The sequence below is a fragment of the Mytilus trossulus genome, chromosome 3, assembly GCF_036588685.1.
Source record: "Mytilus trossulus isolate FHL-02 chromosome 3, PNRI_Mtr1.1.1.hap1, whole genome shotgun sequence".
NCBI classification, from domain to species: domain Eukaryota; kingdom Metazoa; phylum Mollusca; class Bivalvia; order Mytilida; family Mytilidae; genus Mytilus; species Mytilus trossulus.
Window position 1 is genome coordinate 57,068,435 of NC_086375.1, and position 144,179 is coordinate 57,212,613.

A 144,179-nucleotide genomic window follows, 5' to 3' on the forward strand; every position below is an offset into this window, starting at 1 on the left:
CTGACAACGGACACGGGCTTCTTTACTGTCAGTATTGCTGTGTTTGTGGTTTTTTTTTAATCTGCATTCAATTTGGCTAGAGGTATAAAAGGAGGGTTGAGATCTCACAAAACATGTTTAACTCCGCCGCATTTTTGTGCCTGCCCAAGGTCAGGAGCCTCTGGCCTTTGTTGGTCTTGTAGGATTTTTAATTTTAGTCTCTTGTATATACTTTGGATAAAAAAGGAAGAGGTGGTATGAGTGCAAATGAGACAACTCTCCATCTTTAAGTCACAATTTATAAAAGTAAACCATTATAGGTCACGGTACGGTCTTCAACACATAGCTTAGGCTCACAACGAACAGAAAGCTATAAAGGGTCTCCAAAATTACTAGTGTAAAACCTTTCAAACGGGAAAACCAACGGTCTAATCTATATAAAAAACGAGAAACGAAAAACAACTGTTAAGTTGTATGACGTCCATTATCACTGAACTAGTCCATATGTTTGTTTATAGGCCAGCTGAAGCACGCATTTGGGTGCGGGATTTTTTCTTGCTGTATTGAAGAACCAAATGTATCTGAGAAACACCACTTATATGATTTGCGCGCCTTATAATTATTTTGTACATTAAATAAAGTTTAACTATACCTTTATCATCGTATCTGAAAAACAGACCAATTCTGAGATATTTAACATTAACAAATAAACCATGAAAACAAAGTCAAGGTCAGATGATACCGACTAGCCAAATATATATACATAACAATCATTCCATAAAAACATATTGTTAATTTATTCTTTATAGTATCTGAAAAAAATACCAAACAAGAATCAAATAACATGGACCAATGAACCATGAATATAAAATCAAGGTCAGGTTAATATAATTGCAAGATAGACAATTTCACCATACAAACATTCTATACCCCATATATATCTAACTAAATACTTATAGTATCCAAGAAATACACCAAAACACAAACATTTCACTTTGCTGGACCACTTAACCCTAAAAATGGAGTATGCCAAAGTCAGATGACACCTGTGAAGTGAACATTTAGCCATTAAAATCGTTCAATACAACAAAATATAGAAGAACTATTGAATTTGGTATCTGAGATTTTGTCTAAACCACGAACACTTTACATGTAAAATTACGGAGCCCCGCTAGGGACATGCAAAGAAAAAAATATATATTGTGCGCACAAAATAATATATTGTGCGCACAACTTAAATATATTGTGCGCACAAAATAATATATTGAGCGCACAAAATAATATATTGTGCGCACAACATAAATATGTTGTGCGCACAACTTAAATATAGTGTACGCACAACTTAAATATATTGTGCGCACAATATAATATACTGTGCGCACTAAAATAATATGGTGTACTCCCAAAATTCGGAAAACAGTTTTCACTTGACCTTGACCTCATTTTACGTGTAAAGTGTTCGTGGTTTAGACGAAATCTTAGATACCAAATTCAATAGTTCTTCTATATTTGGTTGTATTGAACGATATAAATGGTTAAATGTTCACTTCACAGGTGTCATCTGACTTTGACATACTCCATTTTTAGGGTTAAGTGGTCCGGCAAAGTAAAATGTTTGTGTTTTGGTGTATTTTTTTTAGATACTATAAGGGAGCTTCCATTTGATTTTTATGTTAAATATCTCAGAATTGGTCTGTTTTTCAGATACGATGATAAAGGTATAGTTAAACTTTATTTATTGTACAAAATAATTGTAAGGCGCACAAATCATATAAGGTGTGTTTCTCAGATACATTTGGTTCTTCAATACAGCAAGAAAAAATCCCGCACCCAAATGCGTGCTTCAGCTGGCCTATAATAAACAAAAATATGGACTAGTTCAGTGATAATGGACGTCATACTAAACTTAACAATCGTTTCTCGTTTCTCGTTTTTTATATAGATTAGACCGTTGGTTTTACACTAGTAATTTTGGGGACCCTTTATAGCTTTCTGTTCGTTGTGAGCCTAAGCTATGTGTTGAAGACCGTACCTTGACCTATAATGGTTTACTTTTATAAATTGTGACTTATAGATGGAGAGTTGTCTCATTTGCACTCATACCACCTCTTCCTTTATCTATCCAAAGTATAAACTAAAATTAAAAATCCTACAAGACCTACAAAGACCAGAGGCTCCTGACCTTGGACAGGCACAAAAATGCGACGGAGTTAAACATGTTTTGTGAGATCTCAACCCTCCATTTATACCTCTAGCCAATGCAGATTAAAAAACACACACACACAGCAATACTGACAGTAAAGAAGCCCGTGTCCGTTGTCAGAATAGGTAACAAATGAAACTTAACAAAATGACAATGATACATTAAAAGACAAGGACTATTAGCAGTTACTGATATGCCAGCTCCACACCTCAATTAAACTGATTGAAAGATTATGTTTTAATCATATGAATATCAAGCACAATCCTCCCCGTTAGGGGTTTAGTATCATACCATCATAAAAATATATGAGAAGAATCTAACCCGTATTTGTATGAGCTATGGTGTATATGTATATTCTGTAGTTGTCTATTTCGATCGATCGGGATCAATCGGGCCACAAGGTTTTGAATAAATGATACCCCAAAACGGACCATTGTCCGTATGGTGACCTATAATTGTTAATGTTTGTGTCATTTTGGTCTTTTGTGGATAGTTGTCTCATTGGCAATCATACCACATCTTCTTTTTTACATATTTGGAAAAAATGAATCATAATTGTTTCGATTGTTTTCAAAATATTTCACTGAGGAATGTCATTGACTATTCCTAAATTGTTTCGTAACATTTCAATTTCATAATGAGTACGAAGAACATACTGTAGTTTACACTAGTAATTTTGGGGCCCTTTATAGCTTGTTGTTCGGTGTGAGCCAAGGCTCCGTGTTGAAGGCCGTACTTTAACCTATAATGGTTTAATTTTTAAATTGTTATTTGGATGGAGAGTTGTCTCATTGGCACTCACACCACATCTTCCTATATCTATGTAAAATTTTATAATGAAATCGATCAAAAATAGATACTATAAGTGACCTCTTGTCCTCTTCTATTAATCAGAATGAAACTATAACTTGACCTGAATATACAACGCTTAAAAATTTAAATCATAATAAGCATACTGTTCTATGTCGGGAGCTTGTTATTCAGTGATTGTCGTTTATTGGTGTGGTTCATATCTGTTTATCGTTTTGTTATAGTCATATTGGGCCGTATAGTTTGCTGATTTGGTGTAAGCCAACGCTCCGTGATAAGGACCGTAATATAACCAATGATTGTGAACTTAAAGTCTTTTAATAAATTATGACTTGGGTGGAGAGCTGTCTCATTGACACTCATATTAATTCTTCTGCTTTATATGTACCCAGTTTTATCTTTATTTGATCACAACTTCATGGTGAATTTCTTAGACTGAACACACCGTCATATTTCAATAACGAACAGTACATCTTGGGTGAGAACCGTACGTAATCATGATCAAACATAGTCAACTTTAATAATAAAAAAAAAAAAAAAACCAACAAAACAACGTGTACGTGTATTCAGTTTTCAGTGCATTTGACTTACTCTACGCTTTTACAATGATACCTTTTAAGAAACCACATACTTCATTAAAGTTGGTGACGCTAAAACTTCAACCAGACACAAGTTGGTTCCTTTTTCCTTTTTCCTTTTTCGATATTCAAATTTTGAAAAATATTACAAGTCCAAACTAAATTTTTTTTTGCTTCAAATTTTTTTTTCCTCAAAATTTTTTTTCCTCAAAAATTTTTTTTCCTCAAAATTTTTTTTCCTCAAAATTTTTTTTTCCTCAAAATTTTTTTCCTCAAATTTTTTTTTTTCTCAAATTATTTTTTCCTCAAATTTTTTTTCCTCAAAATTTTTTTTTCTCAAATTTTTTTTTTCCTCAAATTTTTTTTTCCTCAAATTTTTTTTCCTCAAAATTTTTATTCCTCAAAAATTTTTTTTTCTCAAAATTTTTTTTTTCCTCAAATTTTTTTTTTTTCCTCATTTTTTTTCGTTTCCTTATTCAATTTCTTTTTCCTTATTCGATTTTTATTTCCTTTTTCATATTCATTTCCTTTTTCGGTTTCTATTTCCTTATTTAGTTTCTATTTCCTTATTGGGTTTCTATTTCCTTATTCGGTTTCGATTTCCTTATTCGGTTTCTAGTTCCTTATTCGATTTTCATTTCCTTATTCGGTTTCTATTTCCTTTTTCAATATTCATTTCCTTTTTCGTTTCTATTTCCTTATTCGGTTTCTGTTTCCTTATTTGATTTCTTTTTCCTTATTCAATTTTCATTTCCTTATTCGGTTTCTATTTCCTTATTGGATTTTCATTTCCTTATTCAATTTCCATTTCCTTATACGGTTTCTTTTTCCTTTTTCAATATTCATTTCCTTTTTCGGTTTCTATTTCCTTATTCAGTTTCTATTTCCTTTTTCGGTTTCTATTTCCTTATTCGGTTTCTTTTTCCTTTTTCAATATTCATTTCCTTTTTCGGTTTCTATTTCCTTATTTAGTTTCTATTTCCTTATTGGGTTTCTATTTCCTTATTCGGTTTCAATTTCCTTATTCGGTTTCTAGTTCCTTATTCGATTTTCATTTCCTTATTCGGTTTCTTTTTCCTTTTTCAATATTCATTTCCTTTTTCGGTTTCTATTTCCTTATTCGGTTTCTATTTCCTTATTGGATTTTCATTTCCTTATTCGATTTCCATTTCCTTATTCCATTTCCATTTCCTTATTCGGTTTCTTTTTCCTTTTTCAATATTCATTTCCTTTTTCGGTTTCTATTTCCTTATTCGATTTTCATTTCCTTATTCGATTGCTGTTTCCTTATTCGGTTTCTATTTCCTTATTCACTTTCTATTTCCTTATTCGGTTTCTATTTCCTTATTCGGTTTCTATTTCCTTATTGGATTTTCATTTCCTTATTCGGTTTCTTTTTCCTTTTTCAATATTCATTTCCTTTTTCGTTTCTATTTCCTTATTCGGTTTCTGTTTCCTTATTTGATTTCTTTTTCCTTATTCAATTTTCATTTCATTATTCGGTTTCTATTTCCTTATTGGATTTTCATTTCCTGATTTAATTTCCATTTCCTTATACGGTTTCTTTTTCCTTTTTCAATATTCATTTCCTTTTTCGGTTTCTATTTCCTTATTCGGTTTCTATTTCCTTATTCCGTTTCTATTTCCTTATTCGGTTTCTATTTCCTTATTGGATTTTCATTTCCTTATTCGATTTCCATTTCCTTATTCGGTTCCTTTTTCCTTATTCGGTTTCTTTTTCCTTTTTCAATATTCATTTCCTTTTTCGGTTTCTATTTCCTTTTTCAATATTCATTTCCTTTTTCGGTTTCTATTTCCTTATTTAGTTTCTATTTCCTTATTGGGTTTCTGTTTCCTTATTTGGTTTCGATTTCCTTATTCGGTTTCTAGTTCCTTATTCGATTTTCATTTCCTTATTCGGTTTCTTTTTTCTTTTTCAATATTCATTTCCTTTTTCGGTTTCTATTTCCTTATTCGGTTTCTATTTCCTTATTGTATTTTCATTTCCTTATTTGATTTCCATTTCCTTATTCGATTTCCATTTCCTTATTCGGTTTCTTTTTCCTTTTTCAATATTCATTTCCTTTTTCGGTTTCTATTTCCTTATTGGATTTTCATTTCCTTATTCGAATTCCATTTCCTTATTCGGTTCCTTTTTCCTTTTTCGATATTCAATTTTGAAAAATATTACAAGTCCAAACTAAATTTTTTTTTTGCTTCAAAATTTTTTTTCCTCAAAATTTTGTTTTCCTCAAAATTTTTTTTTTCCTCAAAATTTTTTTTTCCTCAAAATTTTTTTCCTCAAATTTTTTTTTTTCTCAAATTTTTTTTTTCCTCAAATTTTTTTTCCTCAAATTTGTTTTCCTCAAAAAAAAAATTTTCTCAAATTTTTTTTCCTCAAAATTTTTTTTCCTCAAATTTCTTTTCTTAAATTCTTTTTTTTCCTCATTTTTTTTCGTTTCCTTATTCAATTTCTTTTTCCTTATTCGATTTTTATTTCCTTTTTCATATTCATTTCCTTTTTCGGTTTCTATTCCCTGAATCGGATTCTATTTCCTTATTGGGTTTCTATTTCCTTATTCGGTTTTGATTTCCTTATTCGGTTTCTAGTTCCTTATTCGATTTTCATTTCCTTATTCGGTTTCTTTTTCCTTTTTCAATATTCATTTCCTTTTTCGTTTCTATTTCCTTATTCGGTTTCTGTTTCCTTATTTGATTTCTTTTTCCTTATTCAATTTTCATTTCCTTATTCGGTTTCTATTTCCTTATTGGATTTTCATTTCCTGATTCAATTTCCATTTCCTTATACGGTTTCTTTTTCCTTTTTCAATATTCATTTCCTTTTTCGGTTTCTATTTCCTTATTCAGTTTCTATTTCCTTATTCGGTTTCTATTTCCTTATTCGGTTTCTTTTTCCTTATTCGGTTTCTTTTTCCTTTTTCAATATTCATTTCCTTTTTCGGTTTCTATTTCCTTATTTAGTTTCTATTTCCTTATTGGGTTTCTGTTTCCTTATTTGGTTTCGATTTCCTTATTCGGTTTCTAGTTCTTGTTTGTTGTATGTTAAGTTAGAACAACCTAACAGATTTCTTGTTGTAAACCAGATATACGCCGGGCTCTTCAATGAAATTTACAATACGACCGACACGATTGAAGAAAGACAAACAAGCAATTTTTATCCAAATGCTCGGTTGATATGTTTCGCCAAATTTTTTTAATGGAAATGCGGGGTTCCAAATTAACAAAAGGCTACGACATAATTCTAAAATGACAGCGAGTTTATGAATGACGGTTGACAAATGGATCACACACAGCAGCCGGTGGCATTTCGGTCTTGAAAAAAGTATTTAATATGCAGTATCAGTCCGCCGAAACAGACATTCCAGTCACACATGCAAACCCCCGCCCCCAAAAAATACGCCCGTTTTTTTGTTCATCATGTTTATATAATTCTAAATAATTTTGTTGGAAACTTTCGTTTCTTATAGCAAAAAAGTGGACAAGATTATTGTTTTCAATCCAGATACGGTCAAAATTTTAGTTTTTAATAGACAAAAACCCAAGTCAGTTTTTTTTCTTTCAAACATCTCAGACCGCCTTCTCTAACAAATGGTTCGTTCCTTACACTTTAAATCTATTTAGACTGGGGACCATCATTCAGCTGTGTTATTTCTAGTAAAAATAGGCTGGGGCGTTTGGGGTTACACAGGTTTCCGAAGTTAAGTAATAATGTTGTGGAACTTTTTTTCAAGAAAGTGTAATAGAGTATAACTTTCTGTCTCGTGGAATTGTGAAATAGAACTTCAAGTCAATACGTTCTTGTTCAATCCTGTTTCGTTTTGAAGATGTCATGATTGTTATCCTCAGTCTATGTGTTACTGAAATTTGATTTTCAAAATGACTGAGTGACGTTTTACGGCGAACTGGTCAACTCCGCCATAGCGAATCACATGAGTTTGTTATAATCAGTAAATACCAGCAAAAAATATCATTATAAGTAAAGAATTGTCGCATAAAAAAATAAATACACGGGAAATGGGAAAGTTCTCGAAGACTTGTCTGATTAATCAGTTTCCCCAAAAAAGTCCAAGCAATCATTATCATCTTGAAATAAATAAAAATATGTTTACAATTCAATACTTGTGTTAATTAAGGTTATTAATAGTGTGATACGTTTCAAACTGACAGACCAATACATTTAAATTATAAATAAATGTCTTTAGAAATTTCTAGGAAATGCTTCCAATATTTCATAATTTTCTCATTTGAAATTTCAAATGATAAATAATTACAGAATAAATTTAAAATGATAAATTATGAGAAATTTGAAGTTAAAATATAATATAAAATGGGGAAATAAAACTCAACAAAAGCCATTTCATTTTCTTCTGATCATTGACTATTATAAGGTATTTCCAATTTTCAATGGAAAGACCTTTTGATATTTTTCTGATTATTTTTTTTTCTGCCAAATTTTTTTCGCAGATCCGTTCATCATCCGTTTTGTCGGTTATACGTCCGGTAGAGGTCCGTTTCACATTTGTTCAACATTCGTTTTATACGTGACACATCCGGTCGAAATCCGTTAATGAATTTGTCTTTTTTACCTCCAACGGAACTGTAGCGGACAATTTACGGATACAAAATTGAAACGAAATGGACGAGTACCGTCCAAAACAGACGCCTACCGGACGTTCAACGGACACTTCATCCGTTGGACGTCCGTTGAAAGTTTTGAACATGCTCAAAATTTTCCACCGGATATAACGTACGCTTTACGGACACGAAACGGGTATGAATGGACGTCTAACGATTGAGAACGGATGTATAACGGACATGAACGAATTGAAAAAAAGGTAATCGTTAGGTATCCGTTCGAGCTATCCGTTAATGCTCGGTCACACCTTACCGGATAGCACGAACGGACGCCTAACGGATAAAAAATTAAAGTTGTCCGCTGACGAAATTGTCCGTTGAATGTCCGTTCAAAGTTTTGAACATGCTCAAATTTTCCACCGGATGTAACGTCCGCTTAACGGGCATGATACGGATATGAACGGACGTCTAACGGGCATGAACGAATTGAAAAAAATGGAAATCGTTAGGCATCCGTTCGAGCTATCCGTTGAGGTGTGAACAAGGCTTTCATGTGTGACAGAGGCTTACAGAAGACAACGCGCTACGCATTTTAGATTTGCTATGGATTTCATAAAATGTTATACTAAAATCCCGGCCGAGTCAGCATTTTTTGTTAGTGTATACTATTGGAGTCCATTTAAAGACTTAAAGAAGGACTTGATTAACTGTAGAACCCTATGGGATTTATTGTGTTAAATTTTCAAATAACTATTTCTCAAAAACAGTAAGTGATAGACAGACACGGTCTTCAGTAATGAGAACAGGACAATATAACAAATAAAATGAAATAAAGGATGAGTGCTTTAATCTATCTTGGAAATGATCGCGATCCCCAACTCTAAATCATATACATACGTGTATATGGGACAATAAAACAAATCAAATGAAAATAAAATAAAAAATAAAAAATCCCCGATGTCGCCCAACCTCCTTCTGTTTGAGGATTTGTGAACGCTCAAGGTCCCCACAACTAAACCACATATATTCATTTATGGGACATTATAACAAATCAAATGAAATATATTGGAGTCCATGGGGTCACCCAATCCCTCCTGGTTTTGAATTTTGAATTGGTCGAAATCCAAACCCCTAAATCATAAATAGTCATGTATGGGACAATAAAACAAATCAAATCAAATATAGTAAGTGTCCCTTAGGGTCACCTCACCCCTCCGTTTTAGAATTTGGAAATTGTCGAGATCCCCACCTGTAAACCATATATGTTCATTAATGGGACAATAAAACAAATCAAATGAAATATAGGGGGAGTCCCTTTGGTCACTCAACACCCTCCTGTTTGAAATCTTGTAATAGGTCGAAATTCCCAACCCTAAACCATATACATTCATGCAAGGGACAATAAAACAAATCAAATGAAATATAGGGGGAGTCCCTTTGGTCACTCAACACCCTCCTGTTTGAGATCTTGAAATAGGTAAAAATTCCCAACCCTGAACCATAAACATTCATGTACGGGACAATAAAACAAATCAAATGAAATATATTGGGAGTCCCTAGGGTTACCAAACATCCTCCCGTTTGAGAACTTGAAATTGGCCGAGATCCCCATCCCTAAACCATATATATTCCTAAATATCAAAACAAATAAAATTAAATATAGGGGGAGTCCCTTGGGTCACTCAAACCCCTCCTGTTTGAGAACTTGGAAATGGTTCAGATCCCTACCACTAAAACCATATATGTTCATGTATAGACAATAAGACAAATCAAATGAAATATAGGAGGAGTCCGTGGTTTTCCCCATCCTCTCCTGTTAAGAACGTGTAAACGGTCGAATTCCCAACCACTTAATCATGTGAAGTCATGTATGGGACAAATCAAATGAAATATAAGGGGAGTCCCTGGGGTCACATCACCCCTTCTGTTTTAAAATTTGGAAAATATCGAGATCCCCACCCCTAAACCATATATATATATATATATAAATAACCAATAAGTCAAATCAAATAGATTATAGGGAGAGTCCCTGGGGTTACCCAACACCCTCCTGTTTCAGAACTTGGAATTGGTCGAGATCCCCACCCCAAACCATATATCCATATATAGAAAATTAGAAAAATCAAATAAATTATAAGCAGAATCCCAATTGTCACCCGCCCCTTTCTGCTTTAGAAATTGTAAACTGTCGAGATCCAAATCCCTAAACCATATATAGTCATATATGGGGCAATTAAACAAATCAAGTGAAATATTGTTGGGAGTCTTTAGGATCACCTCACCCCTCCTGTTTTAGAATTCAGAATTGTCGAGATAACCATCCCTAAACCATATTTATCTATGTATGGGACAATTAAACAATTAAATGAAATATAGGGGGAGTCCATGAGGTCACCTACCAACTCCTGTTCGAGTTGCCGGGTGACCTAAGGGACTCCCCCAACTCATGTTCGAGAACTTGGAAATGGTTGAGATCCCCCTAAACCATATATATTCATGACAATATTACAAATCAAATGAAATACACGAGTCCCTTGGGTCACATCACCCCTCCTGTTTTAAAAATTTGGAAATTGTCCCCACCCCTAAACCATATATATATTCTTATCGGACCACAGATGAATTATCACGTTGTAATTGGTTAAAACTCCTATGGATTTTACTAACCCTCTATGGATCCATAGGGGGTCAGTAGCGAACTATATAACTTATAATATATAACCAATAAGACAAATCAAGTAAAATATAGGGAGAATCCCTGGTGTCATCCCACATCCTCCTGTTTGAGAACTTGAAAACAGTCGAGATCACACTTCGTAGCCATATATATATATTCATGTATGGAACAATAAAAGAAATCAATTAAAATATAGGGGAGTCCGAGGACTCACCACGACCCCTCACGTTTGGGAACATAGCAATGGTTGAGATCCCCACCTCGAAAAAAATATATGTTCGCGTAAAAGACAGTGAACAAATCAACCAAAATATAAGGGGGGTCCCATGGGTCACCCACCGCTTCATGTTTGAGACCTTGTAAACAGTCAAGATCCTCACCCCTAAACCATATATATTCATGTATGGGACAATAAAACAAATCAATGAAGTAAATGGGGAGTCCCTGTGGTAACAACATCCCCTCCTGTTTGAAAACTTGGAATTGGTCGGGATCCTCTTCCCTTGAACCATACATTTTTACGTGGGGGATGCTATAACAAATCAAATGAAATAATAAGAGTCCCTGAGGTCACCAGCCCCTCCTGTTCTAGAACTTGTAAATGGTAGATCTCCACTCTTAAATTATTGGTTGTCATGTATGGGACAATAAAACAAATCAAATGATATATTCAGGGAGTACGTGGGTCATTATTTCCATCCTGTTTGAGAATTTGTAAACGGTCGAGTCCCCCACACCTTAACCACATATATGGGACAATAAACAAATCAAATGAGATATATGGGGATTCCCTGTGATCACCCCACCCACTCCTGTTTTAGAACATGGAATTGGTCGAGATCCCAATCCTTAACTATATATATTTATGTATGAGAAAATAAAACAAATCAAATGAAATATAGGGTGAGTCCCTTGGGTCACCCACCCATACCTGTTAGAGAACATGGAAATGATCGAGATCCCAACCCCAAACCATATATATTCATCCCGCCACATTTTTTATGTATGTGCATGTCCCAAGGCAGGAGCCTGTAATTCAGTGGTTGTCGTTTGTTTATGTGTTACATATTTGTTTTTCGTTCATTTTTTTAAACCAGAAAACATAATGCCCCTCTACTATCGTAGGTGGGGGCATACAAAAATTAATAAATAACACTCATAATGCTTAGAATGGTTGTCCTCGTGCAACACAGTTAATAACACCATATAGGAAAAACAGAACTCATTTTGTCATAAGACACTGTCAAACATCCATACATACTATCCACACTCATCTGTGTCCACACTTGTTTTTTTTTACATAAATAAGGCCGTTAGTTTTCTCGTTTGAATTGTTTTACATTGTCTTATCGGGGCCTTTTATAGCTGACTATATGCGGTGTGAGATTTGCTCATTGTTGAAAGCCGTACGGTGACCTATAATTTTTAATGTGTGTGTCATTTTGATCTTTTATGGATATTTGTCTCATTGGCAATCATACCACAACTTCTTTTTTATATCATGTATAACAAATATAATAAGGTTTATGGCGAGTCCCTGGAGGTCACCTCACCCTTCCTGTTTGAGAACTTGTAAACGGTCAAGATCCCCACTCCTAAACCGTATTTATTCCTGTTCGTCATTTCAAAAAGATTTGAATGTCATACAAGATCATTCTCCTATGCGTCGCATATGTATATCACTTTACTACTCTTAACCAATGTGTACTGGACTTTGTCCAATGTCAGGCTTCAACGTGAATGACGAATTGTTGGAGCTTTATTTGGGAGACTTCGTAACGGAATCCCGTTACAAATAGTATGTTTATTATAAAATTTTATTGGTACATAAAATGAGACTAGGTTAATTGAATTTACTTTAATTATTTTAGGAATTATTTCTGGGCCTATCACAATTTTTAACCGGATTTTTGTGACAAAAATGTCGGTTATTGATTTGGGGATGTACGGCGGGCGGCCGGGCGGGCGACAACCAAATGTTGTCCGTGCATTTACTTATGAACCATTCAACCGAAGCTTTTCAAATTTTAATATGTTGTTACAGACAACAAAATGAAGGTCAAGTTCAATAATGACGATTTTGACTTTTACCGTTCACGACAGGAGTTATGGTTCTTGAAAGATAGAAAATGGTATTTTCAGTCGCGTCCTTCCATTTACGCACTAACTGTTCAACCAAAGCTTCCCAAATTTTAATATGTTGTTACTGATGACAAAATGAAAGTCAAGTTCAATAATGACGATTTTGACTTTTACCGTTCAGGAGTTATGGTTCTTGAAAGATTGAAAAATGGCATTTCCAGTCGTGTCCGTGCATTTACGAATGAACTGTTCAACCAAAGCTTCCCAAATTTTAATATGTTGATACTGATGACAAAATGGAAGTCAAGTTCAATAATGACGATTTTGACTTTTACCGTTCAGGAGTTATGGTTCTTGAAAGATAGAAAAACGGGCATTTTCAGTCGTGTCCGTGCATTTATGCATGAACTGTTCAACCAAAGCTTCTCCAATTTCAATACGTTGTTACTGATGACAAAATTAAGGTCAAGTTCAATAATGACGATTTTGACCTTAACCGTTCAGAAGTTATGGTTCTTGAAAGATTGAAAAATGGCTTTTTTAAGTCGTGTCCGTGCATTTACTCGTGAACCATTCAACTTAAGCTTTTCAAACTTTAATATGTTGATACTGATGACACAATGGAGGTCAAATTTGATATTGACGATTTTTACTTTCACCTTTCATCAGTTATGGTTCTTGTAATATTGGCAGGACACAAATAAATGTTAATAACTCCGGTTTGCTGTCGTTGTGACAGCCTCTTGTTATTTATGGATCATTGTTAATTAATTTGCCATTAAATAAACATAAATTTACAATAAACGAATGTCTAATGTTTGAAATAAATTGATGCAACACTGCCACAGTTTCCATTATTACGTTTGCCTTGCTTTTTGGTTAACTGCCTACATCGCTTATAGTGCTTTGATTACTTTCTTTGGATACTCACACCGATAGTAGAAAGGTTAATTTTGTATAATTCCGTATTTGATTTTGAAATTTAAAAATCAAATGAGGCGTCATTTTGCATTTGCGCCGATCTGCACTTCATTTGCGCCGATTTTTTCTTTCATTTGCGCCGATATTTTCTTTCATTTGCGCCGATTGTTTTACAGGTAAATTACAGGTGAATAATTCAGTTCAGTTCAGTTCAGTTCAGTTTCTTGTATATTCCTCCATTAAATGTGGAGCACTACCCAAAGGGTATAGTTTGAGCAACTATTTACACCTTAAAACATAGGGAAACAATTAATTATATTATATACAGATGACTGAATTTGGTCATAATGATCACTAAATAATAGATATCATAATTAATTCATAGGATTGTCATCATAAAGTTTTGTGTTTTTTTTGTGTTTTTTTTTTAATATATAATAATTTATATGTGCTAGGGTGTAGGAAAATGCCGATTAAAAAAAAAAACCTGCATATACATGTATTTACAGGAATTAAAATGGTCAAAAGTTTTAAATTACTTATAATCATTAGCTGAGAGTGCTATACATATAATAATTACATTAGATGTATGTTTCATTGTAATACGTTATTCTAATTGGCTAACAGTACATCACATGTTATTCCGTAAACAATTGCATGAGACAATAACATTTATCATGCATGATGACACAAGGTCCCACAATAAAGTGCACAGGTGAATTAAATAAAACTGGATAACAATCGTGTTTTCATGATCCTAGCTAAAAAATGTAATTATAAGTATTGAATGCTTCTTTTTGTAACTTTATAGTGTTGTAAAAGCGTTGACCGTGCGTACATTTTAAGAATGAAGCGCGGAAGCGCTTCATACAAAATGTACTTCGGTCAACGCTTTTACACCCCAATAAATTTACAAAAAGAAGTATTCAATTCTTTAAAAGATATAAGAAGATGTGATATGAGTGCCAATGAGAGAACTCTCCATCCAAGTCATGTTATTTTTCATTTTACATTATAGACCTCTTCCATTAGCCACTTGTACAAATTTATGAATTGTCAATCATAACATGTATATAACTGTTGTCCCCTGCTCACAGTGGGGAGGTGGAAGAAGGCCCACAAGATACATCTCCAGACATTTTCCCTGAACGTAACCGTAGTTCTTCACCCTCTGTCTTTCGGACATCTGCCACATATTTATGCTCGATCTGTGTTTTGACAATAAAATCCGTGGTGACTCTGGCTTTACACAGTTTTATAGTACATTAGTAAGATATGTTGTTATATTTCAGGACACTTATCTTCCGATATGTATTGCCCTTGATGATTAAAGAATTGTCTCCGCGGCTAGTTTCAGTGTGCAATATGTCTATCATGTTACAATGAAGTTGCAGAAACATATGAATCAAAATTATCTTAAAAACATAAATGAAAAACATTTAGAACCAAATTTTACCACTGGTATAGTACATGTACAAGTATTAACTTACCTGTAAATCTAATTAGGAGCAAATAAAAAAATCGGCGCAAATGAAAAAATGAAATCGGCGCAATGAAAGAACGAAAATGTTCAAAATCGGCGCAAATGTCATACGCCCAAATGAGGATGAGAGTCGAGAACTGACATTTGATCTCGAGTGTTCGAATTGATATATCAATCAATCTACCTTTTCTCTTATCATAAAAACATGTTCTTTAGTAGAATAAACAATGCAAAATTTAAAGACAATAATGAATTCAGCGTTGAAAAAACGATTTGATATGTCTACATCGCTCAATATATAACGTCGACTGCTCGTGCCACGCAAGGTCAAGTAATCGACATTTTTAAGCTAGTGTCCGAGATAGCAAGTCGAACACTTCCGATATTTAGTGAGTAACTTGATTGTTTTTATAATTAAGTCGAACGCTACAGGTATTATGTTGGGCGCCCAAGATATTGTAATTGAGGCTCGAGATATAATGTCTAGCGCTTCAGATGATATCAGTGATATTGTTGACTTTTTTCAAAACTCAAATGATGAAATCATAATCTTTCAGTCAGTTTAATTGAAGTCTGGAGCTGGCATGTCAGTTAACTGCTAGTAGTCTGTTGTTATGTATGTATTATTGTCATTTTGTTTATTTTCTTTGGTTACATCTTCTGACATCAGACTCGGACTTCTCTTGCACTGAATTTTAATGTGCGCATTGTTATGCGTTTACTTTTCTACATTGGTTAGAGGTATAGGGGGAGGGTTGAGATCTCACAAACATGTTTAACCCCGCCGCATTTTTGCGCCTGTCCCAAGTCAGGAGCCTCTGGCATTTGTTAGTCTTGTATTATTTTAATTTTAGTTTCTTGTGTACAATTTGGAAATTAGTATGGCGTTCATTATCACTCAACTAGTATAAATTTGTTTAGGGGCCAGCTGAAGTACGCCTCCGGGTGCAGGAATTTCTCGCTACATTGAAGACCTGTTGGTGACCTTCTGCTGTTTTTTTTTTTTTTATTTAGTCGGGTTGTTGTCTCTTTGACACATTCCCCATTTCCATTCTCAATTTTACATATGGTTTGGGTTATAGGTTGAGATCTAGACATTATAAGCATAGTGCTCATTAGTTTAGCCTTGGTATAAAACACATAGTGCTCAGGACGATGAATATTGAGAAAGGAAAAAGAAACCGAATAAGGAAATGAAAATCGAATAAGGAACTAGAAACCGAATAAGGAAATCGAAACCGAATAAGGAAATAGAAACCCAATAAGGAAATAGAAACCCAATAAGGAAATAGAATCCGATTCAGGGAATAGAAACCGAAAAAGGAAATGAATATGAAAAAGGAAATGAAAATCGAATAAGGAAAAAGAAATTGAATAAGAAAACGAAAAAAAATGAGAAAAAAAAATTTGAAAAAAAAAAAAAATTTGAGGAAAAAAAAATTTTGAGGAAAAAAAATTTTGAAGCAAAAATAAATTTAGTTTGGACTTGTAATATTTTTCAAAATTGAATATCGAAATAGGAAAATTGAAATCGAATAAGGAAATGGAAATCGAATAAGGAAATGAAAATCCAATAAGGAAATAGAAACCGAATAAGGAAATAGAAACCGAATAAGGAAATAGAAACCGAATAAGGAAACAGCAATCGAATAAGGAAATGAAAATCGAATAAGGAAATAGAAACCGAATAAGGAAATAGAAACCGAAAAAGGAAATGAATATTGAAAAAGGAAAAAGAAACCGAATAAGGAAATGGAAATCGAATAAGGAAATGAAAATCCAATAAGGAAATAGAAACCGAATAAGGAAATAGAAACCGAAAAAGGAAATGAATATTGAAAAAGGAAAAAGAAACCGAATAAGGAAATGAAAATCGAATAAGGAACTAGAAACCGAATAAGGAAATCGAAACCGAATAAGGAAATAGAAACCCAATAAGGAAATAGAAACTAAATAAGGAAATAGAAACCGAAAAAGAAAATGAATATTGAAAAAGGAAAAAGAAACTGAATAAGGAAAAAGAAACTGAATAAGGAAATAGAAACCGAATAAGGAAATAGAAACTGAATAAGGAAATAGAAACCGAAAAAGGAAATGAATATTGAAAAAGGAAAAAGAAACCGTATAAGGAAATGGAAATTGAATAAGGAAATGAAAATCCAATAAGGAAATAGAAACCGAATAAGGAAATGAAAATTGAATAAGGAAAAAGAAATCAAATAAGGAAACAGAAACCGAATTAGGAAAAAGAAACCGAAAAAGGAAATGAATATTGAAAAAGGAAAAAGAAACCGAATAAGGAAATGAAATTTGAATAAGGAAATGGAAATCGAATAAGGAAATGAAAATCCAATAAGGAAATAGAAACCGAATAAGGAAATAGAAACCGAAAAAGGAAATGAATATTGAAAAAGGAAAAAGAAACGGAATAAGGAAATGGAAATCGAATAAGGAAATGGAAATCGAATAAGGAAATAAAAATCCAATAAGGAAATAGAAACCGAATAAGGAAATAGAAACCGAAAAAGGAAATGAATATTGAAAAAGGAAAAAGAAACCGAATAAGGAAATGGAAATCGAATAAGGAAATGGAAATCTAATAAGGAAATGAAAATCCAATAAGGAAATAGAAACCGAATAAGGAAATAGAAACCGAAAAAGGAAATGAATATTGAAAAAGGAAAAAGAAACCGAATAAGGAAATGAAAATCGAATAAGGAACTAGAAACCGAATAAGGAAATGGAAACCGAATAAGGAAATAGAAACCAAATAAGGAAATAGAAACTAAATAAGGAAATAGAAACCGAAAAAGGAAATGAATATTGAAAAAGGAAAAAGAAACCGAATAAGGAAAAAGAAACCGAATAAGGAAATAGAAACCGAATAAGGAAATAGAAACTGAATAAGGAAATAGAAACCGAAAAAGGAAATGAATATTGAAAAAGGAAAAAGAAACCGTATAAGGAAATGGAAACGAAAAAGGAAATGAATATTGAAAAAGGAAAAAGAAACCGAATAAGGAAATGAAAATTGAATAAGGAAAAAGAAATCAAATAAGGAAACAGAAACCGAATTAGGAAAAAGAAACCGAAAAAGGAAATGAATATTGAAAAAGGAAAAAGAAACCGAATAAGGAAATGAAATTTGAATAAGGAAATGGAAATCGAATAAGGAAATGAAAATCCAATAAGGAAATAGAAACAGAATAAGGAAATAGAAACCGAAAAAGGAAATGAATATTGAAAAAGGAAAAAGAAACGGAATAAGGAAATGGAAATCGAATAAGGAAATGGAAATCGAATAAGGAAATGAAAATCCAATAAGGAAATAGAAACCGAATAAGGAAATAGAAACCGAAAAAGGAAATGAATATTGAAAAAGGAAAAAGAAACCGAATAAGGAAAAAGAAATTGAATAAAGAAACGAAAAAAAATGAGGAAAAAAAAAATTTGAGAAAAAAATTTTGAGGAAAAAAAATTTTGAGGAAAAAAGATTTGAGAAAAAAAAAAATTTGAGGAAAAAAAAATTTGAGGAAAAAAAAATTTGAGAAAAAAAAAAATTTGAGGAAAAAAATTTTGAGGAAAAAAAAATTGAGGAAAAAAAAATTTGAGGAAAAAAATTTTTATGGAAAAAAAATGTGAGGAAAAAAAAAATTTGAGAAAAAAAAAAATTTGAGGAAAAAAATTTTGAGGAAAAAAAAATTTTGAGGAAAAAAAATTTTGAGGAAAAAAAATTTTGAGGAAAAAAGATTTGAGAAAAAAAAAAATTTGAGGAAAAAAAAATTTGAGAAAAAAAAAAATTTGAGGAAAAAAATTTTGAGGAAAAAAAATTTTTGAGGAAAAAAAATTTTGAGGAAAAAAAAATTTGAAGCAAAAAAAAATTTAGTTTGGACTTGTAATATTTTTCAAAATTTGAATATCGAAAAAGGAAAAAGGAAAAAGGAACCAACTTGTGTCTGGTAAAACTTCATCATAAACTATAACCAAAACATTTACATTACACAGAGACGGACGGATGAACGGACGTAAAGACTTTTAAATATAACGACCATCTCTATCGCCAAACAGGGTAACAAAATCAAAGTCGTGAATTGAGTTACATGTCAGTCTTGAGACTCAGAGTCAATCAACATAAACAAAATCTTGAGATTATTAGACATAAAGTATAATGCATCAGTGCAAAAAGTACTTTTCTTATATTTGTTACAAGAAAACAGGTAAAACCATAGTATCAAAGTCTACATAAGTTCGATAGTTTCCTCGCTCTTTTGCCAAGTCTGTTTCAAACCGTTCCAATAAACTCTGATATAAAGTGGAGGCTTCCAACGCATTTGTTGGTAAACCAAGTGTCAGACGAAATAAACGTAACTTCTTCAGTATTCCTGTCAGGAGTTGATACAAATGCAGTGATGAATATTTCCATGTATTCTAGCCCCATTTCAAAAGAAACCTTATGCATTTCTCCATTCTGTCACTTTAAAAAGGAGACATTGAAGACCCGTACTATGTGTAAGGTCAAAGGATTTCGTGCGCACGATATATTTAATTTGTGTGCACAATATATTTAAGTTGTGCGCACAATATATTTAAGTTGTGCGCACAATATATTTAAATTGTGCGCACAATATATTATTTTGTGCGCTCAATATATTATTTTGTGCGCACAATATATTTAAGTTGTGCGCACAATATATATTTTTTTCTTTGCATGTCCCTAGCGGGGCTCCGTATAAAATGAGTTCATGGTCAAGTGAAAACTGTTTTCCGAATTTTGGGAGCACACCATATTATTTGAGTGCGCACAGTATATTATATTGTGCGCACAATATATTTAAGTTATGCGCACAATATGTGTAAGTTGTGCGCACACTATATTTAAGTTGTGCGCACAATATATTATGTTGTGCGCACAATATATTTAAGTTGTGCGCACAATATATTATTTTGTGCGCACAATATGTTTAAGTTGTGCGCACAATATATTTAAGTTGTGCGCACAATATATTATTTTGTGCGCACAATATATTTTTTTATCTTTGTATGTCCCTAGCGGGGCTCCGTAGTATAAATGTTTCTGATTTGATCAGTTGACTTTTTAGCCAATCTGTATCAACACAGAAACGTAGGCTTTGATAGGTTTGTAATATATTGATGTCAAATTCGGTAAATTGTAACTGTTGGAATAGTAAAATTATCAATTTTTAGAGGAAAAAATGTAGTGCTATTTAAAAGCATGAATAGTTATCAAAGGTACCAGGGTCATAATATAATACGTCGGACGCGCATTAATCTGTAAATGTATCAGTCTATCAGCAACTATAATCGTGTTCTCCTTTGATGAAAACAGATTTTACAATTGCGTACATTTGTGTGCATATAAATGACATAATAATAATATAAACGCAAACATAGAGTTAATTATATTGAAAAGCAATTTAATGCAATCACAAAGTAAAGTAAACATATCTATCAAGTTCCCTAATACAGGTCAATATATTGAGTTAGCAAACATGAAATATATTGAAATTATTGAAATAACAATCAAAGAATCATAGATGATGCCTGATTTTCCTGACATGTATTGAATCGTAATTAGAAATATGATATAGTTAGACTGATTACATATATTCGGCAATCGTTAAATTTGATATTAAAATTATGTCCCCGTTAAAAAAGTATAATATTCGAGCGTTTCAATCAAAATCAAAATTTAAATGGTTGATTAAGTGGACAATCGTTGTTCAAATCTCGGAAACCGATTAAGAATTCAAGGTGACACACAAATCTTACGGAAATGCATGCATGAACCATAATAAGAAGTGATTTGTGCATTTCAAGTTATGCATGCACCTGCCAGTCAAATCAACTTTAGTCAAAAATTGGACACAATCCATCAGGCGATTATTCCTGGATACTGGATTCATTAATATTCGTTGGATACCAATTTTTGTGGATTTCGTGAATACAGGGAAACAACGAATTTAAATGTTCAACGAAATGAAATTTTCTAAAGGAATGCATGTGAATTTTGTCAAAACCACGAATATAAATATCCACGAATATGCAAGTTTCCCTCTGTCCACGAAAATTGGTACCCACGAAAATAAATGAAACCACAGTATAAGGATCTAAGACCGCGAAAACATGTATCTAGCGAGTAAAGACATCAACACGTCGTATCGGTCTACCAATTCGTGAAAGTGACTGTTTTCTACAAAGTCTGATTATGACATTTGTTATCCATCCGTTTGATGTGTTTGAGCTTTTATTATGTCATTTTATTACAGACTTTCGGTATGTGAGATATTTTACCTTTTAAACTTATGTAGAGTCAATTTCTGTCCTCATACCTCATTTAGGGCAGTTTTATGTAAGGAACACACTTTTTTACTGTTATGGAATTCTTTTTTGTGCAAATTTCAAATTGAGAATGGAAATAGGGAATGTGTTAAAGAGACAACAACCCGACCACAGAACAGACAACAACAGAAGGTCACCAATAGATCTTCAATGCAGCGAGAAATCCCCGCACCCGGAAACGTCTATAGTTGGTCCCTTAATCAATATGTATACTAGTTCAGTTAAAATGGACGTTATACTAAACTCAAAATTATACAGAAACTAAAAGTAAAAATAATACAAGACTAACAAAAGCTAGAGGCCCCTGACTTGGGACATGCGCAAAAATACGGCGGGGTAAACATGTTTATGAAATCTCAACCCTCCCTCTACAACTCTAGCTAATGTAGAAAAGTAAATGCATAACAATACACACATTAACAGTCAGTTCAAGAGAAGTCCGAGTCTGATGTCAGAAGATGTAACAAAAGAAAATAAATGTATTGCAGTAAACTTGAGAGTAACAGTGATTAATATTCTCAATACCAGATCCTTTTTTTATTTGACAGTGATTCATTGAAAACTAGACTGACACATTATATTATTTATCTAAAAAGATGCGAAATATAAAGGGTACTATCAAAATTCAACATTCCAAAGAGAAAATGACAAGTCATAGCAAAAACGAAAAATTAAGAAAAGGAAAATTAGTCTACAAAATATTACACAGGAAATAGACTGAGCAACATGGAGTCCTCCAACAAAAACACTGAAATAAACGAGCAACAACAAAAAAACGAGGGTTCACACGCATTTGATGTCCAAAAAAGAATAGCAAATTTCGCTCTACACGTGACACCTGTCCAAATTATCTTGTCATAGGTTTCAAGTTCTTGTTTTATACAACTGTAAACAATGATTTAAAAGAGAAAGACTGTTTAATTTATTTTATTGAAGTTTATACTTTTATTGTTACAAATTAGTTGAATGTTTAGTTATTTGTGTTACGACTCAACAGACTGGTATTATCATATGTGTTTCGTTCTTTTTTGGTATTTTTCGTTGAACGTCATGAAGAAAACATAAGATATCCCGAAAATGCATGCAATTATCCGCTAATTTGTTTAATTGATTGCATAAAAATAACATTTGTCAATCATAAAGATAGTGCCTGTCTCATACACTGACTGTTTTTTTTTTGTCTAAAATATATTCATGATGGTATATTAATTGTACTAAGATTGGTGAGTTTTGATTCTCCCTTTGGTAACTTCCGCCTTTTTAATTTTCTAGAAATTTTCATTTAAAAATTGTATGTGTGTATGTCTTTTTTACTTACTACATCGATGTCTTGCTTTTGGCTGTAAACCATTTAATGATTGAATTCATTGAAAAGAACAAAAGGCCTCAATATTTCATTACATCTTTAAAGATGTTTACCATTCATACAGCTTCATTGACAAACTTAGAAAAATGAGGGGTAACACAAAACAAAATTTTGATAGAAAAATCTTTGGTACCTCTATAAGGTACCCCATGACTTTTTTTTAAGTTGTAAATAAGATAATCAACTACAATTCACAGTTCAACGACAATATGGCTGAAAAAAACACTGCCACTTTCAAATTTACATCTGTTGGTAAATGATAGAAGTCATAAAGGGTAATACAGTGACTATAGTTTGGAAATTTCAGGTAAATCATATCTTTGGATGGACAGATAGTGTTTTAAGAATGTAGCAAACCCCTTCTGCCTATTTGCAGCATCAATGTGAGTTATTGATGGTATATAAAACGGACCCAACGAAGCAAATAACCCCAGTCATGTATATAACCACTAGTGTTTGCATTGCCTTGTCACTTCTGTGTTGTCATGAATAATTAGTAATACGGCAATAAAACAGTTAAGAAACTTTCGAAATACTGCGAAATTTCTACTAGGAATAGATTATCTTACCTATAATTGGCAATACTATTTGGGATGTTAACGCTCTCCAAGTTTGAACATCATTCTGGCTATTTAATTGTTTTATTAGTGCGACACTGATAAGTCTTTTGTAGACGAATCACGCGTCAGAATTGCTCACAATTAATTGTAGTATCAATGATGAGTTTATATGAAATTAATCACTAGCATAATTTGCATGCCATACCGATATCTGGAATAATATGATGCATGTAGTTCACTAAGAAAAATCTCCGATGATGTTACGTATGCATGGTAAATCATGACCTAAAATTTCAACCCTGGTGGTTTGTAATTTGTGCTGTACTTTTGTTACAGAAATATTTTCGTTCTTATTCTCCGCTGTTCGTTTGTTCTGAATTCCTGTCACGTATTGTTGTCATTTTATAATATTTTATCACATTACCATTTAAGCAAGATGTGTGACTAGACATAAAACCGTGTTCAACCAACGGTTTTAATTCAAAATGCCCTGCACCAAGTCAGGAGTATGGCAGTTGTTATAAAAATAGTTCGTTTCTATGTTGTTGTACTGCTGTTATAAACACGGATTTGTTTACTTTCACTAAATTAATGACAGCGTTATACTAGGAATCACAGAGAGTTGCATAAAATCGGCGGGAGGATTGGCAAGTTGAAAATTAACACCCTTCCGTTTCCTTTTATTGAAATCTAATTAAGACGTTTTATGATTAAACTATAAGAGTAAAAAAACGGAGCACGTAGATCCACCCTCGGATTTTGGTAGGGTTAGTGTTGCTTAGTCTATACTTTCTATGGTTATTTTTTGCTGACTGTTGTTTTTTCTTCCTTCAGATTTTTTACATGGCATTGTGGATTCAATTTGGGATGATGTGGATGACTATTCCACCGTGTTCTTCCGTTTGTCCTTTAAAGTATGGCAACATGCGAACAAGGAATTAGAGCATCAAATAGGTGCGGAATATTTCTAAATTAAAAATTATCTTTTTAACATCAAATTGCAATGAAGCAATATCCATTTGGTGATAATCTCTTGGACTGACTTTCACCAGCAGAGGAAGTAAAATAACGGTATTAATTGTACTGTTCACAGGTAATCAATTGCCTCAGCCGATACGTTCTGAGTTAAAGCATATCAAAGTAAGGGTTATCATTCCTCTTAAACATATTATCAAAACACGAGTGTCTATAAATAGAACTGCATATATAATGAATTAAAAAACATGCTGAAATATGGGTCAGTATTGTGAACTAGTAACATAGATTTGCACACCTTTATCTTTTTTCTTATTCACGAATTAAATTTCTGAAAATCACATTTTTGAAAGTAAATTTTTTATTGACTATACAATCGTTACAAGGGGATTTGTTTTAATTTCATTAAATCAAATATACGGAGTACACATATCACAATCAGTAAGACATATACATTTTATAAATTATTGCAATATAACCTCTCTTTAAAACGATATGTGCGTTTATTCAAAACATTTGTTTTGAAAAAATATACATACCATTACATTAAATTATGTTTTTGGAAACGCAAAAACGATACTGCTCATTAAAACGATATTTATTATACTCATTTGATATAAATGTTGATACATATACTGTATGGGTTTCAAATGAATTTCAAATTGTGCAAGAAACATTTCTGAGATTAATGGTAGGATTACTAAATCCGCCGTATTTCTGTACTTTACGCGCTTCTGGTGGTATCATATCTACCTATCGATCTTCTGAATACAACTAAAAAAGTTAACTTAGTCTTAGTCTAGTCTTTGATTATAATGATTTATTTTTTTCTAGGAAATAAAACAAACAGGAACGAAATTGATAGTGAAATTAAACTTTTAATGTATTCTTCCAAGAAGGCTTGTCATGTGCATGTATGTCCTATTACACGAATGTAACCTGTTAAAAAAATTGTTTTAAAATCAAATTTAGTTTATTCTAGTACAGACAAAACTGTTCAAAGATTACTTGTTCATCATAGACAACAAAAACTAAAGAAGAAAAGATTCATAGCAAAGTGTCAAATTGCCTGAATGGTAAGTTATTCGTGATGAAAGCTTATCATTGATATTATTGATACCGGTCAAATGCTTACGTTTTTTGCCTTGCACATGTCTTATATATTATACTGTAATATGGTATCGATATAGCGGAGAAAAAAGAAAAAAAAACCAGTGTTGTCTGCTTTTGAAATAATATTATCAATCTGCGAACAAAAGTTTCGATGTATTTGGTTTCTGTATTATGTTGTACGTTTGGTTCTTGACTGACCTAATTGTCTAACATGTTTAAACCTTTGTTATGATCTTGTAAATTAAAACAATCATATATCACAAGTTACATGCATCTAAAAAAAAAAAAAGGATGATGTGGTATACTTGCAAATGAGACGCCTCTCAACAAGAGATCAAATGACACAGAAACTAACAGCTATATGACACCGTACGGCTTCAACAATTGCCGAAGTCCATACATCAGATTGAGCTACAAAAGGCCTCAAATGACAAATGTAAAACAATTCATACGAGAAAACTTACGGCCAATTGTTTTTTGCAATAAATGAACGAAAAACAAATATATAAAACATCAACAAACGACGATCACTGACTTACAGACTCCTGTCTGTGGACAGGCACATACATATAGAATATGTCCACCCTAGGTTCGAAAATGATTCTACCGTTGATTGATATATAACATTTGAGGAATCTTACCTAAAACTAGTAATCATTAATAAATATCCAAACTTAATATGTGTTGGCTGTTGTTTCATTATGCCTTTGAGGAAGATAATAGTTACCTATATGTTGTCAGTGTTGGATCACACATTCAGTCATAGTTAATGGAGGAACTATCTTTTGACCGTTTCTTAATTTGGTATTCTCTAAACGCTTTTCAAATGACTTCAACTTATTCGCATGTCAACGAGTATAAATAAAATGTAATTAACATACCTTATTCTGTAAAACAATAAAAAGTCACCAAAGATACCAAGAGACTTATAATTCAGTGTGCCTGGCGCGCTTTACATATTATTCATAGTGGCCATATCACACACGATGTTGAAGAATATTATAAGACCGAAATTTCTGAGAGAAAAAAGGTGCAAAATACGGTAAGGCAATATATACATAAGGGATGAATAAACCTGGTGACAAAACTTCTACAGATAATACGAACCAGGTAACAGAAGTATGCTTGTGTTTCTAACACTGAATCATACATTTTAAGAAGGGAACAGAAGTATGCTTGTGTTTCCTACAATGAATCATACATTTTAAGAAGGGAACAGAAGTATGCTTGTGTTTCATACAATGAATCATACATTTTAAGAAGGGAACAGAAGAATGCTTGCGTTTTCCCACACCGAATCATGCATAAATCCACAATCACTGTTAGTTCTGATTTGAGACATAAGTGTTACAATATATGAATAGGAGGATGAAGTGGACTATGCAATTAAAAACACTTACACAACTCCATTGCGAATGGACAAGAATATTTAACTGTTCAAGTTGTAAACTAACACAAGTTTATCTGGAAACATTAATTTATAAATACATGTATACAAAAATATGGAAATGTATGTCATTTGCAAAATTTAAAACGAAATTACCGAACTATAATGCAAATTCAAAAAGATGAAGTGCATAAAATTGAAAAAATCAGAAGCCCCCAATTAACGGAACAAGTGAAAACAATTGTCATATTCCTGACTTGGTATAGACAGTTTTCGAAGAAAAAGCAGATTAAACCTTCTGTGTAGCTAGCTTAACCTCCCACATGTATGACGGATGTGTATAAGTCCGTTATTTTTTCAAAATACTGCAAATGAGGGGTTTGCAACGATGTTTTATTAAAAACAAATTACCACTTTCAACATGAAGTGTTAAATGTTTCTGATAATTATATATTCTGTTTAAGTTGTGAAAACATATCTTAAAAGTCAGTACATTTGTTTCCATATGTTGTTTCCGTAATATATATATTTATAGGTAAATCAAAGACAAAGTGCAAACCTTTTTTTTTCATTTATCATAGTGTCTATTATCATAATATTAATGAAATGTTATATGCATAAAGAATATTAAAGCGTTTCTTCCATTTCCAGTAAAGTTCTAGGACGCTAATCGTAAAATTTCATAACCATGTTAGAAACATTCAAACTGTATTCAAATCTAAAAATACACTAATTCACAACAGGTAATGGCGCTTTCGTAGAATAACGAAACATGCTTCTTCCGCGAATTACAGGGTTAGGGAAGTAATAAAATGTATCTGTTCTAAGTCTGAAATAATTGTAGTAAGTATTTTAGTTGATAATGTTTAGTTGTAATGAAAATATGTCTGAATTCAATGTTAAAAATTACTCTTAGAATAAGGTCATAAAACATTGTACTGAAATGAATAGTATAAAACTGTCTTTTAATCATATCATATACTCCAGACAAACGTATCGACACAATATGTAAATCGTAGTAATTTAATATTATAAGATATTCACACATCGTCCACAAGTATTATAATGTTGTCCTAAAATAATTTACTTGTTCGGGTTTTGGAGAGATTTTTCAAAAACTAACTGTATTTTCAAAAATTAACCGACCTTTAACCTATTAACATATTTGGGTTTTCGGTAAAATGTACACCATATTGTTTACAATAAATAAATACACAACAGCTGTTCTCATTGGTTGATCTATCTGTGTCAAATCCCTTCAACAGGTATTCTTCAATACTGATCTTAAGTAGAAGAGAGTTTGAACGCTTGTTAACATCATTTTCTAAAAATCAATTTTATACATCTTGAAGTCTAATTAAAAATATTCAAAGATGTTTTCATAAAAGTTGAAATTCCAAATAGACCTTGATCTGTGAGATTGGTTTTTTCATAGTTGATCTGTTTTGTTTAATGAGGATCACAAAGGGATATAGGGACTATGTATTAGTTTTCTCGTTTCACAGATTATATTTATTCATTGTTTTATTTTTCAATTTTGAGTCAATTTCAAATATTAAAAACAAAAATACTTTACCAACACAAAATTTATAAAAAAAACATTGTATAAGACAGATAAAAAGAATTGTTAAAAATTATCAAGACGTTAGACATGTTTTAAAAGTGTATTCAAAGTATAGTCAATATCCAAAGTGTGTGTCTTTTAATTTCAATATGAAACTAAAACAAAAGTCATTCCATTATAAGTGTTTTGAACCTCCAAGATATTTTTTTCCAATGACATATGTCAACTTTAAGTAAAATTAGACATTGTTCGGCAATGAGAGATCTTATAAAATGTGTTACAAAACTTTATTTTTGAAATATTAACGCTTTTCTACCTTAGAAATAGTTTACTAGATGTATTTTCAAAACTTGTAGGAATTTTGGTCCTCAATGCTATTCAACTTCATACTGTTTTGGCCTTTTTAACATTTTTGGATCAGAGCGTCACTGATGTGTCTTTTGTAGACGAAACGCGCGTCTGGCGTTAATACAAAAACTAATCCTGATATCTATGATGAGTTTAATTACAACCACTGGGTCGATGCCACTGCTGGTGCAGTTTTAAATTCCCGAAGGATATCACCAGCCCAGTAGTCAGCACTTCTGTGCTGAGCCGACATGAACTATCATTGATATGGTCATATTTAAAAATTAACTGTTAACAAAACTATTGATTTTTTTAAATACTTAGGGTTTTCTACATCAGGAATAGATTAACTTAGCTATATTTGGCAAAATTTTTATCCTCAATGCTATTCAATTTCGTACATGTTTTGGCCTTTTGGATTCGAGCGTGAGTCTTTGGTAGACGAAACGTGCGTCTGTCGAAAATACCAAATGTCATCCTGATATCTATGATGAGTTTATTTATATTAAAATATTATCAATTAAATAAGATAATGTAACCGCAGGTTTTTACTACTTTCGATGGTTCATCAGTAAGAAGTGTGTCATTTATGTGCAATAGTCTGATATCTTAAACTGATATATTACCTTTAAATGAATCAATTACAGTACACAAAACACTATATATCAATCAAATTATGAACAAAACTGACAATAATATAATGATAGAGAAGTTTTTGTTGATAAATACTTAGTAGTATGGCATATGTGCTGAAAAGCATTTACCAATAGACATAGAACAAACAAAAACCAATCAATCATCGGTTTGACACGGATAAATATTTGAAACATTTGTTCGGTCTTATTCAAATTATCAATCTTATTTTCATTTTAAAACGTTTGCTAATGAGACAAGTATTCATCAAAAGTCAAAGGACATGGTTATGAGTAAATAAGTGTCAATGTGTACCAACAATATTCTGTTTCATTGTTAATATGGCGTTCCAAACAATAAATTTAATAGTTTATTGTGATTTGGAATATTATTATTTTTAAAGATTGCCTTTATATATCCTTTTAAAATAACTCCGTTTTAATGTTGGAAATATCTTATTGAATCTGTCCTTTTTAAATTATCTTGACGTTGTTACTCATTATCTCAGTTAATGCTTTTTCTACGTTGTTTTTAAATCTAAATCTAAATGGAAACTTCATTTATTACATTTTTACTAATTTCAAACAAAAGTTATCTCGCTTTGTGTATGGAAACAAATACACAGGCACTTGTCTCAGAATTTTTTTACTTTATACCTAATGAGGTATGTAAGTGCCTGTGAACAAATATGATAATTTTTATCTTTTTAAAAGTCACTAAATAAATATTGTTCTACTTAGTTTACATTAACGTACGGTATTGCTGACCATTACAGTTATTTAGGAGAATTTATAGGCATAGATTACCTTAGCCGTATTTGGCACAACTTTTTGGAATTTTGAATCATCAATGCTCCTCAACCTTTTACTTATTTGGCTTAATAAATATTTTGATATGAGGGTCACTGATGAGTCTTATGTAAACTTAATTATAATCCTGGTACCTTTGATAACTATATATATATATCTAAGATCAGTGGTATTGTCTTCTCTGCTTCTTTTATTGCTTGTGTTTTTTTCTCTTTTAGTTAATATCGGTGTCTATATTTTCCAAGCTGGTTGCTAACAACCATTTCAAACAATTATTTAAGAAAAAGAAACACAAAAATAAATAATAAGAATAAGATTTTTGTATGACTTTCTTAGAAATCAAAATGAAATTAAATCAGAAATTTTATCAATACAAAAAAAAGTTATAACGTACGTAAAAACTCATCAAAGATAGTACATGTAGTCACATATTTGTTATGTCGACTGGTGAGTTTTTAATATCCAATGGTACGTTGTTCATTTTCTTACTTTTCTGTTGAATTGATTACAAGTTAAATAACTATGTATTAACCTAAAACAACACTTACAATAAACGAAAAAAGGACTTTTTGAAAATGAGACCGCTGTAGGTCCTGTTATTTTTTTGGAGAACAGGTGGAAAATACGCCTTGGTGCGAAAAAATCGTCAGTAATAGCTGAACTTGTCTCGTGCTAAAAAAACTTTTTTTTCAAAGTTAATTTTGATTTAATATTTTACTTAAGGTATACTTGTTTATCCTAATGGTGACCTACAGCAATACAAGATTTAAGTGTGGTCACTACACATTATATATGTCAATAGATCTTTCAAATTAATGGTCTTGTGAACAAAAAACAATAATGAATTTAAATTCATTCAAATTTAAAGTATGAATTGTTACATTTTTCCTTTGCACCTTTCAAGATTTAATATTCTCTTTTTCATTTTGATTTATCTCCCTTTAATCATTGTAATGGTTATGTTTTGCGCAAATATAATGTAATGTTTCAAAAACAACGAAAAATTTCAAATACTTCTTGTCATTGAGAAATTATTTATTAAGCCAACGATGGTTTAAAATTTTTCACCATTCTTGTTACATGTTAAACGATTTCTTACATCCAAGTCACCCGACTCTGTCTCGTTGTCAAATAATATCACATAATTTGTTATCACTATATATTTGTAAACATGTGTGTCGTTTCACGTAATTAATCATTTAGGAGAATGTAGCACAGACCATGTTTTTAACTTTGCAAATACTAAAGATAACGATGAAAGAGCCAAAGTCTAGATAGTTATTGTTTTGTTTTTTTTTAATTTTGCAAAAGTTTGTCAGGGTTTTCCGTATATTCAAATGGACGATTAATAGAACGAGTAAGCGGAAAGTTTTCTCAAACCAGTATTGCATAATTTATATTTGCTAATATGTAAATGATCTTAAATTAGATGCAAAGAAAACAGGATTTCATAAATGCAAGTTGTACGTTCGAGAATATAGAATATTGGTTGGTTAACTGTTCTGATCTCAATCCTAGAAGTTTATATTAGGGGGAAAAGGTCGAGGGGAATTATATTATCTGTAACCAACCATTTTCTTAATTCCTGAAGGACGTTTTCCTTACTGTCGTCTGGTTGTTTTGAAAAGTAGGGTATCTCATAACCTACCTATTTATATGAATTGCTCAAATCTACGTTTGATTGGTTGATCACCATTGATGTCCGGATGCGTCATCAAAATTCTTAGAAAATAATGTATACATACAATGTAAACTTCCTAGTCATTACTATCTACCGAACAGTATTTTAAGTAACCATATTTTTTGGAAAAATAAGTGAGGTATTATTTTAGGATATGATGTTAAAATGAATTCGAAGCGCAAAAACACTTATTAATAATTATGAGGAAACGAACATTGTCCCTAATTTGATTTCACACACAGTCATTTTCTGAAACTTGATGTTTTTACAAATATGTGCAGTACCACAACGTGGCGTATGTACTTAAGAAATTTTTAACCAATTTTGTCACCTAATGATCGAAAAATACTTGTACACCGATTTCTTTTCCTCCTCGGTGATATAATACCTTCTAAAATCTACTGTGTTCTTAAAACATGTATCCTTGATAATTCGAGGTGTCTCGGTTTTTTTTTATACTAATCGTAATTACGAGAATAACTCTTTATTCACGGAAATGGTTACCCCTCAAAATCAACTCAGTTGATCTATCTTAATCTTTAAATTTATATGCAGATGCTGTATTTCGAACGGTCATTTCTTTCATTTTCAAATTTTGATTGCCTTTATAAACACTTCTGGCTGTAATTGATCTCCCTTGCTGCATGCGTCTTTTTGCAAATATATGTTTTATGTAAAACATGTTTTACGATAGGGAATTCTCCATCTGCCTTGTTTACTATTGACTACAGTGCGCCAACATTAAATTGTTGAAATAACAAATTAAAGGATGCAACAAGAGGTTCGTGACTTCTGGCAGGAATATGAATTATTTTGCCGATAAATTATTCTTGATCATCCCCTCTCTTTTTTTTTTGAGGTCAGAGAAATAATAAAATGTATCCATAAAAAAGTAAAGTAATACATATCGTCAAAGCTTCTGAACGCAATCTCAAAGTATTTCGGCATAAAATGATACCCCCTACATTTATATGTAGATAGATATACTTCAGATTCAATTCAGCAGTGTCATAATTAAACTCATCGTAGATACCAGGAATGAAATTTTGTATTTGCGCAAGACGCACGTTTCGTGTACAAAAGACCAAACAGTGACATTCAAATAAAAAAGGTTAATAAAAAGCCCGAATAAAATAAGAAGTAAAAGAGCATTGAGGACCAAAAGTTCCTAAACATTTTGTCAAATACAGCTAAAGTGATATATTCCGCGGTAGAAATGCTTTGATATTTCAAACATTCAAAGTTTTGTAAACAGTTAATTTATGGTTATGACCATATCAATGATAATCATGTCAAAATAGAGGTGCTGACAACTGGGCTGGTGAAATTAAAGTACAGGAGGAAACTGAACTTTATTATAGAAGAAATGAAAGAAATTGAAAGTCAAATGATATAAATTCTGGTAATAACAAAACCTATACAGACTATTGACCTGCGTAATGCAATGATTGAGGTAACATGTTACCGTAGCATTACTGATAATATCAAGACAAAATATCAAAATCAATCAGTTCATTTGAAGCCAGGAAAAGTTGACAAACATTTACATTGTACAATGAGTGGCGTAAATTTTAAAAATTTCGACAACCAGGAAGTGGCTACACGTTATATGCCAAAAATGTCTTGTCGCTACAACTCAATATCATTAAGCTGCAGACAAAATATTGAATTGGTACCTTATATAGAGGCTAGGATTTTTTTTACATACAATTGTCCTTGTAGAATGAGTGCAGTAAAATTTAAACCACCATTAACTCATTTATATCGTTTGTATACATTTTCGGGGATAGAGATTAACTTGAATTTTCGTGGATAATCGGTTTAGTGGATTTCAAAAGTCATCATACAATATTATATATAATTTGTAATTTGTAATTCGTTGAACATTTAAATTCGTGTTTTACTTGTACACACGAAATATCTCCAAAATTGGTCCCAGAAGAATAAAGAGGAATCCACAATATCAGCAATGGATAAATGGGGAAATTGGCTACAAGGTAGACGGAAATATTGTTTACTCACTATAACAACAATATTATAAAGCTGCAGACAAAATATTAAGTCATTCCCTTTTATACAAGCCAAGTATCTTTGACGAAAGTTTTCAATCGGACTGACTAACGGATGAACGGTTAGAAGACCTGTTTCCGTTTGTGGTTACGCATTTGAAAACAGATTGAACGACAACAATAAAATCATAAATGTTATCAAGACAAAATGGAAGATTTAAAAGACAGCTCTGAACTAGCTCCATAAACAAATAAGAGTAAACAAAAACATACGATATTTCACATTCTCGTGTGTCTTACCAGTTTTACTACAAAATATATCTTCCCTTTCGTCTTACGATATTTGATCATCAGTAAACTACTTTCACCTTAATTCATATAAAATTAAGTAAAATTTTCCGTCAATACATGGTTTCTAAACAACTGCCGCACAGTTTTTTTGGAATGATGATGTAATGTTTATTGACACCAACGCATATATTCAATTAACTGCGAAATATGCATTCTCGTTGGAAGTACTTGATAAATTGCATAAAATTGAGAATGGAAATGGGGAATGTGTCAAAGAGACAACAACCCGACCAAATAAAAAAACAACAGCAGAAGGTCTCCAACAGGTCTTCAATGTAGCGAGAAATTCCCGCACCCGGAGGCGTCCTTCAGCTGGCCCCTAAACAAATATATACTAGTTCAGTGATAATGAACGCCATACTAATTTCCAAATTGTACACAAGAAACTTAAATTAAAATAATACAAGACTAACAATGACCACTGAGCTTTCCTCGATCTTGGTATCTATATCAATAACGGAAAGCTGAATACTAAAATTTATGATAAAAGGGATGATTTTTCATTTCCTATCGTTAATTATCCGTTTTTAGATGGTGACGTTCCCTTGTCACCATCTTACGGTGTTTATATATCTCAACTTGTACGATTCGCTCGTGTATGTAACAGTGTTTTAGATTTTAACGAGAGAAATTTATGTATTACTGAAAAATTATTACACCAGGGTTTTCGATATAACAAACTAGTCAAGACTTTTACTAAATTTTATCATCGGTATAAAGACATCATTCGTAAATATAGCTCAACATGCAGACTTCTTTTACGTTCAGGTATTTCACATCCAATTTTTTATGGAAATATTCTTTATAAAGCACAAAGGTGTCAGTTTTCACCTCAGAAACTTATAAAACCTTTGAATAGACTTATTAAGAAGGGATATAATTACGATACTGTTGTCAAGTCATTAAAGATTGCATATTTTGGCGTTAATATTCAGTCACTGATAAGGTCTTTGCATCGGAACTAAACAGATTTATTTTAAAAACAGTTGTTGGCATGACACGGGTTATGTTCTTCTCATATATGTTATGATGGTATGATACTAAACCCCTAACGGGAAGGATTGTGCATGATGTTCATATGAAGAAATCATAATCTTTCAGTCAGTTTAATTGAAGTCTGGAGCTGGCATGTCAGTTAACTGTTAGTAGTCTGTTGTTATTTATGTATTATTTTCATTTTGTTTATTTTCTTTGGTTATATCTTCTGACATCAGACTCGGACTTCTCTTGAACTGAATTTTAATGTGTGTATTGTTATGCGTTTACTTTTCTACATTGGTTAGAGGTATAGGGGAGGGTTTAGATCTCACAAACATGTTTAACCCCGCCGCATTTTTGCGCCTGTCCCAAGTCAGGAGCCTCTGGCCTTTGGTAGTCTTGTATTATTTTAATTTAAGTTTCTTGTGTACAATTTGGAAATTAGTATGGCGTTCATTATCACTGACTAGTATATATTTGTTTGGGGGCCAGCTGAAGGACGCCCCTGGGTGCGGGAATTTCTCGCTACATTGAAGACCTGTTGGAGACCTTCTGCTGTTGTTTTTTTATTTGGTCGGGTTGTTGTCTCTTTGACACATTCCCCATTTCCATTCTCAATTTTATTCTAAAACAAGGCGTAATAACATCATCATTGTGAGGGACAATTGTTTCGTAATACTACGTCCATGATAGTTCTAATATTAAGGTTCAAAATAAGGTCCCTATTTCATACCAAGTTAAGGGGGAGACAGTTATTAAAAAAAGTAATAAAAAAATGTTTCAAAAGGATTTTATGAAGTTTATCCAGATTAGCACTGTTTCTTTACAAAAAGGGAACTAATCTGCAATAAGCAGGACACAATGAGTAATCTATGATTCAGATATATCTAAATCATCTGCAATATATGTGAGGGACAATTGTTTCGTAATACTACGTCCATGATAGTTCTAATATTAAGGTTCAAAATAAGGTCCCTATTTCGTACCGAATTAAGGGGAGTCAGTTATTAAAAAAAGTAATAAAAAAATGTTTCAAATGGATTTTATGAAGTTTATCCAGATTAGCACTGTTTCTTAACAATAAGGGAACTAATCTGCAATAAGCAGGACACAATGAGTAATCTATGATTCAGATTCTAAATCATCTACAACACATTTTTATGAATGGTGAATTGGTCCCATAAATGACAATAAAAATAACACATCGGCCTCCCAATTGAATATCTTAGAAACATAAAAAAGCCAGTGTAAACTGATGAAGTCATTTAAACACCTTTTATAGCCAGCAGAATTAAATAAATATGAAAATGAAGTTATATGCCAGTCCAATACGGCCTAACTTAAAGATAAAATGAAATGTTTACTTTGACTAAGATCAATTATAAGTAAATGTGAACAATACAAGCTTGTTATTTGAAGTCCCTGCTTTGCCTTTGAGTAGTTTTTTCGCAGTTGTAAGTGTCTATATAAGGTGTTAAGCTCTTTGTGATGAAGAATTGCTAATGAATTAAACAGAGATTCATACAAGTCTAAAATATGTCATAAAAAAACACAGTATCGTAGAATGTTGGCAGTTACTGAAAACAACCGCAAAGTACCTAGATTTCGAATTTGAAATTGTGACGTATTATAATGCGATGCAGATATAACAAAGAAATCATTACTCGTAATGGTCACTTGTCGTGTATAATTCTTAAGCAAACTTTTATACAGGAATCACAAAAAGAATCATGCCTTAGGCTATTAAAGAAAATTGAAGTTATTCGGGTAAACCAAACTAAATTATTCATCAACATCATGGTAATCATAACATATGTCTTTTAAGAATTATTCATCCGCGTCATGGTAATCATAACATGTCTTTTAAGAAAATGAAAGGGCAACTCCTATATGTGTTGACCTTATATATCCGCAAAAATTCAGGAGTGAAACCATACTTTTTAACATCAAATCCTGCATGTTGAATCATATTTTCACAACAAAATTATATTTTAGGGATGAAATGTAGGAGTAGTTTTATCTATTTATAAAAATAATATATGTATACCAGTTGTATTTTTATTTTTTTAACCACTTGGCAAATAATTGCTCTCCCGTTAGATTTTAATGTCTGAAAAGTATGTTGGATCAGGGTAATAAATCCTTCGGGAGAACTTTCAAAGTTACGACTTATGCTGTCGTCAAGATTGTAATACTGTAAAAAATGTATCGTCATCTTAATCACTGGGTCTATTGTACTGTTGGTTGATGGGTCCTCCCAATAATTTTACCATCCGAGTTGTCAGCACTTATGTATTGACATGAGATATCATTGATATAGTAATTGTAATAGATAAATATGTCTACAATATTTGAGTTGTTGAAAAAAAACTTAGAATTTCCTTTCCCGAAATAGACTGAGCTAAGGCTCCATGTTGTAGGCCGTATATTGACCTATAATGGTTTACTTTTATAAATTATTATTTGGATGGAGAGTTGTCTCATTGGCACTCACACCACATCTTCCTATATCTACCTAAGCAGTATTTGGCAAACCCTTCAATATTTGTTTGATCCTTAATCTCTTCAACTTCGTACTTTATTTGGCATTTTAACCATTTTTTATATCGGGTCACTGATGAGTCTTATTGAAGAAACGTGCGTCCGGTGAACACACTATTATAATTTTTTTTTTTTCTACTTTATGATCTTAAAATAAACACAAAGAAAATGTTTTAAAAACCCGTAGCAGTATGTATTCACTTGATAGTATTTTCTAGATAGAAAAAAACATAAGTATATACTTTTATGATATATTTCCAAAGGTGCTATGAGGAGTCAATTATTTTATAGAAGGTAATTAAGTGAACATATGCAGTATACACTCCTCCGTTGGTAATTTACACACCTGACAAGGTTTTCTTTCTGCAAACATTACTTGGTCATAATTTATTTTTGATAAATATACTTGAATACGATTTGATATGCATATGAAATATAAACTCGTTTTTGATTTAAATTGCGCAGTTTTATGTGTCGGTACCTAAAAAAAAACGTAATAAAATTCAAGACTGTATTATGGACAATTGTTTACAGTTTGATCCTTGAAATTTAAAAATGTTTTTTCAATGATTCATCGTACTTAAGTTATTACGCATATATGTATAGCTCAATTCAAATGAAAATCAATAGGACTATAATAATCCAAGAAAATTGTATGATATTGAATGTTAGTTAGCAAACATTGTATTCAATAGTTAAACTATTTTCTAAGATACGTTTCTTGGCCCAAAATTTCAACGGTAAAGTGTATTAACGCGTTTAAAATGTTCAGGTTCAGAAACTGGAGTGACCATCTAAATCATGTACATCTAACTTGGGACTGTTTTGAATTAGTCATTTAATTGAACTTTAAAGCATACCGAGGGCGAATGCAAGTCTCTGAATGCATTCAGATAAGTTGTCAATACTTCTGTACTGACATGATTTATAAAATTCGCAATACCTCTCTACCCTAGATAGATTTGCTATTCCTTTGTTCATATAGCTCCTCAAATATATAACTGAACTAGAAGCACATTGCGATTGCTAATGTCTCTTCACTTCATCGGCCTCCATTTGTTGTTTTGTTTCTACGTTTCTGATAAAGACAACTTCAAGTTTAGTATACTATTTTTTACATAAGGAAATGCCTTTACCAAGTCAGGAACAGTTATTTTCGATTCGTTTGATGTGTTTGAGCGTTTGGTTGTGCCATATAATAAAGGTCTTTCTGTATAATTTTTTCCTTATTTTTTAGATTTTTACTTTTTTCAGAAATGCTCTTTGGCGCTCAAAGTTGTAAATTTTCATTTACATTTAATACTTTGAAGCAAGACTTAAATGCTTGCTATTACACGAAATCGTCGTTATTTCTGTAGTTTAAGTTGCAGTATGGTTTCTTCCTCGATTTCAAATCTCAATATAGAGTAACATTATGTTCCAATTTGGTTATGTTGAGCTCTCTTTCAGTACATGGAAGCATTCATTGATGTTAGGTTTAACCCAGCATTGTGTTACTTGAATAAGTTGTATGTTGTTTCTTTAATATATTTATTTAATGCGTTTAATGCGTTTTCTGTACTTTTTTCGTGCATTTCTGTCTTTTAAGATATCCTGACTATATACTAGTAGGTCGTGCTTGCAAGAAAAGGGTGTCTAAAATCATGTGATTGTCTATCTTAATATTTTATCGTCAGGGAAAAAGGTGTTTAATTTTCCTAGTGCCTGTTAAATATATTAAACTTGTCCAAACTTAGGCGGTTTTTGGAGATTAATATTTTGTACAGAGACTTTTCTGTTGTTTAAGGTCATAAATATTATTAACGCTAGATGAGTTTAATTGTCATGCCATTTTGTTCCTGTCCAATATTGTCTTTTAAGCATATTCCGTGAAGCTACATCATATAAAGTTGGTCTAGTTTTACTAAGTTCTCATATAGCAAATGACAGATATGAAACTTATTATATGGAAGTATCTACGGAAATCAGATACATTTTTACGAAAGTATGTCAGTCTTCTGTTCTCAGCTGGCCCTTTTGATTGTGTTTTCTCGATGTTCTATATTCTATTAATTTTGTGGTGCATCGTTGTTTGTGATGAAGTTGCAAAAAGGCTCTTTGATATCAAAGGTAGGTCACCATAGTCTAATATCATTTTGTAATTATACGCTCCATGTTTTTGAACTGTTTATCCTTCGAAATCTTGTGATTTTACCCCCAATTGCTCCATCTGTAGTTTTCGGTATATTTTGTTATTGCCTGTTACCATGCCTTTTCTCCTTTTGACATTTGATCCTGCTTTTTTTAATTATATTTTATACTTAACATTGGCTATCACTTATTTCAATAAAAGTTTGGGGATTCTTTAACAGCATACACGATTCTATAAGATGACAAATCAATGTAACATGCACAAACTGAACTAATTGTATGATTTTAAAAGCAGAGTCGTTCGGGGGTTGGGGGGGGGCGTTGACAATGTAAGCGTTTCCGTCTATACATGCTTGTGACGAATCCATGACCTAAATTTGAATGTTCGTTCTTTATTTGTATTTGATACATTTACTATTTGTGATATAAAAAGTACTGAAGAGTAACATAAGAGTGGGGTTTGGACCTATCCCTAATAACCAGTTATGAAGTTTTAAGTCGTATTACCTACGGAATGGTATCATATCTAACTTTTGTATATTAATACAACAACGCTTTATTTGTAACATTTATTTCGTCCCAGAATTTACTTATTTACCACCCATTAGATTTGAAAAATGATAAGGTAATGTAAACATATTCCTGAAAAAATTTAGTCGTTCACATTTAAAAGTTAACTTCTGAATACAATGATTCATCATGTATCTACAACCTGTCCATCTAAATAACAAAGAATGAGGAACAGGGAAATATTTAGACATACATTTGTGGTGTAGCTATACTTGAGGATTTATCACATCGTTTTTAAGCATTTTTATCACATATTTTGTATCCGTTCGAAACTAATTCATTGTGATATATATTATCTATGTCATTTTCGGATATCTATCACTATTATATATGTTTCCTCCTCAATTCTATCACCAGTCCAGTAGTCAGCACTTTTGTGTTGACTTAAATTATCATTGATATGGTAATAAATTTAAATAAACTATTTACAAGACTTAAGATTTTTTCGAAATACTAAGGAATAGATTACCTTGGTTGCATTTATCAAAATATTCATAATTTTGGATACTCATTGATCTTCAACTTCGTACTTTAGTTTTTCCTTTTTCATTCAAGCGTCACTGTTGAGTCTTTTGTAGATGGAACATGTGCAAGGCAAATTTAATCAATTATCTATGATGGGTTTATCGCAAGTTGTAGTTATTGGCTTTCTTATATTTAAAGCAAATTCTCCATGTTATCTCTGGTAAATTTAATCATATACTTCAATCTTGAGACCAAGACCAAGCATGTGAAAAACATACATACTCTTTTCATAATTCAACTTGACCAAAAAGTTGTCTGCTAACTGTTACCATATGGAATAAACTTAAGAATTTGAAATACGTGTTTTCTAATAGGCCAAAGAACATTACAAAACAAAATATTTTAAAAAGTTTTATTAATGTTATAAAATGATGTTGATATCAAACTATATAATGTGCATTTCTTTATAAATATATAATGGATAAAATCTACAACTCATAAATTGCATAGAAAATATTTGGAAAAATGTGTAATGTATTAGAGTATCTATCAAATGGAAGCCTGCTTTAACATTTGCTAATTGTCAACCCTATACATGCACAAATATATAAATATCATTAGGTGGAATCTATAAACAATTTCTGTGGCTTGATTTGTAGCCTTCCTATTTTGATTTTCTGATTTCTGATATTCAGGTTGAATACATATCATGTTTGCCAAAAAATTAAAATATATAAGAAATACAATTTAGTGTGTTTGATGTGACAATAAGCTTTCTAAATGTTAATAATAGGTTAACCCATGCATATAAAAAATATCAGAGTTTAAAATAAAAAAGTTTGATGATTGAATTATTAAGTACAAAAAACTCCTTGTTGGTGGGATAAACATGGTGATTGTTCTTATAAAACTGCATTCATTTCAATCATGGTTTATGACACCATAAAAGCAAACAGTGAATTATTTATTTACAATTATAGTCTTTAGACAATTAAGTCAGTGGAATGTACTAAGTAATACAAATTATATCACAAGAGTGGCTTTATATGAATAACATTGTCTTTTGCATTTCATTTCTTACTTCGAAAAAATTTCAAAATTACATATTTTATAAAAAAAAGATTAAAAAAGATTAAAAAAGAGACTGTATTCTCCTTGTATTTTAAAGATACTAACGAGTTATAGCTTACTTTTTTCACAACTGCATACTTAATATTATTTACAACACTTTTCAAATTGCATTTTTAATTATATATTGTATTTCTTTCACAGATAATGAATCAAAACCTAGGACAAAAACATCAAATATGCTCTCTTTTAGCACAACCTTTAAATAACATTCACAACCAATTTCCTTGTGAATGTTACATTGCATTAATATACTGCTTTAATCATTTAATATAAATACCAGAAAAAGGATATGAATCTATCAACAAAGCAAGTCAAGCTTTCCCTATTTTGTAATCATTGATATTTTCACCCAAATTTAACATGAGCAGGTATTTCACATTTAACTGAATTTAATTTTATGACCTAGATCGAATTTAATTTTAAATTACATTATCATTTACAATATAGTTAAAATGAAATAAAGACCCACTAAAAGAAGATAGTTTTTTTGCTATTTTAACAAGTTAATTTGTCAATGCACAAAATCAAAGTAATATTTTTCATTATATTTCATATTACAATATATTTCATAAAATCTTTTCAATAAAAAACAAATTTCAGACTTAAATCTTTTCAATAAAAAACAAATTTCAGACTTAAATCTTTTCAATAAAAAACAAATTTATGACTTAAATTTATCATATTTTTTGTTAAATCTCAGTTATATCTTATATTCCTAGTGAATTATATCTTACAAATTTTATCTTCAACAAAATCTTTTGAAATCAAATGTACCATCAAATATTTATTGTAGTCTAAAATTATAATTGATAAATAGCTCAGTAGAATGAAAATATCCTGTCATAAAGGGGAAAGTTGCAAACAAAGATAAAGATTTGATCATCTAGAACAAAATTTTCAAATGAAAACATTGTGTCTACAGACAGCTGGTAATGACAATATCTTATCATTACACAACTGCAAAAATGTTCAAGTTATTTTGATATTAAATTAAAGCAATAACATAGAGTTATATTGTCTTTTGATTCAATCTTTAAATTGGTGGAAGTTATTGAGAGCCTCAAATACACAATATTAATAAAAAAATTGATAAAAAAAATGTATTTAAAATACGTCGTTGTGATTGAATTACATCTTTTATATACTGTGCCTTCGTTGCTTTTATTGGGTCATATTTGTTTCTAAAAAATTTTTAACATCAACTATATAACTTTGTTATTTACACATCATAATAAAACTATCAGTATATTAATAAAAAAACATATATTTCTCTAGTAAATTTAATTAAAATTGGATTAATATATTTTATGAATAACAAATCATAACAAATCACACTCTAATGCCCAGCAGTTAACTCAATGAAAATTCTTGTAAATCATTTTAAACATCTTCTTATATTATTCTAATGAAAATCTACTATTTACAATCAACTGAAAAATATTTTAATTCTTGAAAATAATACAATTAACAGATTACAAAAATTTCTGTCATAAGATATTGAATAAGATTAAAACAAGTCATATAAGTAGTGCCATCATGATTGTACATGTGCAGGACATAAATTTCTTTAAAGTTTATTTGTTTGGTAATATGTTTATCCATAAGGAAATATTTTATCTAGTGATGGCCAAAGTATAAGGAATTTTTTGTTGTTGTCTGGTTTGCATTGAATAAAAATGCATCCTAGACAACTAAAAAAGAATTAAAATTTCATCATAATTTATATTAAAAATTCAAATGATAATCGATTAAAGGTTAAAAGGTACATATGTAACAAATGTTTTACTCAAAAAGGTAGAAAATCATTGAATTAACTCAAAACTGTCCTTTGCAAGGCACATATCCTGTTTCTATACAGAACTATTGCTTTAATACATTTATACATTCCAACAGACCTATGTAGAGACTTCTAATTGAGTACTCTGGTAATTAAATCAGGTGGCCAATATTTGGTAATTGAATTTATTTTCCTGCAACTAACGTATTATTTATGAAGCAAGCAATATAGATTCAGATTCAATAGTTTAGCATATCTACAATGAGGGATATGTTTCCCACTACTTAAATGCAAGCATTTTTATTTCTTGTTTACCTTAACCATCTAAAATAAGTGTCTGTATCCAAAATATGTTTCTTTGATGTTGCAGTGTTTGGGCCAGATAAGTTTTATTTATATGAGCTTACTTAAGCATTAGGTTCCAAAATTTAAAAAAAATCATCATTTCATGCTTCTGGTTTTATTTTAACTCATTTGTAATATATATGTAATAAATATCTGAATACATAAAAGTAATAGTAATGCTTGTACATATAAACTCAATATAAATTAGGAGTAACTGTATGTTTAAATGCCCCCTACAATTTTCCTTCAATAAATTATATGGATTGTTAGTTAAAAACACCTGTTATATTTAAAACAACACCTTGCCTACAGTGCAAGTCATATCACACTATATGCCAGTATGTGTAAAAATAACAAAAGAGATAAAAAATGCCCCCTCTTTTCTTTCCTTCAACAATATCTCTCCTTTGTTATCCATGAATACACATCTTATAGGCTAAAATATCATATTACTTCACAATAACAAAACAAAGTTGGCAGTTTTTTCCCTCTTGCTCCAAAAATTATTAATTTGAACTTCAGAAAAAAATCAATTAAAAAATACTGTTATATTTAATAAGGGTTAAACTCATTCATTCATAACAGCTTATAAATGGATATTAAAATTTTAAAACTCATTCCAGAAATGACCATGTGAATTTGTCTAATTTTTACATAACTTATTCAATACCTTTCAGTGATAAAATTGAGAATGGAAACTGTTAATGTGTCAAAGAGACAACAACCCAAACAAAGAGCAGAAATAATAAAACCACATTTTAATTGTTTAACAATTACTGCCTGTGCACGCTGGATATTTTATAAATTTATGAACAGAAACAATAAAGTTTACAAACAAAAAACTTCATAAACATAATAAGATTAAAGCTATAAAATTGTAACATGTACACACTGATGCCCCCAAATCTATCTCCTACATGTAACACTGGTAGACCTATTTGGCAAATGACCGCGATTTTTGGCAAATCTCCGCGGAACGGATAATAAATAAAGGTTTATCGTAAATTTTCCGTTTTACAGAATATTTTGCGGTTCTCCGGAGATTTTCCGTGTCTCAGGGAATTATCCGTTTGTCCGATTAAACTGGTGTGTATTGAGTCAGTGATAGAACCAGTGATGCGTGAGCGACGGTTATTAATAGATCGTTGTATAATCCGTTATCTGTGAGCAGCGGTTATTAATAGATCGTTGTGATTATATACACTGTTTACAGTCAGATAAAAATAACCGTCTTATTACCCTTTTCAGTCGAGAAATAAAAATCGGTGGTTTTGATATTAAAGTTACTTGCAATTTAAATATCGAATTTAGTTCAATAAAGAATAATCTATTTAAATGTGACCAATGAACAGGAAAATGCACGTGGTAACTTTGCAATACTACAAATATGTTCACCTTACAAAATTCTTCTTTATTGTCATGTTAAGATAAATCAGTTCCTGTAAAAACAGTAAAAACAGGGTCTTAATTACTGCAGATGCCGTAATCCGACATAATGTCATACTGATTTGACACTTGTCTACTGTGAGTAACACCTGCTGTGATATTTTTGCAATACAACATGGACAAGCGGAAGGTCGTAAATCAATCTGTTGATCCGAATTTAACTTTACCTGTGCAGATATTTATTTATGGAGGATATCATAGATACATGTAATAAATTGTATTGTATTCAACAGAGATAATTTAAATACACAATTTAATTTATTAAGACATATTTGCAGGTATACATTGAACATGTTTATTCCAACCAAGAAGGTTTGATATTGAATGGTTTTTTTTTTTTTTATCAAACTTTGATCTGATCAGTCTCGTAGATTATAAACGAGTAATACGTTTATAGTTACACATTGTTACTCTTCTAACTCTTCTGACGTCTTTTTCTTTGTGCTATTAAAAAAACCTCACAATTTTCCACATCAGATCGACATTTATATATATATGAATACTGGAAATCTTTTTTCCGTCCGACACCACGCTCCCCACAAGAGCCCCAAGATATAATCATACCTGTCAATCACTAGCCTCAAGTTGAACATTTTGGTCAGCCTTCCTCGTGCTTTCAATTATGACATCGTTGCGAATTTTTTTTTTTTTAAATTGACATGTGAAAAGAATAAAGTGATGGGAAGTTTATTTTACGACCTATCAGAACTTCTTGTGATTCTAAAAAGATTTTTCTTAGGCCGCATTTCTTTCTAACAAGAATTTTGTAAACGTCGCGTGTGTTACTGTTTTCTAAACGCTACACGAGTACATTCCGTGACATGGTCTGAAAAATGTCGCAGGTTTTAAAAAGGCTCAGCATCAGCGACTTAAATGTCGATGATTGATTACCTGTTGTCAATCAAATCATCAGCTGATAGTAAGTGCAATAAAATCAGCCAAGCGTGCATGGTCGGCCGCACATGCTACTTAATATTATGTAATTAGTTATGATAATGTAACAGGTAAAATCGATAATTACATAATAGACATTTAAAAGGCATGAACGGTTTTCAGATTGTTTCAGTTCTAATTATTTAATTTACCAATAAAAGAAATATGTTTTTTTTTTCAGGTCTGTCTGAGGAAGAAACATTCTACACATTATTGTTCTCTTATTTATCTTCTCAGTTTTTATTTACGATTCGAATATAAAATAAAATATCTTTTCCTATCCGTTCTTTTCTCATTATTTCTACATTTCGTCGCGAGTTATATGTTCTAGTAATTTCGTAGATTAGTTTTCTTTTTAAAAGACATGAGTTTCCTATCTTTATTCATATTTGAAAACGTCATGTGAGGGAGGGTAAGAAGGGGTCCTGATCGATCCCAAATGCCGGGCTTAAAAAACAAAATACCGAAATCCCGGACTTAAAATCACGAAATCCCGAGGTCCCCTAATTCGAAAAAGAATTTCCGGTACCCGAAAGTGTTACTCTTGAAATCCCAAGCTTAAAAACACCCGATCCTGGAGTCCCGATAAAGGTCCTATCCCCCCTCTTATATATTCTCAAAACGTGAAATATTACTGTAACAAGAAATACACGAATGAAACAGCTGCTGAAACGTCTATTATTGAAAACTAGTTTTTCGTTTGTAAGATACGATGGTTATTTTTATTGTAATAAAATGTTTGGATTGGAAGAGAATTTGATCGAACATTTAAATGCATTGCTGGTGAAAGCGGGGTCAAGGTTGACACGATAATATCACATGTGTTCATGTGTTTAAAACTTTAGGGGTTTCCTGTTCAATTTCATGGATAAAATCATCAATCGGAACTACTCGGCCGGCTTTTTGTTTGCACGAAGAAATAACTCTTCAATAATTATTGTACTGTATAGCGAGAGTAGTTATGATTGATAAAATTATAAAAGATATTATTAGACTAGCATGTAACTGTGTCCAGTGTGTATTCTTTGTAAAAAAAACCACAACGTCATATTCAACTGGCTTAAAATTCTAAGATAAAAAAAAAAAAAAAAAATCGAGATTTTTTTCTCAGTAAAATAGTTTGCAGCAAAAAAAACTATTTACGAGATTTTTTCTAGGTAAAATAAAATGCAGCAAATTTTCTCAATTATAATATAAAACTTACTGAATAGCGTAAATATGTGTTTACAAAAAAAATCGATATTTTCTTTTGTTCTTGAAGAACAAGACTATGTAGGATAAAAAAATCTTTACGTTTTAGAAATCAGTCACAAACAGTAGAGGGTCACTACTTGATAAGGCAATGGGTATAATTAGTAAAACTCTTTGAAGCCCCCCTTTGAGTGTACAACAAATTAAAGATATCTTTTTTGAATGATTTGTGTAGCCTTGAAAAAGACTGTTATGAAAAAGTTTCTGCTGCATCTCTCGTAGTTCTTGACTTGGTTTTCTTAGTGTGGTAGGAGGTGTTCGATCTTCTTGGTGAAACTGGGGTCATCTAACTTGGTTTTGAAGTAACTTATCGATTTACCATAAGACCTTTCAGGAAATATTTTGCGAGGTACATCGGCTGTTGCACGTCCTTCTAATGCTATTACTACTGGGACAACTTTATATAAATGGTCAATAAAGCGGTTGCAGTACTCAATAGTAAGATCTCTGGTCCAAAACTCTTGTAGAGCTGTCTGAAGGTCATCTTTAGTTTTAAGGTTTTTTTTAGCAAGTCTGCGTTTCAGCATATTCCATACCATTTCAATGGGGTTGATATCGGGAGATTCGGAGGGCCAGCAGTCCCACCACTGAATGCCATTGTCGATCATGAAACTTTTGGCAAGCTTGGAGCGATGTTTTGGGTCGTTGTCTTGTTGAAAACGATGACCATCTGGATAAACAGATTTGATAAAAGGCAGAAGAGTCTTTTCTAAAATGTTTTCAACGAAAAAATCGGACTTAAGAATCCCGTCGAAAATCAGAAGACGTGTGGTTCCCCTACGACTAATACCTCCCCATACATGCACTTTTAATGGATTCTTCGGTTGTGGAATTGGTGTAGCAGATTCATTTCTTAAACGATAAACAACAACTTTGTTATCATGAAGTTGCACTGTGCATTCGTCGGTGAATACAATGTCATTAAAATTGTCATTATCTAACACAAGCTGTTTACAAAAATCTACGCGTTTGACTTTGTTGACTTCGCGGATCATTTGACAATAACGAGGTGCACTTGCAGTGTAGCCAGCTTCCTTGATTACTCTATTTACTGTGGTACTGAAATAAATGCAGCGTTTGTACTAACAAACGACAAACTGTAGACGTATTTTTAGCGTTTGCATAGTTTGTCAAAGTTTCTGTAAAATTTGCAAACGTATGTTTAAAAGAAATGATCAAAACATGTGCGAGCTTAGCCGTTTGCATCGTTTGTGTTAGAAAGAAATGCATCCTTAATGAGTCTGAATCCGTAACCGTCAAAATAGCATGCTTTACAAAAAGATCAGCCAATTCAAACGTTTTTTTACACAAAGATGCATTACATGTAAATTAAACATTTATTTAAGTATTTTTTTTTTCATATCTATCTTTTTCGTATCTATCAATTTGGTTACAGAGTTTATGCAAGTAAGTTGTACCGTGTGGTGCGTTTTCAGATTCATTTCTCAACAGCTTCCTGTGAACCGAAATATTTCGGCGGGGGTATCAACGGCGGCAAGCTTACAGTTTAACTTGCTTGAATTTTATTTAAGTCAGTTTATTGAAATAAAATTGAAAATGGAAATGGAGAATGTGTCAAAGAGATAGCAACCCGACCATAGAAAAATTGCAGCAGAAGGTCACCAACAGGTCTTCAATGTAGCGACTCGGAAACTCCCGCACCCGAAGGCGTCCTTCAGCTGGCCCCTAAACAAATATATACTAGTTCAGTGATAATGAACGCCATACTAATTTCCAAATTGTACACAAGAGACTAAAATTAAAATAATACAAGACTAACAAAGACCAGAGGCTCCTGACTTGGGACAGGTGCAAAAATGCGGCGGGGTTAAACATGTTTATGAGATCTCAACCCTCCCCCTATACCTCTAGCCAATGTAGAAAAGTAAACGCACAACAAAACGCACATTTGAAATTCAGTTCTAAAGAAGTCCGAGTCTGATGTCAGAAGATTTAACCAGATAAAATAAACAAGTTGACATTGTTTTTGCAGAAGATTAATTCAGACATTAACGTACTTTGGCTTCCCATTTGTTCCACTGTGTAGGATAACTTATTTACGCATTACATCATTAATAATTACCAATATTAAAATGCTGAAATGCAAGTTGTATACTTATTATTTTACTAATTTTCGTTTTGGTTCCGTTCAAATTTGCTGTTATAGCATGTATAGATTCCTTGAATTTCATAACTTAGACTTTAACTTATCTAGTTTCAGTTGTTAAATACTAGTCAGTAAAGAGCTAAATATTTTGCCTTCCAGCAGAGCCCCAACAATTAAGCATCAGACGTATACGTGATACATTAATCTTATATATATGTAATATCAGCAATGGACTCCTAGACTTTTTCTCTTTTTATAGCCGACTATGCAGTATGGGCTGTGCTCATTGTTGAAGGCCGTACGGTAACCTACATGTATAGTTGTTAATTTCTGTGGCATATGGTCTCTTATCGAGAGTTTTCTCATTGGCAATCACACCACATCTTTTTTTTTAAACGGACTCATTTAGCATTTGTTATATTCTCAACGGTTGAGAAAAACTCCATGGATGACAAGTCAACTGGGGTTTTGAGTTGAACATTTTGATTGTGTATGTTTATTTGGGTTTGAATAGGATTTATATAGAAGAAGAGAAAATATATGGACAAAAAGTGCACAACAAAGGGCCAAAAAAAGTAAATAAAATAGACACCAAGAAAACAAAGAATATAGAATAATGGGGAAAAATATGAAGACTACAGAAAAATTACTTACAACTATAAGACAATATTCAAGACCCTCGTATGTGTTCAAATACAATCTGTATACACTATAGTATATATCTTGCTATAAAGTTCCGTTCTCAATGTTATTTGCTCGAGCATGACTGTCTGATTCTATTTAATTTTTAAATTGATGTCCAGTGGCAAACATTTCTAGAGTCGTGTCATTCAGGAAGTAAATATAAGAAAAAATGAATCTGTTCATGAGCGGGTTGGTAAAAATAGAGCTCCCTACATGTATATATCTTGTTTAAAAAAATATTTATTTTACTCAGCTATCTTCAAGGCACTATCAAAATAATAAATTGAACACGGGTTTGACAGTCAGTAAACTGTCCCACAAGAAATAGATTGAATGTTGCATGTACACTAGTCCAATTTGTAATGTTGTCTTTACGTCCTTCCACATTCTTTTTTTTCAAAATCCGGGATCCGCTTTCGAATATATTATGGTAGTCTGTCAATGGAGCCAGAGATACATTTAACGACCTTGACTGGCTACACAACCCTTGCACGGTAGATAAATACATCATACACAGATACACTGGCTGGTTAAAGGGACAATAAACCAGAAGTGTAAATTGCCCCAGGTATTTTAAGTATATTGTGTGTAATGTGTCAACAGCCACGTGTTAGTGAATTCAAAGATAATCAAAATGATCCAATTCTCGTAGTAATCTACCATGCAGCTACGCATCATCGCAAACAACTAGCTTTGCATTGTAAGATATTTAATTATACCCCCGCTTTGAAAAAGGGGGGTATACTGTTTAACCTCTGTCTGTCCTTCCGTCAGTCCATCAGTCTGTCAGTCAGTCAGTCAGTCCGTCCGTCCCATGAATATTTTTCGTCACATTTTTGTCAGAAACTACACTACCAGGATTTCTGAAATTTGGTTTCAGGCTTGATATAAGTCAGCTATACCGTGTGACGCGTTTTCAGATTCATCACTCAACAACTTCCTGTTTACCGAACACTTGTTTGATTTTACACATGATAGCCAAGTGGAAAATTTTTCGTCACATTTTTTTCAGGAACTACAATACAAGGATTACTGAAATTTGGTTTAAGGGTTAATATAAGTCAGCTATACCGTGTGATGCGTTTTCAGATTTATCACTCGAAAACTTCCTGTTTACCGAACACGTGCATATTTTTACACAATTAATATTATCCACTTGCGGCGGTGGTATCATCAGTGAGCAGTAGCTCGCAGTTTCACTTGTTTTATATAAACCAACATCAAATGCAAAAGAAATATTAGAGATGGACATTTCTGATTAACTGGTGAATTAAAAATTCCATAGAAATCTCATTTATCTGGGTTTATTTTTCCAAGTTAGTCAGTATAATAGCTTAGTCGAAGTGTTTGGTCCGAGGTTTGGTCTTAAAATGATTAGCCGTGTAGTTTTTTTCTCAAAAAACGAACGGCAAATTGTAATTGAAACAAAAAGAAAATAGAAAAAATAAAAGTTATTACCGGACCATAGGTGATCATAGGTTGATGAATAATCATTTAATTTGTAAAATGAAATATATTTATGACCATTTAGGCACACATGAATATTCAATTTATTAAACGATCGAGGGATACCAGCTATTTCTCCGCGCGTGGCCCTGATGAAGCTCAGAGCATTTCACACAGACGGGCTAAGAATGTAAAGTAGTGAAAATATATAAGAATGTAAAGTAGTGAAAATATATAAGTTATTAGCTAGCACACCAGTGGCGGATCCAGAAAATTTCATATGCACTAAATGCATAAGAGGGGGCGGGGCGGCCGCTTCAGTTATTCCCTCTATAATCAACAAATTTTCTTTTCCAGCAAAGGAGGATCTGTGTCCTGCATTCTGTATAAAAATGCTAAAAATTATAGGTATTAAAGTTTTATTCTGCTGGACAAGAGATCACCATCGATTTTAAATTTAGAGTATCAATTCTCTGCGTGTCGCCATGTCTATGAACCACAAAGGACCAAAACAAAAGTAGCCTTATGTAGTCGTAATCGCGTGTCGATATCGTGTCAATCGTACGGTTGTTTTGTCCGACTAACTAACTTGAAACGGAAAATGGTGTTTTTTTTTTTAAAAGTAACCAAGGTCTGTCGTTTTTAACTGTTTATATGGGAATTGGTAAAAAAGTCATAGTTCAAAGTCATAAATGAGCGTAAATAAGTGTTCCGTGAAAATTGTTTTCGAAAATCTAATTTGTTCATAATTCTTTTATGTAATAAACTTATTTAAATAAATTCGTACCTTCCCTTGTCTGATCACCAGCATGGCTAAAGGTATTACTCCCAAATGTATTGTGAGGTGACACGTTCAGGTATTCAAGCGATTTCCTGTCGGACTTTCAAGTTCATGCATCGCTTCACTTCTAAGGGTATTGATCAGTGTATACGACCGATAACTTGAAACCTTCCATTTTGAACTATCAGGTGTATAGTACATGTAGTATAAATCTCTGTCTTGCGTGTCTGGTATACTAGTCATTACTAAACGCATAAGCTTGTTTATAAATTACATTTCTGGTGTAAAGAATATTGTTTATAAAAATCTAAATAATTCCCCCCCAAAAAAAGATTTGATAAAATAAAAATCTGTTTTCACATTTTTTAGGGTAAATTTGGGGAAATGAAAGTACTCGTTCTCAAAAGTGTAGGACAGTTTGAAACATACAAGAAATGTTGATTTAACAAAAATATACGCACTAATCGACCATTCTTTTATACGCCTTGATAGAAAGTTAAGGAACTATAGATAGTTGCAATTCAAAATAATATACATTTTTACATTGAACATAAGAAAGAAACATACATTTTGTTTATTTGGGTTAAAAGTTTTGTAAATAAACTAGTCCTCGTATGACAACAGTATGTTATCATGGGATGTCGATGGACGAAGAAGAAGAAGAGAACTTATTTGAATTAAATACAGGTCGATATTTAACTTGCCTTGGGTTCATCGAAGTTATGGACATAGTAAAATCACAGATTTCTATTTCAACAAGATTGTTCTCGAACAAAGGAAGGAGTTCGTCATCACAATTGTTGGCTATAATGTATAATGATGTGAACATGGTTCTGAAAGTACATTATGCCAAATTTCCTGTTCCGACATGCATGTTATATATGCCACTGGACAAACACTAATTATCCCCAAGGGATGTGAATATTTTGCTGGAAAACTATTGAGTATCAAAGTTTCAAATTAATTTCGGGATTTATTTTCCTTCTTGGTATTCAATATTCAATAACAGAAGAAAGAATAAACAATTTGTCCGCTAAATAGGGGTATTCTTGTTATAGTTATATTAAAAAATAGGGATATATGACATTAAATTGGTTCTGTCTTTTTTTTATACATCGTTAAAAAGATGCGTGTTTAAGGTGAACGACACAAGAACCCTGTAATACTAGTACGAGAGTATAGCATGTAAACATTCCTTCTCAATAATATGGTTGTATTGGAAATATTTTCATACAGATTGACAACTCATGGTCCGATATGCATGTAATATTTGCCACATGACGCCCATAGTTCTTTCTACCATCATCATCTTATTCTTTGATATTGCTGTAAACATCGATGGTTCACACCAAAACAAAATGGGAGTAATGTACCTTCTGATAGCTTGTCCGTGTTATACACTTGTGAAACTTAATATATAGACGAAATTTCGGTATTGAAATGAATCTACATCTCACAAACAGGATTTTCAAATAACGATTTTGAGCAATCGTTGTAGGTTCATGAATATTCATATGGTGCTTTTCTTTAGCGCCAATTGGAAAAAAACGTATCTTTAAATAAAGTTTGCATTATTAAACATATTCCTCAGAAATCAGTTATCATAAAACCATACAAGTTATGATAAACCTTGATAAAACACAGTTCTGTTATCATAAAACATAAAAGAATGCACTATGTAAACTGGAGTAAAATTATGAGACAGTTCTAAGCACTGTACATGTACTATAGTAAAGTTGTAAGTCTGTTCTGTCACAAAACTTGTAAGCGATGGTCCATGCAGTTATATTCACGTCTGGAAATGTCCCTGGCTGTTTATCCAAAAGATATAGTCTGGTTTTTTTTCTGTTTCCCATCGTTTTTTTTAGAAATGCATTTAAGAGTGAATCGTTAACTGGGTAAAGACCAGTGGCAAATATCTCTGTGTACGTTCTGTCGATTTGGGAAGATATTTTCTAATTCATTTGAAAATATCTATATGTGTTTGCAATGTTCAATGCTTGGACTTTGAAAAGGCGCAAATAAAGCTAACTAAATATTATTTTGTTAAAAGAGGTAATACAACAAATTTAATTTTTGAAACAATTAAATAATTTTGTAAACATCGCGTGTGAGGGTTTACACGGAGTTAAAAGAAAAGACAACAGGGCAAATCTGATAAAAAAAAAATCCCGAAAATTAAACTTAAGAACAGTAATTGAAACCCCCTCCTCAAACAAATGTACCTCATGACCTGTATTATGCTGAGGTACAATTTTTTTGGTGAAAAAAATATAGAATGCTGGAAGTGTTTCGATGTGCTATTGGAAAATCCTTTGAAAAAAATGGGTAGTGTTCACCTGGCCACGGCTTAGGTAGCACTTCACAGAAAATATAGTTGCAATTGAGCCACAAAATGTTGAATGACCTTCCAGCCCTGGCCTTCTAATACGTTAGGCCAACTGTTAGTGTCATACATGCAAAACTACAGACCTATCTACGGAGTGCTACCATACTAACATGCTACCGATACTAGTATGCTGAAGAAGTAATGAAATTAATAGAACCAGAGCCGGATTTAGTGGGGAATGGCGTTGATAGGAGTTTTTAATAGTCTTGATTTGATTGATTGATATACATGGAAGTTTTACACTGACACAATGACTGGCTATACAACACATAGAAGTTTTTGACGACATTGACTGCCTAAACAGCCCTTTGAGTCTCAGTCGGCTATAAAGGGGGAATGACACGGTGTCCGCCCCTTTTGTTGAAAAATAAATATTGATTATGTAGGGAATCACTTGAGAATGATTGGAGCTGGTCCTCTCATGACATTATCAGTTAGTCTCCCCTCTCCTTATATATAAAAAAAATCTGGATCTCCCACTGAGAACAAGTTTAATAAATTAAAAAAAAGAATGTGTCACTAGTATACACGGATGCCCAATCCGCACTATCATTTTCTATGTTTAACAGACCAGGGACTAGAAAGTCCCTGAGTGGACTGACGGAATGAGGTAATTCTAATTTGGCATTAAATTTAGAAAGATCATATCATTGTGAACATGTGTACTAAGTTTAAAATTGATTGAATATCAACTTCATCAAACACTACCTCGACCAAAAACTTCAACCTGACGTGGGACAGACGGACGAACGAACAAACGAACAGACAGACAAGAAACAATGCTGAGAATGGAACATCCTAAGTATATATTTTTAATCTTTATTGCAAAATTACACCCATAAGGGTCAAGCAATATAAACAAACATTTGTAAATACAATGTAATATAAGGTAATCTTATACACTCCCAGTCCTGAAACACAAACAAAATTAAAAGTCATCTGATTGCAATCTTATAACTGTTAATACTGATGAAGTCGCTTTATCATTGATTTATAAGATACAAGTTGTGACCTTCGAAATTGTTTTATATTATTTTATTTGTATATTTTCCTATAGACTTTTAAGGTACCTCCGTTGTCTTTAAAAAAAATCCCTTCCATAATATCCAAAACTTCATCGTTGATTTGAAAAAAAAAATGATTTTAGATTTTCGATTATCAATTGAAATGAACCTACTAGAGCCTCAACTTCCAAGCGCACGATAATGTCAATCATTACACATCACTTTAACCCTGAATTGACATTCCACAATCGGTCAGTATATAACATCACCTGTGTTTATAGTTACAGGGTATTTCCCGCCGTTGGAAAATCCCGTGCAGTCGACACAATTGATTTTTAACATTCTCTATCATGAGCGAGGTCAAGTTTTAGATCAAGTTAATTACATATATTTTTAACGTTAATTATTTAATTATTAAAAAAAAAACGTATCATCATTTCTTTTCTTTTCTTTTTTTTTGCTAGTATAGTAAATAAATCTCAGTCCCGGAATGTAGATACACTTAAAATAAGACCTGGAAGTGTCTTCTTATAAAAGGAGAAACTGTCTTTCACATTAAAATTTAAAAGAATATTATCGCTCAGGCATATTTTAAATTTTGTAATAAGATGATTGATTGTTGGTTGTTTAACTTCCAGTGGCAAATATTCCATAAATGTCAGGACGAACTTAGTTTTAAGATCGAACTCTCAAAAAATAATTGAAAAACAGTAATGATGACAGAAGAACTTTAATACGTGTGAAATAACCATCCAATCTTTTAAATATAACTTATTTATATTTCAAAAAGTAACAGATTAGTTTACAAGACGTGCATTGACGTACTTTCATATCTTTAAAATGGAACTTCTTTGTCTAAAAGACAACCCACGAGTTGTCGAAATCCAGTTGCATGCATACTATATACTTACATATGCACATTATGCATCGACGATCGTTGTATTACGTTACATACTGCTATACCAATTGACCCCTGATATCAACTAAGGTTAGAACTTCCTATAGGCCGTTCATTTTATTTTTGTTCCAATAAACGGTTCTTGAATCAATTATAATTTCTGAAGTATTTACGATGAAAGCATTATTCTCAAATCGTCTTACACAATGATAAAATTGTATTTATACCACAATTGAAAAGTAATTTAATAAAACAAATGACAGATGAACTGATTAATTATAAAGATGAATGTATGTCCATATGCTCATATATATACACATTCGGACTAAAATTCGCAACTTGTCATTATCTCATCGTAGCATATTGTTAATGTTGCTAATATATGCCTTCAACCCCAAGAGGTATAAATGTGCATTTCATTCTGAAAGATTAATGGATCAGCAGGTGATCAAGATCGTTTTAAAAATTCCTATTTGCCAATGAAGTTTAAATGATCTTCTGCCTCAGACATACACATGTATTTTTCAATCATAAAAGTAAACCTTTAACCCCGAGAAATATATAATCTGTTTCTCTCTAAATTTACAGAAACATTATGTGATAAATTTTTGAAAATTCCGTATATCTCAATCGATTAATGATAGTTCTGTAAACTTCTACATATATTACAATCTGTACCTCAATACAACCGTCCCTCACACTTAACGGATAATACAACGATCAATTAATGATTGAACGTCGCTCACGCATAACGGATTATACAACCGACCTTTTAATAACCGTCGCTCACGCATCACTGGTTCTATCAATGACTCAATACACACCCGTTTTATCGGACAAACGGATAATTCCCTGAGACACGGAAAATCTCCGGAGAACCGCAAAATATTCTGTAAAACGGAAAATCTACGATGAACCTCTATTTATTATCCGTTCCGCGGAGATTGGCCAAAAAACACCGAATATTTTACAAAAATCGCGGTGATTTTCCAAATAGGTCTGCCAGTGTAACATATATGTCAATTTGCAAACAAGCAATCTTAAACCCTGTTCACAAATATACTAAATCTGATGTACAATATTTATCAATTTCTCATCTAAATGGTACCCTGTTTGTGTCCACATGCTTTGGTTCATCTAAATTTACAGTTCGCAGTGACCTTAATTCAAGATTCATGTCTGATTCAAGTGAATTCTTGTGTCAGATAATCTCTTGAAAGTAGTGATAATTGATCTTATGGACATTAAATCTGGAATATGAGTGAACACAAACTGTATTCAATGTCTTACCAAACTTACATCATTTTTGTTACATTGTGAACAGGGTATAGTTGTCAGATAAAGATGCATATTAACGTATATACAAACAATGAAACAGACAATTTTCTGCATATTTTTTCAAACTGTTTTCAATCAACAATTTATTCTGTTAAAGGGTAAAATTTAATTTGTGCAAGACTTAACTCAAATGACTTTTATGTTGTTATTAGACCTTTTTTCACTTAAAACACTGCAATTATATCATTTTAACCTTAAACATGTATTCAAACTGTTCCTATAGTAACTTAAAGAGTTTTACTAAAGCTTACTTTTATGGAAAATGCATTTGTTTGAGTTCTGTATCAAATATTTCTTGAATAAAATATATATCAGTACAATACATTTGAATCTAAAAATTAAACTCAATATGGAAAATAGGTTGCAAATAATATCTTATTATCAACATTGTATAGTTACTCATCTTAGCAAACAAAGGACATGTTTGTTGTTTGAACAGTAACAACTTTATTTTCTTTAATGTCATAGAATACAACTCATGAATATTTTCAACTATGTATTAAATAGTCACTTATCTTTACACATGAATTATTGTTCCTTTCTTAACTAAAATACTATGGGAATACCATTGATGTTCTGCGATTAAATACAATTTGGATAAGGTGTATCAAATCTACTTCATAATTGCGCCAGCAGGTCTAAAAGACCTTCTGAATTGTGAAAACAGATTAAAATATATGAAGAAAGATAAATTAATACATGAACAAATTATTTACATATTTGGAATGTCAACAAAACATGAAAACATAAAAATAATAGAACTTCTGGTGAAAGAAGATATACATGAACAATTCATTAACAATGCGAGAATAAACAAACAGTAAAGGTCCATAAATTATAATAACCAAACTGTTAAATGTCCATCTTCTTATGCAAAATATAAAACATGGATTTCTATTTAAAAAATATAATATAAACAAACAGAAGACATCAACAACAATTCAACACCGGTGCCTTATTATTGACAGAAAAACACACGAATGATTGGTTTAATATGATAAAAAAGTTCAAGCATTTATTTAAGTTTGACTTTTGTATAAAAAATAAAATGGAAGACCAATAAGCTTGTCATATTATGCCAATACTTAATAAAACTATATTAATATAAGCTTCAATATGCTTCTGTTTCAACACAAACAATTGAAATACTTCGGAAGAATGCTGATTGCTAACAATTCAATACAAAATGAATGAAATTTTAGCAAAGACATGACATTTTTAAAAAAAATGGCATTTATTTACAAATGGGTGATACTATAAAAATTGGGACTTTGGATTGAAATAATACTGATGAAATTTTCAAGTTAACTCTTTTATACATAAATTTATAAATTTATGGCTTCCATGGATACATTTCTACAAAATTTAGAAAATTTGATTAGTTTTATTGAATTTATATCACATTTTAATTTCTTAGATTTCATTTTCCGAAATTCAGAGCACTATGGCAGCACTAAATAGTTATAAACCTTTTTTAAAACAAAAAGTATGAATATTTTCGGCAAGAGAAAAAGGTAGAGAATTTGGTTATTTTTATCATCTATAATACATATTCTTGGTTCAAACCCATATCATGAGCTTTTTTCATGTGGATTTTCAATGAATCTTCAGTGTTAAAGCCTTTAAGGCAGATTTTACACCTAAAATGCATTTTAAGGTGCACTCCAAGTCCATTAACTGTAGCAAAGCCTCTACTACAAAACTTGCATTTGTAATTGAGCTGCTCTAGATGAACTGTTTTGATCCCAGTGACTTTGTGTGTACCTTGTACTTCTGTGTCTGGTCTTGAGGGTATATCTCCTTCCCAATCAATATCCTTTCCGTGGACTGCGCGTACATGTTTCTGCAAGTCATAGCATACAGAATACTTCTTTTCACAATGTGCACATGCATATGGCCTTTCCTGAGTATGGACACGTTTGAAATGTTGCTCTAGACTGTCATTTCCCCAAAATCTTTTAGTACACAGATTACACTTGAATGGCCTGTACTCTCCATGGTGCATTTTGATATGGCGTTTGAGGTTACCCATGTAAGCAAAGCTCTTCTCACATTGTGGACATTCATAGGAACCCTGTTCTGGACCACTTTGCTGAGGTAGGTCTGCATCGACTACTTTGGTTTCTTCTGGTATATGAGTTGGAATACTATTGACCTTTTCTTTTGTAACATCCTTCAATGGTGGTATATCTGAATCACTTCCCTGTTCACTGCTTCCCGTTGAGGATGTAGATGATGGGGAGTCCAAAGCTAAAAGCAGAAAAGCAAATATTACTAGAGTTGAAAAGTTTATTTACAGTTCCGATATATGCAAGATACATGTGGCTTAATTTAAATACATTTTTGCATGTTAAATTCAATTAACATATGTAATAGGATATTCTGGGGCTTGTGTTTCCTATCCTGTTTCTGTTGGTAAAGGTTTGCTGCTTGAAGTAATTGAACCATGTCAAACATTAAAAAGATTAACAGATGCAATTATGATCACTATTACCGAATAGCTGTGTCACACATGACCAAAGGTATATGAATTATCCACTAATTCAATAACCAATCATGTCCTCTTTTCCTCAATTGTGATAATACCAAATGAGACATTATAAGTATTCCAAACCTTTAACTTGACATGAGCAACATTGCTGTAGCTACTAGTTAGTGTAGCCAAAAAAAAAGTCTTTGAAGACCCTAAGTTCACCAACATTTTAGCTGAGGTTAGCATTGCCCATTATCTGTGTAGTGTTATTTGTGTTTTTCCCTTTTTTTATTGCCATTGGTATTATGTGTTTGTTCATTGTACCCATGGACCATTGTTGTCTTCTCTCCTGTTTCTGATATTAGTTGTATGAACAGGGGCAGATCCAGCCATTTTAAAAGGGGGGGTCCCAACTATATGTCCCCATTCAAATGTATTGATTGTCCAAAAAAGGAGGTTCAAATCTCCAGAACCCTCCCCCTGGCTCCACCACACCCGCCCCCTGGCTCCGCCACTGGTGGAGAAGAAAAGGATTGATTCAATTTATAAGAATCATGGAACAACCTGGAAACCAAAATTTCTTTCAAATTAGAATATTTCCAATATTTATGTCTCCCACTTTTCCATTACAAAGATCAGTGAAAAAAAACTTCAATCATTAAGGAACTTTTTTAGCGAAAAAAGTCCTATAAAATAAACTGCTCTTAAATCAAAACCAAACTATCCCAACATTCTATCTTTAGTTTGAAATACAATGGCTTCACTAATACTCATAGGAGACCTAGTTTTGTGGATATGGTTCAAAGATACCACAAAATTAAATACCTAACAGAATACATGTTTCTGGTCACTATTCATAGGAGCGAATGTTCAAATAACAAAATCTGGACAGTTAGAATAGTTTCTCTATTTATATTAAGTTTAATGCTCATTATATAACATTGCTGAATTTTTTGAAATGTTTCTTTTACAGATATTGTTTAGAAAATTAAGCATACATGTATAGAAAATATTCAAAAATTTTAAATACAGTAACAATTAAGAAAATTTAACATCAAAAGAGTGCCAAAAACTAACTGACTTCTACAATAAACAAGTTGTTTAAAGAAATAGTAGAAATAAGTTTGGAAATATTATATCATATTGTGATTGACTTATTGAATGGTTATATTCTAATATTCTTTAAAACCTTTATTCAGATAAAATTTTCTTATGCAATTAAAAAACAAATCATCAACCTTCCATTCTAGTATATTAAAGTCAAAACAAAGTTTTTTTGGCAAACAAAAATAAAGATTCAAGCATTGGACTTCATGCATGTTCAATATCATAGGAAAAATAAAATTAACAATAAACATGTTATTTTTGTCAGGTTAAAAAAAAATAATCATGTGTGAAGGACAATAACATGGATCTTTTGTTCATATGTTTATCAATACATTTAAAAAGAAAAAAGGATCAGGTTTCAAAATTAAGATCAACAAAACTTGAAAATTTGCCAAAATATAATGAACTACAATTAACATGTACATATTTAAAGTGTAAAATTAAAGACCATTTATTAAGACTTGCATCAACTGTATGAATACATGATATTTAAACACTGCATAAGATACTAATTATATGAGATACTTGTTGAATGCATGTTTGCCATGATTGAACAAGTTGAGTTAAATACTTTGACTCATTTATACTAAGCACATATTTATGTAAAATTAAACCATACATGGCCTCAAATATTTAAATCAGGTCTTAGTCATCGCTTAACATACACCCGATGTCAAGTGGTATCTAAGAAAATAAAACTTTTCATTTCAAGAAAGTGTCTAATAAACTGAATACATTAAAAATGTAACTCTATTGAATTAATTTGATGCTGATGGATTTCTTTAAATGTAATTTACAACTGTGTACAATCTTAACTAAGAAATTCTTTATCAAGTGCCTATTATCTATATACAATAGTGTATTCTATACATCTAAATAGGTCAAGGTACATGATTTAAATGCCTGAAAAGGGAAGTTTTCCATTATAGATATATATAATATGTGTATAGTGTATTAAATGTACACAGAAGAACGATTGGATATACGCATAGCTACAAAGTCCCAGAAAATTAATTCAAAAGGAAGTGGAAAACCTTTTCTGTTAATGTAATCAATAAAAAACATCTAAAAATTAATTCCCCAATAGTGAAAAGATTTTATATAATGAATTATTTCCTATGACATACATTTTTTTAAATTTATTTCAATTGGCGCAAAATAACTAATAAGGAAACTGAAAATTCTGCAATTAGCTTTTCTTTTCGCCTAGTATCTGCTGATTATTTACAATGACAAGTGCATAAATTTCCTCATTAAATATCATTGAAACAAAAAACTTCTTCCTTTAACTTGAATTTTTGTCAAGTTGTAAAAAAACAACATGTAGAATGTACTATGTCTGATTTATATCTTAATGATACATTTTGATTCAAACTTAAAATCAGGTTTAAAGGATAATTTCACTTCTCTTTCTCATGTTATTGGTATACGTTTGGTTGCCAATAGTATTTATATATATATCTTTCTCATGCAAAAGGCATATATGTAATGATATATACAGGTATAAACTGCTTTGGTGACACAACTGTCACAAATAAAACTAAGATTACAGACTTGGCATTCTTTTTTACATTCTTTTTGTTTTGATGACCCAATATTTTTTTACAAATCTGTCTTTGGAAATTTAAAATCTTAAGCATAGACATGGTTGTTGGGTCTGTTATGCTAAACAATATGTTTTATAATTACTGTTATCTACTTTTTTTCTATTATGCACCTAATAATCAATAAACAATGTCAGAACAAATATATTTGTTAACATTGTTTAAAAATAAACTTACAAATCTCTCTGTTTCTTGTTTCCTCTGACAATAAGTCATTAGCTCCTGGGTCAGAGTCTGACAGCTTACGCCTTTTACAGGCACTGATTTGGTTGTTTACTAAAAGGTCTTGGTAGTAATTAAGTAAGGCGTCTCTATCATTACTGAAGTCCATCATGTTAATATACATTCTGGGTCTGAAGAAAAAGTACAAAAGTTACAACAACTGATTTCTTTTCTTTTTTAAGTTCCTGTAAAAGTGATGAAAGTGGTATTCCTCTTCATCATTCTATCAAACAAATCAGCAGGGATAGGTGTTATTTTGTAAAAACTTAAAAGGTTACATAAATAACAGGCTATTATTTGAACTTGGAATTATTTTTAATTATGGAATTTGCATAATTTCTTGTGTTTAAAATTTTTAATAAATTCCATGTTTATTTGGTATTATAATCTTTTGATCGGTTAATAACACTTTCCATACAAAATACTTTGGTTAGATAGTGTTGTGTGCGGCACAGTACATTCTATTGAAAATATACTATTTTCTTTGTAATAGAAAGTGTTGTGCGCAGCACAGAACATTTCAGAACAGAATAAACATGAAATTTATTAAAAATTTCAATAACAATAAATCAATCAAATTCCATAATTAAAAATAATTCCAAGTTCAAATAATAGCCTGTTAAATGTACATATAGGATACAGTTATGAACTAGACCAGAATAGAATGATTCTAGTCTAATTTGGATTAAACTGTCCTTAATCTATTAGAGCTTTTGTTTGTCTTTGGAAATGCTTCCCCGTTGGTCATGCTGGGGATGTAAACAGTTTCGTCTACAGTAACATGTTATGATGAAGTTACAGCACTCTATAGTTAGAAATGTTCACTTTTCTATAAGATTATATAAGGTTGTATGTAAAAAAAAAGTTATACCATGCTATCCATATACAATTTTAGATCAAAGTAGAAGAAGAAAGTTGAAAGTCAACATTCCAAGCTATATTCCTGACACTTATTATCTAATTGTTGACTAAATCTAACATGTTTATGTATTTTTAAGCTGCATATTCTAAACACCAGTTACATGTTCTTCCAACATGTATAAGGTTCTAAACAAATTCAAAATTTTACAGATAACATTCGTTCAAAGGGAAACAACTCCAGTCAAAGGAATTCAATTAAGGCAGTCAAATAAGTTGATGTCACGAGCGCACATATGTAATATTTTACAGATAAAACCATAAAAATAAATGTTTATAAATTATTATTGTACAATAATTATACAATTACTTACATAAACAAAAGTCACACTTATTAATCACAGATGGAAAAACATGCAAAAAGAATAAGACTTATCTATCTGGATCTAAAAGACTGCACCCTTGTGTATTGTTGTGCTATTTTGTAAAACTCTAAAATTTTATTAAAATCCAATTCAACTAGATAAACATCACTAAAACTTAAAATCATCAAAACAAAAAGGATGTTTTTCCTAAATCTTTTTTATTGGTGCATTTTGAATCTGTATATTTTTTGTAACAAAAGCTTATGACAATTTTTGATATTATTCTGTAAAACTCCATTTTTTTGTCATCAGCCTTTTTCAACAAGAACTTATACATGTTATAAGAAATATTGTTTTTGTTTATTGTACTGGCCAAAACTTTCAATATGTTTGTGTTCTATTAACTCCCAGAACTATAATTTGAACCAAAGAACAGGACTATTTATTGAGTCTCAACATTTAATTTAACACAGCATATCAAATATTAAAGATACATGTACCTTAACATTTTAGACAGCTAAAATATAAGGATTTAGTGTAAATCAATATTGACTGCTTATTTATCTTTGAATCAGGTAAAAAATATTTTCAGTAGCAACATTGCAATCTTAGATTAGGAGTCCATGAAAGTTTTTGTTTTTAACAAGATGTTGCCTACAAGATAGCCTACAAATGTATCAGTTGTCTGCATTTTTAAAGCAAACATATGTATGCATGACTTTGCCAACTATGATCCTCTTGTCAAAACATATGTTTTTAAAAATATAAAAATTCTCATGGCTAAGATGAAAAACAAATGAAATATTGCAGTCCCCATGAAAACATAACATTTTTCATTAATATAAACATGTAATGGACATGTTAAATAAATACATGTCATGCATGTCGATTGTTTTGTTTTTTTTGCATTTTCACACTTTTTTGTTGCATGTTTTTATGATCCCTTACTTTGGAGATTTGTCGTACGGTATGGATAGTAAACCCCATATTGACAGAAACAAGTGCCGGTGATGTACATGTATGATTTTCAAATTGTGCCGTATAAGATGCCAGATAATCTAGATATTTTTGAACAGACAGTTAGTCCAACTACATTGTAGTATATTCAGAAATTATTGTGATATTATTATTACCATGATTAGTATGCAAAATTAAACATATTCCCTCAACATGTGGTACACAGAGACATGTCGGTGTACATATATAAGGGGGGGGGGGGGGGGGATATATACAAACATTTTTTTTTTTTAATCTAAACTCCATTTCCAATATACAACTGTACCACAATGATGTCAATGTGGATGTACAATTATACATGTAGATATATATTTTGAACATACATTGTAATTAGTGCCCATTATACATTGTACATATAGGAATAATAATAGGTCACTTGTCTATTGATTATTACATTTTTAAATTAATATAAAGGTTTTCTTTGCAGCAATCATTCCTATCAATATAAGATTTATGTGACACTCACAATTCTATAAATACATGTACACATAACCATTCTCTTATCACACTTACTGAACTTTAAAACTTTTTAAGTGTATATTATAAACATGATCAACAATAACAATTATCATACCTTTATTGTAGAAGGGTATAAACATAAATTAACATTACGAAGAAGACAAATAATATATATTTGACCTCTGTATTATTTGTGTTATCCTAGAAATAAAAGACGAGTTGCGACAGACCATTGAAGTCCCAAAATGACCCACTAATCACGACTCGAGAAAACGTCAATAAAGCTGTTTAAACTACGTTGAATGTCTGTAAACTTACCAAAAATTTGAATAATATCCCATTTAAGAACTTCATATTGTTTTTGTGCTGTTTTACGAGATTTAAATAACTTTTCCTAAAGTTTCTTGTTGTTTACCCATGTTACCACCCTGATTAGGCCTCCTTTGCAATTTCTTTACACTTTTTGAACCTTCAAACTGAAGAGTTCCAATTGTAATCCTGGAAATACAATACGGGAACACAGGAAAGGTGCCGACGGGGTTTACCTACATTTTAGTTTAATATCATAAAATTTGCAACTGAATTATGTATAAATACAGAGAATATTTTTGAAACATTTAAATAAACACTATTTATAAAGTATAAACAGAGACATATAATACAACTGTATTATATGTCTCTGTTATAAACGACCAAGACGCATATTAAAATGAAACAAACAATAAAAAAATGCACGCGTCTGGTCAGAAGCTGGAGTCTTTTCAACTATTTTTTTTTTAATTTAGAACTCTGGATCCTTTAAAACACAACCATACAATGTGTGTTTGCAGGGGGAAATATGTATTCGATATACTGTTCCCAGGTGCATGTTTTTTGAAAATAAAGCAGACTTTAAACCGGAATCTGAACTTATCGTTTAAAAAAAATTGACGAAGAACTTGAACGGTTGATTTAAATTCAAATTAAAATAAAAAACTAATAGAGATACTGCTTTGTAAACATTTTTTTTGGCACATAGACTCCCAAATAAAAATTACAACCACTTTACACTGGGAATGTATTATTGGCTCACGATTTTATAATTCATACACGGTACATTTTGGCGTTAATTATTTTAAAATTTGTTAAAATAAAAAAAAACACAAAAAACTTTTCTGCTTTTCACCACTGCCTGATTACGTATATGCATCTTTCTAGATTGTCATTCATAACAAAAACAAAACAGAACAAAAACTTTTGATAGCTGCGTATCCTGGAAAAACGTTGGGAGCTATCATTGATAAAAAGAAAGGAAACTGAAGAACAAAATCCATCTAAGGTTTACCTTTTTGCTGAGGGAGTTGGAAACAGTTACTATTTTAATTAGTACTTATAGAGACTACGGAACTTACAGAATAACACATACTACCAATACTACACAAGGAAAGATTAGTATGCATGCATGCCCAGCCTCGAGCTTAATTACCAATTTGAAAATGAATCGACCCGTCACCGTCCGGGAAACCCGATCTTTTTGAACAAACAAACAGTATGTGAACACATCATTGACATGGCAAAGAATCAGCTTTGTGGTTAGGAGTTGAAGAACAATAAGATAGGTGCACTTTTTGTTAGGAAACCACAAACTCATTTGCCTACGAAAGTTGAGACAGGAGGAAATGGGCCCATTGATGTACTACTAAAGATTTTTTTCTAATATCTTGCAAGTTAGAAGGAGTTTTGAATACAAAGATGTACTAAAATAAATATAGATATTTGATTAACTCAACGTTCAATACACACAGCGGGATATAGTGCGGTTGTATTATTTATTTAGGGACAGAAAGTTGAAATATTAAAGAAATTTATTTAAAAAGATATACAATAAAGATGTAACCGTAGGCTCATGTGACATGCGCTTGTGATAGTCTATATATATTCATTTAAATGAATTAGTTTTAAAACAGCATGTTTCTAATATAGAAGCCAAGTCGAACGTAATCGTAATCTCCAGGATGTGAGAGTGCAAATGAGGATATCTTTTTAATCTCATGTAAAAGTGTTCGGCTGTTATTTCATGCCTTCTAAATTTTGCAATATTGTTCCAAACATTGAAGTGAATACTCATTAATGCCATATAAAACACCCGACATAAACGTCAAACAAACAAGAAAACGTGTGTCAAAAGCGTAGTTATAGGACCTTTTCAAGACTTGAATGTAAGGTACACGTAAAACTAATATCCAAATCTACGCATCCATAAATTGGATATATATCCATGAGTTCATGAATTGTCAATATTCAAGTGCTCGTGGAATAGAATAAGCATCCACACTAACTGTACATTTCCTTTTATGGTGTGTTTTTGTAATATGTACCAACATAAAAAATAACACAATGTCATTTAGATATAAAAACCTGGACGCTACAGATAATAAAAAAATATAGAGACTTACCACCAGCTTAGACCATACCAATAAATGGGTCACTTCCTTTTAAACAACAGTTCCATGACGTACCCGACATATTTAGGTACAAACTGTTCATTTAGGGTCATATTATTCATAAATGTGGTTTTGTGACAATACATCTATTATTTTCTTTATTGTATTTATAAAAAAAAACACACACACACAAACTAGAGAAACTATGTGTGAATACATTCGGGATCTCATTTAGTAAACGTTTCGTCTGCAATAACTTTCATTCTGTTGAGACTGATTTTCGTTGAAGCATTTTGTTCTAGGGTTATTGCGGAACTGGTCAAAATGTCATACCTTCATTTGTTATTACGTGTTGAAAAATACCACAAACTCTAAAATGGAAGGCAATTAACATCTGAGTCCATAAAGGACATCCTTGGAAAATATGTAGTTCAAAAGATGAATAAGACTATACACGTTGATGCTCCCTAGCTTAAAACTTTTGTTTATATAATTTAGCAATGCATTGAACTGCTCTTTTGGAATTTATCAGTTTGCGTCTAATTTAACTTAAGGTTAAATTGAAAACATGAATACATATTACTTTAAACTGTAACATCATACTTGCCAAAAAGGAAAAGGTAAATAAAATATTACCGAACTACAAGGAAAATTCAAATCCGAAAGTCCGTTATCGAATGGCAAAATAAAATGCTCAAATCAAACGAATGTAAAACATCTGTCGTATTCCCGACTTGGTAAATGTTTATTCTAATGTAGAAAATGATGGATTGAAACCGGGTTTTATAGCAAGCTAAACCTCTCACGTGTATGACAGTCAATCACAGCCATTCCTTTATAGTTGACTTGTTTATTTTTTTCTCAACTTCCTCCTTATCTTATTTAGTTTCAGTTTAGTTCAAAGCCGTTAGAAATGCAGTGCATAGGGTTTGACCCTTGTGGTTTTTTCTTCAACTTTCAATGCTTGATAATTTTTGACACAAATAGATTGTACATATTTCCCCAGTATTTAACTTCACGTTGAAAAAGTGCAAAATTCAAAAGTTGTTAAATCCTACTGGAACTTGTATATAAAAGAGTCTATATCATATACCATATACCCATGTTATATAAGTTTATCGCTATTTTGTCCATTTTTCCTTTAATCTTTTTTTGTGATAATTTTCATATCATGCTTCTCGCTTGAGATGAAAAATTATCGCTAGAAATAAGGCCACGTGACGTTGCTGACGAAATTGACATTGAAATTGACAACGTCGTCATAGGTAAAATAGCGATAAACAGATTATCATTGGTCATCTCAACTTGATTGCTTTTCTCACTTTCGCTGTACCAACTCAAGCGAGAAAATCAATCTCGTTGAGATAACCAACGATAATCTATAATTATTGCTATTTTGGACATTTTTCCTGTGATCTTTTTATTGTGATAATTTTTCATATCCTGCTTCTCGCTTGAGATGGAAAATTATCGCTAGAAACTAAGGAGGCACTTGGCGTTACTAAGGAAATTGACATGAAATTGACATCGTCGTAAAAGGTAAAATTGTGATAAACAGATTATCATCGGTCATCTCAACTCGATTGCATTTCTCGTTGAGATGACCAACGATAATCTATAAATATCATAAAAGCTAAAATGTGGATAGTCTTAATCAATTTATAGTATTGAAATGAAATCAGGGTTATACTGATTTGCACGCAGTTGTTAGCAATTCAAAAACATATCTGTGGAAAAGAATCATCAAGAAATTAATAGTTACCCAGAATCATGACTTCTCTTATTTGACCTCGTTGTCAAAGTAATAATTAAATAATTATACATTCTATGGTGTGTTTCAATTTATTTAATTTTGAGTAAAAATTAAGAATTTAATTTTTAATTTTAAAATTAAGAATGATTTTTTTATGCCATAAATTGCTTTGTAACGCACAATGATAAAACTTATTTACATTCTATTCCATCACGTGTTTGTTTTTAATTTTGCATTTGGTATACATTTTATAAATAGTATTTCTAAGAAAAAAACAATTTCTCTTGGTTAAATATTAGTCATTGACGGTTTGGTAAATAAAAGTAAGAAAGAATGGCTTTTATTAATCGACCCTGTTATTTTTTATGTTTTTTTTAGTAATAATGGAGGGATGTTTTTATGTCCCTCGGCGTTGCCTCGTGTCATTGCAGGCATCATCAACCATTATTACAGACCTTGGACATATAATAGGACTGATATGAAAACAGCCATTAATTATTGATATTATAGTTACATATGACAACATATGATTAATAAAAAATCAAGATAGAAATTCTTAAAAACATACAATTACGACTTCCTGTTTGTGTTTTTACTTTTTACGCAAAGAGGTAGTGCCAATATCCACCTCTTGGTTTTGCATGCAACTAAAGCTTATCGAACTTTATCAAAAATATCGATTAAAGAATACATTTGTCTCTTTTATTTTCTAAAATATTATAATGAATGAATTCATTTAAAATAGGTGAACATATGAAAAGAAAGTATATACAATTGATTCTTTTATTAGAGGTAAAATGATTTATTTACTATTGTATTTTTAAATAAATTTCTATATCAATGTTCTCTTCTTTTTGTTTTTCAAGAATTCGTTGGTTAATATTTTCAAAAATGAAAGCGATATAAATATGCATTTTTTTACCCGATTTTCATCTTCAGTTTAACGAATCAAAGGTGTATGTAAAATCTTTAACCAACAATCTCTGACATATATACTGTGACCTTAAATAATGCAAAACTTGTCTTTTAATTGTCCATTTCATATTTTATAATGTACAAGGTTGGGTTGAATGACTTACTCTAATGAAAAAATGACTGGTATTGTTTTGTCTATTTATACATTAAAGTACATAAAAGGTAAATTGAAACTAAGCATCTTTGATTTTTTACTTTGCTGAGTTCTGAACTGTGTTGATTTAACAATGATAAATTTGGATAATATTAACGATTTTCATTTGATTTATTAAAAAGGTACAAGTTTCCAACGGTTACGTTTTCAAAATTATGGAAAAAAATAACCAATTGTGAATGATTAAATTTGTTAACGAATCTACCAGCTTTGGATCGTAACTCAGGAATCACACTTAAATACATCGTTATAAACGCTGTGGATACTATTGCATGATATCAATATCAAAATGTTTTGAATTGAAGACAGTTGTTGAAGCAACAAAATCCAAGTCTTTTATTTTCCGTTTTGCCAGTTGATCAAGAATATAATTGATAGTTATCAAAGGTACCAGGATTATAATTTAGTACGCCAGACGCGCGTTTCGTCTACATAAGACTCATCAGTGACGCTCATATCAAAATACTTATAAAGCCAAACAAGTACAAAGTTGAAGAGCATTGAGGATCCAAAATTCCAAAAAATTGTGCCAAATACGTCTAAGGGAATCTATGCCTGGGATAAGAAAATCCTTAGTTTTTCAAAAATTCAAAGTTCGGTGAACAGGAAATTTATAAAAATGAACACATTATTGATATTCATGTCAACACCGAAGTGTTGACTACTGGGCTGGTGATACCCTTGGGGACGAAACGTCCACCAGCAGTGGCATCGACCCAGTGGTGTAAATAGTCATCAAAGGTACCAGGATTATAATTTAGTACGCCAGACGCGCGTTTCGTCTACATAAGACTCATCAGTGACGCTTATACCAAAATATTTATAAAGCCAAACAAGTACAAAGTTGAAGAGCATTGAGGATCCAAAATTCCAAAAAAATGTGCCAAATACGTCTAAGGTAATCTATGCCTGGGATAAGAAAATCCTTGTTTTTCAAAAATTCAAAGTTCGGTGAACAGGAAATTTATAAAAATGACCACATTATTGATATTCATGTCAACACCGAAGTGTTGACTACTGGGCTGGTGATACCCTTGGGGACGAAACGTCCACCAGCAGTGGCATCGACCCAGTGGTGTAAATAGTTATCAAAGGTACCAGGATTATAATTTAGTACGCCAGACGCGCGTTTCGTCTACATAAGACTCATCAGTGACGCTCATATCAAAATATTTATAAAGTCAAACAAGTACAAAGTTGAAGAGCATTGAGGACCCAAAATTCCAAAAAATTGTGCCAAATACGTCTAAGGTAATCTATGCCTGGGATAAGAAAATCCTTAGTTTTTCAAAAATTCAAAGTTCGGTGAACAAGGAAATTTATAAAAATGACCACATTATTGATATTCATGTCATCTTTGATACCAACAAAAACCCCGGAACAACACACACGTGTGCGACCAGAAAAATCTGCAGCAACCCTCATAACTGAATAAAACTGATTGAAATTTCTAAATCAGTTTAACGGATAAATATTTTCTAATTCCAAATGAAAATTATTGAAATCTTACCTTTTTAATCCCAAAGAATTAATAGGTTTCCTTGAAAAAATCTTTATTCTATATTTCCATATTAGTTCTTTAATGTAAAGTATTACATATTTGTGATACATTCGAATTCTAAGAGATTCAGTGTCACGATGTCCTTTTTGACACTATGCTTAGAAAACTACCATGACCTTCTAATATCAACAAGCCACGTGAATATTGTTTGCGTAACATTTTCAACGTACCTGTACATTTTTTCTTTGACATCGACATGTAGTAAGTTCCCATAATCTGCATTTTTATTTTCGTAGCCTTATAAGTGCTCATTTTTTGTTTAAAAAATAGATTGAAACTTATATAAGGAACACGTGTATAACACAACGTTATGTAAAATGAACAAGAGTTGCCCTGGAGCAGTATGTCAAAAGTTTCTAATTTTAGTACAAGACGGTAACGTCGCAATTACTTTCTCAAATGATAACTAGGAAAATAAGATCATATAATATACGTTTGTCAAATGCACGAAGTAAGCTGAAGACTCCGATTATATATCACTTAAAATATAATCAAAGCTACCAGGCTTATGCTTTGTACTCCAGACGCGCGTTCGGCCTATAACGCACTGACCAATAACTCCCGAGTCAAAACCGATACTTGATTAAAGGCCCAATAAAGTAGGAAATTGAAGAGCATTGATGACCAACTTTAGGCCGCTATTCTTTTTTATGTGACAATTTCAAATAATTCAACCCTACTCGAAGTGAGCTATAACAACCATTAGTAAAAGGAGCATTTACCAAACAAAGACATGCAATAAGACTGACTTGTACTGTATATTTGTAAAGCCAATCGCATTCTCTTCATGCAAGGGCTATACCTTCGATATATTTTTTTAAATGATTGCAGCCGGACTCATAAAACATAATTATTCATAATATCAGTGCGCTGTCCATTTACATTTTTATCAAACTAATTACAGAGCTGAGAAATCATTTTATTACATTGGTTGCAATGAATTACATTGATTTCCCAGTAAAATAAAAACCGATAATTTCACATGTGAAATAAACGTGGTTATTTCACTCTCTGACGTCATACAACAAAAGGTTTAATATATATTAACAAAACAGTTACTTGGATGGATTCACATATCTGTAAAAACATTTGACGCAAATGAAATATTCTCTTTACTGAAATTGAATTTCCATGGCATTAAAGAAGTAAAGCATTTCAATTCATTCATGATTTTTGTAATCAACTGCAATTGCATGTTATCCATAAAATATGAACATACTACAACGCAGTACTTCAGTGACCTCTATAGGAATATTTTTCAATTACCCAGAATTCAAACATTTTGTGAAGGAAAGAAAGTATTTATTTTCTTCAAAACTGTTTAAAATGTATTCATTCTTTTAATGAAGAATAACGTGACGGAACCCAAATTGCACCTATTTAAACAGTTTTTTCACCTACGTTTTTTTATGATAAAGAAAAAAATGTCCATACTGTGTTTATTTTGTAGCCCTATCCTTCTTTATTGTATAGGTACATCAATTTAATTTTTAATCCATATTGAGTCATTAAAAAATGGGTTTGAATCAACCTCCAAACTATCCATGATTCTGTAATGAGGAGTACCCAAATTGCATCCATGCTTAAATTCATATCGTCAAAAGTCTAATAACCGAGCTTTTGTTTTATTTCTTCAAATATTTCGAACAATTGGATATTTCTCCATGCTTATTCTTCATATTTTACGAAATGGATACTTATAATATATTTTATTTGCTAATTTTAAAAAGATGACGTTTTGATGACGTCGCATGGTGACGTTTTGATGACGTCGCATGGTGACGTTTTCGTACATTTTGCTTTTCAGTAAACAGTCCATCTGTTGATAAATACTGTGAACGTTTTGTGTATATCTAACTATGTTTACCTATGTTGAAAGACGTGCATAGTATCAAATCATAATAATACAAATTGTTTAGTCTCTAGGAAATCTTGTAAGATTTTTTTTGCTATTTTTTTCAAGATAGGTGCAATTTGGGTACTCGGTGCAATTTGGGTACCCTTACATTACCCACACTGTTAAAAGATGAAACTATCATAGACACCTATTTGTACATTAGATGAAAGTTTTAATCATAATCCTGGTAACTTTGATAACTAAACCACTGGGTCGATGCCACTGCTGGTGGACGTTTCGTTCCCGAGGGTATCACCAGCCCAGTAATCAGCACCTCGGTGTGATATGAATATCAGTTATATGTTCATTTTAATAAATTTCCGGTTAACAAAACTTTAAATCTTTCGAAAAACTAAGGATTTTCTTATCGCAGGAATAGATTACCTGAGTCGCATTTGGCATAACTTTTGGAAATTTCGCGTCCTCAATGCGCTTCAACTTTGTACTTATTTGGCTTTATAACTTTTTTGATCTGAGCGTCACTGATGAGGTTTTTTGGTAGTCGAATAGCGCGTCTGGAGTTATAAATTATAATCCTGGTACTGATGATAACTATTACGTTTGTCTATTGCAACATTAAAAAAAAGTATGACGTATGAATGATAAATCTTAATGTTTTGGGACCTGCAATCAAAAAGGGTGTACAAAGACCAACCGGAATTGAATAAAGTCAATTTCAATTACCTAAGGGAATTTAAACATAAGTTTCATAATGAGATAAAAAAAAATATATAAATCATTTCAATCTGAATATGAATTAATGTAAATGTATGTACATTGTACTTGTCAACATGAACCAGCTATTTCAGTGCATGTTGCGACGACGATTTTGTTTGACGATCTTGTCTACCAACGAGGGTCTTGCACGGTCGGTTTGTGGGGAGAAGATTAATCTTAATTCTACAGATACTTCAATCAAAATTAAATTCACATGTATACATAACAAATCTGATAGTTCCTGAAAATGTATTTAAGGTGACAGTAATTCACCGATGTTTAAATATCGTAAATTCATTAGGAAGAAAGATCAAGGTAACAGACGGAAACGGAAAGTAAATCGTACGAACTTCAAATGTCTAGATACCATGTGCGTTAAAGGAATATCGTTTCCTGCTAAGCATGCATCACTCACCATGCGAGTTCTCACTCTGTAAAATTGATACAGTCTGGAATAGGACACAATCGGTAAAAATACTGATAAGACTACTATACTGGTATCTACGTATCTAAGAGCGCCAAAATATGTTACTGGTGAGTTGAGAAAACGCTACATCGTATCTGTTAACCAATGTGTGATGCTGACCAAATACAGTGTCTACATTTGACGATAACTCAGTTGGAGCAGCGTTGGCAATTAAGTCCGTATCATATGAACATACACGGGCGTTACGCTTTTAACTATGAAATTTCTTTGAGAGGGTTCTGTGTGCATTTCCCCCAAATTGATACAAAAACAAGTTTATCTGTACTGGTGCACATCAAGTACCCATTGGAATACCAATTGTCTGGTGAAATATTATTCTTCAAAACTCATAAGATATGTTGTTGATGTTCAACAAGTCAAGTATTTTGATGCTTTTATCTTCAATATATTTTTTTTGTGGGAACTCGTATGATCCTTCACAAAATAGTATTTTTCATGACAAAGAACAAATTGTTATCTATGTTTCCAAATTTTGTGCAAAAAAAAGAAGTATAGTGTGTCATATGTAATTATAACTTCGAGCTAAAGATTATGGTAAACAAGAAAAACATTGAAAGAAAAACTATATCTCTGTTTATCAAATTGAATATGAATGTCAAAATAAAGCCATTTGAATTAACCTGAGTGACTTTTCAAAAGTGTTAGTCTGCATTATTTTATTAAATTTCGTTGGTGTACCTTATCCGAGTATCAAGTATTACTTCGTACATATAGATGGATTTATTGTTTATTTCGGTAAAATATCATTTCCTATCGGCTATACGTAATCTTCTTTTTTTTTGTAGCAAAACATATACCATAATGAAACACAATTAAGTTAGGATTAAAGGAAAAAGATGACGCTACATCAATGGCATAATTGCAGGTAAGAATGAAATAAAATTGACATTAAACAACAAGAAGTTAAAATCAAGGAGAAATTGTAAATTAACGTTTTTACTGAAAGCATTTGACAATTCATCGTCGAAGTTATTCTATAGAAGCCCAACGAACTATATTTAGATCTGTTAGAACTATCTGACAGTTAAGATGAAATCTTGTGCAAACATTGCTATAGATAACTATGTCTTATAATGTATTAGTAAAGTTATAAGTTAGATACTTATATGTCTAGGTTAATTCAAAACTACATGAATTTCCATCAGTTTTTTTTTATTTAGACATCATCAAGTTTGTAATGTAGTTTTATGACATATTTCTAGTCAACCATTTACATACGTTTTGTATCGATCATTCGGTACGTCCAAGACCACACCTTTGAGAATTCAAATTGTAAGATAAACATAACTGCTTTATCAAAAAGAGCTCAATTATACATCAGGGAGTTGTAACCTATATCAGGTTCAGAACGATCACGTGGTTTTTATAACTGGGTTGAATCCAAATGTATTATACATATCCCGACAGTACCGAACTTTTAAACAACATGAAAGGTGACACATGTGGAGCAGGATCTGCTTACTATTCATGAACACCTGTGCACGTGATCACCCCAATTATGATGGGGTTCATGTTGCGCAGTGTTTATATGTTTGTGTTGTGTTTTGTATACTGTTGTTTCTCAGTTAAAAATTTTCTAATTTAGACATTGTGTATTAAAGCAATCAAAATGGCATAAACTATCAAATTCATGTATACCGAAATGGAAACGTAGATTTCACTATCAATAAATTGACCTTTTGAGAGTAAATAAAGGCAATATCAGTATACCGCTGTTCAATAGCCATAAATCGATTAAGCGAAAACAAATCCAGGTTATAAACTAAACCCCTTGGAAAACACATGAACTATACGAGGAAAATAACGGAAACACTGAACGGCAACAATAACAAACGCGAATATACATAGAAATTGACTACATAGAAATTGACTATATATTCCTGATTTGGTGTAGGGAAAGAAAACATTTTAAGAAAACTAAATGGTGGATTGAACCTTCTACTAACATGGCAATGTTGAAAATACCTCTGAAATGATAAGATAACGTGACAGGAAAACAGTACATGCATACACAAGAACACCCAAGACTTTATAAATATTATAATAGTTCATTACAACATATGAACCACATATATAATAAAGATATAGATGTTAGTGCACAGAAAAACGTTTTTGGAATACATTTTTAAAGTACACTTAAAACCATCAAACTAACATAGGTAATCACAATCTGTAAACAATGGCATTTGCCGGAGTGGAATTCTAGTTTCATTATGTTTAATGGTTGCTATTTCATTTGCGTTTGACTTATTGTAATACTAAAAATACAGTTCAGTAGAATTAAAAAGAGAATTGAATCACATGTAAGAGAGAAAAGCTGATAAAGGCATCGTTTAAATTATGTTGGTATTCATATTTTCAGTATTCCATAATATTATGTTTTCAGTCATTCTGCAGACAAGTGAAATAGTAAAGGTTAATTATAACGCACATGTATTGCATTAAAAGATCGAGGTATGGGCGAACGATACCAGAAGGACATTTAAACTCATAGATAGAAAATAAACTGACAAAGCCATGCCTAAAAAAGAAAAAGACAAACCGGCAAATAATAGTACACAAGACACAACATAGAAAACAAAAGAACCCACCAAAAAAACTGGGGGTGATCTGAGATGCTTCGAAAGGTATAGTAAATTACAAATATAGCATTAGAGTTATTTCGAAGGTAGCTTTAAGTTAAAGTTTGTAATTATTGGGTGTATAAAAAAGAAGATGTGGTATGATTGCCAATGAGATGACTATACACAAAAGACCAAAATGACACAAACATTAACAACTATAGGTCACCGTACGGCCTTCAACAATGAGCAAATCCCATATTGCATAGTCAGTTATAAAAGGCCCCGATAAGACAATGTAAAACAATTCAAACGAGAAAACTAACGGCCTTATTCATGTAAACATTGTGTCATCTTAAAAATAATTTCTCGTTTTATTTAGTTCTGTTGTGTGATTGAAGTTTCGCCGATGAAAACTCTTTATCTATTTTAATTCAATACTCAAAGCAGGGTCTACTAAATAAATTGTATTCAAGAACACACGCAAAAGTCACATCAAGTGTTTTAAGGGGACCTACATATAAGTCTTATTCAAAACTCATCGAGAATCGAGACTAGATCAAACTTAAACCAGGTTAGAAATTTTGTATTTGCACCAGACGCGCGTTTCGTCTACAAAAGACTCATCATTGAAGATATAACAAAATATATCAGAATTTTGTCAATATTAAGCATATAGATGGCGACTTTTGTTATGTTCCGATTTTATAAACGTTCAATTCTTCTTACCTTTTAACCACTGTTGTATTAACATAAATGACAGTCGGCTACGTAATTTATGTTTAAATTTAGTAACAAGTAATTCTGGAGTTTTTCAAAATGTATTAGTGGTATGTGATTTCCTGACAAACACATTAAACATTCCGATTGCTATTTATTTAAAAGAAAATATAATACAATACTAGCATTTCTAACGGTTTTTAAAATTATATCTTTCTCCAAATATTTATATAGGTTTTAGTGTGCGCATGTTTCAGATATTTCCAGGCCTACATTGTAACAATATACACTTTTGGTTATAAATACACACCCTTTAAATGTGTTTTATCCAATGACGTAGATTTTATTTCAATGAAATATAATCCTTTATCACTGACCTGACGACACAGTTATACGCCTATTTCATTACGTGATCGAATACATGGTGGAGTATGCTAAGAATATTTAAAGCGTTGGAGTCCCTTCTTTTTAACTGCAATTTTATTTAACATCAAAATACCATAAACCATATTTCTATAATCTTATTGAATAATTGTCGAAAACCTTTTTACGCCTTATAACTTTGATGTGTAACAAATAAAATCAGGAACATGAGGATACCACTGTAACAATGATTCGCTTATTTGAAACAACCATTAGACACGGAACTTTTAAAATATATAGCTATGATAAATTGTTGTAGACGTCAAACCATTTTTTCAATGAATACCGTAAATATTTATTGTTGTTCAATATATTACGTTTTAACGCTACTAATGCACACAATAAATCTAGCCAGCGAGAGGTTTTTGTAACTGCAATCTGTAGTGTTAAATCCAAACAATTTAGTCTTACCTGTTGTTTGGAAAATCAATACAATGGGTAGGACCTGCAAACTGAAGCGACCGAGATTAAATGTGGGAAATTTAGAATGTCACTGGAAAATATGGGTACATTGTAAAGGATCAAAATTCTAGCATCGGAACAGGGTCTATAGGCCTTACTCGGAATCCATAGATAAGGAGTATATACAAATACTGACCAACACGTGTGTTTTATATCTTTTTGTGAACTGTTTTATCTTTAAAGTGAAAGTATTTAATGATTTTTCAAGGATAAAAGTATAAGATCCTGACACATGAAAAAGTATCGTACTTGTAACAGTCATATAAATCCGGGTGAAAATAAATCCATTAAAACGCTTCAAACGCACGAAATATACTTTGTGTTATTTTCAATTCAAATCGTTAGAATATACCGTTATACTGTAATGTTAAACCTATTACGTAATGCTCATTTACAGGCCGTTGTAAAATCTTGAACTGTTATTGTATGTCTGAAAACTGTCGTCCCTCCAAAAAAATGGTGTGTTATCTTGGGCGTTTGAATAACAAAGCATTTTTGTTAATATTGTGTGTCTGGGTGGCTGGCTTGCAACATTTAAATTTTATATCAACGCTCATTCTTGCAATTCAAAATTAAGTTGAAATTAAAATGTATATCTTATATATAACATTAACAGATAGACGAGTAAAGAGACATGTTCCTATCAACATGAAAATATTTTATCCACACAAAACAAGTATATAATTTTGTTCAAAAATAAATAAAAAGGTAGAAAGGGGACATTTATTGTCTTTTCATTGAATTAATGTTGTAGTCATCTTACCTTTCAATAATTTTTGGTTGCATAAACTATCAAACACAAATGGCCAGAACCTGCTCTATTTTGTTGTTTAAATATAGTTATACAGGTATTTCCTGGGCTTCTTCAAAAGTGGATAAGTGTGTGATTTCCTGATTGACTTTCTAAACCATTCAGATGACTGTTTCAATTTTGAACATTAATCTGAATTACTTTTTAATATGATTTTTAAAAATGAAATCTTTACTAGTTATTTAGTGGGATCTCCGTTTATATTTTTACTTGCTTTAGTATGCGCATGCCTGGGATATTTCTAGGACTATTGATATATAAAATACAAATATAGGCATACAAACCCTTTAAATGTGTCAAGTATCTATTTCAAGAGGAGATAATCTTCAACCATTGAACAGCCGACAATAACATTCAATTCTTTAATGTGTGCTGTCAAAATGTTAAATCCGTTCTCTTAAAAATTATCTTCATTGTATCATTTGTACTGTTTTATTAATAAAACACTGCAACTAATTATACTATATATGTTATACGTAGCAATTTATACACATATTTTCTTTAAATTTTATTTCCATTATTTGTAAGACTGTTCTGCAATCAAAGCATTAATAATATACTAGTATTTAGCTTTTAGCTTTCACGTGGTAAACGTTAATACAACTTTATCAACTCCAAAAGTATATTTGAGTTTAATAACGTCCAACACATACTCAGGATGGTAGGCAAAACATCCTCTTTTACTACCACAGGTAATGAGTTAGGGAGTTAGGTGCCAAATGCTACATCAAAACGCATATATATTCCTATCGCCCGTAAGTTGAAATGATGAGTACGAACAATTGTAAAACTTTTGTTTTTGTTTTTGTAGGTTAAATATACCTGTCATATTGTTGAACTTATCATGAGGAATTAAGCATAACGCACACAAATAGAGAGTTTGAGCTAAAATTGTAAGTAAAAGAAGAGAGGCGAAAGATACCAGAGGAACAGTCAAACTAAAAAATCGAAAATAAACGGACAAAGCCATGGCTAGAAATGAAAAAGACAAACAGACAAATAATAGTTCACAAGAAACAACATAGAAAGCTAAAGACTGAACAACACGTAACACACCAAATACTGGGGGTATTGTAAGTAATAAGCATAAGTGACAACTTAATATTTGTTAGTCACACAATCAGCTACAATCAATTCTAACGTAGAAAGTGCTGACAAATTTGCGTACCAGTAATTTATTGATGTTCAGAATCTCAGAAATTTATTAATAAGGCAAATAATGTAATACAGTAGGTGAATGTATCAGTTGTTCAGTAAATTATAATTTACTCATACTTCCATACAACAATGAGCATTTGATTTTTTTTTATGTATTTTCACGATTTCAATTATTCTGGTAAATACAAACAAACTCTTTCATATTAATAACACGTGTTACTTACATAATTTTCTACTAATACTGTAGAATTTATTTATTTCTAAAGTTAAGACTTTAATTCTCCTGCCCTCTTTTTCAACTGACAACATAAAGAACATTACTTAAAGCGCTGAACGTTTAGTAAATTGTAATTTAGTAGCATTTCGGGAAATTGAAGTCTCATGAATATTTACTCTTTAAAATATTTAAGTTTGTCTCTCTTGTGACGACAGTTTTGACATGACAAAGCAATCCCAAAATCCATCATTCTAGACGGCTTATATCGTGTCTTCGACGTCTTTTAGACTGTGGATAAATGTTAAATCAGACATTAATAACTATTTCAAACCTTCATCGAATTATACGACATTTAGAAGGAACCTACTCCATGACGAAAAGACAGTACACAGAGCAAAATTTGAAATATTTAGCTTCATTTACCCGCATTTTAATAATTAATGGTTCTGTTTTAATAGTTAACATGTAATTAAACTCTGAGGTGAAAGTTCTAAACCATTTATAACCTTTTAAAACCTATCTATGAACTTTGACAGAAACTGAAAATATATAAGGCCCCCCCCCCCCTCATAAGATATGACTTCCACAGTTTAATTTGAAAAACGGTTTCGATTTATTTTTTACTTTTGCTTATTCAATTGATTGATTGCTATTTTTTTGCAGTAACATTTAAATACCGCTGGGGTTTAAGCTTTTAGGACTGAAATTACTGCATTTTATTTTTGTTATTGAATTTTTTTAAACTTGTACATAAACGTCGTCACTAAGACTAAGATCTGAAAATAAATTTTCTTTTCTTTTTTCCGTACTTTACCGAGTAAATATTTTATTTTTTTAGAATTAAAATACAGCTATTGGTTATAGTGCTTTACACATCAACAACATTTTCAAATCTTCATAAAACTTTACGATACATCGACAGAATAATCGTCATGGTAAAACTATCGAAACCGATTGATAGTACGGTGACCAGACCCAATGTTTTAAAAATTTAATCGTCAAACATACTATATGGCTATATTATATATCATTGGATTCGGAAAAATGAGTACTTTTGGAATATCGATGTCGTCAAAAAGAAATGTGGTAACAGTTTTGCATTAATTAAGGTCAAAGATCAGGTTCAAACTCCATTTAACAAAAAATTGCACTGTTCGATTTTTTGACGACAAGTCAAAATGTGAAGAGTAACCTTTGAACTATCAATACTGTGATTTATAGCCGTATAGTCCGAATGACGATTAAACTCCTTAAATAAGCGACTTTTCGTTACTTGGTCATCGTACTATGGAGGCAAGTGTTGAAGAACAAAAATTAAAAATTACCAAAACATGAACTTATTCTTTTCTTCATGTTTCTCTCTGACCAATGTTTAACTGTTCTATTTTATGAATGACGTTTGATTGTTCCCTTTGTTCCCTTTTCATTTTAATAATAATGCTAGAGCCATTTATGTGCATCCAACATAACATTCTACGCAGGCAGCAGCAATTGAAGATGAGACAGGGATCTGTGAAACATCTTACGTTTTTATTATCTGTCTTTTTATAGTTTTGCTAACATAAATTAATCAGAACATTTAAAATTTTTATGTTTGCGTTTCTTTGAGTCAAGTCAAGAAAATCATGCAAATTTTGTTTGTATATTTTCATTATCACCTATAAATTTCAATCATACAGTTATGATTTCCTCATCGCGTTTTACAATATATGCAAAATGTAAAATAGCAAAAATACAAAACTCCGAGAATAATTCTGATCGGAAATTTCCCTAGCAAATTGCAAAATTAAAAAGTTCTTTAATGAAAGCCTTATTAAATGCATTCTATGTTAAAGAAATATAGAATGAAATTAAAAATAGAAAATGTGATCGAAATTCTATGAAATAACTATAAAATAATAAATATCTGGAGCTTAAGACAGAACCTGTCGTAATTTATTTCCGTTGTTTGTTGTTGTTATTTTTTTTATTTATGAGCGCCAATAACAGAGCCGTACATACATAAATATATTTGTTAACCGAATGCAAGCGCTTTTTTCAGGTTGTCGTTGCCTCGTTGATAAAAATGAAATGATATGTTGTATTATTTCATGGATGCTTTGGGTTTCTTTTTTTGCTGATATACAAAGTTATTTATTATTTATATTGCGATTAACTGATTTTTTCATATTCAATGAAGATATATTCAAAATTTCGAAAGAGTGATATTCAATTTAAATAATTATCATATAATTAAAGCTAAAAAAAAGAATACACTAAAATTTGCATAAGATAAGTATAGTGCACAAATAAAAAGCTCTACAAAATAAATATGTTGTAAACATCTAACGAGTGCAGGTATAAGAAAACAAATATTTGAGCCTACCTCTTGATTTTGAAACTGCTATATTGATTTTCTTCTCTGTGTTTAACTAAGATCCTCATGACTGTTGTGACGTTGACCAACCCCAACCCAAAGTCCACGGTCCTCAAATTATACGTCTTTTAAAGATTTTATTGGAATTTGTTGCAATAGTTAATCCACAAAGTCATGCGTTTGCAATATAAGCATGAAAAGGGAAAAAAACAAAAGACCCTAAGTGTTAGGAAAAAATTGCAACTTTTTAAAATCAATCGCAGATTTTTTATAATTTCAAACTTATTCAAGTAAATCTGAAATTTTTAAAAACAAATATTATCTAGTAGATATTTAAATTTCCTATCCGCGAGTTAAGTCTTCCTAGGAAATAATCAAGGAAGTTAAATATAACTGGTTCTATTAAAAGTAACGGGAATACTTCCTAACTAAATACCTGGAAGTTATTATCTATACCCGAATCGAACTTATATTATAGGACACCGGGACTAAGCTAATATACAAACATTAGCTGACTGCCTATCTTTTAATAATTATTTATATTAAGAATTCGATTTTTTATTGTCGTCGAGAAAACGTTTTAAATTTTCAAAAATCAAAATGACAGAACTCATGGAACAGGAAGGTAACTATTTTGCGAGGTTAACTTTGCCTTTGAAAATTGTGATATAAATTTAAACACACTTTCAAAATTTGTAGTATGAATGCAACACATAAATCATAATCACTGGCTACAGAGTAAACTGTAATTTTACAAAATGGCAGTTTAACAACAGAGTTACTTTCAAAGTATATTCAAAACTGATGTCAAAATGGGAATTATTACCAGTTATACATTTCGGGGTTGGGGATAAAGTTCTAATGCTTCTAGCGTGATACAGAATATACAAGATGTCGAATTTAATTTAAAGTAACAAATGTGTACTTCGAAAAAATATTTTCGTCAGTGGTGCTCGAAACCGATAACCTCATTCATTAGGTGATTTAGATTGGCAATAGTTGTGTAACACAACACAATTATTGCTTAAATTACAAATATTAAACATGTCTTGCATAAAACAAAATGTACAAACTAATATTTGCAAATCATTCAATGAATCAATCTCGTTAAAAACTTATATAAAGTGTGAAATAGGGTTAAAGTCCTGACCCGGAAGCGTACTCCAACAAAGTAATCATTTAATAACTTTTTTATGTATTTATTTTTTATATATAGAGAGCAATATACCTCTCCTCGGTTCGATCACCTTTCTTATCCGCGTGTTAAGTCTTTCCAGGAAATAATCAAGGAAGTCAAGTATCAGTCATTACAGATGAACGGACGTTCCACGTTATCCGCAATCTACGATTTTGGGCAACTAATCAACGGCTAAACGACATATTACTTATATTAACAGAAACCAATTCAACGTTGAACAGTCTGCATAATATATAGATGTGTATGTCAGTGTTAGCATACACTCCTTAACCTAATATGGATCGGGGAGTGCTATGCCGTCTGACGTCAGAAGGCATGTATCCGTGTAGTGATGTTGAATAAAAATGGACCACCATTACAATGTTTCGCGACATAGGTCCTGATAACTCATCATTATTTCTTTTTCTTACACTCATAGACTGGTACTTCACCATCGTGGTTGGTGGGCTGCCCAGCTAACATATCTGGTTTTGAAAATAGACGTTTGAAGACGACTGAAAAAGAAAAGAAATAAAACGACAAATTCATAACCATGATGGCCGTCTTCTTTCCGACGAACTTGATAATATTTCAATGCTAACAATACGCTCAAGACTTTATAGTAGAGCCAGTAAATGTCGTAAATCACCCCCTAGTTGTAATATTTCTCTCTCTCTTTCATAGCATTTTGTTATGTCTTTATTTAGTTCCGTTATGTACATAATATTCAGATCTTATAGTCTTTTAGAAAGCGTGTTCATTTAAAGAGTAGCAAAAATCCTCTTTATAAAGTATGCATTTTAAGACACCTCGTATAGACATGAAATTTTTTACAACTTGCGGGTTCCTATAACAAGAGAATGCTATAAGAACCCGGTAGCAATGCAAGGGAGGTTCAATTGATATATTATGACATATCAGCTCTGATTCCTTTTCCTGGTTTCGTTAAACGTTTGGTTATTTCCGGTTAAAACTCCTATTCAAAGTTTGTGTTACGATTTTAAAAAAACGTTCAAGCATAAGGTTGCGCTTCACTTGAAATACAGCGTAGGAAAAAGTCTTGAATATTGAATAAAATTGAGAATGGAAATTGGGAATGTGTCAAAGAGACAACAACTGCGTTACCTCATACAAGCATGAGCCGGAAATATATATTGTTTTAAATTTACTGGTTCCTGTAACAAAATAAGGCTATATAAATCCGGTAGTAATGCAAGCACGGTATCAATTAATATATAGTGACATATCACCTCTGATTCCTGTTCCTGGTTTCGCTATACGTTTGGTTCGTTCTGGTTTAACATGATATTCAAAGTTTTCATTAGGATTTGTAATTTCAAACCTAACGCTACGTGCTTCACTCAAGACAAATAAAATGTGAAAGTTGGTATCTGGTGTAGTAAAATTGATATGTAAACGCAAGGCAAATAATGTTAATAAAATCTGGTTTAGTTTCATTTCAAAATACCTTTTCATGAAATGAAAAACCCATAACGATATCAGTATTCAACCACACTAATCAAATTGACGACGCTCGAACCAAGAGTACACCGAAAACAAAACATTCTATGAATTTTTATTGAAAAAAAAGGTTCTTACCAATGTAAGATTTTCTCTTTAATATGGTTATTAAAGACAACCGTAGTTTACCGCCGGTAAGAAATACATTAATGTCAGATCGACATATTGAATCAAACCACTTATTAATGAAAATAACTACACGTTTTATTTAATTTGGTATTCCGTGAAACAAAATATTTTTAATGAAATAAACTTTGCCTCAATCATTTAATAAACAATGCTTTTCAAAATGAAAATTGTAGCAATCGCTATAAGGTTACTACTTTGGGATACCAAATAGTATATTTTGTTAGAAGTGAACCAAAAGGTAAACCATGCTACACAGAGGAACAAGAGATCAGTTTACTGGAGTTTCTTATTTACATCATATTTGTTGAATTTGGATATAAACTTTGTCGGCATTCAAATGCGAACGAACTGTGCGCCTCTCCTTGCCTACCTCTTATTATTTTTGTATGAGTCGAAGTTCCTTCAGACACTTATCAAAAACAAGACTATCACAAAGCCAGATCATTTGATTTCACATTTACTAGTGCATTGATCATGTTCTTACCATGAACAATCCAAACTTTTCTGATTGGGTTCCATTAATATATCCTTCAGATCTATTAATGAAACTACAGACGTGTCTTCCTCCATTTTTAGACTAATACTAGAAATTCGAATTTGACATTACCGGTCATCTCAGTATAATTATTTATGACAAAGGAGACGATTTTAATTTTGAAATTTTTAATTCCCCCTACCTAAGTAGCAATATATCAACTTCAACTGTATATGAAATTACTTATTCTGTATTTTTTTTAGGTTGCCGCTGATTCTAAGAATTTGTGAATTGTTACCAGTGTCTGAGCAGAAAGTTGATGAACCGGTATGTCAAAAAACGTCTCGTCCTTTTTTAAAGAAGTTAATCGGAAGATACCAAAACCTGTTGATAAATTTTCCGTATCAAATTCACATTAATACACGACGGTCTTGATGTACAGATTCAAGTTACTGACGTTATTTGTCATTTAAATAACGTGCAATAATATTTTCTATTTGTCTTTGTGAATATTAATTTTACTATTTACTGTATTGTTTTGGTAATATCCGTTTGACGTGGCTCAGTACATCTACATCTTGTCATTGCATTATTTGCCATGATAAAATTATGTTTTTTGTATCTTATTTTTGCTAATGCGCTTTGTCTATATGCTTTTTGCGTATCTTTGTTGACGTGTTTGTTTGTTTTTATAGGACTTGATGTAATATCATATAGTTGATTGTTGTATCCCTATTTTTACCCATTATGTCTATTTTATTTCTTCACACATGGTTGTGAATTTATCGACTTTCATAGAAGTGCTAGATTTAGCTAGCTTTAAACCAGATCAAATCCATCATTTTGTACATATGAAAATACCTGTAGGTACCAGTCTTGTTTTACAACTCCAGTTTTCGGTGCATCTCAAATTATGAAAAGGAAACAAAATAGTCCATTTTTTCTGATTTTTTTTTCCTGTTTGATTATAGGTTTATGCTGAATTGTAACATACATATAGATTTAAAAAATATCTTGCATCTTTTCGGGGATATCAATCAAGGAAAGTGAAAGGATATCATGTTTTCTGGAAGTGGTGCGGCCTAGTAAAAACAGCAAACAGAAAGTAGGGGAAAAAAATTTGACTTCAGGGTTACGTTTCTTTTTGTTCTTCGTTGCATGACCCCCTTTTTTCTCGATTAAATCACAATTTCACATGAGCACATACATGATATGAACATGATGTTTTTCTTTCTATGTAGCATTTTTATTTTATTTTTATTTTTAAAGATTATCTGTTTTCTATGTAAGCCTATTGACCAGTCAATCCGTTTTGAATTTTCCTTGTTCTGTATTTTTGTATTTTTACTTTTTATTATATTTACGCGCGTCTGACGTATATACTAAATTTAGTCCTGGTATCTATGATGAGTTTATTTATACATTTCACCATTCATGACGTTTAGCGCGTTGAATATCAACTGCTCATCTTTTTCTGGGGACTGTGTGTGGCTTTTGGATCTGAGGATATTAATCATTGACTGTTCCCCAGATTGCACGTTACGATTTTGTGCGGGGAATGATATTTCAATATTTTTTTATGTTTATTCAAAATTATATACAAAGAATAAAATATACTAAAATTATACTAAAATGGAATGAAAATGGTATATATTAAGTGTTAGAATCGAACAATCTGGATATTCATCAAATGTATTTAAGGTAAATTAGAAAAGAGGAAAACCATAAATCTGATATAGTTAACCGCTCGACTATGTAAACTGACGAAAAAACAAATTACATTATTTAATTTGCAATTCATTTATTTTGACAGAAATTTACAATTTGACTGTTAGATCATTATATTTCTTATATAAATTTGTTTTTTTAATGTTTGTTCGAGTTTGTTTCTTTTTTAATATCAAAAGGTTGTGAATAATGTCAGGCGTCTAGTATTTGTTTTTCAATTCAACTGTTGATCTATTTTCTATAATAAAAAAGGGTAGCATGATTGCTATTATACAACTATCGATTAAGGTCAAAGTACAATGATGTGAATAATAACAGGTCATCGTACAACCTTCGACAATAAGGAAAACTTACTGTATAGTAAATGTTAAGAGACTACGGAATGGCAAGATGGGAAAACAATCAAACAGAAGAATAAGCAACGGCCTGGCTTATACAGTATAATACAACCAATAAACGAATCTTACTATGAGAGACAGTGTCCAAGCAATACCAATGCAATACGTGCTCCTCGTTTAAGAATGATGTAAAAGTAATGTGACGGATTAAATGTTTTGAACACTCGTCAGTCCCCTTTAACGAAAAAATACTGTTAACTAATTGGTAACTTAAGGTCTTGGTTCACCAGATGAGTAGTAAACACAAATACAAAAAGACATTCAACAAAGTATCCTCAATTACTGATTTAAACAAAATAAATATTATAATTTTATTTTAAAATTCCAGGTGAATAGACTCATAGAGAGTTGGACAGATACTAGATATTAAAGACGAAAAGAGAGAACAGAAAACAGAAAACGGATGTACAGCTATTTTGGAAGATAAAAAGAGTAAAAGAGGGACGAAAGATACCAAAGAGACAGTCAAACTCACAAATCTAAAACAAACTGACAACGCCATGGCTAAAAATGAGAAAGACAAACAGACAAACAATAGTACACATGACAAAACATAGAAAACTAAAGAATAAACAACATGAACCCCATCAAAAACTAGGAGTGATCGCAGGTGCTCCGGAAGGGTAAGCAGATCCTGCTCCATAGGTGGCACCCGTCGTGTTGCTTATGTGATAACAAATCAAGTTAATAGTCTAATTCGGTAGGTCACATTCATGAAAGGGAAGGGGATTGTAGTTTCGACGTAAGGAACATATCCGATATCATTTGTAAAACGGTTTTTCCATAACGGTCAACTAACTCGTGATGGCGTCAAATATGCAACATACACAGCGAGGTAAGATGATGAATAGAATACTACCGGAAAACCTCGAACGCAATTATACTAGGAAAAGAAAATGGAGTTACACAAAAGGGAAAAAGTGAAGTGAAAGATATGATTTATGTTCTAGTTATCTCTTAATGAATCAAAAAGACAGTGAATTTATTAATGGAAAAGGCACATTTGAGTCGATAACACTTTTTGTTGTTTGGCTAGTATAAGCAGAGGAACCATAGAGCAGCACCTATTTGTGTTTGGAATATATTTCTCTTTCTTTGGTATTGATGTGTGGATTGGATATATTCGTCATTGAAAACGTGATCTGTTGGATTTAATCATTATTGGTGAAAAAAGATTATCAATGGACAATTTGTTGTTGAATGTATTAAAACTGTTGAATTATCAAACTGTACTTTTAGGTAAAAAGTGTGCATATGAAAAACTTAAAGGATTATAAACTAAACAGTTGATAGAGAAATACATATTGATGTGTAAAGTATTTGAATGTGAGTTTATCTATTATGCATTGATAACTATAAAATTAATTTTTAATAATTGTTGGTAACGCTATATTGTGTGAAGCATTATAAAATCAGTATTTATAAAAATTTAGGGCTCGTCCAGGAAAAACTGAAAAAGGCAAACACAAATAAGCCATATTAACTCGCCAATTAAATTTTGTGGTAGTCGATAGTAATTATTATAAAAATATGACAACAAGGGTAAATAAAATGAAAACAACACTATATATAGTAAAACCATTTGCGTCCGAATCGCACTTCTGAACCAACCTGCAATCGAAGCGCCTAAAGCAAAATATCTGATACCAAGATTTATACATACCGAGTCACGCCAAGAAGTATACGTTCAAAAAGAAAATAAAGGCACAGAGAAAAATAATTGTAAAGTAAATAAAAAGATTAACATCTGCATCGCCTATAATGTTTAACTTAAACAAAAAGATTAACATCTTCATCGCCTATAATGTTTAACTTAAACAAAAAGATTAACATCTTCATCGCCTATAATGTTTAACTTAAACAAAAAGATTAACATCTTCATCGCCTATAATGTTTAACTTAAACAAAAAGATTAACATCTTAATCGCCTATAATGTATAACTAAAGATCAATTTGTATTATTTATGAAGAGACGCCGACCATTTATTTATCTATTATGATGTCATGAGGACGGAAAATTGCAATTTGTATATCAGGGGTTGAAACACACACTTAAAGGTTATTAAAAAGTTTATATCATGGAGAACATACGTCTAGTTATCACACCTCCAGTAATCAGCCATTCTGTTTGTCATTGACTATCATAGATGCGAACATTATGATAAATTAATCGTTTACAAAACTTTGAATTTTTCGAATAACAAAGGATAGTCTAACATATAAATATGAAAACCTTAACTATTTGTCAAAACCTTTCGGCAATATGGTTCCTCAATGCTTTTCAACTTCGTACATTTGTTTAGCGTTACTTATACACGACACTTGCGTCAGGCATACATATTGTTTAGCCTGGTATTTATGATGAGTATAATATTAAGGTGTGAATAAGCTTCTCAGAAAAACTTTCAGTAAACCAAAACTTAAACATCACGTTGCGGAATATTATCGACCTTTCATGCGTGTCAAATATATAGAAACCTAACCAGAGAGTTACTATTGCTGTGTGTCATAAAATATCAGTAATTTATTAACAATTAACCCGAATCTAAAGATGCTAAAAATGTTACACTATTGTGTCAGGTAAGGGTGTAGATTTTTACCAATTAAAACGTTTAAAAACCCCTTGCTTTTTGTTTGCGCCTGTCCTAAGTCAGAAACCTGATGTTCAGTGGTTGACTTTTGTTGATGTGGATCATTAGTGTATATGGATTAGACTGTTGGTTTTCCCGTTTGAATGGTTTTACACTAGTCTTTTTTATGGTCCTTAATATGTTACTGTTCGGTTTGAGCCAATGCTCTGTGATGAAGACCGTACTCTAACCTATTATGAATGATTTACATAAACAAGTTGTGACTTGAAATTGTACCAAGTCAGGAATATGACAGTTGTTATCGATTCGTTTGATGTGTTTGAGCTTTTGTTTTTAACATTTGATAAAGGTTTTCCTCGGAGTTCAGTATTTTTATGATTGGACTTTTTGGATGGAGAGTTGTCTCATTGGAATTTATACCAAATATTATTATATCTATATAAAAAGGTTTCCCGTTTTGTTAAAAAAAACTCCAATTAAAACTTTTGCAAGAACAGCTATAACACGATACCAACAAACAATTCCGTTATTTTTTATATCTCCAAATTCAAAATACAATTATAAAAGCTCTAAAAGGCAAAAGAAAACTGGGGAAAACCTCAAGTTTATTATGACAAGTCTGGTAGAAAAAGAGGCTTTCAACCAGGTGAAATGTAAAGCTATTTTTTACCGAAACTTGGTAATTCCACTGCAAGCCATGTACTACGGGTTCTACATCATTGACATTGGTTTTAATTATTTTGCGAATACTCCTTTGCGCTGCAAAGAAAAACATGTGTATCATACCAACATAATTATTTCCTATAATGAATGACACAATGATTTGCAAGTTGTAAATTGCAATGCTTTGATTTGTTTCTTAATACACACAATAAAACAACTAAAGAGTATTGTAATGTAAATGAAGGCAAAAAACAACGACCCAAACGCCCATATCGGGTAAATCCTATGAAAGAGGGGCGAAAATATGTTTTTGAAAAAAATAAACCACCAGAAAAACTAAATTAAAGTTGCACAGGGGCATCATTTAATAACGAATATGAGGAAGTTTTATTAATATAGTGGTAAGCTTTTGAAAGAGGGACGAACGATACCAAAGGGACAGTCAAACTCATAAATCTAAAACAAACTGACATAGCCATGGCTGAAAATGAAAAAGACAAACAGACAAACAAAAGTACACATGACACAACATAGAAAACCAAAGAATAAACAACACGAACCCCACCAAAAACTAGGGGTGATCTCAGGTGCTCCGGAAGGATAAGCAGATCCTGCTACACATGTGGCACCCGTATAAAAAGCACAATATCTTAAAAAGAGAAAATGAAAATCAACTTGGAAAGAAATTGAATACTCCGGTAAACATGAAATAATTTAAAATGTTTTAATATTCTAATGAAATATCAATTTTCGTTTTAGATTTTCTCCCTGGATACATAATAACTAAGACATCAGGGTAACTTAGTGCAAAGCTGTACACTTGATAAATTGTAAATAGCAATAGTGTGTAATAAAATATACCAGTCCCCCCAAAAACAAAATTGATTATATTCTTAAAAATGATATGATTAAGGATCTTCTTGCCCTTCCGGAGCACCTGAGATCACTCCCTTAGTTTTTGGTTGGGTTCGTGTTGTTTGTTCTGTAATTTTCAATGCTGTGTCCTCTGTACTATTAGTTGTCGTTTTTGTTTTTAGCCATTTGTGGTTTCAGTTTATTTTCAATCTATGAGTTTGGAGCCTCTCTCTTTTAGGAAATTGGTAGAGAATAAAGCACCCTTTGTCATTGTATTTGCCAACGCTGATCACTCATACAGATCATAGATTCATTACACATTTTAGGAAAATAAACACCAGATTTAAATTCTATATGTAGGATTGGTGATGGCATGAATAGATAGGTAAGGCAAAATTTGCATATACATTTGACTTTTGAATAAATTATTTCAAAATTCTTATGACAGTGTAATGAGGGATAGGACAGTCAAAAACGAATGTCTATTTTTGTTGCGTTGATGGTTTTTACCAATATAAAATTATGTCGATGAAAATGCGTTCACATTCCAGAGACGTTACTTTTTTTTATAGGGTTTGCGTTGCTCAGCCTTAAGCTTCTTGTGGTATGGTTTGTGGACTTGATTGTCATTTCATCGTTTTTCGTTTTTTGTTAAGGAGTTAGTTAGTTTCTGTTCGAGTTGTGAATGTTCCTTTGGCATCTTTAATCTCTTATTCATTAAATTCTAAAAGATTTAAATGGTTTCTAAACAGCGTTGACGATATCATTATTTGCTATAATACTTGATACTTGGAAACACCATATATCAAATTCTTACTTATCTAAGCCATTGCATTTCTAAAAGACTGATAGCACACTTCATGCAACTAATAGAAGCAATTGATTTTTCTGTAAGAAAAAGAAAATCATGAGCTAACGAGAATGTTTCGATTAACCATTTTTTCTTACGAACCGATCAATGTAAAAGTGCATTTAAGAATAAATATAGCTATTCTAATGGTTTAAGGTAGATTGATGGTATACCGCCATCTTGGATTGTACAATCACAGTACAAAATCGGTCTAGTTATTTGCCTAAATCTGCAAATTTGGATACAGATTTGCAATTCAATTGTTAAAAGTTTTTTTTGTATTTGAAGAAAACTTGTTAATTAATTATTATACAAAATATTTTAACAAATATCATTTTCTTTGGTTTTAAATCATTTATTTCAAATGAGCCATTTAAGGGGAGACAACTCTTTTAGTACAAAATTTATACTGGGCTAATATGGAAAATTTTTATATTTACTTGTAGCAAGAAAACAAGTTCGGTGACATCATGTTTTCTTTTTATTTTCTTAAAACATATTATAAACCTTTCTTCTCACAATTTATTTCAAAATTCTATCTCATAGAATTTTTTTTTATGCACACTAATGTGTTTTTTCATGAACAAACTAACCAAATTTTGCCAATTTTCAACGACTCATAGCTTGAAAAATAGCACGGTGACCCATACTTTTTATTAAATTTTTGAAAAGAGCATAGTAAAATCTTCATTTTGGCAAATTATAAAAAAAATTCTGTCTCAAAAAATATATACTGGTGATCTACCTTAACCTGATCTAGTTGCACCAGACTTTGACAAACAGTATAAACTAGCAATCGATACAAGGGAATGCTGTCATTGTTTCAGTACTTAAGATATAAATTATGCTGAAATAAGGTTTACCAAGAATTTTATTTAGCAATAATACACATTCTAAGTCACGTATCATTGCTTTCAAGATTATTTTGACAGGGCATTGTAATTTAAAAAAAAATTCATTGTGATCATTTTTTTTCCTTTAAGGAAGATTGTGATAAATGCTAGTGCATTTGTGTGTATAGTAATATATATTGTACTTTTATTGATTGTTTGGTCGATATTGATAAATTGGTCACGCTCCACTGATTTGTTCCATGTCATATGGAACGTAGTGTTGACAACAATATTATGAGATGCAGCAAACTCTGGGAGATTTTAACCATAAAATATATCTGTATCAGCTGTGACATGAATCATTTCTTTACGTGAGACTCTCTGTCGAAAAAAGTGTGTAGGTAATTGTAAATGATACAGTTAGAAATGGTTAGATCGTGAAGATTATAATTTAAAAAGGAAATGCTATACATAACGGCAACAGTAGTATACCGCTGTTCAAAACTCATAAATCCATGGACAAAAAACAAAATCGGGGTAACAAACTAAAACCGAGGGAAACGCATTAAATATAAGAGGAGAACAACGACACACCACCGAAACGGACCAAGCAACAGACAAAACACCACGAGAATAACAAATATAACATCAAAATATAAATGGTAATTAACAAACAAAAACGAAAAACTGCTACGAAAACCACGACCGTATGAGATTTAAACAATAACATGCAAAAACGTTTTAATGGCAGTGTTTCCTTGTGGTGTTAATTAATCCTTTTACTTGAGATATGGAACAAGTGATTCTTTCTTGTTTATTATGATCAAAAGGGAAATAAAATAATGCGAATAAAAACATTGAAAGCGAAACGCCATATAATAAGTATTTTTTATAAATTTCATAAATCTGTCCTTATCATTATTGACTGACCTTCAGAACATCTGAAAATGTATTCCGAGACATTTGCAGATATGATCAAATTTAAATATCTTTCAATTATCATCTTCTAAAGGAATTAACATACCATAATCTTGCAATCTGTGGTTTGTGTCTTTAGAAAAGGCGGTAAAACGAAATCTTTATATAGATTTATAATTCTTACGCTGTCATGTGGAATGTTAATCATGTCTGGAAAACATAATATCTCAACCAAAAGTTTAAGTGAGAAAAATTATGGTTTGTTAGACGTGTTAACAATTGTTTAAATAAAAAAAAGTATTATAGGGTGTGTTTATCCATGCCATAAAAATCTCGTATTTGACAAAACCAGAAGCAAGATACAATGTATTGCTGCTGTTCATCAAGTGACAGTGAGGCCTCCAGTACAAAACAACAGTTCACAAATTACTGTTAAGACTTCCCGATAAAACACTTTGATTAACATTCGTTGTTAGTTTGATCACGCATTATAAAAATTGAAAAACAAAGATTTTATGTAATTTCTACATAATAAGACATCATTTTGAAAAATCATCAAACAAATAATGTACTGTCATAAATTTGTTGATAAACTCATTAATAAAGTAGAAATATATTAAAAAAGCTTAATTAATTGAAATTTATAGAAAAATTAAGAGGAATCGAGTGAGATACAAAAAAGATCTTTTGTCGGATTACGATGACAATATTACGGTCAAAAGTAAGAACGCAAGGATGCAATGGTTTAAAATTTCCTTTCTATTGATAAAGACTGTTCGTTCACCTTGATATGTCTTTTTGTTAGTATCGTCGTTGGTTTGTTATCTCATCATTTACACAAGATCTCTCTTCATTCGTTACAATCCACAAAAAAGATCTTAGAAAATTTAGAAAAAAAAACCCTTCCAGAAAATCAAACGAGATTATCTACTCCGGAAGTGTAAAGAGTTATGAGGTTACTGTTGGCATCTGATAAAGGACTATATTCTACCAGGATTCAACCTTTATGTTTCAATTGTGCATCTCAATACTTCAGAACTTATTTGTTATAAATTTGTTTTTCCTTTTTATAAGTGAAACTCATAGCAAATACCGAAAATTCAACGTCAATGGTTAATCATTTCCGCTGCAATATATCATTCCGTATCTGGACAAGTTTTCAAATTAATTTAAAATTATCTACTCAAGGTCCGTTATCAACACCAAATTCTTATAGTGATCGAGAACACTAAGTTTTATGCAACCATAGCCATTTATTAAGTTCCTGATTTGAAAAAGGAAAATTTGACAAGGTTAATCTTGTTTGGTGAGTACTTAACCTTTCCTCTTTTATCTCGATCAGCGGAATAACATACTATTCAAAAACCCACGATAAGATGTGTCAAGAAAATGTCGCTTATCTAATTGGGATTAATGCGATGACTAAATTTGCGCACAGAATTCCAGTAAAAAATATAATATGAATTGTGTTAAAGTTTAAAGTTATTCTAAAAATTGTTCCCACAATAAATTTTAATACGATTTGCAATACGATTTCAAGAGAAAAAAAATTATACATGTATTTGGAGTCGTTTCTAGTACTCGATAAAGTAATACTTTTGACAACGTATCGTTTATGCATTGATGAATAGAGGTCATTTTGGCCGAAAATTTACTAAATAAGTTTTATGGTACACATATCTCAAATTTTATTCCGACTTTGTACTTATTGAGTAAGCATTTTGATTTATTGGGATGGGTTGGCTTGGATGACATATAACTAAATTTTGAGAACGAAATCAAAACGCAAGGATACATCATAGCCCAAACCGAATGCATGATAGCATATACATATGTCAAAGTAACTAATAATGATTGTTCATGATTTATGTTAAAATAGAATTGAATAACAAAATGAACAAATTAGACATGTTTTTGCAATGGCAATGACATTGTCTTTTTCGACTTATGAGTTTGACTATCTTCAGCATCTAATATAAATCAGAACTGAATACAGTTGTAAGGTTAGAATTGTTTCACATTTTGACATATCTGAGTTGTTTATAAATGCGTATACGGTATGGATTGTGCTAACTGTCGTTTGGGTATTATTGGCAATAAGGAAATGTCTGCACCAAGTCAAGAGAATGACAGTTGTCCTTTCGTTTGATGTGTTTGGGCTTTTGATTTTGTCATTGATTAGGGACTTTCCTTTTTGAATTTTCCTCGGAGTTCAGTATTTTTATGATTTTATTTCCTGTCTCATTATCTCTCGTTATATTGACCCAGCTAGTTCCGAACTAGATCATCTATGGTCAAATAAAACCAGTATGAATCAAATAAAAGGTTTTATAATGGAAGTACACCATATTTGCAAGATCTATAAGTAGAATGACAGTAGACCGATTTTTAAGGCGTCTTACAGCAAAAAGTTGAAAAATAAATGTGTGTCAATGTGTGTTGCATATCTCTAGTAGAAGTTCCAAGGTCTGCTCATGACTTTGTAGACTTAACATAAGACAAACCTGGAAAGAGAAATGAGTAAGATGAAAATAGATATAACTACTCACTCTACTAGATCATCAGATACAATCTGACTTTGGTTTGATAATTTGTGTTTTAATCTTAATCCATATAGTCAATAGTTATCAAAGGTACCAGGATTATAATTTAGTACGCCAGACGCGCGTTTCGTCTACCTAAGACTCATCAGTGACGCTCAAATCAAAATATCTATAAAGCCAAACAAATAGAAAGTTGAAGAGCATTTAGGATCCAAAATTCCAAAAAGTTGTGCCAAATACGGCTAAAGTAATCTAAGCCTGGGATAAGAAAATCCTTAGTTTTTCGAAAAATTCTAATTTTTGTAAACAGGAAATGTATAAAAATGACCACAGTATTTATATTCATGTCAACACCGAAGTGTTGTCTGCTGGGATGGAGATACCCTCGGGGATGAAACGTCCACAAGCAGTGGCATCGACCCAGTGGTGTAAATAGTTTCCAAAGGTACCAGGATTATAGTTAAGTATGCCAGACGCGTGTTTCGTCAACATAAGACTCATCAGTGACGCTCATATCAAAATATGTATAAAGCCAAACAAATATAAAGTTGAAGAGCATTGAGGATTCAAAATTCCAAAAAGTTTTGCCAAATAATGCTAATGTAATCTTTGCCTGGATTAAGAAAATCCTTGGTTTTTACGAAAAATTCAATATACATGTATTAAATAAAAGATTTTTGTTTGTATTTCTGGTGATATCAAACGTTGTTTCACTTTTTATGTATCAATTAAAAGTAGACTATATTGCATAGTATGTAAGATCTAATATAGCTGTGTTACTACGATTGAATAAAAATGGGATCTAAATGAAGGAAACGGCTTCTAAAACTAGAAAATAGTCCGTTCAGAATTTCTGTTGTTCCGTTGTTTTCCACTCATACTAATATTTTATTTGATTCATTCGGATTTGATTTGGGACCCGGATTTGTTTTAGATAAATCGATTTATGATTATTGAACAGCGGTATACTGCTGTTGTCTTTATATAATAGCCATTTCAATTTTCATCGAATAGCTGAATTATCAATAGCTTAATTAACCACCTAAAAAATCGATGAGGCCGATTTAGTTTGGAAGGTTGGAAGAGTTCATTTATACAAGAAATTTAGGCTTCAATTGAGGTATAGTAGTTAAAACCTTTTAAATAAAGCTAAGTAAAATAGTTTCATTCTTAAGACGGATTGTTTTCCAGTAAATAAATTAGCTGAAATGTGTATAATTGTTATCAAAAGTTCGTCTACATAAGACTCATCAGTGACGTTCAAATCGAAATATTTATAAAGCCAAACAAGTACTAAGTTGAAGAGCATTAGAGATCCAAAATTCCAAAAAGTTGTGCCAAATACAGCCAAGGTAATCTATGCCTGGAATAAGAAAATCCTTAGTTTTTCGAAAAATTCAAAGTTTTGTAAACAGGAAATTTATAAAAATTTATAAAAAAGTTATTGATATTCATGTCAACACCGAAATGTTGACTACTGGGCTGGTGATACCCTCGGGGACAAAACGTCCACCAGCAGTGGCATCCACCCAGTGGTTTAAATAGTTATCAAAGTACCAGGATTATATAAACGACGGTAAATCATAACATTGTCATTTATATTGTATTGTTCACAGTTGTTACGTTTTATCAAACAAAAGAAACAATAAAATAACTGATTCCTCTTTAAATATCCGGATTGCATTTGTCCTTATAGTTCCTGTATAAATCATGTTTGCGAAATGTCAGATGAAATATTGTTTCCGTGTTATTAGAAACAATCGATTTTTTCCGATTTTCTATGATTTATTTCAAACAAATCTGCAAAAAATCTTTTTAAATCCCAAGGTTTCTTTTATAAATTGCATTTTTGTATTTGACTTTGGTTTGAGTTTTATTTTTCAGTAACTTTCAACAAATTTTTAACCGTGTCTAAAACATGCTTTTGGTGCAAGCTATTTTTCTAATTCAAAACAAAGTCACGTTTTACTCTCAATGATTAAAGTTTCCGCCATGTCTATATCAAACAATAAAATCAATATTGATATGAGAGCTGCGTATTTTTCAAGATATACGATTAGTACGGCCAAGATGCTGAATTATCGCTATTTTGTGTATTTTTCCTTTCATCTTTTTTTTTATAATTTTCATAACATGCTACTCGCTTGAGATGGAAAATTATCGCTAGAACCTAAGGAGGCACGTGGCATTGCTAATGCAATTGGCAACGTCGGCATAGGTAAAATAGCGATAAACAGATTATCATTGGTCATCTCAACTCGATTGCTTTTCTCGCTTTCGCTGTACCGGCTTAACCGAGAATATCAATCCCTTTGAGATGATTTACGATAATCTATAATTATGTAAACTCCTAGACAAACATTTACAAAGATCGTAGTTTGTAAAATTATAAATGGCGCGAAAAGTTCAAAATGTAACCCCAACTTTGTCTTTATTTGTTTGTTGGATATGATAGATGTTAATTTTAATCAATTATATTTCATAAACTATGTTGTAATTACAGTGATCAACGTAGCAGCCACATTAACACAGATATTGACATACAACATACTTATAACAGCTCTAAAGATTCCTTAACCTGGACAATTACATGGACATGTAAATGGGCAACGCAACGTTTTTAGAACTAAACTCTTACGTTTAATGTTGATAAGTAAAAGAATAAACCTAGAAGGTACACACTTGAAAACACAAAAAAGAATTGCCTGTCCAAAATCATATATCATTTTAGTTTGCTCGCTTGATAGATTTATTGGGAAAGCCTGTTGCATACTTAATTAAGGTGTCAGACCATCAATTAAAAATCCCTATCTCTTCAACCAAATTTTGCAATTTTCACAGCTTTCTAAATATTTCACCTTAAGTTTAAATTCATAGAAACCAGGTATATCCTGAATAGTACATGTATCAGCTTTCTACATGCCAATTTTCACCATCATTTAAAGCCTTCTTACAAAATAACTGACCTTCGAAACCCCTGGTTTCCTGGAAATCTAAATTTTGTATAGAGCGCGTTAATCCTCAATTTTTAATGCAAACTCATCGACCAGTAAATTTTGGCTCAAAATAGTAAAGATATATTTCTCTTTCACCAAAAGTTTCATTTCTGCAAAAGTGTTGGTTAGTTTAGGTAAACAAGGACATCAAAAGCACTATTTTGTGTCAGAGTAGGGCTACTTTTACATACGTTCTAAATTGGAGGGAGTAATTGGTGGTCTGACACCTTAAACGTTCGCAATTTTTCTATATCTATTTTGAATACTAAGATAAAGTACCTGGCAAATGACACGTATCGCTATTTTCAACTCACTTTTTGATTGTTTTAACGGTTGTAAATATTTACATAGTCCCTTACTTAGTAATATTGTATTTGCTTAAAATTTGTTTTATGATAAATTGATAAGTGTTTATAATTGAAGACGAATTAGATACAAAAGATAAGGGAAAGGAAGTTAATTTGTGAATGTCAACTTTGAAACGAGTTTATTTCCACAAATAATTTTAACTGTCCTCATGCAAACACTTCATTGACTTCAAAAAGAAATATATTCCCTGTAACACAGTGTGACCTTATTGCGGTTTCTATGTTTTTTCTGATGAATTTCCTTTACAAGTGTAGTATCGTTTCGTTTTCATGAGCAAGTAACAATCAATTAGAAGAACGATCGTCTAATAAATTTGGTTTAAATTTTACTGTCAATTGTTTCATTTCAACAAAGATAGAACATTCGACTTAAAACATCTAATATAGCTTCAATAATAAAAAAAATATGAATTATTCTCTGCATGGCAATTGCTGACTACTTGGCAATCGCTAGACATAATAATAGTTACCGAAGACTCAGACCAAAGATACCAGGATTATTATTTAACACGCCAGATGCGCGTTTCGTCTACATAAGACTCACTGACGCTCAGATCAAAATAGTTATAAAGCTTAAAATAAATGTTTCATGTTTGCGTCTTATATTTTACGTTTATTTGATTATTGATTTTTCTTGAAATAACCCTTTAGGACTAGTAATTTGATAGAAATAATCAATAAATGAAATATTTGAAATAAGCAATCATACTATACCTTCATATTTCAAAACCAACTACGTGATAAATTTTATACTTGGCAACACATACCCCCAAAAAACAGAGATATTATTCGGTGCACTATAAGGTTAAGCATATCCTGGTCCTCATAGGCACCCATCGACTAATATCTTTTTCAGCCTATTCAATAACTGTGATGTCACATGTAAAAAAAATATAAGTGTCTAATACGATCGATCTAACATTGAAAATACCAAAACAGAAACGGATCGACCTTTAATAAAACATGCACATATATAGAGAGAGATGCAATTTATTTGTAAGACCTTTCGTCGAAATTAAAAACCATGTGTTTTATATGAGTATTTGAGACTGTTTATGAAAAGAAGGAACTTTTTTTGCATGATTCATCTCTCAACTTTCCCATCTGAAGGGTGATAGCTCGGATAAAGTTGGTTTAATAAAACAATGTTTTGTGAGAGGGTTAGCGCTATAGAACCAGGTTTAATCCACCATTTTCTACATTTGAAAATGCCTGTACCAAGTCAGGAATATGACAGTTCTTGTCCATTCGTTTTTGATGCGTTTTGTTTTTTGATTTTGCCATGTGATTATGGACTTTCCAAATTGATTTTCCTCTGAGTTCAGTATTTTTGTGATTTTACTTTTTGTTTTGAAGCAAGAAACGAGCCATATGAACAAATTTTAATTTTATTTTTTCGAACGATCATCTACTCATACATAGTATCCGATCATTTTGTTTTCTTATCTGTCATACAAACCTGGTTTTTCCACTTATAATATTGTTTTTTGCACAACCTGAAGCTAAAAAAAGTACGATAATTAATATGTATGTTCCTTTTTTTATAACCACACGATGTTAGCTACTTATTATTAAAAATATCTACTGAAGTTATATTTAGCCGCTTGAAGTTTAACTTTTTAACTTTGAAAGAACATTTTACATTGATGAAAAATTGATTTCTTTTCAAAATTATCATGAGGGTTCTTTTAGAATGGCAATGCATTTTACAATGCTAAAACAGTAATAAGGAGATGAAGTAATAGGTTTTGATAACTACTAGAAGGTAGACAGTAAAAACAATTCATTGAAATGAGAACGCAGAACAAAGCAAACTAAATACCGTCACCATGACAAAAACACACGTTTGGACAAGGACAAACATACAAGAAAGTATATGGACTATCATAGACCAGACGCATTCGGGTATTTGAAAAATGTTTTAACTGAAATATTTGATAGAAACAAACACATATAAAATTTTAATTATAGGTGTCGCCAAAGGATTGTGATATTCCTCTTTGATTGCGACAACAGTGTGATAAGGGATGGTGATAAAAGGCAATGCGTATTTTATTACGATTTTTTTTTTTTTTTAACTTTGTCCGATGGTTACGTATTTGTGCTAGAAAAGGAAATGTTTTTCTCCAGCTAGTGATTACGTTTACAACAATGCTATCATATGTTAAGCGGAATACTGATTATATTGTGTGCCAGGAACTATTTCAAGTACTCGTACTCATTGTGCCGTTTGTTTGTCGAAATTGACGTATTTTCCAGCACGTCCATTTAATTTAAGGTATGCTAAAAACTATAGAATATGAGTTAGAATAGATCAGAAACTAGAAACAAAATATATTTGAATCAATGTTTATCTTCCCATGACTATTTGGTTTGTTAAACACAACTGTAAAGGAATCTATTTATTCGCTATTTAAGGATTCTATCAACTTTAGTGATTAGTAAACAGTCATGTTGTGTTCGGTCCTTTTACGTCGTTTCATTAAATCCATCCAGTCATCGCATTTTATTATAGCATTATCAAGTTGAAAGAAATTTATTCATAGAAATGTTTCCTTATGGGTGGGATTTTTGTTTTCTAATATTTTTTTTAATTGCATTTACGTAATTGTATAAAATTTCAGTGGGGTTGAATATACTAAATGTGGTGTTTTTTTTAAAGATTTAGTATGATAAGATTTGATAGAAATCAGGAAATCCTTTGTTGGAAACAGATGAAAGCGTGTGTTCCAATACGTTTGCATAATTATAGTTAACAGAAGACGTCTGAACAAAAATAGTAAACTAAAGTTTTGAATTTTAAATTAGTACGACTTCTGGTAACATTTCATTGCAATAACAGGCTGAGATTACAGGTCTTTGTACATTCAGTTCTTTCATTGGTTTGTATTTAAACCTTTAGCATTATAATGGTCTAATATGAAAATCGGTTCGTTGCTAAATGAAAAGATGGATACCAAAAAATCAACTATTTGTATTTGTATCAAAAGGCACACAGAGGAGCAGAACAATTACAGTTTACAAAAAATTGTGATGATCATTTATTTGAAAAAAAAATCAACAAATCAACATTAATCACTGAATATAAAAAGGGAGTCAACAACGACTGTGTAAAACGATAATGAGTAAGCATTAAATGAAAGACTGACTGATCATTTGATAATATCTTATTACCAAATTGTGCTTTTTTAGTCTTAATATAAACTATTTATCAATATCGTCATTGCACTACGATTGGATCTTCATTTGACATCAACCATATAAATTTTAAAAAGCAATTCAAAATATAAAATAGATTTTTTAAGCAGTATATAGTCCTGTAAGCTCCGTTGTATTCCTGTGCCTGTCATTGAATTTTATGCGACAGTCATAAAAGTGAGAAGTTTTGCTAGCTATAAAACCAGGTTAATTCTACCATTATCTACATAAAAAAATCCCTATACCAAATCAGAATATGACAGTTGTTATCCGTTTGCTTGATGTGTTTGAGCTTAAGATTTTGCCATCCGATTAGGGACTTTCCGTTTTGAATTTTCCTCTGTATTTTTGTTAACTTACTTTTTCCGCTTACAGCTGATGTTTCACCCTCAGTTTTAGTTGGGTACACGGACCTTGATTTGCTTAATCGAATTAAAACTATTGGACAGTGGTATACTTTTGTTGGCTTTATTCAATCATAATGTGTTAGTAGTCTTGTGTTATACAATAAATAAGATAGCTGGGAAAAAAGTAAAAGCTAGTGATAGGCATATTCGTTTTAGCTCTAAAGATATAAGTAAATATTCAAGCTCGTATGCATATTATTTGGATATGGAAAATATTGTATCATTATTCTAATGTACTTGATTAAGTTACTAAATTTGAAAATTTTTATCCTCTTACTAAAAATGTTCTTAATAGCATAAATTACTCAACTACCACAATAATGAACACTCTCTAACATTGAGGACTGACATACCATTTTAAACTTCTGATTAGAACTTGTCTTATTGGTCATTTTTGCTACAGGCAACGCTACTATTTTAGAATTAAACCCTTAATTGTTACTGTAAAAAAGTAAACGAACAAAACTTAAGGGTACATACTAAAAAAAACATTGCAAAAATCATATATCATACTAGTTCGCTCTTTTTATAGATTTAGTGTGACTGTCTGAGGTTTAATTCTTAATTGAAAATTTCTGATTAATTTCCTTGCAGCTTTTGATGATTTGTGTCTTTTTCAATATTAAAATAAAGTACCCGGCAAATGACACGTATTTCTTTTCTCATGACACCGGTTCATTGTGTTTAACAGTTGCAAATATTTGTTTAGTCCCTTCTTATAAATATTGTGTTTGATTTAAATTTGTTTCGATACCTTAAGTGTTTATAATTCAACACGAATTAGATACAAATGAGAGGGGGGAGGAAGTAAAATTGTTTTGAATGTCAACATTGAAAAGAATGTATTTTCACAAATAATCTTAACTGTCCTCTTTCAAACAATTCATTGAATTCAAATAGTATTCCCTGTTAAACAAATGTGAACTGATCGCTTCTAAATTTTTGCTTAAGGTTGTAACTTCTTATAATGTGGCAATGTTTAAATTATAAGGGCAGTTCTCAATAAAAAAAGAAGAACGGCCGTCTGAATAATTTAACTGTCATTGCCTTTATACCAACATTCAACTTATGGAATCTAAAATTGGCGCCCAAAATGAAAAAAAATAATTATTTCCTGCATGGCTATAGTTGAATGATTGCCAATCGCTGGACTTAATCAATGTTTCCTATTTGGTGTCTTATAGTGTGTATGTATCTAATTATAGTTATTGCTTGAAAATAAGTAATGTATCTTTTAGCCATTTCAATAACTTTACGATGGCATGAATAAACACAAAGAGTGCCTTCCGCGATCAATAGTAGAACACATATGGTCTAGATTTTCAAAAAACATACAAATTTTGAGAGAGGAATGCAATTCATTTGCAAGACCGTATATCCAAATAAAGAAAAAAAAAAGTTTTTTTTTCTAATTATCTGGATTGTTTTTGAGAAAGACAGATCTTTTTTGTATGATCCATTTTTCCCCATCCATATGAAAGCAGATAACCTAGATAGATTATATTTTATAAAAGAATGTTTAAGGAATTAACTTCTTTTGTATTGTAGGAAGAAAATGAGTTCCGTGACCCAAATTTTATTTTTATTTTCTGAAGGCACATTATAAGAATAATTATCTGTTTTATCTAAATAGCCTATTGTTTAATATTCTTTCTTTCATACAAAACTGGTTTTTCCATTTTTATTTTTTATTGTTCTGCGCACTTTTTATCTGCAGGTTACAAAACCACCCCAGGACCAATTGAGTATAGATATTTGACGTACCTGTATCATTTTGCAAGTTACTTTACATTAAATACTTTTCAGAATTATAATAAGTATGCCTAACATATATCCCATTGAACTAGAGATACAACAGATACAGTTAAGTCGGCCTAATATATTGACTTACATCTAGAAATTGACTATGAAGGTCGGTTGAAAACAAAACTTTACAACAAAAGAGGTGATTTCAACATTCCAATTGTGAACTTTCCATTTCTAAATAGCAACATTCCAGCACCTGCATACGGTGTATATATCTCCCAATTGATACGATATTCCCGTGCTTGCATTTCTTATCATGATTTTCTTGATAGAGAGTTATTGCTCACAGGGAAGCTATTACATCAAGAGTTCCAAACGGTGGAGTTGAAATCATCACTTCGTAAATTTTACGGACGCCATCACGAGTTGGTTGGCCGTTGCCTTCCGGAGCATCTGATACCAACCCTAGTTTTTGGTGGGGTTCGTGTTGTTTATTATTTAGTTTTCTATGTTGTGTCATGTATACTTTTCATTTTTATCCATGGCGTTGTCAGTTTCTTTTCGATTTTGAGTTTGACTGTCCCTCTTTTAAGAATGACACTAAAAATTTTAATTTTAAACGGGAATAATGAGATGCAGTACAATAATATGTATTGCATAGCCGTATTTGACACAACCTTTTTCAACTTTTGATCTTCAGTGCTGTACAACTTTGTACTTTTTCTCATTTTAGGTCATTTATATCTGGGCATCACTGGTGAGTATTGTGTGGACGAGACGCGTTTTTGGCGTATTGAATTTAAACCTGATGCCTTTTATTATATATTAATCATGTGTTTCTTTATCTAATACGTTCTCCTATTTATTTGTATTGTAGTCCTGTAATATAATGTTGTCATTTCAATGTTATATTTAACATTGCCATTAAAGTGCGAGGTTTGGCATGCCATAAAACCAGGTTCAATTCACCATTTTTTTCTTTAAAATGTGCTGTACCAAGTCAGGGAAAATGCCATTGTTATACATGTATCATAGTTCGTTTCTGTGTGTGTAACATTTTAACGTTGTGTTTCCGTTGTGTCGTTTGTTTTTCTCTCTTATATTTGAGTGTGAATTCACACTACTATAAGACGTGTCACGGTACTTTTCTATCCCAAATTCATGTATTTGGTTTTGATGTTATATTTGTTATTCTGAACGGATTTTGTCTAATGCTTAGTCCGTTTCTGTGTGTGTTACATAAAATTAACGGTACCAATTTTCTTGCACCAGACTTTAATGTTGTGTCGTTGTTCTCCTCTTATATGTAATGCGTTTCCCTAGTTTGTTACCCAAATTTTGTTTTTTGTCCATAGAGTTTTGAACAGCGGTACACCACTTTTGCCTTTATTTGCCACCTGCTAGACGATTGAGGATAAAAAAAAATAAACATAGAATATAAAGCAGAACAAAGCAAAACCAAACGCTGTTTCAAAGGCAAAAAAGACATATTTAGACAAAGATCGAAAGTACAAGAAGGTGTTTGGACAATTATAGGCCGTGCGCATGCCGGTAAGCGAATAGACCACTTTCGAGTTCATCCGTCACCGGAAAAAACTCGTCAATTATACGCGCCTTTATCATCGTCATGTGTGCGTTTAGGGGCGTCGTCACTTCCTTCCAATGTTGAGTGGTTGGAAAACTATAATTCTATATTGTACGAATTATTCGGCAAATTGAATTCTCAAAATTGACAATCAACACTGCTGTCATTATGGAAATGTCAGTAAGTACCTACAGAGCAACCATTATTTCTAGTTTATCCTGCACAAAGACGATCACTAAGACGCTTGATGAACGTAAATAGTGCAGGGATACAGGCGAGCCCCTCTATCTGGTAAATGACGTCATAATTGACGAGTTTTTGCCGGTGACGGATGAACTCGAAAGTGGTCTATTAGATTGAGTATTGATAGAAAAGAACTCACAGACTTGTTAAGAAGCACTTTTAGGTGTTGGTAAGAGATAATAATATTCCCCTTGGATTGCGACAACAGTAATGATATAATGATGTTGATCAAAGTCACTGAAGAGTTATTTTTTTAGTTCCAGAATAAATGTTGAGTCCTCGTCAGATTTCAGGCTACACGCGGTGGTGACTGTAAGCCTTGTGTTATGATTGTGTTTATGCTCTTTTTATAACCAGGACTGTTTTTTTTTAATTTTAAACACATACTCTCAAAGATAAAATTTACGTCTTGCAAACGATTTTGTTTTAATGTGTCAGATTGTTACGTGTAAAGGATAAAAAAAAATTGTTCTACTCAAGCTAGACATTACATTTACAACAATGCTATCAGATGCAAAATATGGTACTGCTTTCGTTTTGTGCCACGAACTATTTAAAGAACTCTAAAAAAATCAAATGTTTTGAAATATTTGCCATCGTGTTTTCGAAGCAAATGATCTGATTTTATTATCCCAAAAATGTTTATTCTGCCGTTATCGTACATGTTCATCATATCTCTTTATTCAATGTGTTCCAGACTACGGAAGCGTATTAGCGCCACACATTTTTCTTCCCTATCTTTGCGTTATTATGCAAACCTTTGCGTTGTAACGCAAACAGTTGTTTTATCTTATTTCTTATTTAAGATTCAAAGAAAACAGCAGTTATTAATGAAAGAGGCTGTATATCTTTATAGTCATTGCAAAGTAAAATGCTTGAATAATTAGAATATATCATTGACTAATAATGAGCAGAATGATATAAGGAGATATGGTATGAGTACCAATAAGAAAACTCTCCATCTATGTCACTATTCGTAAAAGTAAATCATCATAGGCAAAATTACGGTCTCCAACACGGAGCATTGGCTCATACCGAACAGCAAACTATAAAGGCCCCCAAAAACAATATCTATGTTACTACTAGTATATATATTACAAAGAAAATTGAGTAAATTGAGGTTATATTGAAGAAAACAAATTAACTCTGCTTATATAGCTATAACCGAATATAAATATACTTCCAAAGTTAGCTCTCGTTTGAGAACTGTGTTAAGTTGGTTAAATTCAAACAAGCTACCCTTTTGCAATACATGTATAGAATGAAGATGTTTTATTAATAAAACAAGAGTCTCTCCATTCAAATTGCTCCCCAAGCATCTTAAAAATACTTCACTATATTGAAATGAAAATTCACTGACTTTCTATCAAAGAATCTTTATCACATTCTGAGATTTCTTGAATCAAAATTAAAACAAAAAATTCCTTATAATTTATTTTTAAGCAGAAATATCATTTTGTCTATTTGACTTTGAAGTTTCAGAACTGTATGACATTATTTTGTATCTTTCAATCTAAATATGCCGATATACTATACTATGTCTATTTTCTTGTTAAATTATATACTTTTCTGATACATACATCAGTCTTAATTTATGTATAATTGCACTTGAAGTATTCCATTATTCCTATGCAAATTTATTATTATGATTTGGCCTTGTATGTATGTTTCTTTTTTTTTTACCTACTAGCAAATCGCAACCGAAATGAATGACAGACGGACATTTATACAAAACTTAATGATTGAAATCAAGATATTTGCGTTATATTGCAAAGGTTTGCGTTATATCGCAAAGGTTTGCGTTATTTCGCAAAGGTTTGCGTTATATCGAAAATGTTTGCGTTGTAACGCAAAGATGGATAGAAAAAAAATTAAAATGTGTGGCACTAATACGCTTCCGTACCTAACACTTTAAAAGATAAGTTCAAAAAAAAATATAATAATCTTCCCAGGACTGTTAATTTTACAATAAATTAAATAACCTTTTTTGAATTTTTTCAAGGACTCTGTCATATTAGTTATTAGAAAATAGGCATTAATTCCATGTAAAGTCATTTTATTTTATTCTAGCATTTTAAAGTTGGGAGAAATAGTTCATATGCAATGTTTCCTTATGCAAGGTTTGATTGCGGTTTCCAATTGGGTCATTGCATTGATTAAAAGAATAAAATTTCAGTGGGTTAACTTAGATTAAAAAAAAATCTTTTTAAGTCAAACATATAATATGATAAAGGTCAGATAGAAATCAGGAAAACCGTTGATGCGAAAAGACAAACGCGTGTTCTCAAATATGTTTGTCGTAATTATATTTTGCAGAAAACGTAGTTATGAACAAAAAAAGTAAAACTGAAATAAATAGTATAATGAGGGCGAATTAAAAACCTTGGATGTAACTTATCAACGTGTGCCCGCATGTATTCCTATATTTGTAGTTTTCAAAAAACGTAGGGATAAACATAAATAAAAACTTAAAATTTTGAATGTTTCCTAAGTACTACTTCTGGCAACATTGAAACACAGACAAATTTAAACATTTCAGTTTGTCCCTTGGTGTGTATTAAAAGCTTGAATATTCAAATAAGCTTTAAATATACCACTAATATCTCGGATATACAATATCATTGATGCAAACATTTGTATCATTAAGTGCACTGTTCATAACATAAATATATAAAGTTTTTCGAAATACTGAGAGTTTTATTTTCCCTGGTATAGAAGAGAAAGATACCAGAGGGACAGTCTAACTCATAAATCGAAATATACTGACAACGCAATTGCTAAAATAGAAAAAGACAAACAGACAAATAATAGAACACAATACACAACATAGAAAATTACAGACTAAGCAACACGATCCTCACCAAAAACTTGAGGTGATCTCAGGTGCTCTGGAAGGGTATGCAGATGCTGCTCCACATATGACACCCTTCATGTTGCTCATGTTATTACAAACCTGGTAAATAGTCTTACTTCGGTAGGTCATATTCGTGAAAAAAGGAATGGGATTGTAGTTACGACATACGGAACATATCCGATAGCATCTATGAAAGGGTTATTCCATACCGGTCAACCAACTTGTGATGGCGTCCGTAAAATATACGAAGGGATGATTTCAAATTCATTATTTGGAACTGATGGTTAAATAGCTTCCTTGTGAGCAGCAACCCTCTATCAAGGAAATCATGATAGGAAGTACAAGCCAAGGAATATCGTGTCAATTGGGAGATATATACTCTGTATGCAGGTGCTGCTGGAATGTTGCTACATAGAAATGGAATGTTCACAATTGGGAAGCTAAAATCATCGCTTTTGTCTTGTTTTGTTTTGTTTTCAACCGACCCTAATTGTCAACTTCTATATGTAAGTCAAGATATGAGGCCGACTTAACTTTATCTGGTGTATCTTTTATCTCTAGTTCGATGGGTTAGATGTGTTCAACATCGTCACCATATGTTGAACTATTTAGTGAGAGAACATGAACATCCTCGGAAAGTAAAGTAATAGGATATTGCTTACTTCTTATCTTTCTTCGTAAGAAGTTCCTGTATGAAGTCAGACTTATAGCAATAAAGAAATAAGTCGACAAGAAGTGGGACACAATTGGTTCCTATTGGAATGCCGACAATCTGCTGAAAAACACGTCCTCCGAACGTAACAAATATGTTGTCAATCAAGAATCAAGCATCTTGAAATTTCAGTTTCAGCGATTTTTTTGTTTGAATCAGAGTGATTCATTACAAAGCAGAATGTATCCGTCCCTAAGACAAGATACTTGTATCTACGTTGACCATTCTTTTTTAGAAAACAAAGATATACTAAATCTTTCAATTAGAGAATAGGTCTGATGTGACAATGTATACATGTCTAGCGAAAATTTTTACATCATCTGATTGTCAATATTAAATTTCTCATTCATCTCTTTATTTTGAGCAAATTCCTGACACGCTTATAACTTAAAAAAAAGCATACCTAAATCTCGCTTTTTCCCCCGTCAAAGCTGGGAGTCTATTGTAGTTTGTTTGTTATACTTTTCTTTGGTCAAACAATCGACCATATTAGGGCTGTATAGTCAGTCGAAGCCGTTAAAAACTGCCAGCTACACAAAATTAGTATGCATGAATTTGAGTGTTGTAGGGGAGGCAACACTTCCTAAACTTAAATTTTATTGTGACTTCTTGCTTTTTCAATATACGTAAAATTAATGTCTACAACTGAATTTATCAAAAGTCTGAAAATTACACCCAGCAGCATACATTTTTTGAGTAAGTTCCAATTTTTCAATGCCGACAAACTTATGTTCCTCAACGGGATTCGAACTCACATCTTTCATATACTTAGAATAATTATTGAATTTGTAAATATTCATCTTTCCATCATGCAATGAAACAAGGTCACTTAGCTTATTTCAATATTCAAGCTGTTAGTACATACCAAGAGAAATACTGAACTGCATAAAGTTTATATACGTTAACTGATGTTGACAGATGTCCAGTGATAGGAAAAGCTCACACTGGGCCCTTGATTTATTTGTGTCCAAAAGAGAATTTAGTTAAAATTATTTATAAAAAGTCCGCCTCATAACAATAAAGAAACAAGTCGACAAGAAGAGGGGGCACACTTGGTTCCTATTTGAATGCCGACAATCTGTTGAAAAACACTTACTCCAAACTTAACAAATATGTTGCCAATCAAGAAATCAATCATCTTGATAATGTCAGTTTTAGCGGATTTTGTTTGAATCAGAGTGATTCTTTACAAAGTAGAATGTATCCTTCCCTACGACAAGATACTTGTATCTACGTTGACCTTTTTTTTTAGAAAACAAAGCAATACCAACTCTTTCAATTAGAAGATAGGTCTGATGTGACAATGTATACATGTCTAGCGAAAAAATTACCAGGTTAATTGGTGATTTTACATCATCTGATTGTCAATATTATATTTCTCATTCATCTCTTGATTTTGAGCAAATTCCTGCCATGATTATAACTTTTAAGAAAAGCATACCTAAGTCTATTGTAGTTTTTTTTTGTTATACTATTCTTTGATTAAAGCAATCGACCATGCGAGGGCTGTATAGCCAGTCAAAGTCGTTAAAAACTGCCAGCTTTACAAAATTAGTATGCATGAATTTGAGTGTTATAGGGGAGGCAACACTTCGTGAACTTAAATTCTATTGCGACTTCTTGCTTTTTCAATATACGTAAAATTAATGTCTACAGCAAAATTAATCAAAAGTCTGAAAATTACACCCAACTGAATCAGAACTTATTTTTTTATGATCAATTTGAGTCCTTCAACGGAATTCAAACCTTTGATTCACTTATAATTGAATTTGAAAATATCTTGTACTTTCCATCTTTCCATCATGCAATGTAACAATGTTCCCTAGCTTATTTCAATATTCAAGCTCATAATATATACCAAGAGAAATACTGAACTGCATAAAGTTTATATAAGTTAACTGATGTAGACAGATGTCTAGTGATGGGAAAAGCTCACACTGGCACCTTGATTTATTTGTGTTCAAAAGTGAATTTAGTAAAAATTATTTTTAAAAAGTCTACAATGTTGGAGAGTTGTGATTGTTAAACATGCATTTATATCCAGGTAAGCAATACAGCAGTTTTTTAGAGGTTCTATTTAAGTATTTTATCTTTACACCTCAAGCTCAAGCAGCAGTAGCTTTAATGCGTAATTATATGTGTCCCTTTGGCAGGGTTTTAAATGCACTCTACAATACAGATCACAAACCCAACCTATATGAGCTAAGGATATGACAGCACATGACAATATATGGATTGATTCAAAATGAAAAGCCTCCTGATTTTTACTTACTGAGTACAACTAATATTTTATTGGAAGATGGGATAGACAGATGACAGACTTAAACCAGTATACCTTCTCTTTTCGCAGCATGTATAATAACCATAAGGAATACATAGGAGTTTTTTGGACTATCAAAACAGTATTTTATCTCTAAAATTAAAACTTTCTTTTTCCCCAAAGTATATTTCAGAAAAGTTGTGTCAAGACATGAAATATTTCTTTATATTTATCATTATTATCATATTTTTTCTATGCTTAAATGTATTCATAGTATATTCCATGTATTATTCTTTATCTATTATTCTTTGATGAATGACTCATCCAAATAAACTGCATTCTTTCTAGTTGTTTCAAAAAAATCCATTCTTACCAGTAAAATCTGTTCATACCTGCATTCTGTATTCAGATGTTTGATTCTGCAAATGGCTTGTATAATAAGGTATAAATTGGTGTAAATAGAATTTTAGTTCAGAAAGTGTTACTGAGAAAAGGAAGTTCTGAAATTGAAACTTCTGTACAAAATTGAACCTTAGTATGAAACTACAGAAAGTTGACCCCAATTTGCTAAATTCCTCTCTACAGTACTCTTTGAATTAAACAATTTAAGCTTCTTTTAATGATTTATTATAATGTTTAACTGAGTCACATGTAAAAAAAAACCAATTGTTTAGTCATCATTAGCTGCCATATCATTTTCAAAGTTTGAGCCATAATCTGAGGGTCCTGAACTTAGTACATCTACTAACATATGTTTCGGTATTTCTGATCCTCGTACTTGTAATGTATAGCATGCTGTTTCTACTTTCTGAAGACTCTGTCTTAATGTGCTCAGTTTCCTTCCAATTTCACGTCCACAGTTTCCAAATGACACAAAACCAGACTGCATTAATTGTAAAAAGTCGCGAACTTGAAAAGGTGTATCTAAATCACCCTTCCCTACACTTCCCACAGCAAGTCGCATTAACTCTCCTGTCAAATCAGCTAGCCCTAAAAAATACTCAGTTGGTGGTACATGTACTTGTACTTCTCTTAGTTCTTTATCCATTTCAGATTCATTACAAATGACTTTACACTGAGTGTCAGGAATTTTAGTCTTATCAGAATTTCCATCCTCAGTTTTTTGTGTAGTGAGTTGTGAAAGTTCATTATCTATTCCATCCACAGATGAAAAAGAAGACTTGAATGTGAGGTCTTTTTGTACTTCTTCTAAAGTAACTAGTTTTTTGTTCTTTAGATAATGATAGAATGAAACTGCTTCAATGTATTCTTGTAATCCTTCAAGAAAGAATAAATTATATTGATCAAAAATATTTATATGTCTTTTACCTATATCACACAATTTCTAAAAAATAGAATATTATTTATTTGTATTAATCCACACTTAATTCACTTTTTACTCATGTTGAATTTTAGGGATACACCTAAGAATGACATGTTCTTACTCTTGAAATTTTACACAGATCTTTAAAATATATTTTTCCAAATAGAAAGAACAGAGATATACTGAAACATTTTGAATCACTTATGGTGACAATATGGTCCTACATTGTGTTGATACTAATATTTTGATCATGCTTTTCTATGACAGCTTATGAAGTTGTTACACTAAATCCTTCAGGTGTACTGATTAACATATAAGGCTAGGAAAATATCATACTTGAATTAGTTGATTTTGGGCCTTAACTAGCCTCCAATAAATATGAATAGTTTTAGCTCAGAGCTGTCTGTCGTTTGTTAGTTGTTTTAGGACTATGTACTGATCTGATAAGCCAAGCCCTTTCCAACAGATTATAACTGATTGTTTTTTATGTTGTGTTGCTTCGCCACTGTCAAAGATTAGAAGTGAAAGGGGAAGAGAGCTCACAATCATGTTAAAGCAGGCCCCCAATCCTTGTGTGCCTATTCCAAGCCAGGAACCTGCAGGCCAGTAGCCAGGAATTTCCAAGGGGGGTTCATTGGACTCACAAACTCGACTTTAACAGTCACAATTCAAACAGAACATTGACTTTAACAGTGCTTATTTGTTTTCAAAGGGGGGTTCGTCCGAAACCCCCTTGGCTACGGGTATGACCTGTGAACCAGTGGATGTTGTTAGTTGCTGACCAGCATGCGTTATTCATCCATTGTTGTTATATAATCCCAGCCTTTGCATTGCAATATTTGATATGTGAAATACAATTGCTGATTGTGTATTGAAAGAAGGCCCGTCTCTTCTCTCCTTTGTGTAGAAATTTTATTGTTTTCCTAATATCTCACAAATTCTACTTTTCATGAGCAGTCTGAATGCAAATATGGACAGAAACCTATTTTTTCTTAAAAATACCTGGTGAATAAGCTCTCAGAAACTTGTATGGATCTTCTTGGTCTAGTTCCTTTGCTATTGACAACAGTTTGGTGTTCTCTATGGTCTTCAATTTCTCCAAAGCTTCTTCTAGTATTTTGATGTCAGGTGAGGACCTTGTTAGAAAAGATAAACTATCAATAAGATTTATGGAGTAAATCATTAGTTGTTTTTTGGCTTTGGACTAGATGTCAGTTAATGTTAATGCGAGTACTCTCAGATATTTAGTTGGTGTCTTTTTATTTTTTTGGGATGTAGAAGTTCCTGTCCACTTCTATTCTTTACCGACTGTTCAAGGGCTGTATAGCCAGTCAAGGTCGTTAAAATCTCCCATCTGTGATTTTGTTAGATGTATTTCTAGTTGTATCCATCTCATGAGTTAAGCCAACTGATTTTATAGTTTGTTCTTATGCTGTAAGGTAACACTGCAGTTCAGTGGTTGTTGGTTTCATGTGTGTAATACTTTTTTTTAATTTTCTAATTGTTTTGTTATGAATTAGGCTGTTATTTTTCTCATTTGAATTGTTTCATATTTTTCATGTCAGGGCTACTAAAACCATAGTGTATTGGGTTTTCTCATTATTGAAGGCTGTATGGTTATTTATGGTTTGCTTACATCTACTTCATTTGAATTTTGGTGGATAATTGTCTCATTGGCAATCATTCCACATCTCCTTATTGTTATATCGAAATAAAAAATAAAGTTAGAAGTTTTCATATGAAATGAAAACAGAAAAAATGTAGGATCATATACTTAGTTATACCTTTGCTCAGCAATCTATTTTACTGAATTTACACAGTACAAGAAACAAACTTTATAAATAAATATGAGCTTAAGCACAGTGATACACACAGTACTAGAGACAAACTTTATAAATAAATATGAGCTTAAGCACAGTGATACACACAGTACTAGAAACAAACTTTATAATGAATATGGATAAGTCTCTTATAGTACTATATATTTTTTTACAAATTTCAACATAGGCGCTTGTCTCAGAATTTTTCCCCCTATTTACCTTTATATAACATATGTTAAGGTATATAGGGGAAAAGTTGTGAGACAAGTGCCTGTGCTTTACAAGAAAAGCTTAAACCAATTATTATCTTTATCAAATAACTTGTTGACACAGACATATGGCATTCCTGTATGTTATCTAAATGCCTGTAAAACAATTGTATAATGCAAATGACTACCAGTATATTTAGAAAAATTCCGCGGAACCCAGTGTCTTGCCTACTTTTGCTGTAACTCACAGGCTCAACAAAAATGAGGAAAACAATAAATAAAAATATTCCTCTTGATACTATCTTTTGATTGTAAGAAGCTTCTGTCCAAGTTTGGTAAAAATTTCAGGATAGTTATGAATTGAATAAATATTTTAAAAACTTTAACTGCAGACTGTATGTAATGTTAACTGGAAGAAAAACTAAGTCCATGTACTGTTTACATGTATAAGTAAAATACAGATACACAGGTACAAATGTACCAAATATATTATATTAACAAAATTTCCTTTCTAGATACTAGCTTTTGATAATAAACAAGCTTCTGTTTAAGTTTGGTACAAATTTAAAATAGTATAAGAAAGTTATTAAATTTTAAAAATAATTAACCACAGAGTGAATGTTTTATTTCCTGGCAGAAAACCTAAGTCCATTTAAAAGTATAATACGGAAAAAATGGATTTATTTTTTTACAAAATTTACTTCTGGATACTATCTTATGATCATAAACAAGCTTCTGTCCAAGTTTGGTACAAACCCAGGATAGTTAAAGAAAGTTGTGAAAAATTTTCAAAAACTTTAACCACAGAGTGAATATTTGTGGACGCCGCCGTCGCTGCCGACGCAATGTAGGATCGCTTAGTCTCGCTTTTTCGACTAAAGTCGAAGGCTCAACAAAAATGAAAGGTAGGGTTTTCTGAAAACAGTACAATGTTATGTTGTAGAAAAACTTGTTTCAAACTTAATGTGCTAGAAACTATATACATGTATACAAGGATGAAAACACAGAAGGTTCCAAAAATCCAGACATTTGGAACAATCCAATATTTTGAAAGGGAATATTCATGATATTGGATGAGGACCAGTTACCGTCAGAAATTCTTATATTTTATCAAATAATTTTAAACAGGAACTCTATGAGAAAACATTCTTTTATCATACAAGGGGTTGCAAAAAGATAATTTCATAGCATCCTACATGTACCTTTCATTCCGCTTAAAACAACAAAAAGCTGGTTATAAGTATTCCGTTTTTGCAGGAACTTTTAAGTAATGATCACCAGTCACAAAATTTACATTTAAGTGTGGCATTAGCGTTACCATTGTTATATTTTGTTGTTTTTTTTGTTTTGTAAGTAGAGAAGTAGTTAAGTGATGGATTGAACCAAACACATTGCTATTACCCAGTAAGTCTTTGTAGCAAGAAAATGGTTCGTTTACTTTCTATAGTGACATCTCTACTTAGTTTTACTAATCTTTCATGTTTATCATGTTTGGTGTCCAGTTCTAACTGATACTGTCTAAACATAGCTACTGCTGGACAGTTTTCATCAACTGTTGTTGAAGCTTCTGCTTTTCTTTTTCTTTGTGCTGAAAAATAAAATACAACTGATCTAGGCCTGCAACTTTTAAATTAATAAAAATGTTGTCCCTTAAAATTACAAAACAGCTTATTAACTTAGATAAATATATATATTTACTTTCAAAATTAGAAAATGTGTATTGTAAATATATTTTGAAAATATAAATCATAAATGTATTATTACAACAACCTATTGTTATTTACTAATAAAGCTGTAATCAGTATATGCTGACACATTCCTTAAATTCAAATTCAATTATGATATTGACAATAAATCAGTGGTTGTCGTTGGTTCAAGCTTAAGTCTGTCATATTTTTTGGTGGATGGTTGTCTCATTGGCAATAATACCACAAATCTTATCTACATGTATATAAAATTATAATTTTATGGATTTTGACAAACAGGCTAAAGTATGATTCAAATGAAAATTGACAAATAAAACCCCAATTAGAAAAACAACCATTGACAACTGTCAAAAGAACTAAATAGTAAGGTAAACTGCTGTTTATGTTTCATTTATTTTATACTATTGAGCACATTTCATTGAAACTTGGTATATAGTTTCTGTCTGGGGTTGTTTTTTCAAGAGAATGACTTGTACATGTACACAACAGCCCATGTTGATTTTGCTTTTTCCACATGCCCATGTAAGCCAAAAAAGTGTCCCATGAAATTGTGTCTTATAGAACATTATTTCACAGTTTGTCTGTGAAATTTTGTTCATGGGACAGAATATCACATTTGTAAACAATAAAATAGTGTCTCCCTTAGTGAAAAATTGTCCCTAGTACTTGCACATAATTTCATGGATGTTTTATAAAAAATATGTCACAAAGGACAATATTTCATAGTGTAGCTATTTTTTTCTGTCCCTAAAGAAGGGAAATAATTTAGAAATCATTGAAATTAGTTAAATCATAATTGAAATCTAAATAAAGACAACACAGATGTCAACAAAAAGGGAAAGTGATAAATATAAACAGCTGTATGATTATATAAATGTGTGTGATGGTCTCAAGAATTTGAAAATAATGATAGGAGATCATTTAGAAGGAACGCAAAGCAGTTCCAAATTAAAAACAATGAAATGTATTATATACATGTTGAAAACACAAGAGAAAACATTAAAACTTGTAATTCATAAGGACAAATTGAAACAAGATCGAAAGGTATGTGCAAGAAGAAACGGCAATCAAGCATTTATGAATATTATTCATGACATTATTGATCTTGTTAAAAAGGACAATTCAAAGATGTTAAAACAATTCATAGATTCCATACCTGCCAACTTTTCCAAATGCCCATGGGGGTTTTGCATGCAAGATGGCTGTCATAGTCCTAAAAAACCTTCAAGGGGGCCTGCAAATACATTTTAATGTTATTTTTTGGCTTCTTCAGACTTTCATAAGCTGAAAGTCATTTTAAAATTAATTGTTTTGTTTAAAATGTAGACAAAATTGCTCTTTCAAAATTTCAATTTGGGAGCCTCCATGAGGGAAATCCCCTGCAAATAGTGACAGTTGGCAGGTATGAGATTCCTATTATATTTAAAAACAAATGTCAATTTAGTCTTATTATTTTTTGTTAATTTTTTTTTTTTGGTATTTAATAGACAAGACTTTTATGCAATATGGACATGATTTCACTATGAAAGATGTCCCACGAAGGTCACAATAGAATCTCTTGTCAAGAGACACTTTTACATAGAAATGGACAATATTTTATAATAAAATTATGTCCTGGACCAAATTTCATAGGTTTTATCTGTGAATTTTGTCCATAGGACATCATTTCATGGGAGACACTATTTAACCCTACACCCACAGTGGACAGCCCAACAGTGCCCACGTGCACTCTAGCTTTTTTGTAAAAATACTGATTACAAATGCATATCTGCTTTTTCAATTGTCAGATAGTACTTTTGCAAGTCTTTTGATTCAACAAAAGAAATGGCATGCCCACTAGTCTTCTGGTTGGGCAGAGTGGACAAGCCAGAAATTTTGCCCACCCAGTGCCCACTCCCACTGTGGGCAGGTGGACAAACTGATGGAGAGAAGCTCTACTGTGATAGTCGACTTTGGTATATTTTTACCCCCTAATTGATAGGATTTCAAACTCCTGTGGGTGAACGCCTGACTCATTATAAGCTGGATATATTGCCAAAAAAAGGTTTTCAATCAAGAATCATCATTAAACTAAATTTATTATATGTTTTACAGCTGAATAAAGTATTGCACTGAGAAAGACTGCATGCCAATCAGTAGCTTTCTTTAAATACTTCTTTGTACCTGGCATTTTTTCTTTTATGTTTTCAATTTGGTTAATTTCAACTTTTGTTTCCGGTTCACACAGTGCTGCCCTCTGTTAACAAATAGTAAATTTGGATAACGTCGCCCTATTTATCATTTCACACCTTACATTTGTTTTTTACATCCTATTTTTAAAATGAGATTCCTGTTATCTGTTACTTGACACTTTTAAAGAGTTCACTGTTTTTTGACAGTATTTGTCTATCTAAATATCACAATAATACTGATCGAGAGAAATTCAAAACGGAAAGTCCCTTATCAAATGGTAAAATGAAAAGCTCAAACACATCAAACGAATAAACAACAGCTGCGCGTCATATTCCTGACTTGGTAGAGACGTGTACAAAAAAATGAGTCTTCACTACACAGCGATAAAATCCTGAACCAAGAGGCAGGCTGACGTTGGCTTATAAAAGAGCAATTATAATTTTACTTCAAATTAGGTGGCCGATTGGGGGTTGAGTAGAACTTGGTTGAATGGTCGTTTCCTGAACAAAAATGTGTATTAGTTCCTATAAAATGCACGTCATATTTAACACCGGCGAAGCTTATAAATGATCCAAAATTAGAATTAAAAAAAATATGCAAGACTATGGCAGAGATTCGGGATTTGGCACAGGTGCAACAATGCGGCAGTGTTCGTTAAACATGTTTGTGTGGTATCTCAACCCTCCTCTATAACTCTAACCAATGTAGTTCATCTCTGTCTCCTATTTATAATTCATCCCTTCATATACAGGAATTGCCACTTCTGATCCAGCTAAAACCATGTCCAATCCAAAGATAAAAAACAATTATCATAAGATGACATTCACCCAGAGCACCTGAATGGAGTTGTGAAAGATACAGTCCGGTTTGCAATTCGGAAAATAATTGAACTGTTTGGCTTGATAGAAGTGACCGAGGACTTGGTTCTCAAATTGATGCCAAATTTGCTAGTCTTAGACTTCAGAAATGTAAAGATGGACAAATGGCTTTTCTATATGATCCTATATCAGCTCAGAATTCTTGGGACTTTAATTGAGATTGTAAAGGCGATATATAGTTGATTCCCCTTGTGACGTGAAACCCTACAAGGTATTTTTGATTTATACATTGGTTTTAATGATTTGCAAAAGAAACCAGAAAAATCAGTAAAAAATTTCAATTCCTTTTTATACATTTAAAAGCTGATCCTGACATGTATGTTACAATTTATTTTTATGCCCCACCTATGATAGTAGAGGGGCATTATGTTTTCTGGTCTATGGCTCCGTTCGTTCGTTCGTCTGTCCGTCCGTTCGTTCGTTCGTGCGTACGTCCGCAGGTTAAAGTTTTTGGTCCAGATAGTTTTTGATGAAGCTGAAGTCCAATCAACTAGAAACTTAGTTCACTTGTTGATTATGATATGATCTTCCTAATTTTACAGCCAAATTAGACTTTTGGAATCCAATTTCACGGTAAACTGAACATAGAAAATGAAAATGGGAGTTTCAGGTTAAAGTTTTTGGTCAAGGTAGTTTTTGATGAAGCTGAAGTCCAATCAACTTGAAACTTAGTACACTTGCTGCTTATGATATGATCTTTCTAATTTTAAAGCCAAATTAGACTTTTGATCCAATTTCACATTCCATTGAACATGGAAAATGATAGTGCCAGTGGGGCATCCGTGTACTTTGGACACATTCTTGTTTTTTTTATTTATTAAAGTCTCACCACTTATTAATAACATTATACATTTCAATAAACATATAAAACATTGTGTATAACATAAAATATTGGATAACATTTATAAAACATATTAATTGTATATTAAAACTAACAGTAAAATATCACTTGCTTAAATACTAAAACACATATGCCTCAATGTCTCTGGCGAGGGATCGGACTCTCTCAGTCGGCATTAGGTAACCGCGATAATTATATCAGTTTCAAACAAATTAAATCAAACCAAATCAAATAAATTTACTTGTGTAAACTCCTGTACAGAAATGATAGCAGCTGACATTTACAAAATACAAATACATATACCGTTGAAAATTTAAAAAAAAAAAAAAAAAAAAAAAAAAAACATATTTTCTCAATGATAAGAGATACATATTTTATATCCACATTGCGAGGACGTGTTATTCGTACTATATTGTTAATTCAAGCTATAACAATAAGCTTTATTACTACAAAAGTTCTTTATAGCAACATTGTGTTTGCTTTAATTGCCTGAAGTTGTTCAAATCATACATATCGCTTATTCCAGCTACACATACAGTACTAATAAAATGAAACTTTTCAAAATGAAACTAAACCTATCTATCTTGTTCAGACATATTAACAAAAGATGGAACTTTGTCACTTAAATTACAAAAGAGTACATTTCTATTTAATTCAAACGCTTTACATTCAATGAGGAAATGCAATTCATCTTCAATTCCATCCTTGCAAATTGGACGCTGAAATTCTCTGTTCTAAAGGTGACCTTCTAGTATACTCTACCAACTTCTATTAGTAATTTGCTATAACAATTACTAATTCTGATTTCAGTTACCATTTTAGAAATAACACTTTTGTTAAGGTCCACTGATTAGAAGATATTTTTCTAATTCAAAATTATTAACTTTGCGGCATTTTCTTAGTTTATTACCATGACTTTCTTTATTAGAATCACAAAAAAGAGGCTGGTATGATTTTATGAATTCCTCTTCTAAATTCTTTTGACTGAAAAAAGTAATTTTGTCTTTCACATAGTATTTTGATTTTCGCAGACATGCTGAAAACCAAGTTCAACTAATAACACTTTTAATTTACTACAAAATCATTCGGAAAGTTTAAGTTTTCATTGTATGCTTTCTTTACCATACTCTCACTGTCCATTATTGATATGAAGCCAGAAATTAATAGTTATCTAACAGGATAATTTCGTTATCATAATGCTCATTACAAGCATATCACTCAAATTACAAATACAGAAAATAGAATGTGATTATTATAGTTACACATAACAGAAATTATTGTTCAATAATAAAAGTGGGAGTCAGTTCATACAATATTACAAATAGTCCGATATGTCTTGGGTCGACTTGGTACGTTTGTGCTGGTAGCTTTAGATTTGACAGAGCAGTTGCGAAGAATAGAAAACTCGATATGAACCAGTTTTCCTCATTTATATTGTAACATGACGTCAGTCAGACACCTACGCAATCCATTTCCTGTTGTTCATTCATAAAAATGAGAATCTATTGAAACACGATGCCGGGAAAAGGTAGCGGTAAGTTTCACCTTACACATGTAGGTTTATATCTCTGATACATTTTATGTTTCAAAGATGTTTAAAAGCCTCACAGTTTCAGTAAACTTCACAGCTAAAACTGTCTGTCAGTCTGACTTGTTTATACTTGTGGCTGCATTTGCATAGCCCCATATAATAAAATATGTTGGACAAACGTTAGCCCCCAGGCACTCTTACTATACAAATCCTTGAATCCACTAAGAAAATTAAACTATAATTGAATCGATAATCCGGTAATCGACTGAAGATTAACGACAAGTAGAAGTACATGTATGCCATGTATCATGTGTATATATAGTGATGTCAGACAGTGTCAGTGATGATGTAGGTACATCACTAATGTGTGAGTTTGTGGTCTAGTGGTTAAGACCAATGGCTACAGTACTGAAGGTCCTGAGTTCGATTCTTACTCACTCGGGGTGTAAAAAATATCAGTACATCAGGCCATAAAAAAGAATAGGTTTGTTTGCCCAAACGCTACCTACCCAGAAAAAAGCTGCCTACTCAAATTCTTTTATTGTCCTGATTTGAAGAAGTTTTTTTTTAATCAGATAGGCATGAAGACTAATGAACACCGGATACTTCAATTTCTCTTTTAATAATAAAAATAAAAAAATGCCTACCTCCCTACCCACTGTCTCAACCTTTGGGTAGGGTTTGGGCAAACCAAAATATTTTTAATTGTGGCCTCATAAGGGTAATTTTCACCCTCTCACACACATCTCTGGTACCCAGACTGGAGTTGAAACTGGAATGGGTACTTTGGGGGCCTTGGTTGGTCTTAGTTGAACCTTACTTTGACCTGGAGATCAATCTTCTGAATCTGATATCTCTCTGGTTTGTCTGTTTCCACCAAGTGGCCCGGTGGTTCTCTCTGAGCTCTTCAGCTTCCTCCATCATAATAACAGACTTCCAGGGGTCCTTCATGCTCCCATTGGCGGTGTTGGGTGGGGATTGTTCTGGTGGTGGGGTAATATTGTAAAGGACACATTTCCATTAATCCTTAGGGAGTGTATATGGATCCGATGTACCCTTGCAGTCATTCAAGGGGTGCGTCTAAATTGGCGTAATCTCGATTACATACATACTAAAGTTTACATTGTAAATGGGAATTCATTTTTCGAATTTCAGGGTGTCAGGATTTAAATTTATTTAAAATCGGGACCTTGGAATTTCATTTTTTATGCACAGGATTTTGGGATCAGGACCCCCAGGGACAAAACTTAAAGGGGGCCCAGTCGCCCATGGCTCCTTGATTTTGAGCTGGGCCCCTAAACTTTCAGTTAAATTTCAGTTGAACATATACAATGTAGAAACTAATTATGAAATATCTGGTCTGGGCTCCTAGCTTGAAATTCCCAAGTTTAGTCCCTGACCCCTCCAACCCCCGTCATATAGGGTCTGACCCAGAGGACAACTCACAGACTTAAAGTAAAGGATACCAAAGGCACTTTCATATTAAGGTGGTACCCAACACTTGAACTAAAATAAATTTGGCTCGTTTAATTTTATTAATTTTGACAAAGTATTTACTTTGACCCTTTGACAAAAATATAAAAATTAAATTTTTTTTGAACCAACCGTTTTATCAGAAAAATTACACTGGTTATATAGCAGTTTGACTAACACTCATTTTGATCATTGAGAAGCTAAATATCCCTTAACAACACAACGTCATTAAAACGTTAGGCTGATTTTACAGAGTTATCTCCCTGTAGTGTTAGGTACGACCTTAAACTCATATTAGACAAAAATATCTAGACTACATCATTTCTAAACTTTAACAAGTAAAAGACAAACATACAAGGACACAACAACATGAACCCCACCAAAAACTGGGAATGATCTCAGGTGCCCCGGAAGAATCAGCAGATCCTGTTCCACAAATGACATCCTCACGATTCTGATGTTAGTTTATAGTCTGTGATAAGTCATATTTGGTTGGTCATATTCAGGGAAAGAGGACAGATTTGTAGTTACAGCAGTTTGAACAAAACTGGTCATTCCAGCTTTAAACCTATCTCATTAATGTCTGTCATTATCTGTTGTCATCTGTGAAATGGATATTCCATAAAGATCAACCAACTAGTGACTGTGGTAGCATCTTCTAAATTTACAAAGGGACAGTTTCAGGAATTAACATGTGCACTATCTAATTAATGATTTCTCAATTAAGGGATTGTTTCTCATTTGAGGAATATCTCCCCATTTGGCTGGTTGCCCCAACCATACCTGTCAACCTCTGAAAATGAAAAGTCAGGTCATGACCTGCATTGAGAAAAAAAATCTCAGGTCATAACGCGTACGACATTTTGCGGGCTCAATTGAAGAACAAAAATATGTTTACATATAATTTATATAGTCAATATGTATATAAAACAGTTAGAACATGTATACAAGTTTATTTCAGACTATTGTTATATTCCATAGTAGCAGACTTGGCATTCTTTAAAAGAACTGCACTTGGTTTCAGTTCATAGCAATGCAAATGTGTATTCATTTTACAAGAAAGAAGAGCACACAGTGTATCCTTATTAAGATCAGCCCTAAACTCTGTAGCTATTTTCTTTACTAAAGAAAATGCCCTCTCACTGTCTGCATTGCTGTTTGGCAAAAAACAGTAATGTTTTAGCAAGTTTTGACAAAACAAAAAATCTTGGCTTGTTAAGAAAAATGTCATGCAACTTGGACATTTCTCCCCAAAATGTACCAATGTCAGTTTCAGGAGAAGTTCATCTAATGGGGTCAACTGATAGTCACTGAACTCATCTTGTAGCTTGTTGAAAATATCGTTACGTAGCTCAGGTAAACAAGTCCTACATTTTGACTTTTGGTTACATTGAAAAAGACCGATAAAACCGAAGGTCGTATTACTTCTAAATACCGGAAACAATTCCGGTCAAAAATCCGGGTGAAACGGGTAATGTTAGAAATTCCCGGGACCCGCCGGGTAAAGAAAAACTCCCGGTAGGGAGGTGAAAACAACGGGTGTCACCCGCAAAAAACGGGTGAGTTGACAGGTATGCCCAACTTGTAATTTAGTTTATTCAGTAAATGAATAGTTTGTAATAAAAAAAATATGATTTACCAGAACCAAGGATTTGTATAGTAATATTACTATACAAATCCTTGCCAGAACCATGATTTTTTTTAAATCTCATTTCCATGATTTCCAGATTTTCAAGTCATTTTCTATCTGCATATTAGATTAATCTTTTTATTACTTTTTAAGAAAACATATAATGCCATTTTGATAACATCCTAATATCATTAAGGAGAATATAGTAATTAAGAAAACATATGCTTTTTCCAATTAATCTAGGCACATCAAAACATTTAACAGAACAAGATTTTAGCATGTTTAAAATTCCAATACATACAACAACATTTTTTATTTGTCAATCAACCTGCTCCAACGAGCAGAACAATTACAGTTTAAATAAAAGTGTTACATTTGTGATGATTTTTTTTATACATGTGTATTACAATACATGAGAATCAAACTAAAACTATGTCATGTATGTAGGAAAAGGGAGGAAACAAACGTAGTGTAATCCCAAACTTGAAAAGATAAAGAGTTAGTGAACACAATTGATTTAAAATTACCTTTGTATTATTTAAGAAAGAAAGACCTTGGGGCCACTCATCATGCTCATGTCTTTTTACTTAATTTTGCTCTTTTAGCATGTTTAGTATTTATTTAAACTTTTTTTATGCCCCGTTTTAAAATGAACATTATGTTTTCTGGTCTGTTCATATGCATCATTCGTCTGTTCGTTATTCCGTCCCGCTTCAGTTTAAAGTTTTTCATTGTTTTTGGTCAAGGTAGTTTTTGATGAAGTTGATGTCCAATCTACTTGAAACTTAGTTCACATGTTCCTTATGATATGATCTTTCTAATTGTAATGCCAAATTAGAGATTTTTAAACATTTTCACGGTCCATTGAACACAGAAAATGAAAGTGCAGATGGGGCATATGTCAGTATGTATATTTTTGGACACATTCTTGTTTTAACTATTTATTAATTTTATCATGTCTTTTTGATTTGTCGTTATGAAATTATTATTAGTAAATTTTGAAGACAAGTTTAAAATGAAACTGGACCTTTCAGGATTGTAATTTAAAGTGATGGACACTGGAGAAGAAAATTTATTTTATACTCAACAATTTACAAAATCTTTTGTGTGGGGGTATTTCTTTGTTAAAAAATATTATCCGACTGGACGCTTGTAACGTCACGATCATCAATGCGTTTTTGAACATTAACATTCAGTGTAATTAAACAGATATAGCATGTTCTTGAGGGGTATTTGCGAAAAATACCCCTCCTTAACATGATATATCTGTTTAGTATACCAATTTCAATTTCAGAATTATGGGCATCAATATATTAATTCTAAATTATGATTTACAGTTATTTAACAATGTTTCTCTAATTCTATGGAAATTTATCCCTTTTTGAACCCATTGTATAAAAAAATTTAATCAACGTGTGGTTGCTGGTGATCTCAGAAGATCATTGGATGATTTTAAGGGTCATGACCTTTTTGGCTGACTGGATGAACCAAAATATGATAACAGGTGTTAATGAAATTGACACCTTCGTGCAATGTGAAAGGCACTCGAAGGGTATTTTCGGTAAACAAAAAAAGAAAATGTCTTTTTAATCATTAGAGAAACAGATTCTTACATAGTTACTCGTGGATTATCGGATTTATCCAATCTCGATAGTTCAATTATAAATTTTAAAGTACTCGCCGAGGCGGCTCGAACTTTAAAATTGATAATTTAACTATCTCGATTGGATAAATCCGATAATCCACTGGTATCAATGTAAGAATCTATATTTAACAGTAAATGTTTTTGATTGAACGTAAACTCAACAATGGAAAATTTAGTTGTGAAAATTAATTATACCACAACTATTGAACATACATGTATAATCCACAATTTGAAAATGACATAAACCGACTACAGATCACATCAAATAAAGTTGAGTATGGGGTTAGAATTATATGTAACTTTATTCATCAAAATTATATTTTACAGTATATCGTAACAACTGATTCTCTACAATAAAATACAAATACACATTCACATTGTAATTAAAAATATAAATTTAAACACTAAAAACATAATACTATAAAAACAATAGGAATCACTTTCTTTCAACGCTTCAATCATGAATAACTCGTTGAAATAAAAATAAATTTATAAGTTCTTTTACATTTCTTAATATTTCTACTTTTAATAAATATTGTTCTTAAAATGTACATAAATATCTCTTACCAGTTAATTATTATAACCTCTCTATACAAAATACTGATGTGTCACCTAATAATAAATAACTTGCAATGAATAAAAACTCTAAACAACATGGGGTACCTCAAAGGCAAAATGTCATAAACTAAAAAAAACGGGAAACATTACAATTTATATGAGCGCAACGTTACATATGTGCAAATACTCAAAAATAGTATCTACAAGTATTATAAGTAAAATAAATAAATTCAGTAATAATAAATGGAAGAAACACAACATTTTAAATCTAACCACGACTTATTGCTATTTTTTTTTTTTAAACCTTAAAATTATATTCATGCATCTATTTGCACACACATTTACCATGTTTAACCTCCCAATCTTTCAAAACTACTTAATCATGTTAATGATAAATTGTAATTAATTTTAATACCTCAGTCATGCTTTTGTCCAGCCTTCAACTTTAGTTGAAAAAGCGAGACATAGCTATTCTGCATTTTGTTGGTGTCGTCGGTGGTGGCGTCCACAAATATTCACTCTGTGGTTAAAGTTTTTGAAATATTAATAACTTTTTTAAACTGTTCTGGATTTCTACCAAACTTGGACAGAAGCTTGTTTATGATTAAAAGCTAGTATCTAGAAGGACATTTTGTTAAAATTTTGCACCTGTTTATCCATATTTTACTTATAAATGACCAGATTTTTACTAAACTTGGACAGAAGCTTCTTACAATCAAAAGATAGTATCAAGAGGAATATTTTTATTGATATTTTTCCCTCATTTCTGTTGAACCTGCTATTAACATGATTAACAGCAAAAAGTAGGCCAAACACTGGGTTCTGTGGAACCCTTACAATTTTTTTTTGAGAAACTGACTGACTGACTCCATGCAGTCTATGGTCCTACCTGAAAATCCTGATTTTTAAGCTCTTTGATATTATTTTTCTGTGGTTTCTTACTGTTCTATTTTACTACAACGAAAGTGGATGTACCACATCTCCTCAGTTTTATATGTGCACTCAGTTGGTACTTCAATGCAATATAATGAAAACCAGTAACAAATATCCATTATTTAGTTGATTATACATCAGAAGCAATTACTTGAACATCATTCCAGAGTAGTCACCAAAGCTAAATATGCTACAGTCAGTGTATCCCAAACTCTTGCCTGACCAACAAAATGTCAGACAAAAAATCATTCGGTCAGACAGAAATTTTAAGATTTTGTGGTTGAATATAAAGTAGAAAAGTTCAAATCTCTGAGTCTCTTTCTGTCAGACAAACCCTAAAACAGTTTGACACAGACTGTACAGTATACATGTACATTGAGTGTGCAAGACCATATCTGAACAATGGTCTATCTCTATGTTCATCAAATAATGGATTTAGGGGAGGGGGTAGCATGCATGGAAAGGGGGATTATTTTTAAAGGGTAGCTTGGTCTAAAAAAAAATGATGACTTCAAGCAAAACTTTCCTGAATCTACTACTGGGATTGCACATGAAATGAGGTTCATTGTACAATGTATATATATTTCATAAATTGATGTTTTTTCCTGACATACATGTATCTGGAGACTAATTACACACTAAACCACCATGATACATTTTATAAGTTGCTGTAAATCTACATTTCAGACATAGTTTGATAGGGCTAGATATAAGCTCTATTGAGCAATTAAAAACACCTCCCATTGACATATTTAGAATTGTCCCTGTATATATAGTATACAGATAAATACAAATTCATACTTATTAATCACTGATACCGGTCATGGGTAATCAACATGAAACTTCACTAATTTTCATTTCTTTTTTGAATTTGAAGTTATAGTTAATTGAAATAGTTTCAGTTTTAAATTTTTGTATATTGCTATTCCACAAATAATTTTTAAATAGATTTTACAATAAACAAAGTGAGAAAATTGTTATAAATTTTTGGACAATTAGTCACTAACTTTCTCTATTGTCGAATTCTGTTCTTTGGTCATATACTCCACTGAAACTTGACATGTCAGCAATTGCCATTAATGTATATATACAAAATGTTGTATGATAGCTAAAATGTATATAGGCTTAACTAATCAGATTTCGTTTCATGGCAGGGTCAAAAGACCCTTACAGAGTGAAATGCCAAAGGTTAGGAACAGAAAGTATTTTTTGGGGGGTGGGGATCATATAGATTTGCTGTATTGTGTTAACATACACCTTCCTAACATGAATTTTGTTGTTCACACAAGTGATTATTAAAACATTAAGTAGAACAGAGCTTATTAAGCTTAGAGTGGTCACATGATGTGAATTTCTAAAAGAATGTCTTAAAATCATCGGAAATAAGGGTATAAATCTCTTTCATCTTTCAAGTTCTGTACTTTTTCACTTCAATTTTACCAGCAAAAAAATGTATCCTACAAAAAAGCATAAAATTGAATATCTGGTGGGGAGACATGTACATGTATAGCATATGCTGATACAAAAATCTGAAATAAGCTCGTCAAGTCAAATCTAGTTATCATGTGTATGAAAAAATATTCAAAATGGTCTATCTATCACAAGACCAGACAAACAGATGTCTAAATGCAGAATCTACTTGAAACATTTAGTGACAGATGTTTTTCACATCAAGCACTTAAATAATAAGTGGAAAGCATTAAAAAAGTAAGACACAAGTCTTTTAACCAATTATCAACCAAGAAAAATGACAAAGACATAATGGAGGAAATTGTTTCTTAAAAACCTAAGATGAGGTTAATTGAATTTACATGTCACATTTAATGAATATTTTGTATGTAAACAGGAAGTTTAGAGCAACTGGTACAGGAAATTAATAATTACTACAACATATGTCTGGGGGCATTTATGAGTTTGAAGTGGGAAATAGTTAGTTTCCTATCTTAGCCCTTTGTGGTAGTTAGTGATATTTATTTTGTATGTTATTGGATTGCTTCATTATTTCGATTGTAAATGGAAGGTTGTCATAATGAAAAGTGCTTTCAGAGAAAAAGGTAGGGCCACATGTACAGTTCTAATTTAATTTTCTTCTTGGTTACTTGATTACACACTGCACTATCAAATATTGATTTTTCTCAGGAAACTGAGTATTGACAACTTTGTAATTGCTTTCATTTACTTTTGCTTGCATTCAGAATTTAGAAGGAAAAAAAAGTTGGAAATTTATATCCCAGATGTGATGCACATTTAACAATGTTTTGTACACAATATTCATGCACTCCTTGTTGAAAATGAGCGGTTTCATGTTATTGACACTTCCTACAAGTTCATAAATGATGAATTATTTTCATATTGTGATGAAAATTAATGAAAGGATATATACAACTTTCAAATACTATGAATTGACAATGATTAATGAGAATGATCAATTAAAATTCATAATTGTATGAAGATGACACTTTTTTGTGAAAGACTATTTTTCATTATATGCTCATTAAAACAGTGATCTTCCCAGGCAGTATTTTATGCATGAAATTTGAAATTTTTACAATTTTATCCTCATGTCCAAGAATTATAAAACAATATTTTATTTGTATATTACATTTTGGTATGAAACCTTGCACCATGATTCATACCTTGGTGGTAGAAAAGCCTGGGAAGAAAACTAATCATCTAATGTAAGAAAAAAACTAAATTAAAAAATTATGATATGAATGATTCAATCCATGGGCACAACAATTGTTGCCACGCATTAACAGTCCAGACCAAATGTTTATATTATATTTACAGTAAAGCAGGTAATATCAATATTGGGTATTTGTATAACATTGTTTGTCACCAAATAAGTTGGGATTGAACCCATTAATATAGTGTGTCAACATTTCCAGTAATCACTTTAATAGATTAGTCAGATTAACTCACTTCCTGTGTTTAAACATTTAATAATATTTGTTTTTCTCTTTTAGGTGATGATAAGGCCGAATCAGATGACTCTGACAAAAAACCATTATCTGGCAAATTATCAGCCGTGAGAGATAACCATCCCCAGCAGAGGAACAGTGCAGTTATGAGTAATCATCGTTTATATCGTTCTGCAGTCAGACCATTCTTTTGTTGTGGAAGTCAATTTTCACTTAACAGCATTTCTGAATTTATTGAAATTCCTACATCATCAATAGAAGCCGAGGAGACTGAATATGTAGATATAACAGATGATGAAGATGAAGCAGAGTTGATGAACTCCTTATCTATAGAAGATCACACAAGCATTAAAGTTGTCCCAGAGAAAGTTTCTCCTAGACAAACAAATTCAAGACGGAAAAAATCAGAAAATACTCAAGATAAAGGAACAATGAGGAAGAAATTTTTTACATTAAAATTACGTGGACGTCTTCAAGTGCCAAAAAACACTCGTAAAACTGATGAACAAGAGGAAGTGAGTACTGAGAAGTGTGTTTGTACATCTTTTCGTAGAACAGAGGAAGCAGGTGCTACATCATCTGGGAGCTTGGGAGCTACAGGATCATTAACTTGGACTAGTAATCCTTTTTATTCAGAAGATAGGGTACAGTCTCGTCCAAACTCAGTATGGGGTCAAACAGATCTTTTTCTCCTATCTCAAAGAATTAATTTTGATGAACTTTATCCCACAGAAGATATTGATGAACAACGTATTGCCCAAAGGGCAAGGGAAATGGAAGAAGGCATTGATGTTAATGACGTTTGGGTGAAAGCTCCTGTACTTGGTGCTGTAGGTGGCAGTGTTGAACCATGTCACCATCGTGGGTCTTGTCAAAGAATAAATAAAAAGAGAGAAGACTTTTATGGAGAAATATCTTATCCTCAAGTAAGAGGAACATTCTTGCCAAGGACATTGATGACGTCAAGTGAGATGATGGCATCCCGTGAACTATTGGCTAATCCACACTTAAATCGACCAATGAGTCAACCCCTACAGTCGCATTCACAAGTTGATTTTATTCATTGTTTGGTTCCAGACATAAGTTCTATAACAAACTGCAGCTTTTACTGGGGTGTAATGGATAGATATCAAGCAGAACAGCTGTTAGATAATAAACCTGAGGGTACATTCCTATTACGTGATAGTGCTCAGGAGGATTATTTGTTCTCTGTCAGTTTCCGACGTTACGGTAGATCTCTTCATGCTCGCATTGAACAATGGAATCACAAATTCAGTTTTGACAGTCATGATCCTGGAGTATTTGCTTCAGAAAGTGTATGTGGTCTCATAGAACACTATAAGGATCCTAACTGTTGTATGTTTTTTGAACCCATGTTGACTATTCCTCTTCACAGAAACTTTCCATTTTCATTACAACATCTTTGTCGTGCTACTTTAAGTGACAGAATTACATATGATGGCATTAATTTTCTTCCATTACCCAGATCTCTGAAAGAGTACCTCACATATTATCATTACAAGCAAAAAGTGAGAATTCGAAGATTTGACTTGAATACATGAGATTATATATAACATATAGATTGGGTATTACTAAAGGATCTCTTAGCCATGTTAGCCATTGATTCCATCATCTTCTAGTGTGTTATTCTGCACAATTTTTTTGTCTCTCATTTTCAAGTCATTTAAAAGCAATTCAATTGCTTCTATTCCCTTGTCAATAAATGTTATTTTTAAATTTAATGTTTTTTGTTACAGATAATGATGTTGGTAGCCCACATTAGGTCATAATACACAAAAGCTCATCAAAGATGGCTTATTATTTTATACATTTTTAATAGGTTTACCTACATGTACTGTAGTACTTAAGTCAGATGAGTCAAACTAATTCATTGGAGCATTTTTTTTACATGATATACTATTTCTCATCATTACATATTATATTTCATAATCCCTATAACTTGAGGTTGTGATCACTATTAAAAGATTTAAGTCTATATTTGTACTTACTAAAGATAACGTTTCTCCTTTCTTTCTTTGCCATTTAAGGCCTTTTGAAAATATTCCTTGATTTATCTTTGATACTTTTACTGTCTACCTCAGTTTTGAGCTCCTCTGGCTTATGCTAAAGTGAGCTCAAGCTACAATGTATCATTTGCTGAACTTTGTCTGGCATCTGCTGTCTGTTTTAAGGGGGCAGGCCTTGGTTTACAAATTTGAAAAATCCTTTCGTTTTATTTTTCCTATATTTAACACACTTGAAAGGGTACATATACATGTATCTCATTTTAATCAAACTTTGCCAGAGTGGTGTTTTAAAAGTCCTCATTTAATAATAATCATGTATCAACAGAGGCAGTCACTGATACAGATTGACTGGAATAAATAAAGGATCAGTTTCCACGATAGGAGATTCAGGAATATTCCTCAACTTTTCTAATACTACTTAAGTATTTTCAGGTAAATTTAAGAACACAAAGTCATATCAGCATTAAATCTTAGTCTGAATCAAAATTTAATTTATATACATGTATTGTAAAATTTAAGTTATTCATTGTTTTATAATTATGTATGTACATATATTTATTATCAGTTATTTAACATGTTTGAAAAGATAGTTGTGTACGGCAAATAGGCTGGACTGCATCAAAAGTAGTTTCTATTTAATTTAAAACAGTGTACATGTTATATATATATGACAATGTATAAATGATAGAAAATATAAAACTGATTCTGTTACATTTTGCTCTTTTCATATTCAGATTATTTTTTTTTAAAGAAACCAGTTTTTAAATAGCAATCATGTAAGGTCATAATCAAATCATTTTGCGTTTTTACGTGCAATTATTTGAAAAAGTAAAATTAATGGATTAATTGTGTATATTTAGCTTTACTGATTTTCCCATATTTTAAATTGTTTTCTCTATCACCAAGCTTAAGGCAATGTTTCTTTAAATAAAAAAGTTCAGACTGTTTACTTTGACTTTGAAATGATGTTTTTGTAAACTTTGTCAACATGGTCAATGCCTTGGTGTTTTACTATATATGACCTGTTTTTTTGGGCTGTTTGATCAAAATACATATTAGATGAGAATTGGTGAGAGAAAGAGACAAAATTTCATATAAAAATGTAATTGTGTTTGTTTAAGCTGAGAAATCTTCTGTTGGATGTCTTTTGTGGAATTCTTTTATAAACCATTTTATAAAGAAATGTTGACTTAACTTAAATTAACTGTTGGAAAATATGTCATGTCCATGTATCTTCAAAATAATATGTCATTTGAGCATTTAGGAAAAACATGATTATAGTCCTGTCAAAACAGATTTTTTTTTTATTATAAACAATTTGAAAAAAATAAAGCTTTAGAAAAATGTGAAAGTGTGCAATACCTCTATTTTTTTTTAAGTAAAAAGTTTACTTTAAAGATTCTACAAAATTTTGTTCTGGAAACACCTGTAGCTGTGTCATGTGTGTAGTATTGATGTAACCAATGCACGTACTTCCAAAGGTGTGATTTTATAAGAAAATTGTGATTCAGTTTCCTCCAAATGAATTTCAAATAAAAAAAAATGGCTTTGCTTTTTAGCCTGATAGGATTCAAGTCTCATGGTTTCTAATCTATGGCCTGTCAGAATTTAAAACAAAAAGTTTATTTTTTTTATTTTGCTCCACCTATTAAAGACTTTCAGACCAGTAGATATTGTGTAAATCTTCATATAAATGGTTGACAAATTGTTGTAGATGTATCATGTTACCCTTGGTAAATTCATTTATTGTAAACAGTGGTGCTTATTTGTTTTGTAGATTTAAATTCATTACATTGTAAGTTGAAAGTTACGTATACATTTATTAAATTATATTATTTACAAGAGTTATCTTTCATTCCATTAAGTAGTCAAACAAAGGCATTTCATTAATCATTGAATGTCATTTGGAAAAATCTACAACTTTTCTCTTTCAGCATCTATAAAATGGAAAACTATGTTGGTGTCTTGTTCTTTCAAATATCATTTGATCTATCCAAGTTTCATTAATGAAACTGTTTAGTATAGCCAAGTTATAAACATGGAATCATTGGCAAAAAAATGCGAAAGATACCAAAGGGACGTTTGAACTCATAAGTTGAAAATAAAAGAAAGAGACCAACAGCAGTACACAAGACACAATATAGAAAACTAAAGACTGAGCAACATGATCCCCACCAAAAGTTGGGGTAATGATCACCTTGATCTCAGGAACTCCAGAAGGGTAAGCAGATCCAGCTTCACATGTGGCTCCAGTCTTGTTGCTCATGTTTGAACAAATCTGGTAATAAGTCTTAATTTCAGTAGGTGACGGTGGGATAAAAGCTTACTACATTCATCTGAAACAGTTATGCAATAATAGTCAACAAAATCTTGATTATTCCTACACCAAGTTCTGTAGTGACTCCAGTTATTGAGATACATATCTATTGTTCACATATATTCAGCAGTTTTGAAGCTGAAATTTCTAGTCTTTTATATAAAGGAACACCTGTTTACCATGTACCATAAACCAAAATATAAATGCAAGTTTTTATCAATTACACATCTCACAAATCACACAAAGAGATATTCAGCCCAAGTACCAACAACCCAATCTAGATGAGAAATTTCTATGAAGTCTGTGAACAGTCTTATATTCTTGCTAAATATTAACTGACTTGCAATAGTTTGTAAGAGATGATTCCTAAATCATAATATTGGCAAGTAGCAAAGTTGAACTGTTCACCTCTTAAGATTGCTATTATAACTGGTTTTTTTTGTCAAGCTAGGTTTACGATCTTTTCGAGAGGAGTAGGTCAGATAGAAACCTTTGGCTAACAAAAGATTTTGTCAACCTGAGACCAGTGTCTCAGTCTGAGTTTATTAGATACTTATAAATCTGGTGGTGTTGACATCAACTATTTTGACAAAGCCTTCTATTTCAGAAGGTATAGTTGAGCTGGATTAGAAACATGCCTTTAATATGGTCTGAAGTTTTCTGTTTGTCCATTATTTCATTTTCATGATTCAGTGATCATGACTGCTTTTAAAATAGATTATTTAATGAGACAACAATTGCTGGTGCTTAATACTATTTCAGGTGTGCATGTCCACATCTAACAGGTTTTATCTCACTTCATTTGATTGAGAGATGTACATATGACTGACATGGTTTGTCATACCTCAACTTCTTCTTTCTGTAACTTCCTCCTGTGGTTAAATAGCAGCTGTTAAACACCCAAAAAAATGTCTTAATAAAGATTTTTTTTTTTTTTTTAAAGATATTTGATTCCTAAATCGATAAACTTTTGCATTGGCAATTGGCAAAATTGAACTGTTAACTTCTTGCTTGTATATCTGGGGGTTTTGTCAAGCCAGGTTGAAGGAGCAATGCCTACTTTCGTCCTTTAATCCCTAACTGTGCATGACTGTGAAGACTAAGAAAGTTGTACAAATACGTAGAATAATTTTTAACTTGTTGAAAAAAACTAAAGGAGCAATACAAAATCTTGTTGATGACCATGAGTGATAATAGTCAGTCACTTAAATATGTTAAATGGTGACGACAGTCTCAAGTGAGTCACTATATATTGTAACTTGATTGTAAACAGAAAATTTAAACTTTTTAAAGAATTGATTAAAAGGAGTCATAGGGTTTACTATTACATCAAATAGACAGCAACTCAACATCACAGTAGAAAAACATAAATGAGATCCAAATGTATACGTCAGCTAGTGGCATAAACAAATGATAATGCTCTACACGATATATCATGGAGAATTGGTTCATAAAATCATGGTGTCGAATCCCTCATTGCTTATTAGGGACTCATGTGATGTATAGTACAGTGTCGGATCTGGAACTTTTTATAAAGGGAGAAGCGCTGACTGACCTAAAGTGGGGGTGCTCCAGTCATTCTTCAGTGTTTCCCTATATTATTAACCAACCAAATTTTTCCCACAATAAAGGGGGTGGGTAGGCACCGGTCCCTTGATCCGCCTATGTAGGTGATTGCTTGCTGGTTGCTTAACACTGTGTTGCTTAACGTCCAGTTGCCAGTGTAACTTATCAGCATCATGCACATATCTATCATGAATATATATTTATTCTTATTTTTGGCTTAAAAAGTATCATATGTTTGGAGATATTTCACCATATAGGTGAGCATCTGGAGAGAAATGACTTAAAATGCATTATAAAAAAAGAAGATGTGGTATGATTGCCAATGAGACAACTATCCACAAAATACCAAAATGACACAAACATTAACAACTATAGGTAACCGTACGGCCTTCAACAATGAGCAACAATTAGACAGTCCATGTACAGAGGGAAAAGAAAACTTATTGCTTTGCTGAATATTGAATACAAGATATGCCAAAAGACAAGAACATACAAACTACATGTATCTACCGCAAGACGTGTCAGTAATGGAGCAGAAGCATTCCACAAGAATTACATTGAACTGTTTTATGCATTGCATCTTTCTATTTTTGTGGTGGTTTTTTTTGTCAATAAAGTGAAGTTGCAAGCTACTAACTTCATACGATAATTTTGGAAGTATACCCAAGCAGCAGCAGTGAGAAGAAGATATGTTTGCAGAAAATGAAACTTGCCGTGTAAACTGCTGGTTTTAAGTCAGAATAAAGGTGGAGGGAAGTCATTTTTCTTCTAATTGGCGCAATCGTATGTTTTATTTTTGGCGCTTATGATACCATGTAATTTTAAAACAGGTGGCACAAACGTAGCATTGGAGAAAAAAAGTGATGACGCAAAAGGGCGCATTTTTGGCGCAAACGGATTTCTCCCATATAATATGCATACCAATAAAACAATATTCAAAGACCTAATCACAGGTAACCTTGCAGAAAAACATGAAAATAAGGAGTTGTGGAATGATTGCAAATGAGACAACTATCCACCATAGGTGTAAGCAATTATAAGCAACCATACGGCGGCCTTTGGCAATAAGAAAACCCCAAACCGTATTATCGACTTTAAAAGTGGATTCCGACATAAAATGTGATACAATTCAATTGAGAAGTAGAAAATGTTAACAACATCTCCGTAAAAATTGGGATGTTTTATCCTAAATAAAGTTTAATTAAGTTTTTTACATGCACAGCAATACCAGTTTTCGACCGCAAAAATTGATTTTTTTGTGTATATTGGTATCACGTCGTCGTCGTCGTCGTCGTAGTCCGAAAACATTTGGTTTCCGCACTATAACTTTAGTATAAGTAAATAGAAATCAAAATTTTTACAAGATTTATTACCACAAAAGGAAGGTTGGGATTGATTTTGGGAATTTTGGTCCCAACATTTTGGAATTAGTGGCCAAAAAGGGCCCAAATAAGCATTTTCTTGGTCTTCGCACTATAACTTTAGTTTAAGTAAATAGAAATCTCTGAAATTTTGACCCAAGGTTTATGACCACTTTAGGGGAAGGTTGGGATTGATTTTGGGAGTTTAGTTCCAACAGTTAAGGAATAAGGGCCAACAAAGGAAATAAGCATTATTCTTGGTTTTCGCACAATACTTTTAGTATAAGTAAATAGAAATCTATGAAATTTAAACACAAGGTTTATGACCATAAAAGAAAGGTTGGGATTGATTTTGGGAGTTAACGTCCCAACAGTTTAGGAATTAGGGGTAAAAAAGGGGCACAAATGAGCATTTTTATTGGTTTTCGAACCATAACTTTAGTATAAGTAAATAGAAATCTATGAAATTTAAACACAAGGTTCATGACCATAAAAGGAATGTTGGGATTGATTTTGGTAGTTTTGGTCTCAACAGTTTAGGAATAAACCCAAAGGGTCCAAAATTAAACTTTTGTTTGATTTCATCAAAAATTGAATAATAGGGGTTCTTTGATATGCCGAATCTTACTGTGTATGTAGATTCTTAATTGTTGGTCCCGTTTTCAAATTGGTCTACATTAAGGTCCAAAGGGTCCAAAATTAAACTTAGTTTGATTATAAAAAAAATTGAATCCTTGT

At 31.7% G+C, this 144,179-nt stretch overlaps 3 protein-coding genes and 1 long non-coding RNA gene across 9 annotated transcripts; 2 read left to right on the top strand and 2 right to left on the bottom strand.

The window, feature by feature from the left end:
* The first annotated feature begins 27,822 nt into the window (after positions 1-27,822).
* LOC134711936 (uncharacterized) lies at positions 27,823-92,853 on the top strand. The gene is made up of 5 exons (XR_010106247.1): positions 27,823-27,933; positions 77,557-77,636; positions 79,158-79,398; positions 82,560-82,641; positions 91,236-92,853. It is a non-coding gene; the product is annotated as an uncharacterized LOC134711936 (long non-coding RNA).
* Positions 58,374-85,648, bottom strand: LOC134711934 (zinc finger protein 878-like). 4 transcript variants are annotated; one of them, XM_063572952.1, is made up of 3 exons: positions 85,489-85,648; positions 64,061-64,236; positions 58,374-60,949 (listed from the first exon to the last, which is right to left on the bottom strand). In XM_063572952.1, the coding sequence occupies exons 1-3, from the start codon at positions 85,545-85,547 to the stop codon at positions 60,240-60,242; spliced, it is 945 nt and encodes a 314-aa protein (XP_063429022.1). In that variant the 5' UTR covers positions 85,548-85,648; the 3' UTR covers positions 58,374-60,239. The 4 variants fall into 4 exon arrangements, with proteins under 4 accessions (XP_063429022.1, XP_063429024.1, XP_063429023.1 ...); XM_063572954.1 differs by lacking the exon at positions 85,489-85,648 and adding an exon at positions 80,062-80,242; XM_063572953.1 differs by lacking the exon at positions 85,489-85,648 and adding an exon at positions 67,123-67,277.
* Positions 92,854-117,147: 24,294 nt separating the features above from the next.
* Positions 117,148-123,853, bottom strand: LOC134711937 (translin-associated protein X-like). Of its 2 annotated transcripts, none has more exons than XM_063572957.1 (4): positions 122,745-122,803; positions 121,284-121,470; positions 118,856-118,989; positions 117,148-117,807 (listed from the first exon to the last, which is right to left on the bottom strand). In XM_063572957.1, exons 1-4 carry the CDS (start codon positions 122,779-122,781, stop codon positions 117,200-117,202), a joined length of 966 nt encoding a protein of 321 aa, XP_063429027.1. In that variant the 5' UTR covers positions 122,782-122,803; the 3' UTR covers positions 117,148-117,199. The 2 variants fall into 2 exon arrangements, with proteins under 2 accessions (XP_063429027.1, XP_063429028.1); XM_063572958.1 differs by lacking the exon at positions 122,745-122,803 and adding an exon at positions 123,752-123,853 and having other exon boundaries at positions 117,150-117,807.
* Positions 123,854-126,873: 3,020 nt separating this feature from the next.
* On the top strand, positions 126,874-140,039 carry LOC134711938 (suppressor of cytokine signaling 5-like). 2 transcript variants are annotated; one of them, XM_063572960.1, is made up of 2 exons: positions 126,874-127,013; positions 136,216-140,039. In XM_063572960.1, exons 1-2 carry the CDS (start codon positions 126,995-126,997, stop codon positions 137,730-137,732), a joined length of 1,536 nt encoding a protein of 511 aa, XP_063429030.1. In that variant the 5' UTR covers positions 126,874-126,994; the 3' UTR covers positions 137,733-140,039. The 2 variants fall into 2 exon arrangements, with proteins under 2 accessions (XP_063429030.1, XP_063429029.1); XM_063572959.1 differs by lacking the exon at positions 126,874-127,013 and adding an exon at positions 135,106-135,303.
* Positions 140,040-144,179: the final 4,140 nt, after the last annotated feature.

Excerpts from the sequence above, each read along its gene's own strand:
- LOC134711934 (XM_063572952.1), bottom strand. The coding sequence starts at position 85,547 with ATGAGGATCTTAGTTAAACACAGAGAAGAAAATCAATATAGCAGTTTC. Across the intron at positions 64,237-85,488 it reads AGCAGTTTCAAAATCAAGAG|ACCCAGAATGTATATTAACA; the intron begins GTAGGCTCAAAT and ends CTTTTTCTTCAG. Across the intron at positions 60,950-64,060 it reads AACAAGAAACAGAGAGATTT|CTTTGGACTCCCCATCATCT; the intron begins GTAAGTTTATTT and ends TTCTGCTTTTAG.
- LOC134711937 (XM_063572957.1), bottom strand. The coding sequence starts at position 122,781 with ATGCAAAACCCCCATGGGCATTTGGAAAAGTTGGCAG. Across the intron at positions 121,471-122,744 it reads GCATTTGGAAAAGTTGGCAG|CACAAAGAAAAAGAAAAGCA; the intron begins GTATGGAATCTA and ends TTTATTTTTCAG. Across the intron at positions 118,990-121,283 it reads TTGCTACAAAGACTTACTGG|GTCCTCACCTGACATCAAAA; the intron begins GTAATAGCAATG and ends TTTTCTAACAAG.
- LOC134711938 (XM_063572959.1), top strand. The coding sequence starts at position 135,279 with ATGAAAAGTGCTTTCAGAGAAAAAG. Across the intron at positions 135,304-136,215 it reads AAGTGCTTTCAGAGAAAAAG|GTGATGATAAGGCCGAATCA; the intron begins GTAGGGCCACAT and ends TTTCTCTTTTAG.